This window comes from Periophthalmus magnuspinnatus, chromosome 3 (assembly GCF_009829125.3).
Source record: "Periophthalmus magnuspinnatus isolate fPerMag1 chromosome 3, fPerMag1.2.pri, whole genome shotgun sequence".
Classification (NCBI taxonomy): Eukaryota; Metazoa; Chordata; class Actinopteri; order Gobiiformes; family Gobiidae; genus Periophthalmus; species Periophthalmus magnuspinnatus.
Genome location: NC_047128.1, coordinates 12,585,970 through 12,730,148, shown reverse-complemented (window position 1 = coordinate 12,730,148; position 144,179 = coordinate 12,585,970). Strand labels below are relative to the sequence as shown.

General features: G+C 40.1%; 3 protein-coding genes across 3 annotated transcripts in view; 2 read left to right on the top strand and 1 right to left on the bottom strand.

Annotated features, from left to right (window-relative positions):
* Positions 1-60,301, top strand: part of vps13c (vacuolar protein sorting 13 homolog C) — an 81,263-nt gene extending 20,962 nt beyond the window's left edge. The window contains exons 23-85 of the mRNA XM_055232097.1: positions 460-592; positions 692-764; positions 2,647-2,744; positions 2,826-2,979; positions 3,459-3,535; positions 3,749-3,808; positions 4,308-4,458; positions 4,662-4,778; positions 5,402-5,505; positions 5,938-6,105; positions 9,121-9,425; positions 9,938-10,079; positions 11,112-11,205; positions 11,313-11,440; positions 13,622-13,778; positions 14,342-14,421; positions 14,500-14,559; positions 15,160-15,313; positions 15,761-15,877; positions 16,413-16,516; positions 16,620-16,787; positions 17,393-17,697; positions 17,852-17,999; positions 18,391-18,520; positions 19,338-19,459; positions 20,238-20,404; positions 21,124-21,377; positions 22,601-22,821; positions 23,582-23,674; positions 24,122-24,358; positions 24,705-24,836; positions 25,168-25,257; positions 25,994-26,149; positions 26,667-26,931; positions 27,698-27,858; positions 28,573-28,694; positions 29,134-29,233; positions 29,830-30,027; positions 30,475-30,864; positions 31,482-31,586; positions 39,296-39,451; positions 39,581-39,706; positions 40,270-40,403; positions 41,194-41,320; positions 41,880-42,115; positions 43,009-43,153; positions 43,549-43,689; positions 43,845-43,926; positions 44,483-44,552; positions 44,641-44,752; positions 45,235-45,348; positions 46,214-46,344; positions 46,630-46,711; positions 47,037-47,150; positions 47,340-47,415; positions 47,582-47,745; positions 47,821-47,866; positions 48,402-48,525; positions 53,217-53,331; positions 56,910-57,001; positions 57,738-57,861; positions 58,158-58,241; positions 58,574-60,301. Of these exons, the coding sequence (XP_055088072.1) occupies positions 460-592; positions 692-764; positions 2,647-2,744; positions 2,826-2,979; positions 3,459-3,535; positions 3,749-3,808; positions 4,308-4,458; positions 4,662-4,778; positions 5,402-5,505; positions 5,938-6,105; positions 9,121-9,425; positions 9,938-10,079; positions 11,112-11,205; positions 11,313-11,440; positions 13,622-13,778; positions 14,342-14,421; positions 14,500-14,559; positions 15,160-15,313; positions 15,761-15,877; positions 16,413-16,516; positions 16,620-16,787; positions 17,393-17,697; positions 17,852-17,999; positions 18,391-18,520; positions 19,338-19,459; positions 20,238-20,404; positions 21,124-21,377; positions 22,601-22,821; positions 23,582-23,674; positions 24,122-24,358; positions 24,705-24,836; positions 25,168-25,257; positions 25,994-26,149; positions 26,667-26,931; positions 27,698-27,858; positions 28,573-28,694; positions 29,134-29,233; positions 29,830-30,027; positions 30,475-30,864; positions 31,482-31,586; positions 39,296-39,451; positions 39,581-39,706; positions 40,270-40,403; positions 41,194-41,320; positions 41,880-42,115; positions 43,009-43,153; positions 43,549-43,689; positions 43,845-43,926; positions 44,483-44,552; positions 44,641-44,752; positions 45,235-45,348; positions 46,214-46,344; positions 46,630-46,711; positions 47,037-47,150; positions 47,340-47,415; positions 47,582-47,745; positions 47,821-47,866; positions 48,402-48,525; positions 53,217-53,331; positions 56,910-57,001; positions 57,738-57,861; positions 58,158-58,241; positions 58,574-58,675 (8,737 nt within the window). The 3' untranslated portion in view covers positions 58,676-60,301. The remainder of the gene's footprint in view (positions 1-459; positions 593-691; positions 765-2,646; positions 2,745-2,825; positions 2,980-3,458; positions 3,536-3,748; positions 3,809-4,307; positions 4,459-4,661; positions 4,779-5,401; positions 5,506-5,937; positions 6,106-9,120; positions 9,426-9,937; positions 10,080-11,111; positions 11,206-11,312; positions 11,441-13,621; positions 13,779-14,341; positions 14,422-14,499; positions 14,560-15,159; positions 15,314-15,760; positions 15,878-16,412; positions 16,517-16,619; positions 16,788-17,392; positions 17,698-17,851; positions 18,000-18,390; positions 18,521-19,337; positions 19,460-20,237; positions 20,405-21,123; positions 21,378-22,600; positions 22,822-23,581; positions 23,675-24,121; positions 24,359-24,704; positions 24,837-25,167; positions 25,258-25,993; positions 26,150-26,666; positions 26,932-27,697; positions 27,859-28,572; positions 28,695-29,133; positions 29,234-29,829; positions 30,028-30,474; positions 30,865-31,481; positions 31,587-39,295; positions 39,452-39,580; positions 39,707-40,269; positions 40,404-41,193; positions 41,321-41,879; positions 42,116-43,008; positions 43,154-43,548; positions 43,690-43,844; positions 43,927-44,482; positions 44,553-44,640; positions 44,753-45,234; positions 45,349-46,213; positions 46,345-46,629; positions 46,712-47,036; positions 47,151-47,339; positions 47,416-47,581; positions 47,746-47,820; positions 47,867-48,401; positions 48,526-53,216; positions 53,332-56,909; positions 57,002-57,737; positions 57,862-58,157; positions 58,242-58,573) is intronic.
* Positions 60,302-61,266: 965 nt separating this feature from the next.
* ccdc103 (coiled-coil domain containing 103) lies at positions 61,267-62,195 on the bottom strand (the record flags this gene model as incomplete). The annotated part of the gene is made up of 2 exons (XM_033991806.2): positions 62,050-62,195; positions 61,267-61,465 (listed from the first exon to the last, which is right to left on the bottom strand). Coding segments are annotated over exons 1-2 (345 nt in total), but the record flags the coding sequence as incomplete, so codon positions are not given.
* A 33,874-nt stretch (positions 62,196-96,069) lies between these two features.
* LOC117393795 (EMILIN-1-like) lies at positions 96,070-139,018 on the top strand. The gene is made up of 16 exons (XM_055232194.1): positions 96,070-96,603; positions 114,089-114,214; positions 118,935-119,119; positions 120,587-120,852; positions 123,562-123,732; positions 125,321-125,945; positions 126,231-126,340; positions 128,090-128,342; positions 129,148-129,255; positions 129,376-129,588; positions 130,422-130,670; positions 133,023-133,217; positions 133,580-133,678; positions 133,798-133,815; positions 134,452-134,586; positions 135,327-139,018. The coding sequence occupies exons 1-16, from the start codon at positions 96,452-96,454 to the stop codon at positions 135,647-135,649; spliced, it is 3,228 nt and encodes a 1,075-aa protein (XP_055088169.1). The 5' UTR covers positions 96,070-96,451; the 3' UTR covers positions 135,650-139,018.
* Positions 139,019-144,179: the final 5,161 nt, after the last annotated feature.

Genomic DNA, 144,179 nt, shown 5'->3' with positions numbered 1-144,179 from the left:
GAATAGTTTATTTTGAATCATCGTAATTTAGATTTATCGTGTCAGTGACATAAATTAGTCTCAGTATTATGGTAAATGGTCACATTTTCCTATAGCGCTTTTCCACCTTCAAAGCACTCAAAACACTTTACAAAAAGGAACCACTCACCCATTCACACACACATTCATACACCAGTGTACGCAGACACTGAGGGCAAGGTGGGTTAAGTGTCTTGCCCAAGGACACAACGACAGTATTCATCTGTGTGAGCTAGAATTGCACCGCCAACCTATGGATCAGTGGATCTGACCGCTCAACCAATGTAATATATCATACTTGAAAATGTGTTATAATGTCAGGCCTATTCTCTTCTTCCCCATTAATACTGCAGGACTATTCAGTTCCTTCTACATTTTCAAAATGAAACTTTTGGAGCCTGGATGGTGTATGAATTATGAACGATATTTTAATAATTTCAGGTTTAAGGTTTCAGGAGAACTGCCTCTGCTCCATGTGAAGATTTCAGACCAAAAGATCCAGAGTCTGTTTGACCTTGTGGACAGCATCCCCCTGCCAAACATGGGCTCTGCTGCCTCCACGCCCACTGACAAGGTAAAACATTATCACTGTTATATTTAAATACACACATAATAATGGCAAGCTTGCATTAACTATATTGAGTTTTTTCATTATTATTTGATTGTTATCCAGGTCCTGTCTTTGGCCGAGTCCAGACCCAGAGCACTGAATCTTCAGAGTGCCCTTCTCCCAGCCATAGAAACAGGTTGAGCTTCTACTCGTTTCACAGTGTTTATATTTGTACATCATTTAAAAGTACTGAATTTATGATAATGTTTTTGTGTTTTGTTTCACTTACACATGTTTGAGTAATATCTACTTTTTACCTTTTGTTCAGTAGAGACAATTCCAGAGCTGAAATTATCCATATGATTGTAGTGAAGGTACACTCACCTGAAGGATTATTAGGAAGACCATACTAATACAGTGTTTGACCCCCTTTTGCCTTCAGAACTGCCTTAATTCTACGTGGCATTGATTCAACAAGGTGCTGATTCATTCTTTAGAAATGTTGGCCCATATTGATAGGAGCATCTTGCAGTTGATGGAGATTTGTGGGATGCACATCCAGGGCACGAAGCTCCCGTTCCACCACATCCCAAAGATGCTCTATTGGGTTGAGATCTGGTTACTGTGGGGGCCATTGTAGTACAGTGAACTCATTGTCATGTTCAAGAAACCAATTTGAAATGATTCGAGCTTTATGACATGGTGCATTATCCTGCTGGAAGTAGCCATCAGAGGATGGGTACATGGTGGTCATGAAGGGATGGACATGGTCAGAAACAATGTTCAGGTAGCCCGTGGCATTTAAACGATGCCCAATTGGCACTAAGGGACCTAAAGTGTGCCAAGAAAACATCCCCCACACCATTACACCACCACCAGCCTGCACAGTGGTAACAAGGCATGATGGATCCATGTTCTCATTCTGTTTACGCCAAATTCTGACTCTACCTTTTGAATGTCTCAACAGAAATCGAGATTCATCAGACCAGGCAACATTTTTCCAGTCTTCAACTGTCCAATTTTGGTGAGCTTGTGCAAATAGTAGCCTCTTTTTCCTATTTGTAGTGGAGATGAGTGGTACCCGGTGGGGTCTTCTGCTGTTGTAGCCCATCCGCCTCAAGGTTGTGCGTGTTGTGGCTTCACAAATGCTTTGCTGCATTCCTCGGTTGTAACGAGTGGTTATTTCAGTCAACGTTGCTCTTCTATCAGCTTGAATCACTCGGCCCATTCTCCTCTGACCTCTAGCATCAACAAGGCATTTTCGCCCACAGGACTGCTGCATACTGGGTGTTTTTCCCTTTTCACACCATTCTTTGTAAAGCCTAGAAATGGTTGTGCATGAAAATGAAAGTAACTGAGCAGATTGTGAAATACTCAGACCAACAACCATGCCACGTTCAAAATTGTTTAAATCACCTTTCTTTCCCATTCTGACATTCAGTTTGGAGTTCAGGAGATTGTCTTGACCAGGACCACACCCCTAAATGCATTGAAGCAACTGCCATGTGATTGGTTGATTAGATAATTGCATTAAGGAGAAATTGAACAGGATATGGAGTTTAAAAACACAGTGGAGCACTTCCTTTATTACCAGATGACATCACAAGGGGAAACAGAGGGTTTCAGTTTGAGGGAAGTGTTCAGCCTAAATATGCAGGGTACACATGTGAAAAACATGTGTAAATGAAACAAAACACAACTCCAAGTATGTTTTTGGTGAAGAACTATAATAACATAGCATAATATAGGATATTTAAGTGAAAGTCAAAACAGTACAATGCAATGCAATTGGTTTATTGAACAAAATATTTAGGACTGAATGGTAAAGAGCCATTTTTGAGCCAAAAAGGCCAAATATATTGTTTTGTGTGCAACACATAAAGCATTTGATTTTATGGGATTAAAAATTGCTGCCCTGCACTGATTCTAATGTTGTGACCTTTTCAAAAAAATATATGTGGAGTGTTCCATTTTTCCTTAAACCTATTCTGGCTATTTCAGCATTTAGATTACCATTGTTATGACAGGTTGCAGCTATTGTTTTTAACCTGCTTCACTCCTATGTGTTTTTGTGACAGACTCAGAGGAGGACATCAATGAAAAGTCTCAGGACGAGGAGCATCAGCACGTCTCAGAGGAGCTCACAGAAGTACAGTTCAAATTCGAAGTCAAAGAGGTTTTTATTTTTCATTTATCAAGTATTATTTTTTATATTTATCTGTAAAACCCAACATAATATTATTTTTGATGTATCCAGGTATTATTGGAGCTCACTCAGCAGGCCGATCAGGAGAAGACCATCTTGTTACTGAGCGTCTGTCAACTTGGAGCAGAGGGACGAAAACGTAGCTACGACCTCAGCACCATAGCGTATTTAAACAAAGTCATGCTGGACTACTGCGATGTGCCAGGTAACTGTGGATACTGTGAATAACAATATAGTGGGAACAGATGTCTGAAGGGTTAAGAGGTTAAGGTGCATCATGTAAGTTTTCTGGAGGAGGATCTGCCGCCTGCTTGTCTCCATGGAGATGTTCTAAGTTGCTTAGATTGCCCTACAGGATGGCATTAGATTTATCAGTACCCATGGAGACAAGCAAGTCACATCACAAGACAAATTTACTGGTCAGATCTATAGAGAGGCAAGATTGCTCACAGTAAGGCTTCATGATTTTAAATGTATTTTTGAGCAATTAAAACACTTGTAATTGAGTAAGAGCCATACAGTGGAACATCCTACTCAAAATCAATACCCTCTCAATGGAGACAAGCAAGTGGAAGAAAAGTCACATAGTGCACCTTTAAATTAAGAATGCATGGGTAATGATTTCTGAGCCTGGTGATTTGACCTACTTGTGTATTTCTTCCATTCCTCCCTCTACTAAACTAGCTGGCACAAAACCTCTTCACCTCATGAGGTCATCAGAACAACATGGGTGCAACCTGCTCAAAGTGGAGTACACCAGGGTAAGCAGGTGCCATTTTGGGCCACATATCTTGCAAATGTGCTTATAAACTTTTATATTAGTTCAGTAAAATGTCTTTTTGCACTGTACAGTGTTTTGTAAATGCAAAAATGAATGAATAATGTTCACTATGCATTTTAATTGGTATTTTATGAGATGAGAACCTTCTGGCTAGTAAAGAGCCTTTAAAGATCTTGTTGTCTTTATGTTCTAGGCCGACCCCTGCGGCCCCAGCTTCCAGACACAGTTTGCAAACACAGAACAAACTCTAAAGGTGAGATATATTCTATGAGAATTGTACTACATAGAAAAGATAACAGTTACTATGGATGGACAATATAATCTGTATCGGTGTTATCAGAGGGTTCAGGATATCTGCATTGGTCTGATATTGGAAAATTAACTGATATTTGGCACCAACATTTTTCTGTTTGCCATTTGTCATTCAGACTCATGAGGAAACATGAGAACAATTAGGCTCAAATATGGTGGTATGTTATCACAATTATGAAAGAAATGATTTATGTCATAGATAAATACATTTTTAAAATTATTTTTACAAAAGCAAAAAGTTAATCTGTGAACTTCAATATTGGTATTGGCAAATATGGGTCACACCAGCCACAGAAATCAAAGACAAAATATCAGATTTTGATGTCATCTCAAAAATTCCATATCAGAACATCCCTAACTGATGTTATTCACTGACACTTTTCCTCCACAGATGATGCATGTTGTGATGTTTTGTTGATATCTTTCCCTCCTTATTCCAGGTGGAGTTCTCTGCTCTGGACTTCCTGCTCCACACCAAAGCTCTTCTGTCCACAGTGAACTTCATGCAAAGCGCCATCCCCTCGAAACTCCGAGCGTCATCAGAACGAGACGCCAAAAAGCAGGTGGAGAAGACTACACAGGGCAAGACTGGTGAGCATGAATGAGGTTTCAAATAGAGCTGGGTGGCATTATTGATTCAATCTTAAGTTCAGGAACATAAACAAGTCGATGTTTCAATCTATCTGTCCATCATTTCCTTCAAAAAGTCAGATGTATTTCTCCAAACTGAACTGCTCTGCAAGTGACATTGTTGACATAAATATAAGCATTGACCTGTCTTTGGTTTTATACAGTGTCCAAAAGTGCCAAAGATGCAGATATCTTCAGGTTTAAGGTATTTGCAATGTTGGGCTGTTTCCATGTGGAGGTGTGTGATGACCGCAAGAGCATCGCCGACATCAGAGTACAAGGTGAAACACTGCAGGGTTTTGTTTCTGAATATATTACATTTTGCTAAATAATTGCACACTTTGCAATTAGATTGAGTTATTGTAACAATGGTTCTATGGATGCCTGTGCGTGGCCTCTGGCGGGCCATAGGGATGAAATAGAACAATACTGGCATTCAGAATGCTTTAATTTGATTTGGGGTTATTCTGTTAGCTCTACATCCAGTATATTATGCACACGGCTAAAGAACTGGATTAGAACTAGATTAAAGTAAATGAAATTTTTTTGCCTGGAATGCTCCACAGTATCACGTTACACTTATCTCCTTGGAAACAAGGCACATGTAATTGAGGAGGCTGGAAAGTAAAATATTGCTGGGTTTCAGATGGCATCACAGCATTCTATGGGCCAATAATATTTAATACAGGTGGGGACAGTTAAATCATTATTGTTAAAATGTTTTTTTGTTATGACACTGTGAGTTCTGGGGTCTAATAGTCAGGTTCAATATTTGTGAATTTAACTTTTAGATATTTCACGGCAAAGGCACAATCTAATCAATGGGGAAATCTGTCTCTTGGGAGTATCATCATATTCTACAATCTGATAAAGACCGATAATGGTATCTTTTTGTGTGTTCCAGGTATACACGCTTCAGTCCTGGTGCAGGCAAAACAGACTGAAGTGTTTGCTCGTCTCAGAGACATTGTGGTCACAGACGTCAGCCCAGACACCATCCACAGAAAGGTGAGAACTTTACTCACATATCCCTCTGTAATTCAAAGTGAACCTCCTTCATTTATAGTCATCTTGTTTTTGTGCACACATGCTGAATCAAGTGCTAAATTTAAAGCTACCATCTGAAATTACATTGATCAACCTGCCCCCTGTTGTATTCCCAGATGTAGATGCTATTTATTCTACATTATTTACGTCTGACAGTGTGCCATCTACTGGTTGAAAAAAATCTAATAAATGTACGGATGGTAGCTTTAAGTCAATTTTATCCACTGGTTTGTCCTGCAGTCTCTTTTTAGAACTACATTATTTAGATCTCCGAAAACCAAATCTTTTTTTTTTTTTTTTTAATGGCACTGTGAAATCACTATAATATTGAACAATATATAATGTATTTACTTATTTATATATTTTTTCAAGTTTTCTTTTGTTTCTGTTTAGGCGGTGTCTATAATGGGAGAAGAGGTGTTTAGTTTTAAGCTATCCCTGTTTCCTGAAGCGACGAAGGGCGAAGGCTACAGCGACATCAACAAAGTGGATGGCAAAGTGACTTTACGTTTGGGCTGCATCCAGATCATCTACCTGCACAAGTTCCTCATGTCCATGCTGGTCAGACTCATACACATACACACACATAATCTATACACTCTGTAAAGATCTAACATTTAAATACTGCTGTTTCTATTCAATATTATTTGCATATTTATTTCAAATCTGTGTTGTTTGTCATAACCAAATCTGTTATGTATGTTTTACATTTCTGTCTACTTAAATTACCAATAACACTAAGTTTATTTAGTGAGGTGCAGTGCCTTGCACTTATAGAATATAAAATGTTGTAAGTTTAGTTACCGTGTTATCATAAAGGACATATATAATGCATAATTTAGGCTTGAACTGCCTTTCGGGAGATAATCACTCCACAAAAACAGTTAAAAACAGAACTAGTTCATTTTAAATGGTTTGCAGTGGTTACCTTATACATTCTGACCATTCTAATTATTCACTGTGATAAGGTTTTGAGCCCGATTCTCAACTTTTCAGAGGCCAAAGCTGGGTTTTGTTGTCATAGTAATGATATAACTAGCAACAACAACTTGGGCGACAGTGGCTCAGTGGTTAGAGCAGTGGTCCCCACACCCAAAGGTCAGAGGATTGATTCCTGCTTGCTTAGTATGAAAGTGGTGTGTGTGTGTGAATGATTTGTGGTGGTGTAAAGCGAATTACAGGTGTAGGGGATTATTATTATAGCATGCTAACAGTGCACCACCTTTACTTCGTGGTTCATGGATAATGAAAAGACCCAACTAGATGCAGACAGTACACAGCGGTCTCTTTTTGAGGCTAAGAGATGCTTTTACAGTATATCTATACTGGGGCAAAACAAATGTTACTTTATTACATGAAAAAAATCAAGTCATTTTCCTACAGTAGTTTGTCATTGAAATTAATATTTGAACCTCAGCTCTGAACAAACCTATCAGCATCATTTGATATGCAGAGGGGAACTTGGCAATAGCAAATTGTTCTGATAATAATATTTGTGTATCATTTTTACAGTACACTGCTGTAACACAAACGTTGTATTGCTTTGAGTTTATGTGTTGTTTTCCTGCATGCTCTTATCCTCTGTCCGCTCGCTCTCTTCTGTTCTTTCAGGCTTCTTTTAGCGTTGAGTGTGGGTCTGCTGACGAGGTACAGCATGCAGCTCCCATCTGCACAGAACTCTGCCCCTTTACAGCACTGTTCAGCATTTTACAGCATTTTACTGCATTGTACAAGGCTTTACTGCACATAATGCCTGTTTCAATGTACCAAAATAGTCCATTAATGGACTCTTTGTACAACACTGCATCACTAGTCCGGTCAAATCAAATGCACGAGAATCTCTTTCCTCCTAATTATATCTCTATGTGTTTTTCTTTGAGTCGCACTAAAGTAATCAGTGCCTCGCTCAGACTGCACTCAGAGCCACTGACACTGCTGCTTGTGAGTCACTCACATGAAGAGGCACTTTTGTGCTGTAGTGGTCACAGTTTTAGGATTTATTTATTATTTTTTTATTTATTTTATTTTATTATTTATTTAATGAATTACCTTTATTTATTTACTTTTATTTATTTACCTTTATTTGACCTCACCTGAAATAGAGATTTGGAATCTCTTTTTCAGGGGAGTCCTGGCCTCAGAGGGGGTTTGAGGCAAGCTGCTGCTCCATTATGCCACCATAACTATCCATTTATCAAGGAAAAAGGCCTGCGGCACCTCCGCAGTGCTCCGAGGGTGGTCTGAGCTTCTCTCATTACTTTTAATGCTTTGGTAATGCTAATTATTGTGGCCTCTGCACCGCATTTACACTAAGCTACAGGTGAGAAAAGGAGAGTTAAGAATATAACTACAGTTCTATGAGTCCCTACTGACGGTAGGTAGGGATGAAGATAAAATTAGGGCAGAAGGAGATTCCCGAATATTCAGCTGGAAAAAGTGCCCCAAGATGGATCTGATCACAGAAAAAAAAAGAGTTGCTAGTTCTACAGAGCCAGTCTTGCTTAAACAACCTGAATGTGAAGGTGCATTTTGGCAACGGCTTCTCAAGCACTGACCCATGACATCCACCTTTTGCCTGTGCAGAAACAAAACAAACTTAATGATATAATGCAGATAATGTTTATAATTTATAATATAATATATAAAACCACTCCTGTCCATCAGTGCTGTGCTCTTCATCAGTTTACCTCCATCATCACAGTGCCCCCTGCCTGTGTACACCTGTTACTACAACTGAGATGTGAACATCTGTGTTTCATGAGCCTAATTTTCCCGTTTCTATTTCATACTTACTTAGTGATATTTATTAACATGTTACTTAACTTGTTTATCCATATTAGTATCTTGAAATGTGTGGAAACATGAGCATTTTGTATCTCGTATCTTGACAATTTGTTTAAAAACTAGCAAACAACTCTTTATGCAAATATGAAATACAGTAAAAATGTTTTTGTTTTAGTTTTTTTATTTTATTTTATTTTTTATCTAAAATGTAGAATGACCTGCGTTTAATTAAAAGTTGCACTATGTAACTTTGTTGGTAATGGGCACTGCCGCCTGCTTGTGTTCATGGACTGGTTATTGATTAGCTTAGAATGTTACACAGCACAGCATTAAACTTTTTCTATATTGCAGTTATTTCAATGCCGGTTCATTAATTGCTCATAAATACCTTGACTATCAAGCCGACTCACCTCTCATAGATTTCATATAGAAGTGGACTAAGGGACCACTCATAGCTTTCAGCTCCAGCCGGAAGAAGCCAATCGAGCCTGGCAGTTATAGCAGCGAATTTGAAGCCAAGTTCCATATTTGTAATGCTTATCTCAGTGGAGATGAATGTTTAATGCTATACTGTGAAACATTCCAGGCAAAGCAATAACATCTCCATGGAGTCAAGCAAGTGGCATACACTCTACCATTGTGCACCTTTAAAACTTTCTTCTACTTGAACAACTTAAGCAGGCTTTATGAAACACAGATGAAGCTGATAACACTAAAGGTGTCCACCATTGGGTTTGTAACTGGTGGATTGTTTAGTTTTGGTTCTCATCGATAAATCTTTGCTGTTTATAGATGTTTATAGACAACTTCCAGACGGCGAAAGAGGCTCTGAGCCAGGCCACAGTGCAAGCTGCAGAGAAGGCCGCCTCCAGTGTGAGGGACTTTGCTCAGAAGAGTTTCCGTCTCTCCATGGACATCAGGCTGAAGGCGCCGCTCATCATCATCCCCCAGGACTCCAATTCCCATGATGCACTGGTGATGGACTTGGGTCTCATTACTGTAGGCAATAGCTTCTCCCTACAGCAGGTGGAGGGGGTGGAGCTGCCTGCAGTGGTGGAGAAGATGGAGGTCAAGCTCAGCCAACTCAAACTCTCCAGGTATTAAAATGGGAGTAAACACTAAACTCTGACCACATTTACAATCCTACAGGACAAAAGTGGTGAGAAAGTGGGAGGATGGGGTTTTGCCCAATGAGGAAGAGCTTGTACTTCAAACCCTGCCCCTGTAGGCATGTGTCTCTCATGGTATCAGAGGTGTGATGTAGAGAAAATTTCAACAGTGGTCATCTGGACTGTTTTTGCGATCCGATCAAGACATCCAGAAGCCATTTTCAATTTGACCAATTTGAAAATTGATCAAATTGGTCACACAGTGGAGAGAGAATTTAATACATTTTAGAAGATTTTTTTCTGGGCAAACTACAGACTTTTATTTGATTGTATTGTCCTAAAAGCATTTATATTCTGTATAACCCCTTTATCTGCTCAGTAATACAGATGGTGATAATAAATAGTGCATGTGTACGTATTTTGACTTTGCTAGAGTAAGAATGCCAACCTTTCCGAAAGTTCTCTGTGGCCATAACTAATAGTATAACGCGTATTTACAGATTAACTCAAAAACAGACGGTTCCTGATCTGCAGATGCTTCAGCCGATCAGTTTTGAGCTGCTGGTCACCAGAAACCTCTGCGCCTCCTGGTTCAGCAAGATCCCAGGTATCCAGGTTGAAGGAGTCCTGCACTCACTCAATGTAAGACTCAATGAGGATATGTAATTGTGTAATGTATATAATATATAATGTATATATGCATGGATGTATATATGTATGTACAGTGAGGCAAATACGTATTTGAACACCCTGTGATTTTGCAAGTTCTCCCACTTAGAAATCATGGAGGGGTCTAAAATTTTCATCTTAGGTGCATGTCCACTATGAGAGACATAATCTAAAAAAAATCTGGAAATCACATTGTATAATTTTTTAAATAATTGATTTGTGTTACTGCTGCAAATAAGTCAATGTTAATATTTGGTACAGTAGCCTTTGTTTGCAGTTACAGAGGTCAAACGTTTCCTGTAGTTGTTCACCAGGTTTGCACACACTGCAGGAGGGATTTTGGCCCACTCCTCCACACAGATCTTCTCTAGACCAGTCAGATTTCTGGGCTATCGCTGAGAAACATTGAGTTTGAGCTCCCTCCAAAGATTTTCTATTGGGTTTAGGTCTGGAGACTGGCTAAGCCACTCCAGAACCTTGATATGATATGCTTCTTATGGAGCCACTCCTTGGTTATCCTGGCTGTGTGCTTTGGGTCATTGTCATGTTGGAAGACCCAGCCATGGCCCATCTTCAATGCTCTAACTGAGGGAAAGAGGTTGTGCCCGAAAATCTTGCAATATGCTACCACCCTCATGCTTCACATGGGGGTGGTAGCATGGAGGTGGTAGTGATGGTGTTCTTTCGAGGGTACTCATCATTTTTCTTCCTCCAAACACGGCAAGTGAAATTAAGACCAAAAAGTTCTATTTTGGTCTCATCTGACCACATGACTTTCTCCCATGACTCCTCTGGATCATCCAAATGGTCATTGACAAACTTAAGACGGGCCTGGACGTGCTGCTTTAAGGAGGGGAACCTTCCGTGCCGTGCATGATTTTAAACCATGACGTTTTAGTGTATTACTAACAGTAACCTTGGAAACAGTGGTCCCAGCTCTTTTCAGGTCATTGACCAGCTCCTCCCACGTAGTTCTCTAATGATGCTCATGTTTTTGCTTCTCAGATGAGTTTGGGGGAGGAGGACCTAAGCCTGCTCATGAAGATCCTGGTGCACAACATTGGTGAAGGCAGCAAAGTGCAGAGGCATCTCACTCAGGGTACGGCTGACCCACTGCCACTGCTCATTTTCTATTTCTGACTTTTTTGTAGATTCATCAAAAGTATACATATAGTCTCATTTAATTGAGTTGTATCTGTTTCTCAGACAAAGAATCAGATGTCCCGGAGCAGCAGCAGGAGGTGTCTGTCCCCTGGTCTCCTGAACTCACTGCAGTGCAACAGGCTGAACTGGAGAAAGCCATCAACATCCTGCTCAAGTTTGAGATTAAAGAGGTAACCCATTCATTATTAAAAATAAAGCTGCGCTATGTAACTTTTCTGATGATGGAAAACATGCAGAGCAGGGTCACCTTTACACAGTTTTGACCTAAATAAATGTAAGAGACAAATTTAATGCCATACTATCAAACATCTCCATGGTGACCTTCCATCAGAAAAGTTACCTAGGGCACCTTTAATAATTTTTTGAATATACAGTTGAAACCAGAAGTTTACATACACTATATAAAAAGACACATATGCTTTTCACTGTCTGACATGAAATTAGACTAAAATTTTCCTGTTTTAGGTCAGTTAGGATTACCCAAATTATTTCTATTTGCTGAACACCAGAAAACCGAGAGAAGGATTTTTTAGAAATTTTTTCATGACTTTTTTCAAAGTGAGATATTTACATACATTTCATTAGGATTTGGTACCATGGCCTTTAAACTGTCTGACTTGGGTCAAATGTTTTGGATATCCTTCCACAAGCTTTTCACAATAGTTTTAGGAATTTTGGCCCATTCCTTCCGACAGACACTGGTGTAACAGCCAAATTTGTTGGCTGCCTTGGTCGCACATGCCTTTTCAGGTCTGCCCATACATTTTCAATAGGATTGAGATCAGGGCTTTGTGATGGCCACCCCAAAATACTGACTTTGGTATCCTTAAGCCACTTTGTAACCTGTTTGCCAGCATGCTTCAGGTCATTGTACATTTGGAAGACCCATTACACCCAAACTTCCTTGCTTTCTTTCTTTATTAGTTTATTTGACAGGGACAATGTGCAAAAACATTAAAGATGCTTTACACCAGATTATAGCTGAAGCTAGTTTCCATCTGTAGTCCTTGAGCAGGTGAGAAATACAATATGAAATGTAAGCAATATAATCCATACACACTCACACAACACAATACACACTAACTTCCTGGCTGATGTCTAAAGGTGTTGCTTCAGTATTTCCAGATAATGTTCTTTCCTCATGATGTCATCTATTTTATGAAGTGCACCAGTTCCTCCTGCAGCAAAACAACCCCACAGCATGATACTATCACCCCCATATTTCACAGTTGAGATGGTGTTCTCAGGCTTGCAAGCCTCCCCCTTTTCCCTCCACACACTTACATTTTTGTTTTGTCAAACCACAGGATACATCTCAAAAAATTAAGGTCTTTGTGTGTATTTGCAAACTGTAATCTGGCTTTTTCATGTTTCTTTTGGAGTAATGGCTTCTTCCTGGCAGAGTGGCCATTCAGCCCATGTCGGTACAGTACTCATTTCACTGTGGATAATGACACATTCTTACCAGCTTCAGCAGCATCTGCGCAAGGTCTTTTGTTTTTGTTCTTGGGTTGATATGCACATTTCAGACCAAAGCACATTCATCTCTGGGACACAGAATCTGTTTTCTTCCTGAGCGGTATGATGGCTGGACATTCTCATGGTGTTTATACTATAACTGTTTTTGGCTTTGCCATGAGGTTACACAAAGAAGCAGTGTGGTTCAGGTGTGCCTTCAAATACACCCACAGGTGTGTCTCTGATGAACTCAAATGTTGTTAATAAACCTACCAGAGGTTTCCAAAGACATGACATCATAATCTGGGTTTTCCCAGATTGTTTAAATGCATACCAGTCTTACTGGATTTAAACTTCGGACTTTGAAGAAAGTACCGGTAATGAAAAATTGTCTGTGTCTTTTTATATAGTGTATGTAAACTTCTGGTTTCAACTGTATATGTGGTATTGAATACTGACATTATATTTCCCTAAATTAGTTAATTGTTTTGAATTGAAATGCATCTTTTTAATTCCATAATATATATCTTAAACACATCCAGTTTTGCAATTTGAGTAAAAAACTAAATATGAACTAGTACATGTAATACTGGAAGGGCATCTGACACACAGATTGGTCCTGTTGTAGTCCAGATTTAGTTCTGGTTTAGTCCAGGTTTAGTCACAGTATAGTTTCACTTATTATGTGGTGATTGTGTCAACGCAAGGTAAGACCTCATAGTGGCAGAGATTTTGCTAAATGTGGGACTTTAAACTGCAAATAATCTTACAGCCCTAAGGTTTATACTATAGTGGCCAAATTCCCAAACTGACTTGAAATAATAATGTGAAGAGTATTTCACTGTTTTACTTCTTATCTCATATTCATGTATTTTTTCATTCATGTTGACCAGATGAAGTTGACTCTTAAAAAGCCCAAAAATCTCGTGGAAACCCCGTTCTTGGTGCTTCATGCGGCTCAGCTCGGCATCGACACCAAAGTCAGAAAATACGACACATGTGCCACAGTTTATATCAGAGAAATCACCGTGAACTGCCTCGAATTCAAAGGTACAAGACAGTAGGTTTGTGCATCTGTCATTACAGCTATTTTCCAAGTCATTTTCTGAGTTTTATTAAAGGTGCCCTATGTAACTTTGGTGATGTTATCTTTTGCCTGAAATGTTTCACAATATGGCATTAATTTGATCTATCTTGCATATTAACAATTGTAAGTGTTCTTTTCCTGCAAAAAACACATACATCATCCATTCTTACTATGAGCAGGCTTGCCCCTCCACAGATTTGACTTGCCAAGCCAAATTTGGGACTGAACTGGGACTAAACCTAGAACTAAACCAGAATTCAATCAAGACTAGAAAAAGATTAGACCAAATCTACATTAGGGCCGAAACCAGGACCAAACCAAGTCTGAACAGTGGTCCCAGCTCTTAAAGTATACCCTCATCTTCATAGTCAATCAATCAATATGATTATCACACTGTGTCTATACTCATATATATAGATTATCATATGCTATACATAGCAACTGCTGTAACTCTATGGAGAAAAGCAGGTGGTGGACCCTCCCACAAAAAGTTACATATTGCACCTTTAATGTATCTTTCTGTTAGATGCAAATGGAGAGGACCTGTGTCTCATCAGATCATCAGTGGAGACTGGGGCAGAACTACTCAAAGTTCAATATTTTAAGGTAGTGTAATTGGTCTAATACAAAATAATAATCTATTTAACTATAACAAAAACATTGCTTTATAAACCTTTTTTTCAGGCTGATCGCAATGGGCCAAACTTTTCCACAGTCTTCAAGAACACAGAGCAAATGATCAATGTGAGTAAAACAGTATTGTATCTTTAATTTTAACACTTATACATATAAACGGGCTTATACCAAGCTGATAATATCTACAGTAGAACTCCATTCAGTGCTGTACATATCATTCACAGAAAGTGAAAGGGCAGAACGTCATGACAAATATTTAAATGAAATTGGTCGACGCATCACAACAGCAGAACAACCCAAACAAGTTGAGAGAAAAGCACATATATCTTCCCTGTCCACAAATGCACAAAGCTCTGACCTTCTACACATTTTTCAAAATTAAATTTGTATTTTTGCCAAAATAGGCGTAAAGTATGTCACCGTCTCCATATTTGTTTTAGCTCATGTTGGGCACTTCACCTTTTGCCCTGCCTAATCACAATGCTGCTCTGTGATTGTAGTCTCCAAATCAATGGTGGCCTAGGCTCAATCACAACTAGCATGCTAACAGCGCACCATCATCCTGGTTACAGCCTGAAAAAGCTGCTTTTATAATATATACGTGTATATGTACTGGAGTAAAACTAAATGTACTTGAAAGAAATGGGATACAGTGTCATACAAGCTTAATATTTAATTATAAAAACATTATTCTTTCTCCTTTTGTAGGTGATGTTCACGTCCCTGGACCTGGTTCTTCACACTGAGGCTCTGCTCTCCTCCATTAACTTCCTGTCTGCAGTGATGGCACCAAGGACTTCACCTTCTGCCACGAGAGAGACAAGGATCAAAGCTGAAGATAAGACTATATCCACCAAGTCCAGTCAGTACAACACCAGTCAATATGTTTTGTTTTGTTTTTTTTTAATACAAATCTTAAAATAGTGTAGAGAATTTGTGCTATATGAAATAAGGTCCAAGGCCTAATCAGTAGTGTTTCAGTGGTAAAAGAAGAGTGCTACATAGACACTCTATATAGTGACTAGACCCAAGAACTCACTGTATTACAACAGAAATCTGCATTTTAACAATATTCATTTTAGCTGCCCCATCTGTATTAAATATTATTGGCTTAGAGAATGTTGTGATCCCATTGGAACATTCTTTAACATTCATTAAAAGTGGCATGTTGGAAAACAGTGTTTTCTACATTTTTTTCTTAAAATATGAACATATAGCCTTATATTGAATGTGATGGTTCTACAGTGCTTACCACGAGGTTTGCTGTGGTTTTATAGCACATGTATTAAATGTGTGTATTTCTCTTTAGCCGCCCTGGTGTCTCCTGTCGATAATGTGATTGACCTGAAGTTGATGGCGACACTCGGAGCTTTTAACGTTTTGGTTTGTGACCAGAAAAGCAGCATGGCTGACATCAAGATCCAAGGTTTGGACTAAGTCATGCTTTACTCATATTCGTCCACAGCTTTGCTCAAATATATTTCTATTATGGATCAGGAAAAATTTCATGCCACAAAATTGTGCTCATATGTGGAAAATAATCTTGTGAAATGTATTTCCCATGTGTTTACAAGTTGTAGTTCTAAAAAAGCAGTTCTACATTGATAGTAAAAATCTTGTCAAAAGAACCCAATCTTGTCTCGACTTGTGGGAATTGTGTTGTATTTTATTTCAAAGATCATTTTTGATTAATTATGAGATTACATTATTTTATAACCAGAATGTTAAGGGGTAAATCCTTTGTCAAACACCTGTGTGATCATACATTTGTGATCGATGGTGCTCTGTGAGTATGTATGGAACCAGAATGCCCCAAGGCAGATGTGACCTTGGGCATAGAAATGACATTTACTCCTCACGGTGTGACTCAGGAGTGAATGAGCAATGTCATTTAATGAAACTTTGTCTAGGATCATTCTGTGTAATACTGTTCTTCTAAATATTTACTATTTTCTTCACAGGTATAAACGGCTCCATGCTGGTGCAGGGGCCTCAGACGCACATCTCAGCTCGACTCAAAGACTTCATTGTGTTAAACGTAGACCCAAAGTGCATTCATAAGAAGGTCAGATTCAATAAACTGAATGGTCTACAGTTAGGACACCTTATAGTAGGTTCACCATATGTTACGGGTTTTGTATTGTTTTTGTCTTATTCCTTTTCCACAGGCGATCTCTATAGTGGGGGACGAGGTGTTCAGTTTCTCCATGTCCCTGACTCCAAACGCCACAGAAGGAGCAAATTACGCAGACACCTCCAAAAGCGACGGAAAAGTGAAACTCAATGTGGGCTGTGTCCAAGTGGTCTATCTGCACAAGTTCATCATGTCTCTGCTGGTGAGTGTATAATATATGATTCAAATGTACAACTGCAGTGCATGTAACCTCATCAGGTCAGGTCATGTTTGCAAATGAGAATTGGCCCTCAAACATTTTATAACATCTGGTTATTTTAATAAAATACAAATTTGCATGCATTGTAAAGGTTATTTAGTCCAGTTGTGGGCACAAAAGGATAGGATGTGCCAAAATATCAAAATCAATATATCATGGCACTAAATTTGGTGATGTAGTATCAATATCGTGAGCTATAATTTTGTTGCTTGTTTAGAGAAAGGAAACTAGTTTGTGCAGTGTACTCGACATATTCACTGTTCTGATCATTAAAATGGGTGTATTTCATATTAACTTTGCGTAGTGTTTTAACAAAGAAATACTGAGTATCATGTACAGTGTATCCATTATTGGATGGAACTCCATATTATGATATTGTAGGCCATGTATCGTATCAAATCGTGAGGAGCGCTGTGATTCCCAGCCCTATTTAAACCTGTCAGTCCTGAAGTGAAGTGACCACTGTTGCTTCCCTGTGCAGCGTTTGAACTGAATTCATGTGATGCATCCAAACGTTAAACTCTAAACTGTTTTCATTGTTTTTTCAGAACTTCACCAATAACTTCCAGATGGCTAAAGAGGCTCTGAGCCAGGCCACAGTGCAAGCTGCAGAGAAGGCCGCCTCCAGTGTGAGGGACTTTGCTGAGAAGAGTTTCCGTCTCTCCATGGACATCAGGCTGAAGGCTCCGCTCATCATCATCCCCCAGGATTCCAATTCCCATGATGCACTGGTGATGGACCTGGGCCTCATCACAGTTGGCAACAGCTTTTCCCTGCAGCAGGTGGAGGGCTGCCCACTACCTGCTGTTATAGACAACATGGATGTGCAGCTTTCACAACTCAAGCTCTCCAGGTTAGGCCTGAGCACAAGAGAAAATTTGTTACAGATGTGATTCTATGAATCTCAGATGACCACCAGAGGGCATTGCTGAAAGCACTGAATGATTCCCTTCGCATGCGCAGAGAATCATTCTAAAATATCACCTGAAATGCCTGTGGTGTTTTAGGGCCAGTGTGGGTCTGCAGTCTGAGGGGCTCAATGTGGAGCTGTTGGAGGCGGTGAATCTTCAGCTGAAGATCAGGAGGAACCTGGCTCCAGCCTGGAACACCAAGATGGCTGCCGTGGAGATCGAGGGAGACATGAAACCCATGAAGGTACATATTGAGTTATCTTAACTACTTCAGATGTAATAAGAGAAAGCTAAAATCCCACTTTAGACAAAAAGTAGCATTGCTTGCCATTTCAAACTTAATTGAATGCAATGATCATATCGTGATATTTAAATTGTATTATATCCCTAACGAGAATCATACAGGGGTTATATTTAAATAATAAATGTCACATTTCATTTTACTTTCATTCAGCCTGCATGTCCACCTCCAAAGGTACAGTTGGTTCAGGAGACTGTATTGTTATGTAGACTTCAGTCATTAGTTCTGTTAGGTCACATACTAGCTTGTGTACTCTAGCTCCCTCCAGGAATAGTGTTAAATAGAAATGATATGTCCTTTATACAAGCCTTTTTAAATGAGCTGTCTGTTTTAGGTGGAGTTGAGCCAGTCTGACCTCAAAGTGCTGCTGAGGATTCTGACAGAAAACTTGGGAGAGGCCAGCCACATGGAGAGCTCTGTCCCCAAACAAGAGAGCGCCATCCAGCTCAGAGCCCCATCTACAGGTCTGATACTGCAATTACACACAGGCAGTCAGCATTTAAGATACGCTGGAACCAACACTGAACCAGAACTAAAACAGCAGCACTCAAAAGGGCCTGTATCTAATGGATGTATCTGAGCAAAATTTGTCTCACCTTAGTACAGATATATTGTTTAAGCAGGTCTTGAAGTCAAAATAAATTGTCAGTGTTCTGTCTGCATCTAATTATAAAGCTTTTTATTATCCGAGAATCAGGAAGTGCACACTTACCATAGTTGCTAGTTGTTGTTAGCATTAATGTGACAACAAACTCCACTCTGTTCTCTGAAAGTTGTGAAAAATGCTTATAAACTCATCACGGTGAATAATACTCAGAATGAATAAAGTAAGTGAGGAATAATGGGGTTGTGGTTTGCATATTTTCCACCTTGTGATGTCATGTGGTTATACAGGAAGTGCTCCTCTGTGTTTTTAAACTCCATACACCTTCACTAGAATCATTTGAATAATTTCAGCTCTTGAGTACTTTATCTCTACAGAACAAAAGGTAGCTGCTAATTTGAAAACTACCTTATGACAAGGTGGAACAGAGCATTTTGAGCTTTTGAGATGCAGACAGCTTAATAATGTAGGATTTACACAACTCCAGGGTTGTTTTTTGTGGAGGTAACAACATTATAAATGGCTAAAAGCTCACAAGAGTCAATAGCACATCATATAGGACCTTTAAAAGTCAATACTGCAGTTGTGTATAGCCAACTCTAACTTAAATGTTTTTCAGCTTTCAGCACTCTAAAGTAACTGCTTTTTCTTTCATGTGTAATTTAATTTGTGTTCAGAAAATGGTGAAAAACCCTGTGTCTCCAGTCCTGAGGAGGAAGAGGGATCTGTAGAGACACTCAAATTCAACTTCAACATTGAGTCACTTGGTCTGGTTCTGTACAATAATGACTCAAAAAAGGTTTGTACACTGTAGATTACATCATACAAAAGTGTCTTTCCTAGCATTCATCAGATCTCTGGACAAGATTGTTTAAATGACAATACCACACAATATCTGATTAGAATAATCAAAGGGCCATTTTATGTATTAATATTTGAATGGGGACATGCCCATTAATAAACATGTATTAACATAAACATGTATGTAAATGTGCCAGTATTAGCTATATAGCTACTTCCCAACTGTTGTCCGCAGGCAAGGTGTAAAATGCACCATAAAAGACAACATTTACATTGTATACAGAAGGGGTAGTAAAAAGTTATACAAGTTAAGAAGCCACATAAAAGCATATTACTTGGTGAAACACGTAGCAGCATTCTTCAAAGTACAAAACATAGCCTTGTACAACAACAAGATAAGTCAACAACAGTGACACAGAAAGAAAAAATGGATCAGAAAGAAACCTGATTATTTCCTGGTTTAAATGTCATTTTCATTATCTTATAACTCCACAAATGAAATAATCAGATTTTGAACACACATGTAACCACAGCCACTGTTTACATAATCCAGTCACTCCAGATACTGATCAAATTTTTGGTATGCATATTGTAAACGTAACCACAGGCATGTTTTGTTTTTTATTAAGAATAAATACAATGAGATATCCATAGGAGGAAATCATTGTGATTCATTCATTTGCCATATTACCCATCCCTATGTTATAATGAGCCAAATCTATCTACTTGAACCTTGTGTGAGTCGCTCTGACTTGTATATGTTGAACTCCCCTTAGCCCTCAGCCCTGGAGCACCAGAAGAGTCTGTGTCTGGGTCAGTTTGCCCTTCTTCAGCTTAGAGCCTCTGGGACAGTCCTGAAGAATGGGAATATGGAGCTGAAGACTGTGCTCACCTCCTGCTCTCTGGACGACCTGAGAGACAACATGGACCGGGTCACGTCACGGTGAAAACAGCATATTTTCTTTTCTTTATTTTTATTCATCAATTTATGAAGTAAAATTCTCTCCCGGTGCTGTTAACTTAAAGTGAGGATATGTAGCCTGCACACTTACTGACTTTAAAATGGAACTACAGTCACAACTAAACCTGAGTTGCCATAACATATTGAGGAAAAGTGTGTCTCATTCTCAGTATATGGACAGGCCTCATGTGAAAGCTCAGAAAGTCCAGAATTCACTCACTGAGCTGCAGAGGCTGCACTAGCACTGATTTATGATTGGCTGTAGGTGCTGTGGTTTAGGTAGTGACCATTCAGATCAGAAAAATTCCTTTAAGGCAGCTCAAGTGAGAAACTCATGTGGGGCTCATTCTGCAATTTTTTTGAGAACCAAAATGCCAAATTATAACATAAACTTTTCCATCATGTACAATGTACTTAAGAATAAACCAACAGTACAGCTGTAGTTGATCTGAATATGTTTACTTTGTATCTGGGGACAGAGGTCCCAGGTCATATTTATGAAATTTTAAATAAAAAATCTATCTACCTTAGATCTAATTACATGGGTTAATTGTTTTGGTTTTCAAGTACTTTTTAGTTAGTAGTACAATATTTTATAAAAGGTAAACACTTTAAATCAGTATGTTTATAATATTATGAAAAAATACAGATGTCAGTAGTTGGATATATACTAATCTCGTATTGGCACTCTCTTTCTTCAGGATGTTGGGCAGGCGTGACGAGGGCAGTATGGAGCCCATGATCGACCTGACTCTTCGGAGGAGCGGTCAGGAGCAAGAGCTGGTGGCGGAGCTCCATAAGATGAGCCTCTGTGCCAGTGTGGAGTTCCTCATGGCTGTGGCCGAGTTCTTTGTCAAGGCATTTCCTGAAACACAGAGCCGACCCCAGAGCTCAGCACAGGGAGCGAGGCTACCACTGAGACAGACCACGGGTGCGGCCAGTGGAGACAAGACCGGTGAGGCTATCATGATCATAATCTCATGATATGCATCTCACAGCACGATATTTATTGTGACATTATTTGGAGGCTGCTGAAATTGTTAATATGCTACTTTTTCCTTTTAAAATGGCATGACAAGACTTAAGAAGAAATAAGATTTAAAAGTGCTTAATAAGTGGTCGCTTCTTTATGTAGTCCATCACAATAATATTTCAGTTATTGTTACATCCCTGGTAGTTTAGAATTTGTTAGCTTTGTTATGCTTATACAAAACAATTTATATAAATTTTTCAAGACATTTCTGACTGATTTCAGTACATCTGCCAATGGCGTTTATGCTTATTTTCTCACCAGTATCATATTTATGCAAGCCTGAACCATGTAACTTATCATATCTGTACACATTTAGGTTAATATTTTCATTATTCTGTGTAGGGATGCACCAATGCAGGTAGATCGGATATCATCTTTCAAGATATCAGTTCAGCCGATATTACGATTTGGTCTATAAATTGGTGTAATAAGACAATTTACTGGCAAATGTTGACTTAAAATGTCTCATAATATTAAACTTGCATTTTTACAAAGTTGTTCTACTTACTTTAAATGATAAATATGATCAGTTACCAACCACATTTGGATATTTTATATATATATATATATATATATATATATTATATTTATATATATTATATTTATATATATATATATTATATGTATATATATTATAATTATATATATATTATATTATATTTATATATATATATATATATATATATATATATATATATATATATATATATATATATATATTATATATATATATATATATTATATATATATATATATATATATATTATATATATATATGCGCCTTTGCCAATACCCGATATCAACCAATACCAGGGCAGAGACTTAAAGCCAAAAGAAAAAGCTCGATCGTTGCATCCCTATTTCTGTGTGAATGCACTATATGTAGGCCTGTCACAATAATTACTATATCAACTTATTGGTAATTATAATTATAAAGGAACGCCTTATAATATGGTTAATAGCTCTTAAACACCTTTTTCAAATCATATATTTTTTAAGGTCTACTCATTCTTCATAATAAGGGTTTGTAAAAATACTTAGGCATTAAGACCAAAAAGACCAGATTTTAATGTTTTTTTTCTACTTGCTTGTCTAATAGTACTGGACTAGATATTGAGTACTTCTTCACTACTGACTCTCCCCAGCCTCTCAGCTGCGTCTGCGTGCAGTGGTGGTGGACCCAGAAGTGGTGTTTGTGGCCAGTTTGATGAAGGCTGATGCTCCGGCTCTGGTGGTCTCCTTTCAGTGCGACTGTTCTGTTCAGACCACAGCAGAGGGAGGGCAGAGCATGAGCGCATGGCTGAAAGAGCTCCGTGTCCTGGCCTGTCCATTTATCAGGGGAAAAGACGACACTTCCGTCACTACGGTAACAGTATGACTTTTTCTAAGGAAAGTTTAGGGATGTCATGATGTCAAAAATTGTTACACTAACTAAACAAAATCCTCACTTATCTTATATATCACCAGCTTTAGTCAACCTTTCTAATTGGTAATCAAATGTTAGCTTGCTCCATTTTAAAGTCCACAAATCATTGTTAGACTCGTTGGATGCATTTCTGCCATCTAATCACATTCATTACAACTACATGCTTATTTTAGCATGTCAAGGCATGTTAGCTAGTAACATTAGTCAGAAAGCAGAACAATTGATGGCCAATAACATCTGCCGATGTTTTTGGGCCAATTTCTACCAAATTTTCTACCCAAATTCACAAACTTATTCACCACCTTATTTCACTGCAGATCCATCAATGGTGTGGTCTCATTTTGAGCAGTGCCCTCTTTGCATTTAACTGTTCAAATGAAGTGAATGGTCTCTCCTTTAGTCAGCAGGTCAGCCAATATATCGGCCAACCAATTTATATGGGTCTATATACACCCATTTCAGGGAGTGGTAAAGCTAAACAATGATGTGTAGTTCTAAAGTTAGCCATTATTCTAAGTTCTAAAACATGAAATGCTAAGGAAAATGTACTTCGCGAGGCCAATGGCAATACAAATAATGCTTTTAACCAGGGGGTTAGTGGCAGTCTCCTCAGCCTCTCCTGCTTACTCTCTTGTCTAATTAATCCAAAATGCCTTTGGTTGCTTTATGTTTTTATTGGCTAATTTGGTTTGTTCAACAGGTGTTGCGGCCCTGCTCTGTGGTGCTGGAAACTGAGACTCACCCAAATAAACCGCTGAGTGGCTCAGTGACAGTGGAGGAGGTCATCGTCAAGGTAATACATTTTATAAAAGTATTTTACTTTAGAATTTCTGTATCTTTGTTAGGGATGGGATGAGATACAATTTCCATGAGACGGCACACACCATGAGATTGGATCCACGAGAACGACACAAGATGGGATTTTCATTTTTAATACATAGTGTGATCAATTCTGTGCTCACTGTTTTGTTTATTTTATGTCATACTTGAGCTGTCTTTGTAGCACTGCTTTTTGGAACTACAGGAACTACTAAAATTATATATCTTACCAGTGTTTAAACCTTTTTGTCCAGACAAAATGTAAATTCAGGGGGAAAAATCTCACAAGATCATTTTCCTTATATGTGCACAATTGCATCTTGCAAGATCTTTTGAAATGAGATCTTGTCTTGACTCTAATCTTTGTATATATTTAGTATGTATGTTAATAAAAAAAAAAACATTGTCATGTTCCCCTCAGATCTCCCCGGTGATCCTGAACACAGTGATGACCATAACCTCTGCCATGACCTCAGTTAAACCCCAGGCTCAGTTGAACCAGGAGAGTAAGCCTGACGTGACAGATCTTTGGTCGGTGATGGATATCTACAGCAGTAACCTGTGGTTTCTGGGCGTGGACCAGGCCACTGAGGTCACCGAGAGCTTCAAGGAGAGCGACGGGAGCAATGAGGGAGAGAGGTTCAGAGCAGAGGTCAAGGTAAGGTCAAAGGTCATCAGGAAGGACAACACAATACAGCAAAGTCAGATAGTCCAATAACTGGAATAATTCAATCAACTTTTACTGTTGTCAGTTATAAAATATATGAAATACAGTGACCCAAAATGACATTTTCCATGTTTTGTCTGACCTTCAGGTAACAAAAGCTGCCATTAACTTTTCATGTAAATAGCATTTTGTAGGGGCGTTTGTAGGGGTTAATTTGGCTCAGATTTGGTGACTCTTCACAACATTTGCATATAAAGGTTCATTTTAACCTCTGCGCCATAGTTTCCTGTCCCTTATGCTTACTCTTGTATTTAATCCTATAGTTTCTGTGTTTCAGGTGGTGCAGGTGACTCTAGAGTCGGGTTTGGGACACAGGACTGTCCCTCTGCTGTTGGCTGAGTCCTCCTTCAGTGGACACGCCCAAAACTGGTCCTCTCTGCTCCATCTGACCGGTGATATGACTCTGGAAGTAAGATGGTCATATTTGACTATTTTATCATGAAATATTACTCCTCAGGTTAGATTAATCACAATTGAATAAAAATTTCTATTTGATTAGATAATATTGTCAGATCGCAAAGACTGCAATTTTGAAGTATCGTAATTTCCTACACAAAAAAATTAATAAAAGAAAAACGTCTAACCCTGTAGTTTAGGTCTGTACAAACATGTTCTGAAATGTGATTCTTGTATTAGTTTGTCAATTCTTCTGGACATGTTTAAAATCTGAACTTTGAACAGAATCTTATTATTAAAACATAAAAAAAATTGATCACTAAACCTATCTGTGCTGTCTGCAGGTGAATTACTTCAATGAGGTTCATGCTGTGTGGGAGCCTCTGATAGAGAGAGTGGACAGCGGCGCTCGGAGATGGAGCCTGGCTCTGGAGGTAACACTGTTATTTATTAAATATTGTTTTATTTACTTAAAAGCATTCTATGTAGCATTTAAAATTTCACGAACATGACCTATCTCTTCCCTTGAATACAAGGTAAACATGTTCCAATCAAATCAAATATCCATGGGTTTCAGAATGATTAAAAATTGCATCACAATTAACAGTTCAAGACATAATATTTTATCTTTTGAATGTTCTACCCTTTTCAAAATGGTACCATATAAGAAGAAGCTGAAAGCCTTTATAGATAACAATTCTAATGCTGATTTATTATCAACTATGAAATCATTGGACATAATGGCCAAGTTGTGGTTATGTTATAATTTGGCGTTTTGGTTCAAGACGATTATCCAATCAGAAAGCAGAATGAGTCTCACAAGTCTCTCATCCAGTTGGTTTAAACTTAAAAGAACTCTCTCTGATCTGAATGGTCACTCCCTAAACCCCAGCACCTGCAGCCAATAATAAATCAGTGCTAGTGCAGCCCCTGCAGCTCAGTGAGTGAATTCTGGAGGATCTGAGTTTTCACATGAAGCCTGTCCCTATACTGAGAATGAGAAAAACCTGTATCTGTCCTTTGTCTACAGGTTAAGACACTGGCAACCCAGGTTCAGTGTGCATGTTTCCATGGAGATGCCTGGAATATGCAGTTTTATCATTTCTCATTGATTATCCACAGGAAGACAATAATAAACTTTAGTCTTGACCTGTTGTACTGTTGTTTCAGATGAAGAATAACCCGGTGCAGGACAGGAGCCCGGTTCATGGGGATGACTTTGTGATTCTGCCAGAGCCTCGGACAGCAGTGACCATCTGCTCCAAGGACACTATGAACATCACACTGTCCCAGAGCTGCCTCCAGGTCCTCAACAACTTGGCTAAGGTAGAGTGGGGAGCATTCCTGCCTCACAGTCAGAAGGTCCTCGGTTAAGTTCCTGAGCTATGTGGAGCCTTTTTCTGTTAAGTTTGTACTTTGCGGGTACTTTGATGTCCCCCATCAACCTTAAACATACAAAATATGATCATGACTGCGAACCCAGCTAGTGAATGGTCTCTGGGCACTTTACTGTGACATTAAAGGCCCTGTACTCTGATTTGAGCCATGAAGAGGCAATGTTAAGGTATACTTTATTCTTTACATGTGACTCATCCTTGCTGCAGGGTCAGACCCATCTCTAGATCTTGAGCTAGTGTTGGTCAGGACTAACTTAGCTGGAGCATTTTACACACCCAAATACGGGGAGAATGTGCAAACTCCACACACAAGCCACCCAAGAATTGAACCCATGACCTTTTGGCTGTTAGATGAAACTGCTAGGGTAATGTGTAAAAATCAAACAAATCAAATTGATATGGATTTCAGTGTTGAATTTGAATTGTGGAATACTGTATTTTTCCAGGAATTTTCAGAGGGCACAGCATCCACATTTGACTATACTCTCAAAGAAAAGCCCCCTTTCACCATCAAGAACCATCTGGGCATCCCTCTGATTGTGCAGCACAGCGCCAATCTGAGGCCAGTGGGGGCAGTGCAGCAGGGGAAACTCCATGAACTATCGGTGGATCAGAGCATGGACCTGGACTATTCCACGTTTGAGCCACTGTCCAGAGGAAAACTGTCAGCTCTGCAGAGACAAGAGAGCTGCCTATTCAACCTCAGCATCGGTCTGTATACAGTCCAGTCAATTAGGTTTAGTAATATTGTTTTCACAGGGAAAGGCAAACATTAATTAGTTTGAATGCATGCTCTCATTTCTTTCTAACTACATTTCAAACTAACAAAGCCGATTAGCCTATTACAATATTGTTCATTCATTTTTTATTCATACATTTCATTTTTTAGATTTTACATACATTTCATTTCATTATTCATTTCTTTTATAATTCTACTTAAATATGGGTACACCTTGTGACATCAGCAGGTGATTTTTCATGTTTCCAATGCTCAAATTTCCTAGACATAGATCAATACTTTATTCATCCCAAGGGAAATTCAAGTTAAGCAGCTACACACTGGGCTTCTCTGTCTTCTTTGTGGCTTAGTCAAAGGACTAAACTTGGACACAGCTCAGCCTTGAAGCTAGCAGCTATTGTTCTTAGCCTCATTTTAATTGCATTACTGTCTAGGGATTAATATGTATACATCAGGAACAATAACAAGCCAATAAACAGGAGACCAAGAGGAAGACCAATGTGGAGATTTATGGATGTAGGGAAAGCATGAAATTACAGTAGTTAAAGAGCAGAGGTTTGATGGAGCAGAGGATGCAGAAAAGAGGTTCAGATGGAGCAGAGGATGAACATGAAGGGTCAGCTGGAACAGAGGATAGTCATATGGAGCAGAGGATGCAGAGGAGAGGGTCAGACGGAGCAGAGGAAAGGGTCCGATAAAGTAGAGGAGACTTAATAATGTTATTTGTTTCCCCTGCAGTGCCATCTGGTTTCAGTGAAATCTCAAACCTCTCCATGGACAGGCCTGGGAGGCGTCTCTATAACATTCGTGGTCCGGCGCTCCAGGAAGCGGTGTCCGTGCTTCTGCAGATCGATGCCGCAGAGGGAAACAAGGTCATCACTGTGAGAGCGCCCCTGCAGGTGAGGAGGCAGCAGTAGCATTTATACTATGGGGTTTAAAGCTGAGCCTCTACCAGTATGTTTTCTCATCATTGGTGCTGTTAGTATGTTTCATATTATTGCGAACTTTATACAAAAATGTTCATCATTTTTACACCAATTTAAAAATGAACTCGTAACTAGTACTCTTATAGTTATACCGGTATACTTATAGTCTGAGTTATATACTTTTTACTTTTACTTAGTGCAATTTGGCAGCAGACATGTACTTGTAATTGAGTACATTGGCCATGTAACTGTACTTTTACTTGAGTACAAATTTTCAGTAGTCGTTCCACCACTGGATAAATTTCAGTTTGGGAAAAAGAAAAACATCTACCTGACTACAATATGTATACTGCAGCTTTAACAAATGTGTAAAATTTTTAAAACAACAGCATTTCCTAGTAATATCATACAGCAGAATTTTAAATTTTTTGTTTCAGTTTTCGGTTATAGATTCTCATTGTTTATTTATTTATAAGGGAAGAAGTGTAAAAACATAATAAATGTAATTTAAAGTCAAGATAAACTCCAATAAAGTCAAGTAAAGTAAACATTTTATACTGTGACATCCCTCATTATAGGTGCCATTTTGAAGGGCTCATTTTTTTCACTCTAAGGATATCATGACATGTTACTACATTTATGAAGTTAATTGACCTCTTTCTGTTTTGTGTTGTTTGTTCTGTCCAGATCAGAAACCATTTCTCGGTCCCATTCACCGTCCTGAAGTATTGTCCCTCATCCAGAGACATGCAGCCGCTGGGACAGGCTGAACCAGAGAAGGAGTTCCACATCCCCCTAGAGGCATACAGGTCACCATTTTTGGTCATTTTCTGAACTGGGGAAATTTGTGAAAGTTTTAATTAAAGAAGGCATAGGATTCTTTCTTTCGGATATTTGATATTAAATAAATTAAATTACACATTTGTCTTCTTTAGGAAGAGCAGTATTTATCTAAAACAGCTTAATAATAAAAATACAACCTTTAAATGTCTTTAGACTTTGCTTTAAAATGGAATTGATTCACAAAAATACATTTGTAGCTAATGAAACTAAGCCGGTACTAAGGCAGAATAAAACCAGTTCGTAATCAGGCAGCATATGAAAACCAAGCTAAATTCATGACTTTTCTTCTTGTGACTGGAACAAATGAGTTCTAGGACTAAACCAGGATCATATGGACATTAAACCAAGACAAAAAAAAAAACTAAAAATCCCTAAAGAAATGACCCAATCCCTCTGCATGTTCAGATCTCAATTGTTTCTTCGCCCGGCTGGACCCATGGAGCAGCATTATGGCCCTTCCCTCAGCTGTATGTCCTGGAAAGAACAGGTCCACCGCAGTTCAGAGGTAAGGCTAGAGGGTGCAGTGTAGGAAATTATTATTTATTTAGCTTTGATTACTTTGTAGTAAAAGAACAATTCAAATCTGTCACCTGGACAAAAAGACATTTTGCTGCTCATCCAAGCCACTTTTTGGGGTTATGTCTTCGCTCCTACAACTTTCTAAAATCTAAACCATAATCTGGCTTCAAGAAAATTATGATAGGACAGTATTGCCCACCCCTTGCCGCTTCAGTGTAAGTCACTCATTCAGAGCATGACAAAGGCTGACCAATAGGGAGAGTGGATGAAAATGTGTTGGAGCATAGACCTACTTTTAACAAGATTAATCACAATTTGAATGGATTTTGAAGGGATTATTATTCTGCATAAAAGCTGTTAACCCTGTAGTTTTGATCTGTACAAACATGTTCTGAAATGTGATTCTTGTATTAGTCTGTCAGTTCAGATTTCAGTCTGAACTTTGAACAGAATATTTTAAACAGAAATCATAAATCCAACCACAGCGCTGAGTGTGAGAAAAATCAAAATTAGATATTTTTCCCAAATCATTCAGTCTCCAGATTATTTTTATGATATAATATTGACGTGTTCTCCGCACAGGTGTCCTCTCAGCTGCAGTGCCCGTCTTTAGACAGTGGGTTGCTTCCTTTGATGGTGAACACTTTGGCGATTCCAGACGAGCTTCGACACATCGCAAATCACGGAGAGATGGAGTGGGACCCGGCCTACGTCATCCACTTGCACCCTGTAGCCACACTCAGGAACCTGCTGCCCTACACTGTGCGCTACCTATTGGAGGTACTGAGAACTGCAGCCAACTATTAGGGTCATCTTTGTGGATTTCTATTTTGGATATCTCTTTCAAAAACAGTGAATCTCTGGTAGAGCTATATTGACACTTTACAGCTGATCTCATCAGCATTCCTTGGGGGGGTGAAGCTAGCTGAGGTTGAGTTTGTGACCGTAAAATTATTTAAGAGGGACTTGTTTAAGAGCACAAATTCAGCTCACCTGTTGTAGTTCCCGCTTAGACCATTCTTTATGGTCAGATTATTAAAATAAAGCTCAGAAGTATAACTTGAGTAACAGCGCTTCAGATAGAGCAGTACCTTCAGTTATCACCACACTCCCAGGAAATGTAGACGACATCAGCTGCAAAATATTTCTTGCCACCATCAAAGATTCTGAAATCGTCAAACTCTAAAATGTAAACACAACCTATTTCTTCCCTTCTCTTCTCCCTAGAGTTGTGCAGACTCCTTCGAGCTCCCAGAGGGCAGTACGTCTGACCTGTTGAATGCTCGTATTGCGGGGGAGATGATGTCGCTGGTAATGAAGAGGTACCAGGGCCGGGACTGGCATGGACACCTGAGGATCCAACCAGACCTGTCTGAGTTTTTGTCTGTGACCCTTGTTTGCGACTCCGACCCCAACATGAGCATCGACGTCAGCGTTCATGTGTCCCGCTCCTCCAGCCGTCTGCTCCTCTCTCTCTTCAGCCCATACTGGATCATAAATAAAACCTCTAGAGTGCTGCAGTACAGAGCAGAGGACGTCAGCGTCAAACACCCAGCAGATTACAGAGACATCATACTGTTCTCATTTAAGAAGAAGAATCTGTTTAGTAAAAGCAAGGTAAGATGTAACAACCAACTATGGGCTTTAATTATCTGTGAACTACAATACAAATAATTTTAACTATTTCAACTAATCCTTATCTGGAAATAGGCTCAAATACATCTACATTGTATTTAAAGCTACACCATGTACATTTTCTGCCTGAGGTATTACATTTCTTCAAATGTTCCACAGAATAGCATTAACCATTTTTGGGTTTTTTTAGCAATAAAAACACTTGTAATGAAAGGCATGCAAGATGGATACGTTTATTGCACAAACTGAGGAATATAGCAGGTAAAGCAATAACATCCTCATGGGGACACACAGATGATGACCCCTCGCCAAAAAAGAATAGTCTGTATCTGTAAATATCAAGGTACTATAGAAATTATCTTTTAACTTGGCAAAATAATCTTACTACCAACTCAGTTCTAAACCATGAATGTCATGCTTTTTAACTTATTTTTTACACAATTGTACTGCTCTTTTGCATCATTTACATAAAGAGGTGGGAGATTAATCAGAAAAATGCTAATATCACAGTCCAAATGGTAATCAGCTGCAGCCCTACCTTCATTTTATTTATCTGTATAAAACTTTAAGCTCTTAGTGTGTGATTTATTCTGTTGTAGCTGCAGCTCCGTATTTCCACGAGCTCCTGGTCTGAGCCGTTCTCTCTGGACACAGTAGGAAGCTACGGCTGCGTGCGCTGTCCTGCCAACAACATGGACTTTCTGGTAAGTCTTCATTTTATTGTTACCCATTGTGTACTGGTCAAAAATGTTTGTCTGGCCAGCAATGTTCCCTCCCGAGTCTGAGCAAACACACAAACTCCCTGAGCGGTCCCATGGACCACTGTGAGCGACATCAGACGTGCGCACTGTGGTCATGCTGCATTGCATCCATCCAAGTTAAATGGTTTATTAAAATAATCAAATTATCACATTTACATTTCTGTTATAAGACTTTTAATTAATTGCTTTAGCCACTTATACAATGAAAATGACAAAAATCTTGCTCATGACCTGTGTAGTATGTTAATGCTGTTGGAAGTATAAATATTTTATTTTAACTATGGAAAAACATGAGCTTCCAACCAAATCAAGCCAACTGTAAACTCCAATGTTGAAAACACACTTAACATTTTTATTATAAAGCTCTGACTTGTATTTTGAGTATAAGCCATTGTGTGAAGCTTTTGCTTGATTTTTACAACTCATAAACTAGTGGCAGTATTCAATGACTAATACACACTGAGAGGAATCTGTGTCTGCACACCCAGCTGCTCTATTACTGTACATTTATATATCATATCAAAACACAATATATAATGTGTATTTGTATATAAAATATATTCAAAACAAGTGGTATGGGTCAAAATAAATATATATTTACAAATCACACACTGCAAACAGTGAACAAACACACTGGAGACTAAAAGTACACTGTACATGTGACAGTGTGACAGTCATTCTGTGACAGAGGTTGGAGGATCGAGTCCCACTCGGACCAACTTCTGTCATTGTGTCCTTAGTTCTATCGTTGTGTCCTTAGGCAAGACACTTCACCCAAGTGGTGTGTGCGTGATGATTGGTGGTGGTTGGGGCATTGGCATTATCTAATGCTAATGATTACACATAATACTGTAATAGCTCTGTGTAGGGATGTATTATTGTTTTATCCCTGTTGCATCAGGAGGGGGCGCTGTGGGGGTTTTGATCAATTTGTTGTGCTTTGAGAAGAGGGGACTGAAGGGGAGGTCCGAGTTCTGTTCTGTGTTTTTTGAGAGAGTTAGCGTGAGCTGTGGCTGAACAGTAGCTCGGTTGAGAGCCACCACTTTATTAAATAAACCTGTTTGCAAGAAACAAGGCGTGTGCTTCTTACCTGTGACTACGGGGCATTACATTGGTGCCAGAAGCTGGAGATTCGTCCCTACTGACTAAAACTGGAAAAGATGTTTCCCAGAGAGAATGCCCATCCACAGGTGAAGAAAGAGGATCAGTGCTCCCTAGACATGCCTACTTGCGCTGACATGTCCTCTGGGACCATTATTTCGCGGAACCCGGACTTTTCTGATTCCCGCCACTGGGACACCGCTCAGTGCGCGCCGGAGCCGCGTGACCGCGCCGCGGGCCAGAATGTAAACAAAGATGGCGGTGCCCATCCTCCGGTATTGGCCGGTCCAATGACTCTGAAGTTCTCCGGCAGAGGGAGCCTGGAGGCGTACCTCGCGCAGTTTGAACTGTTAGCTGCTGCGGCGGGGTGGTCCAACCGGATGAAAGCAGTGCAACTTGCACTGTCCCTGACTGAAGATGCAGCTGCATGTCTGCTGCTCCTGACCCTGGAGGAGAGAGAGGACTATGCAATGCTGGTGGGTGCCCTGCAGAGGCGCTTTGGAGTGTTTAATCTGAAAGACTCTTTACGCTGTGAATTCAAAAACCGTGTGAGGCAGCCGGGTGAATCGCTCCGATCTCTAGCTCATGAGATCGAGAGCCTGGGCAGATGTGCCTACACCACTTTGCCAAGTGTGATCCAGAGCGAGCTCGTCCGAGACCAGTTTGTGCATGCTCTGACCCCAGTTGAACTGCGCCTGCATGTGCAGCTCACCCACCCTGTCACACTGAGCCAGGCACTGGAATTAGCCTTGGAGAGAGTGACTGCCATCTGGGCCACAGAACAAACCATGCGTCCACCTGTGATGGCTGCTCCCACTGCTAAGGAGGTGTGAGTTTAAACCTGCTTGGGCGGAGGAGCTGATACATGCCGTGAAGACTCTGTCTGTGGGACCCCGGAGCGCCAATAAACTGCATACCCCTGCACCCCCACCCACCTGTTGGGGGTGTGGCCAGCCTGGTCACACTCTCCGTCGCTGCCCGGACACTAAAAGTCTGCAGGGAAACGGGAGAGGGTCTGTGTAGCCCAGCAGACACAGGTCCCGTCTACCATCCACGGGGAATTTCCTTCAGGAGAAGGAAACAGTGATACTTCCCCGCATGTGGATGCCGTGGAGACTGTGGGCTGGACAGAGGTGGGCTTTCGATGCCATGTTCCAGTGTTGGTTGGAAATGTTTCCTGCCCAGCCCTTGCTGATACGGGATCTACAGCTACATTTGTGAGACCTGACGTTGTTCCAGATGGGACCATCTTAGAACCGACTTGGGCAGTGACTGGGCAAACGGCTGCTATGAGAGGACGGGGGACTTTTGTCTTCGCTATAGGGGGTGTATTTGTGACCTTCCAGGCCTGGGTGGCTGACGTTAAAGACCCGTGTGTCCTGGGCCTTGACCTCCTCAGGTTTATTGGATGTGTATTGGACCTAGGGGCGGGCATATTGGTTCTCCCAGGCGGGCAGGTTGTTCAGCTTATTTCACCCTACAGCCAAGCTACCCCAGTTGTACCCACCTGTTGCATTTCTGTGCTCTCTGAGACTATCCAGCCCGACCTATCTTCACCACCCTTGTCCAACCCATCGCACCCGCAGGTCTCAGTCTCCTCCCACCAGCAGCTGAATGTACTAGATGACGGAGCAGAGGCCATCAGGGGTATCTGTGAGATAAACTGCCGGGGGTTAGATGAGCTGCAGCAGGCTGAATTGTGGCAGGTCCTGGTTGAGCACCACATTGACACAGGGGATGCACGACCCATCAAAGTTCGCCCCCGCCGCCTGAGCATGATGCGACAGGAGGCTGCTGATAATGAGGTCCAAGCCATGCTGGGGGCCGGTATAATTGAACCTTCTGATAGCCCATGGTCATCAGCTGTGGTCATGGTCCCAAGGAAAAAGAGCTCAAGATGGAGGTTCTGTGTGGAATATAGGCCATTAAACAAGGTAACAAGGAAGGACTGCTATCCCCTTCCACGTGTGGATGAGACCTTGGATTTAGTATCGGGATCATCGTGATTCTCCTCATTGGATTTACGTAGTGGCTATTGGCAGGTCCCTCTCATCCCTGAATCGAGACCAAAGACTGCATTCAGCACTGGCAGGGGGCATTGGCAGTTCAAGGTCCTTAGTTTTGGGCTATGCAATGCCCCAGGGACATTCAAGAGACTTATGGATCGCATTCTTGCTAATGTTCCTCATCAGGAGTGCTTAGTGTATCTGGATGACGTCCTTGTCCATGGGAAGACCTTCCAGGCGGCCCTGAGTTCCTTGCGGCTGGTGCTGGGGAGGATTGCTGCTGCGGGATTGAAGCTGCACCCAGATAAGTGCCACTTCATGCAGCTAGAGGTCGAGTTCCTCAGCCACAAGGTGAACGGTGAGGGCATCAGCACACTCCAGGAGAAGATCCAGGCTATCCAAGACTGGCCAGTGCCGGGCAACCAAAAACAGCTCAAGAGCTTCCTGGGACTGGCCTCTTACTACAGGAGGTTTGTTAGGGGTTTTTCCTGCATTGGAGCACCCTTGTTTCGCCTCCTCCAGAACAATCACCGCTTTACATGGACATCAGACTGTCAGGACGCATTCTTCAAACTCAAACAGGCCCTCATTAATGCTCCTGTCCTCATTCCCCCAGACCCCACATTGCCCTTCACACTGGATACCGACACCAGTAACGTCGGGGTGGGAGCAGTGCGGTCGCAAATCATCCCTGAAGGTGAGTGTGTGGTAGCATACTTCAGCCGTGTGTTCAATAAAAGTGAGCGGCGCTACTGTGTGACAAGGCATGAACTGTTGGCTGTTGTGTTAGCTGCCCGGCACTTTAAATATTACCTGTGTGGGGTGCCATTCACCATTAGGACAGACCATGCTGCTCTACACTGGCTAATGTCTTTCAGGGAACCGGAGGGCCAGGTGGCACGTTGGCTGGAGGAGCTGCAGTCCTTTCATTTCGAGATCGTCCACCGCCCTGGGACCCAACACGCTAATGCTGACGCCCTGTCCCGCTGACCATGTGCAGTGGCCGGTTGCAGCTACTGTGACCGGAGAGATGCCTGGGAGGAGGAGCTCAGAGGAGAGGTGACTGCAGCTGAACCCACTTGCTGCTCAGTGGAGGTTGTGGGTGTGGCTGATTGGGCCTCCGAGCAGGAGAAGGACAAGGACTTGAACCCTGTGCGCCAGTGGGTGATTAGTGGTGAGAGACCGACCTGGGAAGATGTTATGGGACTGTCAGTGGCCACTAAGGGCCTGTGGAGTAAATTCAGGGCACTCCGCGTCATGGATGGAGTGCTGCAGCGGGCGTGGAAGGAACCTGCCACTGGGGAAGAGAGATGGCAAGTGGTTGTCCCCAAGGCCCTCAGAGAAGCAGTGCTGGGGGTGTGCTATGGAGGTGCTGGCTCTGGTCATTTTGGAACCACTAAGACACTGCGTCGTCTTCGCCAGGATTATTACTGGGGCCAGCACCGCCGTGATGTTGAGGACTTTTGCCGGCGTTGTGATGAATGTGCTGCCTACAAAGGATCCCTGGACCAGTCCCATGCCCCCCTTCAACAGCAAGCAGTAGGGGCACCCTTGGAAAGGGTAGCAGTGGACATTATGGGCCCTTTTCCGGTGTCAGACCGGTGAAACAAGTATGTGATGTGTGCAATGGACTATTTCACTAAGTGGCCCAAGGCCTATGCTTTGATGGACCAGGAGGCGGAGACAGTAGCAGATGCACTTTTAGAGGGGATGTTCAGCCGGTTTGGTATGCCTGACATCATTCACAGTGATCAGGGCAGGAACTTTGAGTCCCGGGTTTTTGCCACCCTGTGTGACCGGTTGAACATGTAAAAAACACACACCACACCATTGCACCCCCAGAGTGATGGGTTAGTGGAACGTTTTAATCGCACTATGCAACAGCAGCTAGCCATCCTCACTGCTGCTCACCAATGCGATTGGGACAAGCACATTCCCCTTGTTTTGATGGCCTATCGCTCTGCAGTCCAGAGTTCCACAAACTGTACCCCTGCTTTGTTAATGCTGGGCAGGGAGATTCGGACTCCAGCGGTGCTGCCCTATGGACAGCCCCCAGGTAACGCAGACGACGCTCCGGGACGAGTACGCCAGGAAGCTGCAAGACCGACTGGAGTCTGCTCATGCTTTTGCCCGAGACCAGCTGGAGAAAGGTATGAGACAAAAAAGGAACTATGATGTGAGACGTAAAGGCAAAGACTCTCATGCTGAGGACTTGGTTTGGGTCTACACACCCAAAAGAAAAAAGGACACTGCCCTAAACTTGATAGCCATTGGGATGGGCCATGTCGGGTGTTGGAGCGGGTGGGGGAGGTGGTGTATAGAGTCCAGGTGCCCCCTAGAGGCAGAAAAATAGTCCTCCACCGGGATAGGTTGGCTCCTTATAGAGGAGGGGCCATCCCTTCATTTGAGCAGCGAGCTTCCCCAGAAAGCAGCCCAGGACATTTGGTTAACCACCCTCCCTTTTCTCCTCCTGTCACTTTCCCCCAAACATTGGTCACATCTGAGACTGACTGTTGGTCCGTTCCCCTCAGGCCACAGAGGCCAAGGCTAAAACTCTGGTAGCGGCCCATGAGGACGCCTGTCAATGACGTTGATAAGCTCCGCAAATAAGTATGTGAATCACATAATTGTCTGGAGCAGCTGGTCCCCGGTCACACTCACTGACTCACATTGAAAAATAGCGCAGAATGAATTGTTGTGTGTTTATTTTATTTTCAACTCCGGTCTGATTTTTTTTGTGCGCAGCACAGATTTTCTGTGCGCAGAGACCGTGGCCGTGTCCCAATTTGCCAAATGCACCCTTTGAAGGGTCCCTTCGAAGTACTCTTCAAAGTGTAGTTTTAAGGTTCCGGTCGAGAATCTGCCCTCCTCAGTGTAGCCGCCATCTTGCTGAAGTGGGACAGGTCTACACCATGGACCACACTTCCACCGCTGTCTTCGAGCGTACGATACGTACATTACGTACGTTATTTTTAATGATTTATTATTTAATAGAAGAAAAGTCAAGATGTCGTCATCACAGCCGTTTCTTTCTGTTAAGATTGAATATCAAGTGGCAAATATAACGTTCGAGGTGATTTTTTTACTCAATTGTAGCTACTTCATAACTTAAACAAAATACACCTTGTGAAAATGTAATAACAGAGACAGAGGTAACAATATCATTTTGACATTCATAGTCTATAAACCAGAGAACACTGATTAGTTGTACACATAGTGGGATATTGCAGTTTAATGGTTCGGTATTTTGACCAGTGGCTACGCCACTTTAATACAGTAGAGGGCACTGTTTCCCTTCTAGGCCGTGCTAGTTCTTTTCATCTGATCATTATAAGGTATTTTCTAGCAGTGCAGCGCTACATCAAGCTAGTGTCTTGATTTACTAACACGAAAGTAAATGACACGTTCCACCAGATGGGCGCAGACCTATGGAATGTACCGGAACTCATGAAGATTTTGTGCACATCTCAGGACTCTCTTCTGTCCTTTCCTCAGAGTCCGTTGCTTCATTGTTCACGTTACCTGTGTGGAACTCATTAAACCTTCTGACTTTACGTTTCAGTCTCTTGGTCTTACAATAGAAACGAACATTCTTACATTATTCTTATTGCAATAATAATTTCTCATGATAATAATGTCTTATTGTCTAGCAATAACTGCACATTCCTTTATTCCATGTAACTCCCCTCCTTTTTAATCATCAAACACACGGCCTGTACTTATCTTTATTCAGATTTAACAGTTTCATGTCACACTGTTGTAGATGAGGTAAACCAGTACGAACATTTGAATGTGTATTGCGCAGCGGACTCCATTTTCTTCTCTTTTTTGCGTAGTTGCGGTGCATGATGGGATATTGAAGTGCGTGAAGTGTGCATGGATGCACACTTCGGTTACGTCCGATCTCCATGGAAACGGTGGAAAGGGAAGGGCAGGTTTGTTGGGTGCATTCAGCAGGGTGCATTGAAATGGGACAGCCCTTGTCTCGCCGGAAATTATGTAACTGCCCTTCGATGCACACTTCGAATGGTGATTCTAAGGCCAGTTTGGCGAATTGGGACACAGCCCGTGTCAGCAGTGCGCAATTGCGCACGCGCGCAGCTTAGAGGGAACAGTGCTGGCCAGTATAAATTTGGATTAACAAACCCACCAGAAGGGTACATAGTGCATAGTTAACTTATTGCTTGTTTATGTGTATTGGTTGTACATGACCAGTCAAAAGTTTGGACACACTTTTTCACTGACTTTTTATCTTTCTTTCATTTCTGGACCCTGACAAGGCAAGTGAAAACCATTTCAGGAGACTTCATCATGAAGCTCACTGAGAGAAGGCCAAGGGTTTACAGCCCTGTCCACAAAGCAAAGGGTGGATACTTTGGGGCTTTGAATATAAAATATTTTTAAAAAAAGTAAAGTTATTTAACTTTTTGTAGTAGTGAACATAAAGAACAACAATACTGAATGAGAGGGTGTGTCCAAACATTTGACTGGTTGTGAATTCGTGTCTGTTTGTAGGATAATACTAGATGTCACATGTGTTCTCAGGTTGGTGTTGCAATCCAGATGAGCAGTTTTAACCTGACCAGAATTGTGAGCATGAGTCCCTTTTTCACTGTGGTCAATAAGACGTCCTACGAGCTGGAGGTGGGAGAGATCATCAGCCCCCAGTCTGTGCGCTGGCACTACATGGCCTCTGCTGAGGTAAGCATCAGTCACTTTATACACATAATTGTGTTTTTATCATTGACCTAATATTAAAATTTTGCACATCCCCAAAACAACAAGGTTCAGTTCCATAACCATTGCATTTTTCTTATCATCATTTTCCAGTGTGTGCCTCTGTGGCCGGAGAAGCCTTCAGGGCAGCTCTGTCTGAGAGTGGTGGGCTCAGATTCAGCCTCCAGACCGTTTTTCTTCAACAAACAGGACAGTGGCACTCTACTCAAACTGGACATGGTGAGTACATTCTAAATAAGAGCCTCATAAAAAAAAGAGCTACGTATGTATATTATTATTATTACATACATGACCAGTCAAACTTTGGACACTCCCTCTCATTTAATGTTGCATTATTTGAGGTTAATAATGCATTTTTTTCCTTTTTTTTTTTTACTACTTTCTACATTTCATATACATACAGAAGCTATCAAATATATGAAGCAAGATATATGGAATTATGTAGTAAAGAAAAAAGTTAAATAACTATTAAATATTTTTCGATAAAGCAAAGGGTGGCTCCTTTGAATTTAAAATAAATAAAAAATATATATAATTTCACCTTTTTTCTTTGCTGTATAAGTGCATATATCTTGCTTCATATATTTGATATCTTCTGTAGAAATATTATATGTAGAAAGTAGAAAAAATTAAGGAAAAAAGTTTATTAATGAGACCTTTGACTGGTAGTGTATCTGGTTAATCTCTGTCATGTTTTATTACTTTTTTCAAGTCTGTGGGAAGAATAATGGTACATTTACATACATGGCCTTATATCTTCTGTGTTCTTGTCCCTGTGCCAGTGTGGAGGGACCATAGTAGAGGTCACCATCGCAGACCACTCCACAGTGATCAGCTTCAGCGATTATTATGAAGGATCTGCTCCAGCTCTGATCATCAACCACACACCCAGGGCTCACATCAGCTACAGACAGAGGTGGGCCAAAAGAGGCAACAAAAACTATGTTCAGTTTTACTCAAGATTTTTTAACAAAGTGGTTCAAATATAGAGATGTGTTTCTACGGGACATTAAAGTTTACCTTAAGTACTAGCCATTTATCAATAAAGTCTGATTTAGTGCTGCAACAATTAATACTATATAATCAGAATAATCATGACTAGTCGACTCTTAAAATAATTATAGCCTTATTTTAATAATTGTAATTGTTTTCTGGACTATGCAGACTCTAAAACACATGCACGTGTTTCAGTTCTTATTGCAACTTTATTATCTCTTTCTTTTCTTCTTTTATTTCTTCTTCTATTTCTTTATTTCTTTTCTTTTATTCTTTCTTTCTTCTATGGAATCAGAGTGTTAAAAAAAATCAATAATATCCTTTTTTTGTTTAAATAAAAATCTTAAATAGAAGCTTTCTGTTACCACATTTCAGCCATTTTTAAAGATGTGGTTAAGCAAAGTAAGTGAAAAACTTAAGTCTAAACCCTTTAATTCTGTTGAATAACCAAAGCATTATGTATTTATTTTTAGTTTTTCTTCTTGATTATGTCAAATGGCCGAAGAAATGAACAAATTAACTAAAACGAAAAGCAAAAAACTTTATTTGTTCAAAAATATATACAAAAAGTGTCACTGAACAATAGAAATAATATTAGTGATCAGTCGGCTAATAAAGTAACCGTTAGTTGCAGTCCTAGTATATTTATTTCTTATGTAATGTGACATTGTAATGCATTTCCCTCTTCTACTCTCTTCCTCTTGTTCCAGTGGTTCGGGAGAGGAGCACCAGCTGAACCCTGGAGAGGCTCAGAGGTTTGTGTGGGACAACCCGGCTATCACTCGCACTCTGAGCTGGAGACACGGGGAGACCAGGGGAGAACTGGACCTGCTCAAGGTCAGGACTTAAGTATAAGCTCACATGTTTGAAATAACAGCAGAAATTTTAGTCAGCATTCATAATTTTAAACCTTTTTGTTTGTTAACATGTCTGTGGGATTCTACAAGCTATTGCTCATTTAAGATTGTGATGGCTAATCTCTCACATTATACTCCAGGGGTCAAAACACGCTTGGACACATTTTTGATTGTTTTTTTTTCCATGATTATTTTCATGATTATTATTTCCATGATTATTTACACTGTAAATTCTCATTGAAGCATCTTTTGGCACTTTTTCACTCTGACAACTCACAGCTGTGAAGTGAAAGCCATTTCAGGAGACTTCATCATGAAACTCAATGACAGAAAGCCAATAGTTTTAAACGCACACCCACAGACACACTCATCAAGTATGTGAAATTCGATTAGTTGCACATGTCTCGGTTATAGGCTCCGTAGCACAGTAGAAAGTTTATTATAATTAAAATAGTATAAAAAATACTGACTAACCTTTGTTTTTTAATTCATGTGATCGAGTTTTACTTCATTTCTTTCTTTCCACTTTGTTCCTGTAGGATGAGGTGGGCCAGTTCTCATTCGACAGCTTGACTCAGATTCACTGGGTGAGTTTTCTGGACGGGCGTCAGAGAGTTCTGCTCTTCACCGAGGACCTGGCTGTAGTTACCAAAGCTCGCCAGGCAGAGGAGCTAGAGCAGTTTGAACAGGAAGTGAAGATTTCTCTCCAAAACCTGGGTCTCTCATTGGTCAACAACTCCAGTCGACAGGAGATTGCCTACATCGGAATTCCCAGGTAACAGTCTGAGTAAACTGCAAATTTAAACGTCAGTCAAAATTAAACAAATCAATCTTGCTTTTAATTGTGTTATTGCTAAGAATACGTTGAAAAACATGTATTCTTATTGTGAGCAGGCTTGCATCTCCATCGAGATAGACAGGTTTAATGTACTATGAAACATTTTAGCAAAGAAATATCTCCATGGAAACAAGCTGGTGGTAGAACATGTTAATATGTTTTATTCAGCCTCTGGTTGAAGGTCTTTAACAGTAACTAAATAATTGTAGTCTTTCTGAAGTAACCATCCTACAGCATTTGGCTACTCTACCCACATCTGTCTGTCATGTTATGGAGCTCCAGAGTTCCACCCACTTCCAAATCAGCTCTGGCTCCAGAAGTAAATTTTTCATTCAATTTTCCTAAATTCATTTATTGATAGTTTAGAGGCATCACAGAGGTTAACCAGCTAACTAATATCCTTAACACAGTTAAGTCCAAAAAACACATTTACAATGCAAGCTTCAATTAAATATTTTAAGAACTTGCATTTTATAAAGTTTCAGAAACAAATGTATAAAATTAAAAATTTAATTATAGGTTATGTGGTCATTAGTTACAACATAGCTGATTAGTCCTGAGTTTTCAAATTTTTAATATTCCTTTTTTTTTAACAATATATGGGAAAAATGAAGGGTAAATCTACTTTTGAAACCAGGGGGTGGGCGGTCACTGTTGAGCTCCATAGTGATGCTTTTATCCATGAGGTGGGATCTGCCAAGAAACAAAAATGTACAAAATGTAACTATGGTTCTATGATTGCCAGACTCTGAGTCAAACTCATACTTCATCTAAGCTTATTGTGTTGCATTTGGACTATTATGTTTTATGTCATCTGTCTCTGTTTTTAGTTCTGGAGTGGTTTGGGAGATGAAGCCGAAGAACCGGTGGAAGCCGTTCAGTCAGAAGAACATAAACCTTCTGGAGAAGACGTACCAGAGTCAGCTCAGTGGGAAGAGTGACACGGGCTGGGTCAAACTGGAGGGAAATATGGAGGTACGGCACCACAACGCTGTTTAAATAATACACACTGTAAGCACTGCACAGAGGGATTCAGAGCACCTCAACTGTTGGATGGATGGTTTCATGTCATAACACTTAACAGGAGCCCATAACTCTCAGATGAATAATGGGTCATTCTATTTTAATTTATTTTACTTTTCAAAAACAAAGTGTGTGGAAATCATTTAGAATTTAAATGAACACAACATTTCAAAAAGTACAACATGAGCAAACACTATGCAAATGTTTGACTGGTTTATGGTTAAAATCTCTGTAGTTACTGGGCCTGTCCACATGAAACAAAAACTGGCACAAATTATTTTATTAGTGAAAAAATTTTGACTTGCCTATAGAGTTTGCCTGTTGTTCAATGTATTCTCTAATTCCAGGTGAACTTGAGTGGCACAAACATGATGATGCGTCAGCCCGTCAATTGTCCGATTCGGAGGAACTTCCTGTCTGGGATCCAGGTGGAGTTTAAGAAGTCTGAGCATCAGCGCAGCCTCCGCGCTCAGCTGCACTGGCTACAGGTTGGTTTAATCTATGTGTTTCCTATTACACACTGAGAGGGGGCTGTATGTGACTGATGCTTGTCACATACAGCAGGAGGTAAATTGTCCGAACATTCCATAGAGCACCTTTAAAATGTTTATACAATGCCGATTGTTTTCTACACTAATTTTAGGTGGACAACCAGCTGCCTGGAGCCATCTTCCCCATTGTCTTCCATCCTGTGCCACCACCAAAGTCTATCGCTCTAGATTCAGGTAAAATACACACAATAATAAGAGTTTAAATGATGCTACACAGGATGTGTGCACAGTTTTTTACAGACAGTATGGGTTGTGCAGGAAAACACTTCTGTATCAGATTTGTCATTTAAGGTGTTTTCACATGTTACTGCCTTCTGTGGGACTGGGGCAGTAACATGTGAACAATGGTCTTTTTTTTCACCTGTGGCTGATAAATACACTGTGAGGACTATACACACTGGTGGTGGAGGAGAAAAAGCTCTTACGGCAACACAAACCAAGGCTCATCTGTGCAGACAGAAGCAGGATACAAACAGGCCGCTCTGCAGTGCATTCATAAATATGTTATCTAGTTCCAAGCACTTAAACTTTCATTATGGGCTGCGTGGGCCAGAATGCAGCTGTTCAAACTGTCCCAAGCGCACTCAAATTAAAAGCTCTTTTGCACTGCCCAAGCTAGTAGCAGTGTAGAAATCTATTTAACACACTATCGCATTACATCAGCCCCATGTAAATATATTTAAATAATATAATCTACTCAAACTGTAATATTGACGTTTCTTCTCCTCAGAACCAAAGCCTTTTATCGATGTGTCAATAATCACCAGATTTAACCAGCACAGCAACGTCATGCAGTTCAAGTGAGTGAGGCAGTTAACACAATGAGCTGGTGTCTCATGTTCTATGTTTATTTCATGCCTTTATGTTCTTACCATTTCTGTTTCTCAGGTATTTCATGGCCTTAGTTCAGGAGATGGCAGTGAAAATGGACCAGGGTTTCCTCTCTGCCATCTTGGCTCTGTTCACTCCTGCTGCAGACCCTCAGGCTGACAAACAGAAAGTGAGATCTGTCTTTATATTTATTTATTTTGTTTGCCTGACGCGTCAGTACCTCTTAATTTCTTTCTATTTAGGAGAATCTTGAACAAAATGATACGATGCATCAGACGTATCTCCCAAGTTATGTGGTTGACATTTGTTCTAGAATATTCTCGTATTCTTTCAAAACAAATAACTTCCCTCATATTTAGAAAGTTCAGTGTTTCAATTGGTGATTTTGCAGAAATCGGTGTTATTTTTTTCATTCATCTTGTAAGCCACCATGTTTGTTTAGACACAAACAGACCATGTGTTTCTCTGATTGACGAATCCGCCTATCAATCATGTTCATCTGAAAATGAGGACAGGAACAGACCAGAACATCTATGTATTTTAAAAGTTTGTGGTCTTGACTGGTCAGGCAAATATTTGTAACATTTTAAGATTGTCTTTTTTGTAGTTTCTCCATCTTGTAAACACACACCTTTGTCTGTTATGTTCCAGTCTAAGTTGATAGAGAAGGACCTTCAGATGCTGCAGCCTGAGCTCATGGAGGCTTCTCTCACTGACATCACTGGACTCAGCTTCTTTGAACACTTCCACATTTCACCCATCAAGGTACCTGTGTCCTACCAGCTCAATCTTCAATATAAAATAAATAAATATATTAATATGTTATTGACTTTTTAAAAGCTCTTTTAAACATATTATAACATTGCTTCCTCATCAAACACATACCTGGAGTTGCATTTAGTTTCATTCACACTTGTTTGATGAATCCTATTTATGAGTTTCTTTGCCTCTGAGCCTCAGGAAAAAAAAAAACTCCATTTGAATTTCCGAGGATTGTTACTTCACATGTAGAGATCCAGAAGTCTCAATGCTGTTTTTAAGTCCAGACCCATTTAAACATTTCTGCCATGAAATCACTTTCATTACAACCGCACGCTTATATTAACATGACGGGGTATGTATCTTATTAGATAGTTTTGTTTTTCATGGTAACTTGCTCTGCTGCCACTAAATTGAGCGTTACCACTAGATCCCAGTGTAGAGGGCGCTGAAGCTGGGAATAACGTGTGGTCCTTTACAAAGCCATTATCCATCCATCCATTTTCTTCCGCTTATCCGGGGCCGGGTCGCGGGGGCAGCAGTCTAAGCAGGGACTCCCAGACTTCCCTCACCCCGAACACGTCCTCCAGCTCCTCTGGTGGGACCCCAAGCCGTTCCCAGGCCAGCCGAGAGACATAGTCCCTCCAGCGTGTCCTGGAAAGCCAAAGCCATTATAAGCTCTAAAAATTGAGCTGCCAAAGCAGAGGTTCTCAACAGAAGGCTTGAAGACCATTAACAGTACAAAATATGCATAATATGTGTCCTTTAAAACAAAAATTGTGATATTTGTCAGAAAGTATATATCAAATAAATTGCAGTTGGAAATTATTATTTTTATTCATATTATTTATTATTCTCCTCTGCTCCACAGCTGCACCTGAGCCTGTCCCTTGGGTCCAGTGGAGATGACCCCTCTCAGGAGGTGGCTGCAGTTCAATCGTTAAACCTGTTGCTCAAAAGTATAGGAGCCACTCTCACCGACGTGGACGACATCATATTCAAGTAAGGCAAATCCAGCTATAAACCAGAGAAGTCAAATATCAAAAAGCTGATATAAAACTGACCTTTAGTATATGAAAGTCCAAACACTGACAGAGCACTTGGCAACAGTCTCAGTCTGGTTCTTATATTTAAGGATTTTTCTTTAACACTCATTTGACCAATCATTATATTTTTAGAAAATTGATATCATCAAAAAATATTTTGTTAAAATTTCCCTGTCTTATCTTTATATTGTTCTGGGTCATGAAGTTATGCTGCTGACCATAATCGTAAACTGTTTTTCAGATTGGCATATTTTGAGGTGAAGTATCAGTTTTACAGCAGAGACAAACTCATGTGGGAGGTCATCAGCCACTACACTGAACAGGTGGGTTTCTTTCAAAGCTAACATTAGTAACATTAACACCCAACTCAGCTACACCTGAGACGTATCACCTTGGGGTGTGAAAAATGGGTACGACTGTGTACAATTTAGGTTGCTACATCTGAGCAGGCTGAAGTCCTTCTGGTATTTGTAAAGTCTTATGGCTCATTGATGTGTGGCGACTTTCGCCAAAAGTTGTGATTTTTTAACTCTAGCCTCAACTCTGTAGACTTTGCATGTAAACCCGATGCCCCTGACACTGCAGTCTGAACGCAGCATTATAGTATCACATTAGCATAAGCATTAAAACTGTCTCCCTGTGCTGCAGTTCCTGAAGCAGATGTACGTTCTGGTTTTGGGTCTGGACGTTTTGGGAAATCCTTTTGGACTGATCCGGGGTCTGTCTGAGGGGGTGGAGGCCTTCTTCTATGAGCCATTTCAGGTAAAACTAAGTACATGACTGGTCATCAACCAGTTGACAGGAATTTGAGCTCAGTCCTGTTCCAATCCCGAGGCCTGGGACAGACTCCTCTGCCCCCTTCCCATTTTTTCCTGACGACCTGACAAACTGCCTCTAATTGCATTTCAGAAGTGAATATTTAAATAAAAATAAGTTGATATCACGTTACAGGGAGCAGTTCAAGGTCCAGAGGAGTTTGCTGAAGGTTTTGTGATTGGAGTGCGCAGTCTGCTGGGACACACTGTTGGTAAGTAGCAGTTTTCTTTGCAGGCTAAAGGGTTAACAGAAATCTCTAAACAAAAATGTCAGATACATGTATTTACAAGCATAGTGCATAATAAGATGGGAATAATGTTAATGCTGAAATGATCTTGAACATTAATCAGCTTGCCATGTCTCATGTCTGCCCACAGGTGGCGCTGCAGGGATGGTGTCTAAGATCACAGGCTCGGTGGGGAAGGGTCTGGCTGCGATCACAATGGACAAAGAATATCAACAGAAACGCAGAGAAGAGATGAACCGACCACCCAAAGACTTCGGAGAGAGTTTAGCCAAAGGAGGAAAAGGACTGCTCAAGGTTAGACATAAACTGGGGATGTTGTTTTTTACTGGAATATAACTGATGAGCTATACAATTTGTGTTTATCCTCAGGGTGTCGTGGGAGGAGTTACTGGCATCGTCACGAAACCCATGGAAGGTAGGTAACATTGTTATGCATGGGAAACACCTAAACACGCTTGATTGTTTCAGAGAAAGGGTGTAAACAAGGCTACAAAATGTAAAGTTATTCAAGTTGCACATTATGACATCAAGTAGTGGGACAACATATTATAAGCCTGGAAGAAAGAGGCAGCCTTCATTTGTGCAATTCAGCGAAATGTTCCACAATATGGCATTAAACTTGGAGAACAGAAAGTGACACTATCAGGTCTGTTACAGATCCATGGGGAGGCAAACCCACTCAAAAAAATCCAGCTTTATCAAGATATTATCAAGCAATAAAAACACCTGTAATTGAAGAAATGCAAAATGGAGAAGTGCAATGCCATAGTGTGGAACATTAATACATCTCCAGATAAGCAGGTGACGACGGACCCTCCACCAAAAAAGATACATACTAATACTTTAATTGCACCCGCATACATTCTACACACGACAGAAAGTACTTTTGGACTCATTAAAGTGAATTTGTTTTACATCAGTGGAGATAATATGTATGTGTTGATCCTCAGGGGCGAAGAAGGAGGGCGCTGCTGGGTTCTTTAAGGGAATTGGTAAAGGTCTGGTGGGAGTGGTGGCCCGACCCACTGGAGGCATCGTGGACATGGCCAGCAGCACGTTCCAGGGCATCCAAAGGTAATGCTACTCCTCCCTGTGTGTGAATATATATCTGTGTGTTATACTGTGTGTTAATATGTTGCGTTCATGTGTGGTCATTATAAATCGTGTATATATTTTTTATTTATTTTTTGCTTTGAAAGAGGGAAGGATTCTATAGTGACATTCCCCTTGTTATAGTGACATGTCATTTTTATTGTTTATCTCCATGGGTTTCAAAATGACACAAAATTAAGGCTGTCATAGTGATTAAAAATTAAGAAATAAACTAAAATTGATTTACTGGCATCAGAAAGTAACAATATTCTATGTGTGTTATGTGTTATGTTATTATTTGAAATCCTGCATATACTTTGTTTTGAAGGAAGGAAGAATTCTGTAGTAAAAGTTAATTTGTTATAGTCAGTTTTTAGCAGTTTTTTTTTAAATTCAGTCAGTAGGTTTCAGAATGATGAGAAATTAGGACCATTGCCATAGCGATTAACAAAACTTTATCTATTTTTGTTCTAGAAAGTTACATATTGTGGCTTTAAACCTCCTGTGTGTCAAATTAACTTCAGAAAGTAATAATAGTATTCATTAGTGAGACTTGACTGTAGACTAGTAGCAGCCACTAACAAGAAAAATCTCATGTTTATTATATGGAACACTTCAGTTTGGAGATTTGGTTAAAAATGTGGATTTGGAAAATTTTAACACAAAATTGTTGAAAGTAACGCAACCTATTAAATGTGTTCATATGTCCAGAACTGTAGCTGTGTTGTGTTGTCTAATTTTCTGCTTCTGTTTCTGTCTCGTGATGTTGCCTGGGATTTTTTTCTTGTCTTTGTGGTGTGTGAGTATTCGACATTTAACACGCCCAAGCTGTGTTCCTTCATTTTTTCAATCGCAGGAGTTTAAAAAGACAAATATAGAATCATTATTATTATTTTAAAGTGCATTTGACACATTTGACTACTCATTTCACTGTTGTGAAATGAGTAGTCAAAAAATCTTGCCTTGTACAAAAAATCTTGCCTTGTTTGTTCTATTTTTTTAGTTTTGGTGAAGCTTATAATTTTACTTCCTGGTTGGAAGCTACCTAGCCACCATAATGTTAACAAAGGCCAGAATTTGTATAAACTACACAATTGCTCTGATTTGACTAATAAAAATAAATGACACCACTTTTATTTTGTTAAATTATCCTTGCTTGCATTTTTGATGGATGTGTCTGTGTTGTTGTCATAGGTTATAACTCAGCACTACTTCCTGTGTTTTTGTACTTTTCTTTTCATCTTTGTCACAGAAAGTGGCACTTAACTGATGTAAAATTATGATAAACATTTAGCACAGGTACAGTCCCACCAAACCAAGTCAGAATTAGAAAAGCCTGAAAACTTGTCTTATGCACATGAACCAAAATGTTAGGAAGGAGCTCAGTTTGGCGTGGCTGCTCATTTGTGCTTGTGCATGTGAATGTTGTTGCACAGACTGAAGGTAAGTACTGCATTTTGTCATAAATGAAATATACTTTGTATAAAACATTGACCATCTCTCATACCTGATACTGTAAGCCTGTTCTAATTCCAGTCTTGTCCTGTACTTGGTCTAAAGCAGCATTTGGAGAAATGTATATATATAAATATGGAGTTGTTTTCATTTAGATTCTAAATGAAAATTTAGTCTCTAAATTTTAGAGACTGCAACTTCTAAGCTTTACTTGAGTATAATGGTTTTCGTCATGCTTCAGGAATCGACCAACTGTCTCATGTATAGAATTCAGTGAGACTGAGTCGCATGGCTTGCTTGGATGATTTTCCAGAGCTAGAAATCAAATCCAGCCGTAAAACTGCTTTGACATACTAAATAAATACATTGTAGCCTGTGTTGTAGGAATAAGTGAAGTCCCAGAGTGTAAAAAAAGGCAAAAACACATTGGAAGTTTATGTACCGTCAATGCATGGTCAGTAGATATCAACACTCTGATGGTAGCTGACCATGCTTCCATTGTAGGAGGATTATGTCTTCAGAGGAGGTTCAATAAACCCTGGGTTTAAGAGTTAACTCAAGGTTAATCTCAGAGTTTTCTGTTTCACGAAACAGGTTAGAAAACACAGATGACATAAACATTGAGTTTAGCAGAGGATGCAAGACTTTATCAATGGAGCCCAGAGAAGAGGAGTCTCCATGACAACAGTAAAATAGAGGAGGCTTCCATCTTAGATGCACACAGCACATTATTTAATAAGTTTATACAGTTTTATTGTGAAGATACAAATAAGATTATTCAAAAGGTCTGCATAATTGTTGTAGTCTCGGTAGTGAGCATTCACATCAGAGAATCCTTTAAGGTTTAAACCAATTGGACCAATTTTAGCATTGAAACTGGCTACTCAAAGAGTCATATGAGGCTCATTCTGCTTTCTGATCGGACAATTCTCTTTAGAAATTATAACATAAACAACAACAGGCGCAGAGTTAAACTAAACCTTCTTTGTGAAACAGGCTGGAGTTACCCTCTGAGTTGGGTTTATTTAAACCCGCTTTGTGAAACATAAAACCCAGAGTATGGCTGATTTCAGGGTTATTCAACTCTTGAGTTGTCCACAAAGAAGTGTCAACAAAGAAATGTCAACAAGAGCCTAGTTGGAGCTGTCCTTGGTACAGTAGTGCAATTTCTCATCAGTCTAAGCGTTTTTTAAAAACAGCAGCAGCAGTAAGTGTTTATACTGTGGGCCTGAGAGCGTGGACTTGTGCATCAGTGACTTGGTTTCACATTAATTTTTTACTAGCGTCTTTTTTAATGTACAGGTGAAGGAGCTCAGTGTACTTAGTTGAGGTGGATTGCACTGCACTGGTTTTGAGGCAGTCTGAAATGCTGCATGGGTTTCAATCACATCTGTCAAATGTCATGTCGTCCATCCCCCTTTCTCCCCTTTCTCCCCTTTCTCCCCCTTCTCCTCCTCCCTCCTCTTCATCGAGTCATGTGACACCATCACTACTGCCCTCTTTAACTGCTGTTGTGTTCCATGCTCCCTCTAGAGCTGAAAGGTGAGAATAGCATTGTGTCCAGAGAAACCTGCAGCTTGAATGAACAATAATGTGAAATGTTGATTCTCTGCATGAGGCCACAGAAATGCAGAAACTTGGAAAGTCTTGGAAAGTGTCCAGAAAATAAAACAAACAGCCTTGTAGAGTGCAAAAAAGGAACATCTATCTATGTGAATTTAATTATTTAATTTCACAATATATGTCTTCATTTAAGGAGATTAGTGGATGGATGTTCCACAGTATTGCATTAAACACACTGTAAGAATGCAGTGTGCGAGTGAGCATACTGCATTCTTACAGTGTGCCTACTCGCTTCTCCACAGATCTGATTGTGAAATGGAAGCATTACCTCGGTGTCTCCATGGAGATATATAAGTTAAATGTTTAACTGTGGAACATTCCAGGCAAAGCAGCTAGTGGCAGAAAAGTTCCATAGTGCACCTTTAAATAATAACAATAGCTTAGATTTCTATGGCACGTCTCATTTTCTTATTGATGTTCTTATTTTACTGAGCTGCGAGCTCCCTGACTGTAGTTAAAGTTAAAGTTATAATGTTTCCTCTTCAAAAACATGGAGTTGTGTTTTGTTTCATTCACACGTGTTTGAGTAACCTTTTAATATTAGTCTGTCTACATCTCCAATGCTCAAAATGCTCTGTTCCACCTTGTGATGTCAATATCTTCTTTTACCTTTAGTTCAGTTGAGATTGGCAGTTCCAGGGTTAAAATTATCCAAATGATTCTAGTGAAGGTGTGTGGAGTTTTAAAGCACAGTGGAGCACTTCCTGTATTTCTACATGACATCACAAAGTAGAACAGAGCGTTTTCTGTTTGAGAGAAGAACTCAGGCTAAATATGCAGAGTTTGTGTGTTAAACATGTGTGAATGAAACAAAACACAACTCAATATATGTTTGTGATGAGGAAACAACATTATAAAATAGATCAGAAAATAGCATAATGTGGGCCCTTTAAAAGAAAATCTAATTTTAATTCAGGCAAAAAAAGAAATGTGACATACCATCCAATCCTAACGCCAATGTGAAAATAGCCAACTATCACCAAACTATTTACTCACTCCACATTCCTGTCAAGTGTGTTGCCCAGAGACACAACGATACTGAGCTAGCACTGAACCTAAAGCCTTAAAGGTGCACTCTGTAACTTTTTACTTGGCACATGACAAACACACATAACGAGGACACAGGACAAGCACCTCGCCAAACGAGACAAACATTCTTCATGAAGATAGATAGGTTTTATGTCATACTGGAAGATTATAGCCAAAGGAACAACATTTCCATGGTAACAAGAGTCAGGTTTATGAAGATGCAAGTCCGGTCAGAGTAAGAACGCACGTTTTTTCTATGTTTTCCAGGGCAATAAACACAACTAGAAATGGAAAAAAAAAACAATGTTTCTATTTTTTGACTAAAAGGTTACATGCGGTGGTTTTGATTATGACTAGCTAGAAATGTCCTGAACCAATAAAAGGCCATAGTTGTATAAATGTGTATAAATATAAAAAGAGTCAAAACTGCTTAAATCAACATCCACATTCAGAAATCAGATTATTGAACCTGTGCTAGATGTTCCTTGTTTTGCACTAATGCATTGTGGGAAATGTGGGCTTATATTTTCTATCTAAACTGTCATATGTTTTTTGTTTACATTCAGAGCTGCAGAGTCGACGGAGGAGGTGACCAAACTGCGCCCGGTGCGTCTGATCAGAGAAGATGGGATCATTCGACCTTATGACCTCTCTGAGTCCAAAGGTTATGACCTCTTCCAGGTTTGTACCTTTCATCACACATTCAGTTCAGGTATTAGATTTTACTCTTATTTTACTTCTTAACTTTAAAATACATACAAAACAATCATAGTGTCTTTACACACAGTGGCTTCTATTTTATAACAAAACACACAGTATGCTTTATTTGGACTCTAGTGAATCAGACTGAATAAGGCTAAAAACAATAGCTTCTAGTCAAAGAAAGCACCAGGGATCATGATGTATCCAGATGAAACAAAGGCTTTTAACTTTACTTTTTGAATTATGAAGAGGGTCTGTTTTTTTCCCACTTCACTATTACCAGTGTTAGTTCCCAATCATCTGCTGCCTTCTTCAAAACTAAATATTAGTTAATATGTAAATGAGGAAATAACATACTAAAAGCAAGTAGTAAAAAAGTTGTTGCGGTAAGTAGTAGAGACAGTACAGTCGTATATATATAGAGAGGTGTTTTATCTATTTTATTGATTTATTTATTTTACAAAATTATTAAAATAACAATATATTTCAGGACAGAGTATGTGCACAGCTCTCATTAACCCTTTCCTAACCCCCTCCCTCCTTTCTCTCTTTCCTTGCTGCAGCCTGATCAGGAGTGAACTTTCTCTGATTTCATTTATCAGATGGATTTTGTCTTAATTAAAGACTGTTTGTTTCTGTCTGTGTTTAACCTAATGTAACAGAGACACTGCACACTCAGGCACGCCCCCTAGAGGTCACACAAGACACTGCAGCTGCGCTTTCACTTCTCACTTCTATCTTTTTTGTACCATTATTTGGGCATTTTAAAATTTTAATTTATTTACATTTGTAATATATTTTAAAGCAGCCAAACCAGAAATATTTGAGGTGACCAGTACTGTTTAGTTCAAATAAATAATAATAAATAAATAATCCATCAGCTGTAACAAGTAGATTTGTTTCAGACAGTAAAAGAATTATATTAATTTTGTGAAATAATATTAAAATATAAAATGTGAAAATCTTCAGAATTTGATAAAGAACTTGGTAGTGAAAACAGGTCTTACTGGTGTGTAACTTGTCCTTAATAGAAATGTTAAATTGTAAATGTTTTATAATTGTACTTGACAGAATTTCCATTATTCTGTCTAAACAAAACTACACAAATTGTAGTTACAGATTTGAGATAAAAAATATTTGTAAACAGTTTGCAGTGGTTCAAAGTTATTCCTCACTTACCTTATGCATTTAGAGCATCCTAATTATTCACAGTGATGAGTTTATGAACACTTTTCACAACTCTCAAAAAACAGAGCAGAGTTTTGCTGTCACGGTAATGCTAATACACCCTTCCTGATTCTTGGACAATAAACTGTGTACAGGGCCTTTAATTCATGAAAGCACAAGATTTTTTACATTTTAAATATTATTCATTTTGTATTCTCTTCATTTAACTCTCACATCAGCAACCACAGTCTTGTGCCTCAGTGCTTTTGCCTGTTTTTGCTCTGTCTACTTTGGCACAGCTGCAGATTCAGGTGGCTCTTAACTGACGTATGTCCAAATCTTTTCATACCTCAAACATATAATTACATTTAAACTTTATTTTTCCACAAAATAACATCTCTGCATTTTATTTTTATAGTGATTTTTTAATTTCATATCAGTTTATTTGACCAAAGTTGATTTTTACAAGTAATTATAACATTTAAATATATTACTATATTACTCTATTTTCTGATCTATGTTATAATCCTCATCACAAACAGACCTGGAGTTGTGTTTTGTTTCATTCACATGTTTAACACACAAACCCTGCATATTTAGGCTGAGTTTTTCTCAAACAAAAAAACACTCTGTTCCATCTTGTGATGTCATGTGGTAATACAGGAAGTGCTCCATTGTGTTTTAAAACTCCATACACCTTCACTAGAATCATTTGGATAATTTCAGCCCTGGAATTGCCCATCTCTATTGAACCAAAGGTAAAAGGTAACTGTTAATTTGAAAACTACCACTTCATGACATCACAAGGTAGAACAAAGCATTTTGAGCTTTGGAGATGTAGATAGACTAATAATAAAGAGTTACTCAAACATGTGTGAATGAAACAAAACACAACTCCAGGTGTGTTTTTGATGCAGTAACAATGTTATAACACGGCTTAAAGACTCCATTTTGTGTAGTATATTACCTTTAACTCGTAGAGAGTAGCAATATATTTGTAAACAATTATGTTACCTGCTGAGGTATATTTCTGCATAATTTGTATAAAATAGAATAAATAATAAGCTAATAACCTGCTCATACTTGTCATCTGGGTCTAATGGTACATAAATGGTTTGTATAGTAAGGCAGAAGTTCCAGTTATAATGGCTTGCTACAATAAAATATATATTTTCAATGAAATATGCATGCACATAGTATTTGAATGTCTTTGATGAATAAAAGATTTAGACATGAAGTATAAGACTGTAAGTATCACAGTGTGTACCATTACTGCCCTGATGTGTCAGCTTTACCTCTGGCCTCATTAATGTACCAGCGCCTTTAACTGTATCCCCTCATTGTTACATCTTTTAACATAAACTAATCGACAAGTAAATACAGGGTTTTAAAATGAGAATTCATCTGATAGAGCTAAACAGAACTGCCAAATGGTCCCTTTCAAACGACATATGGATGCAAGTGAATACACAGCAACACAGAATGTCGCCAGGCCAAGTTATAGGTCAGACCTGTGGAGAGATGGGGCCACTTAAACAAGCAACTGAACTTGAATAAATGCAGTATAGACAACTGTGTTACTACAAAAAAAGTAATTAATGAAAACTGTAAAACATGCATTATTACCAGTCCAGAGAAGTCACCTCCCCACAGATTTGATCTGTAACTTGGCCTGGTGTCATCAGCTGCTTGTTTCCATAGAGATAGAAATGTTTAATGCTGCTATATTGTGGAACATTCAACAAGTTTCAATTCTTCAAATAAAAACAGTGCAGTGGATACAGTTGTAGGCAGTGTGTCTGTATGAATGTGTTTCTCAAATGTAACATCTACTACAATCTACTCTTTCATAATAAAACCACTAATCTTATAATTGTTGCACTTTTCTTCCTTTCTGCTCTCACAAAAGCACTTCACATCTGGGTGGTTTAAAGGGGAGCACTAACTGAAAATCATTCTGTGGAGAAAAGAGACAATTTGATGATATATAAAAGTTTACAGTTTACATGTTGAAAAGTGAAGAGGAGCCTGAAAATCACCCACACATATCTTAAATTTAAAATGGACTGAGATGGAAAAATGGTAAAAGACACAAAAATGTACATGATTTATTATTACACCCTATTCATATAGACATATTTTTGCATATGTCAAAATGAGTCTGTTATTTCCTAAGGATTTAATAGTATGTGGTAAAAATGTATATTATCCAGGTATTTAATGCTACAACTTTTCTCATTAGCACCTGAAGGACGTACTAATGATTTTATGCACAAACTGATGCATATTTTTAAGCACAACCTAAACTCATCCTGGATTAAATATTGTTGTTTAGTTTAGTTTTGTGTTGTTTAGTTTTAGTTTAGTGTTGAAAAGGCTGTGTGTTTCAGCGCTCTGAGATTAAACAGTTGGAGGGAGAAGTGTTCAGAGACCTGAGTCCTTACCCCGGACACAGGAAGACCAACATCATCGTCACCAACAGGTAAATATGTGTATACTCTGTCTACGCTCACTATTCAGTTATGTATACGTACATATACATACAGTACTATATGCAGTATGTATAAGATAAGATAAGATAAGATATGCCTTTATTAGTCCCACAGTGGGGAAATTCCAGTATTGCACCACACAGTTAAAGAACAGAAGGAAAATGGTACATGCAATAAAACAAGATAATAGATAAATAGCTTAAAATAATTTTAAAAATAGACTTAAAACATAAACTAAAAATAGACTCTAATGTAACATCTCCGTACGTATTATGTATATGTTTGGGCAGGTGAGTAGGATTACCTCCTCTCCACAGATCAGACCATATCTTATATTTTCTATCAGTTTTCATTTGGACTGTTAAAAAAAAAAAAATCTTGAATAGGGTTAAAATGATCTTGATCTACATCAGAACTAGAAAGGCCACACTGTAATAAGAAAACTAGCATTATGTCCAGTTGAAAATTATATTCTGTTGTGTCCAAACATGTTGCAATGTCCCTGTCCTTTTTATTGCATCTGCACACTGTCCTTCAAATAAATAAATAAATAAAAATAAATAAATAAATTTATTCTTCCTGTTCAGTTTTACACAATTGAATTTGTACATTTGCTGATGTGTGTGGATGCGGGTGTGTGTGTGTGCGTGTGCGTGTGTGCGTGCGTGCGCGTGCGTGCGCACATAGTAAGACTTAAAGTTATATTCTTTTTTATATCTATTTTAGGCGTGTGGTGTGTGTGAAGGAGCTGGACTTTGTCAATCACTTTAACAAAGAGTGGGAATGTCTCTATGAGAACTTCTATAGACTTCCAGAAGTGAGAGGAAGTGACCTCAAGATCTACTGTAAGGTACTGCCCCCTACAGGACTCACATACTAAATACAGTCTACAACTAATCATGATGGGAAATTTTCTATATCCTTCGGTAAGAGGAAACATACAGAGGGGTAACTGGTCTACCTGATCCACCTGGAGAAATCCAGACTTGGCCAGCCAAAACCATATGCGTTAACAAAACAGAACGTAGAAGGGACTGGCTGGTCACGCAAGAGAAAACCCACATAGACCATTGACTGTATATATCAGCCACAGGGAGAACATGCAAACTCCACCTGGGTGTCAACTATACTGTTGTTTTTGTTCAGGAGCCAATGAAGATAAAGCTCCCAAAGAAGGACGGCCAGGACCCAGCAAGAACTGTCCAGCTCAAAGACCCACTAGTGGCACAGGTACAGACCAGAGGGACTTTCATCTGTTTCTGTAAATGTTGTGTTTATGTCACTCCTGATCCTGTAACAAAAGAAAGCTCCATAGAGGAAGTGCACATTATCAACATCAAATGAACTGTCAAATGGCAGCTATAAAAATGCAAAGATGGATTTATTAGGGAACAGATTATCCTCTACAAACAACAGAATATCCTGTCTATTTAAAGGTGCCCTATGTAATATTTCTGGTGGCGGGTCTGAACCTGCTTGTCTCCATGGAGATACTGTGCATCCTTTTAACTGAAACCCCATATGAATGTCTTAAGCCTTTCCCCCTCCCTCTCTCTCCACAGAAGTTACATGCTTCTATCTGTGATGGTCAGATGGCTCAGCAGCAGCACCGAATGTCCCGCCAACTGTCCACGCGCTTCCTAAAGCCCGCCCACAAGCAGTGACCTCACTTCCTCTTCCTGTTTCACACTGGTTACATTTTTAAGGTCCATCTTAATGTGCTGTCTGTGCAAGCAAGTTTTCGACTGCTTTAAAAATACAAATGCTGCCTGTTCAACAAATGCACTATTAATGAATTACAACAAAAAAATAATAATTACTCAACAAACAAATGCAATAATTACTTAAATTAAGTCAGAAATATCAAAAAGACCGCTGTAAATGTTTTGTATGACCAAAAATTTTGATGTAAAATAGAGAATGAATCCATTATGTCCTACAGGAAACAATACCGTCCACAGTCAAAACAATTTAAAGATGCACTATGTAACTTTTCAGGTAGAGGGTCTGCCACCTGCTTGTTTCCATGGTGATGTGGTTACACATTTATACCAGGTCTACTGCAGTCTGAAATGCAAAATGTCATGTTGAATCTGATTAAATATGTGTATGTATAATGATATTAAAATAGTTGGGTATAATTGAAAATGCCAAAGCAAAGTGTTTTCCCAATGAGGCTGGAGAACTGAACACTGTAATGCACTTTTGTAGTAGCAGCACAAGTGTCACATTTACTACGAGCTGATTCAAATGTTTAGTACTTTAAAACCAAGCAAATAGCCAATTGTAACAAATTAACTGTAAATTGTGACTGGGCATTTGTGTAAGCCAGAACAACACAGTGTTTCCCATTCACATTGCATCAAAATGTCATGGCTATAACCCAAAAAATATTGTAATTTTTTTTCCAACTAAAGTCCAAATAATAATAATATTATTGCACTATTCTTCTGCCAGTTTCTGAAACTGTTTAACTACATTTACCATTGTTTCCATTTTTTTCATTTTAATTTTAAATCTTTTATGTTTAAATGTTTTACTTTTATTGTATTTTTTATATTAGCCACTAGCAGCAGTTTATGGAGTTCAGGGTTTTCTATTCATGGGCTTCAAACAATTCCTGGTTTGAAGGACTAGATATATGGGGTTTTAAAATGTATATAGATAGCTTATAATGGCACATAGTTAACATGTCCAATAGGAAAACTGACTCAATTTCTCTTGTCTCAGGATAGTTATCCATTTGTCCATTAAACGTGTATTTTTGTTTTTATTTTCATTATAAATTGCACTAAAATATAAAGATAAAGCCTTGCAACTACTATGCAATGATGCTACTTGCATTAAACAATAGTAATAGTGTATTAAAGGTTCCATATTACACAAAATTGACCCTTGTGAGCTTTAAGCCATGTTAGAATGCTGTTACCTCCAAAAACATACCTGGTATTTAAGTAATCTTTCATTATTAGTCTGCCCACATCTTCAGAGCTCAAAATTCTCTGTTCCACCTTGTGTTGTTTTAAATTTTCAGCTAGTTTGTGTGTTAAACATGTGTGAATGAAACAAAACACAACTTCAGGTATGTTTGTGATGAGGAAATAGCATTATAACACAGATCACAATATTGTGTCATGTGGGCCCTTTGATAATGTTTATGCTTTGAGCGCTTTGTAACTGCTGTCTGACTAGTGTAAGGAGGATTTTTTGGGGGGTTTAAAATGTGTATGTGAAGAATACACCAGCTGGAAAGAAATGTACTGATTTGGTTATAAAAGATATATATCCATAAAGAAATGTGTTTTGTTTGTTTTTTTCTTTATAAACCATGTGGCCCAAAGGTGTTCAAAATGTTCCTCTAATGTAGTGTTTCTCAAACTGTGGTACATGAGCTCTTTCTGATGGTATGCAAGGTCTGCTTGGTTTAGAGTTAGTTTTATCAATTATTTTGGTCCTCCCTTAAGCAATTTCTTAAGAACTATGGTAGCAATGATGTAGCCAATTGTTAGACCTTGTTTAGCCCTAGTCTAACATTGGGAAAGTACAGTTATACACCTGGTTAAGATCTGGTGGTACTCAGAAAACCAAATATGGGTGGTACTTGGTGTGATAACTTTGGGAACTACAGATCTAGTATACAGTATTTATGTTAATATCACGCTACAAAATGAATAACACTGTCATGGTCTCACCTTTCTGTTGGAGACAACATTTTAAGTACTTTTGACTAATCAAAAGATGGCAATTAGCAATTCCAAATCAGAATATTCTATGGTAATGGTGGTAATTTTTCCATCAACCCGAAACCTATGGATATAAAAATCTGAAGCTCTGTGGCATCCTCTACTGGCCATACTGCACTGTGAGTGAATAGATGAGACCAGCACATCTCTCATTTCTTCAAGATAAGATAACATATCAAACTCTTTACTTTATTATTTTTAATAATTAATACTTTTGCAAAACAATATTATTGGTTTAACTGGAACATTCCTTTATCTGTAGTTTTACCTGAGTGACACTGGCAGTTCCATTGTAGTTGGTCAGCAAAAAGAAGAGTTGAGCTTTTATTTTCAAAAGGGAGTCAGAATACCATGACATAACATTCACCCACAGACATGTATTTCAGTATTGACAGATGACGTCAAAATTACCTTTAAATCTGAGAGTCGAGTTAGATCTTTTAACTCTTGAGGATGAAAATAAGCTCATGTGTCAATAGTTTCACTTAGTCCTGGTTTAGATCTGGTTTAGATCTGTTTTTGTCCTGGTTTGTTGAGTTCTCCTCATTTCTCTCTTGACTCCCTAAAGTCATGTGATGTGTCCTGTTGCCCGCAGAGACAGTGTGGTGTGTCCTGTTGCCTATGGTGACAGGGTTCCAGGGCTGTTTCCGTGGTGCCCTCTGCATGTCGTGTCTCTCCAGAGGCTTCAGATGAGATGCCAAAACCAGAGACCTGAAAAAGACATGATTTATATAGCATTTATTAAATTATGAATGAATAATGAATTATTGGACTGCATGTGTAAATATTCCCAATTAAGGTGTCTTTAGTCCGGATGGGGGTTGGTACACCATCTGCTCATCTCCATGGAGATCATTTGGGGAAAATAATCAAAATCAACTCTACATATTGATCCAAAATATCGGCAGAGCTGATCAGACATCAGCTTATATGGATTCTAAACAATCGGCATCGGCCATAGAAAAATCCACATCAGTCGATCTCTAGTCACAAGCTAGCTAGCCTTAGCCAACAGTTTTTCAGTCACGCTCACCTTTTTTGAAAATCAAACTCCTAAAGAGGACCATGAGGTCATATTGATCACAGGCTCCTGAAAATGTGCTGTTTACATCAATTTGGTATTTTTTCTTGAGTTTTTAGACAATCTTAAAACTTTTTTTGGCTGTGTTTGTTAAGGTGAGTAATGGTAATGGTGCTGAACATTCCATTGTAGAGATGCATGCAGAACCCCTTCAGCATGATGTCACTGCAAAGTATCAATAAACCTACATGTTCCCACAGTGCCCCCTGCTGACCTGAACTCATCATAGGACCCCACTTTCTGGTTTACAGCTCTCAGTTTAGCTGCGTTCTCTCTGTAGTACTTCTCCTCAAATTGAAGGGACCCACGCAGCTCTTTCTCCAGAGCTCCAAAGTCTATGAGGCCTTTCGAGGCAGACATGTCCTGGGAAAAACACAGAAGTATCAAAAGATCATATATATTAATAAAAGATTTACAGAGAAAAATCCAGATCTTCTAATATTCTTAAAATCTTGAATGTTGAATTTGTATGTCTATCCATGAACACAAACAGATATCTGAGACAGGTGTGAAAGATGGGGCTGGGTAATCACAGTTAAGGCTTTGAAATATATTCTACAAATAAAAAGTGGTATAGAAATTAAAGAGTTAACCGTAGTGTGTTTCCCCGAAGTTTATACAAGACAGTCCCCATTTGAATAACTGTATTGCATAAGCATTTCTGAGTAAGTGTTTCACTTATCGACTCAAAAAAAAGCTACTTCTATAAAAAGTAAAAGCTGAAGTTAAATCTGTCAACTGGACAAAAAGTTGTAGGAGTGACAGCTTTAACTTCGTTTTTTTCTATGGATCAGACCGGGACGACTGAGGGATTACACTGACAGCTTCTATAAATGTAAGATAAAACAACAAGAAAAGCATTTTAACATATAAAACAAGCAAATCATCAAAAAAGGACAAATTAAAGACTGACTAAAGTTACCTCTATTTTATATATTTACACAAGCCATTTGTAATACCAATTTATTTTTCAGCTTGTTTTGAACTATGAAGATAAAAAATGACACTATAAGGGACCACCGTTGTCCCCTCAACAAAGTAATCCATATAATTCATAATAAAAAGTAGCAGGTATTTGTAGCAAGAAAAATAGGCATGTAGTTACATTACTTTTTCCCATCATTCAAAATGATTAGGTTAATTCCAATGTTGTTCATCATAGGTACAAACCATAATCCGTTTTGTAGCAGCAGCTGCACTGATAAATATTTATTAAAACAGAATTTGAACAAAGAAATTAAACAAAATGTGAGATTAGTAGAAGTACTTTGCAAACACACAATCCCATTTACAACGTCAGAGGTCACTATTGTTCATAAAAAGTAGCTAGCGTTAACCAAACTAGCGACGCTAACAGTAAACAGCTAGCATTAAAGCGAGCTAATTATAATACTCACTAAACTTGGACAAAAGACACAATTAAGCACAACTACCTGACCAGAACAAAACTCACAATAATAGATAAACGTTCCGAATTAACTTTTCCCTTGTTGTTTCCCCGTTGTCTCGGAGTTTTGAGTGATTTTATAGAGTTTTTGTTGTGTTTTTTCACTCTCTACAGTGCGCTTCTTCTCAGCACCTGTTTCTATGGCAACGCGTAAACCTGCACCGCACATGCGCACATTTCTTTGAGGTCATTAACATTTTTAACGATTTATACGTAATGCAAACACTCGATTTAACTAATTAGGCCACATTTTAAACCAAGAAATATAGCCTTATTTTATTCACGCTATGTTTTCTCAAAAGTTGTAGCGGCTGCTTAATTTAAGAGGGAACAGAACAAGGACCTTCTAAATTAGGGCCTGAACCTTATGCACTGCAGCCACATTTTTGAGCGAATCCCCCAAATAACAAAAGATTATTTACTGTAACTGGACACTTCATAACTTACCTATTCTTGTTGTTTGTCTGGAAAGCCCACCTACTAATACAAATGCTAGTGGGCCTATTGATTTCTTGGGGGTGTGATGCTAACTGTGGGTACTGCTCCGTCTGCAGCTTTGTTAGATGTTAATCTGAGCTTCATTCTAACATACACAGTAACTTTTATTGAAGTTAAATCAACAAATAACAAGTAAATCATCAGTTAACTTCGGCTTTTACTATGGATCAGACCTGGACGAGTGAGGGACGACACAGGCATTCTAACACACACTAAGTTGGAGCTACAAGAGGTGAGCTTATTTGTGCTGTTAGTCTCACACAGAATTGCAGTCATGAGTTAGTTAGTATTGGCATTAACAGTTTTTCAGTTAGGCACTCTCACCTTTCTGTTGAAAATCTAACCCCTAAACAGGACCATGAGCCCTTGTATTGATCACAGGCTTCTGGAAATATGCAGTTTAAATCAATTTTGTATTTTTTTCTTGAGATGAATCCTAAAACTTTTTTGACAGTGTTTTCTAATGTGCGCATGTTAACTGCTGAACTTTCCACCTTAGAGATATATTGTACATCTTACATAGTGCATCGTAACAACACTGTCTAGTCATTTTCATCATTGTCTATTTTTTTTTCTGTATGTTAGCCTGTGTTTTAGGTCTGTGTACAATTGCTATGGTAAAGTCTGAATAAAGACCTTGTTTGACTCCAGCTCAGTTTTGATAAATCCTCTGTAAAGGAAATGGACACATATCAGAGACTTTTTCCTCTGTAATCACCTCACGACCCTCCGCTCTGACAGACACTTCCAGCTTTTCTTCTGTCTCATGAAAAATCATTAAAACGATTAAACCAACTAATAATAAAGTCCAAATCTGTGCCCTCCCCCTTTGCCCCTCCTCAGCCTGATGGAGGAAGCAGAGTGGAGTGGACAGGAGGGGACGGTATCAGTGGGCTCTTCTCTGGTGAAGAATGGACTTCAACACTTTAAGTCCCCAAATCTGCAGAGCATCCTGTGGAAATGCATCATGGGAAACAGCGCAGATACGGTAGGACACAAAAGAGATCAGGAGTCAAGGCTGTGCAGTGAAAAGTACAGTTTCAGATTTGGCAAAGGGGTTTTGGGTTTGGTTAAGGTAAATTATATGCTTACAATAACACTATTTGAAATGGTGTGACAGATATATATTGTATCTGGCCTTATTATAATTAATGACTAAAGGTGTATATACAGGCTTATTAAAAACTAAACTGAAGTAAACAGAAGAGACTAGTGGAGCATAACAGTGAATGATACCAAGTCAGCCATATACCATAGTGCCTTTGAACAAGTAAGGTCCATGATGCACAGTGTAATTTTCATATTTAGAAAAATCTAAATAATGACAAACAAAATGCTCTTTACTAACGTGGCTTTGGTCCAAACAATTTCAAAATGTAGCCTATGTAACTTTCTTACAAGATCTGCTGACTCCTTGTCTCCACAGAGATGCTATTGCTTTGCCTGGATTGTTCCACAGTATGGCATTAAATGTATCTGTCTGGAATGTATCTGATCTGTCTAGTTTTTCCTATGTTTTTCAAAAAAAAAAAATATGGGCTCAGCTTTCCACAGATCTGACCTGGAATTTGGTCAGATGATGTCACCTGCTGAAATTGAAAAGTTTAATACCACACTATGGAACATTATAGACTAACAAATAACAATTCCATTTAGACACGTTGGTGGCAGACCCTACACTCGAAAAGTTACACTGTACACCTTTAAAATAGCATTCTAAAACCACAAAGGCTATCCTATAAAGGCAATAGGTTTGTTTTATCCAGTGCATAAATGATAAACATTATTTCCCTACATTATTTTGTCAGTTTAGATCAAATATTAAGAGTTCAAAGGCATCACGGAGGCTAACCAGCTACGTGCTAACGAATATCCATAATGTGGTTGTTTCAGGTCCAAAAAGCACATTTAAAACACAAGATTCTGCAAAATGTTGTAAGAACTTAGTGGTTTATAAAGTTTCAGAAACAGATTTCAAATTATAAGTCTCGTGCCCATTATTTAAAACCACAGACTGTGTAAAGAAGTGGACTAGGGAAGTGTGATGTCACCCATAGCGTTTGGCTCCGGGCAAATGAAGCTCATCGAGGCTAGCTGTTATAGTGAGTGAAGTTGTTGAAGGTGACGCCCCTTCCCGCTTGCACAGACGATCTGGCAGGGGGTGAGCGCTTAGCAACACTGTCAATCAAACCTGTTCCTAAAGCTAGTGGGAGTGGGGAAAGAAGGCAGGTGATTTGTCTCTTACTAATGTTTATATCTTGATTTACGGACACAATAGCGAAATAAAAATATGAGGATCACATAGAGCAGGTTAATACAAACATTTTAAGACCAAAATGATGAGGCTCACAGCTGCAGTAACAGAGAGACGGGTGACAATTTTCTAATGTAAAGTGAATTGGAGTCAATGGAAGCAGAAGCATGTCCATGATCACTTCCTGTGTGGAAAGCAGTGGCTAGCTATGTCCATTTATACAAACAGTCTATGGTAACTTTGAGCTCAAAATTTTTTTTATTTTTTTTTTATTTTGTATCGGAAAAATAAATGTGAAATTCACTCCCAGAACCAGGGGGCGGGCAGTCTCTGTGGCCTCCATAATCTGCCTGCTTTCATCTGACTGGACCAGTCTGCTTTGAGCTTGATTTGTGGGATATGTTGGTGAATCTGCTTGTGTCGTGTCCCTATTGGGGCCAGCAGTTCCTAACGTGTGAATAGAGTTATTTTGATTTGATTGATTTCATGTAATCTCCCTTGGTCTTCTGACTATAATACTATGTCCTCCATTAAACATACCATACTGAGTTTAGCCTCTAGCACATGCTCTGGTTGCACAGTGCCCACCTGTCTCCCCTGTGTTCTATGTGGCTCATGGTGATTATAGAAAGTCCTTTAGCCCTCAGCGTCTTCAGTATTACAGCATATGAACACTTCTTCCTGTTTCATGTTTGTAATTACACAGGTAAAATTACCCCCTGCCCCCCCTCTGCCTGCTCAGACTAGCCCCCCTGGAAACATGGCCCCTGTCATTTACGCTGAAATAACTTCATACATACACAAGCTGCTTTGTGTTCAGTCACATAAACGTTTCTATAAATGTTTTGAATACTACTGGACCTAACTGTGACGTCGTTATCTGGTTTGTATTTTTGTTCTTCCGTGTTATTTTATTTTTAATTTTGCAGGAAAGTCCTTACATGGTTTTATGATAGAAGAAACCTGAAGACACAGGGAGAACATGCAGTAACTACACAGTAGGATCTCACCTGGTATGGGAATCTAACCCAGAACCTTCTTGTTGTTCTTGTTGTGAGGTGAAAGTGCCATAGATTTTTTTTTTTTTTTTTTTTTTTTAGTGTAGGATTTAAAGATCCGCTGTGTAACTTTTCTGGTTTCTAGAGTTATTGAGCACCTGCTTGTCTCCATGGAGATGTTATTGTTTTGACAGAAAAGTTACAGGGTATAGCATTAAACTAATCTATTTTACATTTATTCAATGGAGCTAAAAAAAAAAAAAAAAAAAAAAAAAAAATATTGAAGGAAAAAAAAATATCTTACCGTGAGCAGGATCGCCTCTCCACAGATCTGATGTGTAATGAGATCTAGTTGCATTTAATGTCATACAAATTTTGGCTACTCTCCTTACCTCTTCTTATGCGTCAGTCAAGAGTACCTATAGCTAGAAGAATTAGCCTATTGAGCCTCCACCAGGGGGCGCAGTCTAGCACCAGCAGCACTCTGTGGAAACTGTTTTAGCAGATAAAACCCAGAGCCAGGTCGAAGTCTGGAAAACTGGACTATTTTTAGATCAGACCAGAGCCTAGACCAAAACCAAGACTGAGACCAAGGTAAAACCCACTGTACTCACCTGAAACAACCTCCACATTTGAAGCGGGGATTATAAGATTAACACCAGAGATGAGACATTGCTGACGGCAGTGACTGTTGTGCACCACTGACCTAAGGCAGGACTAAACCCAACACAAATAATCTTACAGGGAAATGATCTAAAGGAGCTGTAGGCTTCCTGACTTTTACTTAAAACAAGGAAATCAGAGCCGCTTCATTTCTGAGGATCCTAATTATTCACCATGATGAGTTTATAAGCACTCTACACAACTTCAGGTTTGCAATTCTGTTCTATTATTCATTGATCAATCCATATATTAACCGTTGTAATATTGTTTGGGCGAGCACTCACCAAACTCAACTTGAACCTATCCCACGTCTCCGAAAGTGTTTTGTGAATAATATGTGGTGTAGGTCGTGGACACGCTCAGCCTCTGTCCTCCCAGGCCAGAGTATTGACGGATTACCAAGTGAACTAACTCCAATCAGTCAATTTCTTTACAGTTCTATTAAAAAGCTGCTCCCTCAAATCTCAACAATATGTTTGTTTTTAATAATGAGTTTTATGTTTAACCAACTGGTAATGGACATCTCATCATTAGAGCTCCTCCATTTGGCCCAGCCGAGTCTCAATGTAGGTTCCTGTACAGAGGAGCTAACTCATGGAACAGCCTGCCCTCCTTCTTTATAGAGTTTCATGATCTCAATTAAAAAACTCTTTCAAATGCCAGCACTTTACCATGTGGCATTTTCTGTTAAACCTATTGTGTACTTTATATTGATGTATCTTATAATCTCTCTTAAGCTACAGATATGAATTTTGTACTATTTTATTAGAGTCTTGCTTTTATTAGTGCTTGTTTTTGGTGACCATCCTTCATACTCTACTGTATAAAGTATCTTATATTGTTTTGTTTTGTTTTAAATTAAAATAAGTAAAACTACAACTAAACTTAACAATTTTAAACTATTGTGTTTAATCTTGACTTGAAAAAATCTGTGGCTCCACCCTAACCCCCCACACTCACTGACAGAGCACTTCAGTGACGCAGCTTCAATTTGGGTCATGTGACTCTGGCGTGTGGGTGAAAACCACTCTGCTAAACTTTGCTACAGTATTTCTAAAAGCTGCCATTTTTATTTACAGTACAGTATAGTATTTGATTTTGTTCTATAATACTGTGCTTATTATTTATTTATTTTTTTATCTACAAAGGTTTGAACTTGAGTGTTTAAACAAGAGAGAAATGTGAGAAAATGTTAATGCCAGTCTGAGAAAACTGTATGAAGTGTGTGGTGAGGGGTATTTAAGAGTGTTTTATTCGTAATCAGAATCAACAGTGCAATAAACCAGTGCTTCTATCTGCTTCATTCAGTTGTGTCCAGTTAAAGACTTGGTGCTATCCTCTGTTATTGTCAGCTCTCTCAGTGCATTGTGGTCTATATTGGCCAAATGAAGAAGAGGATGAAGAATTGTTGAGGACCAAGAGGTTTTGTGTGGGCCAGAACACCTCATCCACCCATCCTCAGGGCAGAAAACGTGGCCACGATGAGAATAAGGACATAGAAAACTGTAAACTGAAAACTGGACCATCAGATTACAAGATGATAGTATGCTGATACATTCAGACATGTTTGTGTTGAGGGAACAATGTTATAGAAATCTAAAAAAAATTACTTAGCATAATCTTTAAGTGTTGTTTGCATTTAGCATTTTTCTTGCTTGTAAACTTGGTTAATATTACTTGTTTGTTTGTACATTTGTTAATTTGTCTGTGTGATTATTTCATTTATATAAATTCCATATATATGCAAAGATTGAGGTCAACTTGTATTATTTGCTGAATCTATAAGTTCACTTTCCTGTTTGTAAATAAGACATAATCTCATTTATTTTATTGGACCTTTATTTAATCAGGCAAAATGTATTTGTGTGTAATTTACAGTGTGGAGAGTAGTAGTAGTAGTAGTAGCAGCAGCAGCAGCAGTAGTAGTAGTAGTAGTAGTAGTAGTAGTAGTAGTAGTAGTAGTAGTAGTAGTAGTAGTAGTAGTAGTAGTAGCAGTAGAGTCATTGGTCATGTGATTCTTTGTGGTAAATCATCATCATCTGGTTTGCCTTAGATGGGGGTCTGCCCTGATCAGCTCAGCAGCAGCATCACAAACACCTGGGACATGTGTCAGTCAAACAGTTTAGAGCCAGTGGAGGATCTGAAGACTAAATACACTCTTTCTAAACTCTTTCTATCTTGTGTTGTCTGGTCCAAAACCTGCCCAGCTGAGAATCAGGAGGATTCAAATACTCACATCAGGTCTGACTCTTTATATTATTATGAGTATTGTTATCTTTATAAACCCATGTGTACTCTAAAATGAACATTTAATTTCTTCTTCACACACTTGTCTCTACAAAACCTCTTTCATTCATCAACACATAAAATGAGCAACTTTCATTTCTTTTCTTTTTATTATAGTCATTTTGATTGTAAGCTGTGGTTACAGTGACCAAAGCAGCTTGAGTTGTTTTACAACATATGCAGATGAGTATCAGAGTATTTTATACTTAATACATGTTTGAGCTTGTCCCATTGTCATCACAGGCAGAGAGATAAGAGATTATAGTGCACAGAACAGAGAGCCACGTGGAGCACTGCAACAGTAATAAAACAGATTGTACATGACGGCTCTTAATATAAGCATGTATGTTCATATCGGCTTTCCCTTTTAGTAAAACTACTCACTCAAGCTCAATAGAATTCTACATAAGTACATGTGGCAGCTTATACTACACTTTCCATTAAAAAAAGTACTTAACACAATTATATGAAATGCATTTTCAAAATGTGTGTTCCAAAGCAAAGGACATGGACCTGTCCCCCTAAAAAAGTTTTAAGATGTGTGAAAACTTAAGAAAAATACCAACTATATTTAAAGAGCACATTTCAGAAGCCTGTCATGAATCTGAGGGTTCATGGTCCCGTTTAGGTGTTTGATTTTCAGCAAAAAGGTGAGAGTAACTAACTGAAAAATTGTTGTCTAATGCTAGCTAGCTTGTGACTGTCATGTTATTTGAGAGAGACTTGTTTAACAGCACAAATCAGCTCATCTGCTGTAGTTCCAGCTAAATCAGTTCTTTATGGTCAGATTAAAATAAAAATCAGATTAAATTAACTTGAGAAACAGGCTTTCAGTCAGAATAGTGCCCCCGGTTAGCATCACAGCCCCAGGGACATCAGCCACAAAGTTTCAACAGCTGAGCTTTTAGTTTAAGTTTAAAATAACAGAGAATCCCATTTTCCTGTATTTTGCCCTCTTTGCACAGGCCACATCAGACGGGGTTTGTTTAAAGTGCGAGGCGTTCACTGACACTGGGACCCGACAGTGTTTATAATGACTGAAAGCAGAGCAGCACCACCTGTTAAAGGAGAGCACCGCACTTCCTGTTTACCTCATGTTCAGACCACTTCAGGGCCTCTGGAAAACTCATAAAACTCACAACTTCATGCTCTAATAACTATTTGGGTTGGGTTCAATATGGCATGGTGCGTTTACATTCATAATGGAAACACTTTTGGTGCGGATTTTTGATGTTTCATTTACCATCACCTTTCAGAGACATTGTTGATTTAGATACTGGCCCTCTAACTGGAGGGTGGCCGGATCAAACTCACAACTTCATGCTCTAATAAGGATAAGGGTTGGGTTCAATGTGGCGTGGTGTGTTTAAACTCAGAATGGAAACACTTCTGTTATGCTATTTCTTAGTTATATATAAACAACACAACTGAAATAAAAGGGTAAAAAAAACTATTAAATCATATCTGAGAGACAGTGACATAGCTCACTCACCTACTAACCAGAGGATGGTCAGTTCAAACATTGCCCAAGAATATTGTTGTTGTGTCAATGAGCAAGACACTTCATCCAAATTGCACACTCAGTAATCTAATTGGGTATTTTAAACAGCAGTTGTGCAATACAGGTCTTCTGCTGGGCACTGAGGAGATAATCAGAGTAAATAAGGCTAAAAATAGTAGCTGCTCACTTCAAGGTCGGTTATCTGTAGCGAAGGCGTTTCCATCACTGAAATGATCCTGTGGAGGTATGTGGACACAGGGGAGCACTTGGATACCACCCAGTGATAAAAGTGAATTTAGCATCAGATACCACATTTCAGTAGGAGGTAACAGTTCTCACACTTCACCACTAGAGGCTGTCTACGTTACTGCTGTCAGGTTTCACATCTGCATCTACTGGTAAAATCAAATAATGAAACGGTACCTTTAATTTAAATATAATGTTCCATTTATTAAAGTAGCACTCTGTAACATTTCTGGTGAGGGTCTACCTGTGTGAAGGTGTTATTGCTTTGCCTGGAATGTTCCGCAGTATGGTATTAAAGTTATCTAGCCTGTTTTCATTCCATTAACTGTGTTTTATTGCAAATAAAATTCTGCTAGTATCACCTGCCTGTATGGAGAAAAACATGTTTAAAGCCTTACTATGGAACATTCCAGGCAAAGCAGTCACATGTTGACACGCAGATGGACCCTCATATATAGTATAATATAGATCTAACAATTATATTTAAATTAAAGCTTTTTGGTGGATGTGAAATCTGATGACAGTAATGTAGACAGCCTCTAGTGGTGAAGTGTGAGAATACAACAGGGGCGGGTGCTTGCTTTAAAACACTCCAGGAGTCTTTGGGAAGTGCTGAAGTGCTGCATGTTTCCACTGACAGAGCTGTGGTCTCATTACAGGCCTGTTACAGACCTGTTTCCAGTGATTGTTCTCCCGCTGAGCCGCGCTTTGAGCCGCTCATGTGAGGCCTGCTCCTGGTGCTGCGGCGCGGGACTTCAGAGCGCGCGGCCACGCAGTTTACAGGGCAATAAAACCCAATAGAGGCTGAGGAGGGGGAGAGGAGATGAGAAGAGGGGGAAAGAGAGGGAGAGAAGAGAGAGATGACAGAAGTGAGAAAGGGAGGAGGGGGAGAAATGGGGGGGGCAAAGAGAGTGGGGGAAGAGAGGGAGAGGTAGAGGGAGGAGAGAGGGGAGACACAGGGCCTTTAAAGAGCAGGAGACAGGGAGGGAAAAGAGGGACGGGAGAGAGAGAGAGAGTAAGAGAGAGTGCGGGAGCAGAGAGAGGAGTGAGGGAGAGAGAGGAGAGGTAAGGGAGAGAGGAAGGAGGGAGGAGGAGATGGGGAGAAAGAGGAGGGAAGGAGGGGGGCAAAAGAGAGGGCCATAAAAGAGCAGGAGACAGGGATGGAAGAGAGGGAGGGGTGGAGAGAGATGGAGTGTGGGTGGGGGCAGAGAGAGAAAAAAGGGTGGAAGAGAGAGATAGGGAGCCAACGGTTGAATCAGAAGAGAGGGAGAGAGGAGTGTAATCAATCTTCAACTTGTATAACTGCAGATGAAACTATCAATACTTGAGTGCAAATTTCATCATAGAAAAGAGGGGGAGAGAGGGAGGAGAGAACGGGGCTGTAGAGAATGAGGGGAAGAGAAGGGGAAAGAGAGGAGGAGAGAGGAGGTAGAGGAGAAGAGAAGGGGAAGAGAGCGAGAAAGTGGTGGAGGTCTACGCTGGAGGTTTGGCCGTAAAACTGCATCCAAACACAAGGAAAGAGTTTATTTCCACAGAAGTCTGATTACTCAACACTCACATTCACTCAGATAAGTTTAAAGGTGCAGTGTGCACACTTTCTCTGCGGAGATGCTGCTGTGTTGCCTGGAATGTTCCAAAAAAGCACAGAGACAAGCAGGTAACGCCACCAAGTTACAGGTCAGATCTGTGGATAGGTGGGCCAGCTCACAGTAAGAATGTACGTGCTTCAGTATGATTTATTTTACATTTCAATTACAGGTGTTTAATTGTTCCAAAATACGTGAAAAAGCGTGGGTTCTTATTTTGTCTGGTCACGTCGCCTTCTTGTCTCCATAGAGATAGAAAGGTTTAATGCAATATTGTGGAACATTTAAGGCAAAGCAAAAACATCTCCACTGTTACAAGCACAGCAGGCTCCCTTTCTCCTTTAAATATATTTTGTCAGCATTTTTCCATTTTTTTTTAAACTTTATTTTTTTAACTTTCATTCTCAACAACAATAATTCAATAGAAAAAGTATGTACCGTGTTGTGTTACTCTTTCAAACCAGACTCTTACTCACAATTATTTTAACCTTTGGGCTTCCCCTTTCTGGGTCACACATCTGCTGTGGTTTTCTAATTAATTTGAAACAGATTTTACTCCAGATGCCCTCCCTAATCCAAACCTCTAATAAAACTGGCTGACTGGTGTAGGGTTGATGTTTTTCCCCATAGTGTTGCACCATGGGAATAGCTAGTACTGATCTTGAACTCATCTAACAGTATTACACAATCACTTATTGGATACACAACCGTGCATTCGACCATAGAGTTGCTGGTTCAGTTCCCGCCAACACACACACTATTGTTGTTTTTAATAAAATTGTACTTCTCAGAGCAGTTTTCAGACCCTATTCTTGATTGGTTGGTAGAGAGTTTGTCCACTGACTACACATAAACATTATTAGTAGAGCAGTCAGAACCACTGACCCACAGGTTGGTGGTGTGATTCCAACTTCCACAGATGAATGATGCTGTTGTGTCCTTGAGCAAGACACTTCAGTCCCCGCTCCCAGTGTCTGCGTACACTGGTGGTTCGTTTAAAGTGCCTTGAAGGTGGAAAAGTTCTATATAAAAGTGACCATTTTACTCTTATTTGAATAATATATTGTACAGTGTAACCATACTCCTACTTGAGTAATATTTTATTAAAGTACTAGTGCTATTACTTGAATGAAGTTTTGGTTCCCGACTTGAGCTTTATGTTGACAATATGAAAAGATTTGAACGTTTGTGTTTGCAGCTCCTAGTTTGGCTCATTTTTGTGTCGATCCTTTGAAAATAACTAAAATTTTGGGCAGAATTTCAGGTTTTGTCCTTCACACTTTTACTCTTATTCGAGTACTTTCTTAGATTACTTGGATTACGTACTTCTACTTGAGCAATATTATTTTGATGTACTCTTTCTTTATTATTTTTTTTGGCAACCAACTCCTCTATCCACTTCCACATAATATTGACCTTCATAATACTATTCCTCCATTTCTCTATGTTAAGCATTTGAACCATAGACTTGCTGGTTTGCTGTGTCTTGTTTGCTCACTCCAATGAAAGTAATAAGGCTTGTGGAGATGGGTAGGGCATCTGGCATAAACACATACTGACTGCTTCCCCCTTTAAGGTTCATAAAGAGAGTATTGTAAACGTGACTTCAGCCTCCTGTGAGAGCTGGCTCTGTTTAAACATGGACACTGTGGCACTGATATCTGCTCCGATCACTGGAGCTAGTGAGAGGGAAGGAGAGAAAGAGGAAGGGAGGATGGAGAGAGAGAAGGAGGGAAAGAGCACAGATATCTGCCCCGATCACTGGAGCTAGTGAGAGGGAAGGAGAGAAAGAGGAAGGGAGGATGGAGAGAGAGAAGGAGGGAAAGCACACTGATATCTGCTCTGATCACTGGAGCTAGTGAGAGGGAAGGAGAGAAAGAGGAAGGGAGGATGGAGAGAGAGATATCTGCACAGATCGTGGAGCCACTTGGAGAGAGGGAGAGAAAGAGGGAGGGTGGGAGGGATAGGGGGACATAGAGAGGGAGGTAGAGAGAGAGGGAAGGAGGGAGGAAGGGAGAGAGAGGGGGCGCACTGATATCTGCTCCAAGCACTGGAGCTGGTGAGGGGGAGGGAAAGAGGGAGGGAGGGAGAGAGAGAGAGGGAGAGGGAGAGGGAGAGGGAGAGAGAGATAGGACACTGACATCTGCACTGATGACTAGAGCTAAGGAGAGAAAGAGAGGTAAGGAGAGTAAGGGGAGAGTAAGGGGTAGAAGGGAGGTATGGATATTGGCTCTGAGGGAAGAAAGAGGAGAGAGAGGGAACGAGGGAAGGAGAAAGAGGGAGCACTGATATCTGCACTGATCCCGGAGGTAAAGAGAGAGAGGGGGGGAGAGAAAATGAAAAGGAGGGAGGGGGAAAAAAAGAGGAGCTTGGAGAGAAGAAGGAGGGGGAGGGGAGGTAATGAGTTCCAGCTGCTGGGGGCCAATGAGAGAAAGAGAGAGAGGGAGACAGAGAGGGAGGAAGATTTGGGAAATGAACGAAAGAAAGTGAGAGAGATGGAGAAAAGGGAAAAGGGGGAATATAGAAGGAAGTAGAGAAAGGATGAGAAAGTTGGGGTAAATAGGGAATCACAGAGAGGAAGGAGAGGCAGAAACTGAATAAAGAAAGGGAGGAGGGCGGGGTGAGGGAGTTTGAGAGGTGGAGAGGGGGATGAGGGAGACAGAGACTGAAAAAGAGCAAGAGGGGAGGAGAGAGGGATTCAGATAGAAAGGGAAATGAAAGGAGAGAGAGTGGAGAAGCTAGGAGTGAAGGAGGCAGAGAGAGATGGGCGAGAGAAAGAGAGTGGGGTTCACTCTTACACCCCGTCTATGGAGATGGAGATATGCAGAGGTGTAGAAAAAGAGGAGGGGGGTTGGTTTGATTTCTTCACAGGCAGAGAAAGAGTGACCTGTCTGAGCCAAAACACACAAGACACACAGCTCCCCAAATGAACTCTGGGTAAAGAGTGAACGCAGTGTGAGGAGAGAGAGAGAGAGAGAGAGAGAGAGAGAGAGAGAGAGCTGGGGCAGAGTGGAGGGAGGAGAGAGAGAAGCACCCCCACCTGAAATCTGGCTAAGAGTGTGGGGTCAACTCAGTGTGGGGAAAGAGAGAAGGGGAGGGAGAGGACGGGGGTAGAGGAGAGACAAAAAGAGAGGGAGAGAGAGTAAGAACGCACTACCCCACCTGAACTCTGAGTACAAAAGTCCAGTTTGTGAGAAAATTAGGCGCTCTTTCTCTCTTTCTCTCACTCTCTCTCAATCTCTTTTCTCTCTCCCTCTCCCTCTTTCCCTTCCTCTCTCTCTCCTCCCCCTCTCTTCTGTCTGTCTGTTACATTTATAAACCATGTGACTGTAGTAAAGTGTGTCATGGGGCCTGTATTGACCCTCCTCCTCCTCAGATTCATGTAAGGAGCTTAATGTGAGAAATTAAACGACTTAAATCACACTCTGAACACTGTCTGACCCCTGTACTGACCCCTGCACTGACCCCTGCACTGACCCCTGCACTGACCCCTGTACTGACCCCTGCACTGACCCCTGTACTGACCCAGACCACCTGACCACTGCATAAGCACGGTGTCACAGAGGCTAGCACTTCAGCCTCACAGCCAGAAGGTCTTGGGTTTGATTCTTGCGAAGTTTCTGTCTGGAGATTTATGGCTCTAATTCGTTTAGTCAATTAATCGTTTGATGGAGTCTAGGTCGATTGATCATGTTATTTAGATGATAAGGTTTTATCTGGACAACAGCAGAATGGAGAAGTGAGGGAGTGAGTTAGATGAAGATTTGGTACTTTCTGGTATTTATATGTAGTGGCTGAATGTAACAAAATACAAGTAGTAAAGTATTGTGCTCAAATACAAAATTTTGGTATCTGTAGCTTACTTGAATACATTTTAAAGCGGATACTTTTTTACTTTTACTTCACTACATTTGAGAGAAGGTATTTTACTCCACTACTTTTTTTTAACTGGACTGAAAAGTACTTTTAAAGTATTTTTTATTATAGTTTGAGAGCTGCTGAAAGGCTGAGGGTTTATTTTTACTTAATTTTCATAGTTTGAGCAAAGAAAAATATACAAATAAAAAAATAAGTAGGAAAAATATTCAGTTTCTATTGAACAAACACAGCACAAATCTGTATCAAAATCAGTACATTTGAAGCTTCATAAAACCTCAAAATCTATCTTTTTTACTCTTTAAGGACATTTTAAACAGGTAGTTAAATACATTTACTTAAGTACATTTTTTCTTGATACTTTTACTAGAGTATTTTTTTGCTCTGGTATTTGTACTTTTACTTAAGTAACAAAATCAAGTACTTTATTCACCACTTTTTATTTGTAAAAAGTCAGATCAAACTCAAGATTCACAAGTTTAATCTGTCTTCATATAAATACACTGTTTCCTAGTAATTTTTTCTGCACAAATCATAGTTTTGGCATGAAGTCCCTCTGCAGGTGTAGTCCTGTGAGTGCAGTTTGGGTCTGTTACATAGAGATATGTAATAGTTTTGAGCACTTTTGCCATGTTCCCTTTTTAGTCGATCAATCAAGTGGCAGCACATCTTTAGTCTAACAAAATTTTCTTCAGTCGACCACAACCAACTCTAGTAGAGTTTGTATGTTCTTCATAGGTCTATGTATGTTTCCTCTGCGTGCTCCAGCTTCCCCTACCACCAAAAGAGTCCAAATATCAGTAGGACTATCAATCTCATACAGTGATATAGGCAAAAATAACCAGAGAAGTGTCTTGCTCATGGGCAAAATAACATAACAGAAATGGAACCACCAATTCTATGGTTAGTGGGTGCTGGACATCTAACTATCTCTCCAATGCTCCTGTTGGTCTGTTGTTTTACAGTAAAGCATGAGGGGAGTTCAAAGTGCGGCTCGTGGACCAAACTCGGTCCTTCGAAAAGTTTTTATGTTCCCCTGACTTCACCTGTGGTTCTTCTGACCTCTGCTCAGATTGGTCAAACATGGATGGACTCCTGCTGTTTGTGAACCTGTGTGTCTGTGTTGGAGAGGGTGGTACGTGAAGGAGAGAGAAAGAGAGTTGGAAGTGAAGGAGAAAGAGATAAATGAATACAAGACAGTAATAAGTGAAGGAGAAATAAGAGATTTGTCCAAATGAAATGAATATCATTTCTTTGATGATGTGTTATTCTTTTGTCATTTCTTGCTCTGTCATAAATATCTGTGGCCATTACTCTTAAAAAGTTGTTCCTCATTCCCACTAGTACACCCTGCTGTTGATTCTTTGGGCAAGACACTCCACGCTACAGGCCTTCACTGTAATATTATGGTAGACCTATATGAGGAAATACATTATAAGTTTATAATTAAGTTATTTTAGTCACAGCTACTCAAACATTCTGAAGTCAAGTCGTTTTCAGTCATGTCAAGTCATCAGTGATGCAACATAATGAAGTAAAAGTAGTTAAGTGCTGTACTTAAGTAGAATTTTATGTATCTGTACTTTTTCTACTTCACAAAATTTTTCACTACAGCACTGAAAAGTAAAGGTAGTGTTTATTACAGTTTGAGACCCGCTGAAAAGGCTGAGTTTTTATTTTGAATACGTTTATAGTTCAAGACTCAATTTTTTCATGTGATATTTTTACTTTTACTTGAGTTTTTTTTTTTTTTTTTTACCCCAGCATCTGTACTTTTACTTAAGTAACAAAACTGAGTACTTCTTCCACCACTGAAAATTGTATTACTTATTAAAAGTGAATGAAAAGGTAAAGTACATGAAGTTAGCCTACTGTAAATTAAATGCTCTCCGGGTGCTAGCGCGGTTTAGCTTAGCTGCAGCACTTAGTGGACTCAGACTAAATAAGACAAGTTGGAGGAAAAATGTCGGCCACTGGTGCTCGGATCAGCGCTCCTCTGAGGCTCTGGAGTTTGGATTAGAAAATCAGCTGTGACGCTGCAGAAGCATTCGCCCCCAAGAGGAGGAGGACTTAACATCTGTGTTCAGGACAAAGTTTAAGAGCTTTCCTGTGGTTTTATGGTGGGCTGAGGGTGGCACAGTCTGTAAGTGTTTACTCATCTTCCATAGGGTCTCCAGTTCAAGACTTCATACTTTGACTGGAGAATGAGAGTGACACAGAAGTGGACTGAGGGAGTGTGACATCACCCAAAGCGTTTGGCTCCAGTCAAATAAAACAAATCAAGGCTAGCAGTTATAGCGGCTAATATGCAGTCAAGTCCATGTTTGGAAATATGGGTGAGAAACCAAAGACCCAATCAGGAGCGAGGTTGTTGAAGGTACTTGCCCCTTGCACTGTTAGTTTGGCAGGGGGTTAGCAAGGTGCTGTCAATCAAACCTGTTGCTAACGCTAGAGGGAGCGTCCTTGGGGTTATTAGATAATAGCAGATATGTGGACATCTTGATGTTTTATTGTTTTTTTATGTTTCGTATTATCTATATATTTGTTTTTTGTTGACTTTTATGAGCCTTTGAAGTTGTTTTAAATGTGTTTAATAAATAAACTTAAACTGAACTTAATTGTGTCCACAGACGGAGCCTGGTTGAGTAATTCCAGTGGAATTCTCATTTATCACTGACTGCTCCAAACAATGCTCCACCTGCAGGAATGATACTGTGTTTGGAAAACTGAAGAGAGTTTGGGAAAATGGAGGGATGGAAAAAGAGTCTAATGAAAGCAGAGGTGCCACCAAGAGAGAAAGAGAGGGGGAGAGGAGAGGGAGAGAAGAGAGGGAGAGGAGGGGGAGAGAGAAAAAGAGAGGGGTAAGTGTGAGAGAGGAGAGATAAAGAGAAAGGGATAGAGAAACTGCAGGTGAGAGAGGAGTGCGAGGGATAGGAGAGACCAAGTAAGAGAGGGGAGTGAGGGAGAAAGAGGGGGTGTGAGGAAGGAGGGGGGAAGAGAAGGGGCAGGGAGGGGAGAAGAGAGAGTGGGAGGGAAGGGGAGAGAAAGGGAGAGAAGATGGAGAGAGGATGGGGTAAGAGAGAGAGGGGAGATCAACAGAGAGGGATAGAGACAACAGTGGGTGAGAGAGGAGTGCAAGAGAGAGGATAAGGGAGGGGAGTGAGGGAGAGAGAGAGGAGCGATATAGAGAGAGTAGGAGGAAAGACAAAAGAGTGAGCAAGAAGTGAGAGGTAGAGGCAGAGAGAAAGAGAAGTGAGAGAGTGACAGAGACGGGGATGAGCGAAAGAGAGATAGAGAGAGTACAGATAAAGAGTGAGAGGGAGGTGAGAGAAAGAGAGGAGAGGGGGAACAAAGAGAGTGAGGAGGAGGGAGAGAAAAAGAGGGATGAGAGAGGGTAAAGAGAGAGAGATGGCGAGAGAGATAAAGAGAAAGCGGGGTTGTAAGAAAGAGAAGAGAGGGAAGTGGAACAAGGAGAGGGAGAAGGTGTGAGAGAGGGACAGAGAGAGGGCAAAGAGAGATAGATGAGAGAGAGATAAAGAGAGGGGGAGTGAGAGAAAGAGAGGGAAGAGGAGCAAAGAGAGAGATGAGGAGTGAGGGGGGGTGAGAGAGGGCAGAAACAGAGAGAGGGAGAAAGAGAGGAGAGAGGGAAGAAGAACAAAGACAGAGAGGGGAACGAGGTAGGGAGGAGGAGGAGGCATGTGTGGACAGGCTCCGAGCACACAGTTCAGGATGTACATATGAAGTGATGAGAGACTCTTTGAAGGAGCGGGTTGGTAGAATCTTGCTGACGCTGCTGTTGATACGTATAATTATGTCTCCGGTGATGGTACTTACATTATCATCACATTATCAGTTTGAAGCCAAACTACACAGAGTCCTGTCCCAACGAGCCGGTGGGATTGTGATGGAGAGAGCAATATCAACAAGCAGCAGTGTTCAGAGTAGAAAATAGAATTATGCCCTGTCATTAGGCAACATTGACACAAATAAACACATAATAAATACCTTCTGAAATCCTGAAATTCTCTGCTCTGACCTGATGACAGTTGAGCTGCCATGAAGAGCCAATAGGAGGAGAGAGTCACAGTGAAGTCCCGCCCCCACCCCCCTCCTCTCAGGTAAAGTACAGCACATCAGGAGCACAGATCAGGAGGTCAGAGAAGGTCTTCTGAATGGAGACGTATGGGATAGTAATGGGGGTTTATGGTTCACAGGTGAAGGCTCGAGGTGAGGTCAGGGGGCAGGGCAAAGTGCTCCAGGTGAGGTGAGGTGGCGCTGATCATGTTTTGAACTCAGGTAGCAGGTATTTTACTTCTATGTGGTATTAACTGCTAGCACATAACATACTGTATTTAGATCACCATGTCACCTTTTATTGTTTTGAAAATGCTACATACGCCCAAAAGAACGTGTTAACATGTTTTATAAGTTTCATTTTCATTTTTGACACTCTGAGTACCCCTGTGATTTGCTCTTCATTTTAAGTCACTCCCCCTTCAGAGGACTATCACAACACAAGCACATCACATCAGGTTTGAGCAGTTGTTGTGTATACTTTTTGTATTTGTACATTAATGGAGATTTGTTGTGTGGGAGCATGGATGATGTAGGCTTGTGGGCAGAGCATTGGACAGAATCTTGCAGCTAACCATAACAAGGGTTCAAATAGGGCCCAGGAGACATCTCAAAATTGCTCAAACATACATGCTGTTTAAGAATGTCCATCTGATCTCTGAAGCTAAGCAGGACAGGGCCTGGTTAGTACTTGGATGCGAGACCGCTGGGAATACCAGGTGGAACCACAGTAGCTCTCATCCAGGGAGGGGCAATTATTTTTCCAGAGGGCCATATTCGAACATGATCATTGGCGTAACAAATGCTTACACGCAAAATTCAGCTCTAGTAGAAACTAGGCAAGACACTTCACTTACATTGTCTAGGCATGGAGTACATGAATAAGGCACAAAAGTGTAAAGTGACTATAAGCATCTGGAAAAGTGTGTGTGTTGGTGGTGGTCAGAGGGGCCGATGGGGCATATTGGCAGTCTCGCTTCCGTCAGTCTACCCCAGGGCAGCTCCGATCTACCACCATATATGGAGTAAATGAATAATGCATTACTGTGGGTTTCCTGAAAGACTCTATTGTCAATCTAATGAGCTGTAGAAGTCGACACATTTAGGCTTGTGTCAGTAATTCTTGTAAGCCCCATTTCATTTTTTTCTTTCTATTTTTCATTTAATTTAAACTTTTCTCAAAGAGGAGGTATTTTACTTCTGGGATATTAACAGAAGAACAGTATGTTTTTGACGCTCTGAGTCAAAAGTGATTCCCCCTTCCGAGCACTATCAGAATCAGCATGCATCCCGCTAATGAAACTCCTGCGCATCTCATTGGGTTTGTGAAGTTGTAGTGTATTGTTTTGTATCATGTTTTTGTATATTTATGGAGAGACACAAAATCTTCAGTTCTCCAGAATGGAAGAAGCAGCCTTATCTTCACTCCTACAACGTTTTATCAAGTTGACAGATTTCATATTTTTCTTTTGCTATGGATCAGACCTAGACGACAGAGGGATTACGCAGATATATTTATGGACAATTGTCGTGTGGGAGCATGGGTGACGTAGGCTTGTGGGTGGAGCATTGAACGGAATCATACAGCTTACCAAAAGGAGATTTTGAATAGGGCCCAGGAGAGATTGCTAAAGTACTTAAACATGCATGGATGACATCTAAAACCTGTCATGTTTGTGACATGTTTGTGATGACGGAACAATGTTAAAGCATGGTCCAAAAAGTTAATTCTGCATCATACCCCCTTTTAATCTCAAAGAATCCTTGAGGTCCTTGTCCTTTAAGATAGAAAAGAAAAAATCCCTTTAAAAACACAATGTCGCAGTGTTGTAAGTGTTATTCCAGTGACACTTATGCAGTGACTTTATCAGACCAGGTCCATTAGCGTTGGTGTAAACAGGGATATGAGTCTGCCTCTGTGATGTCAGTGAATACACCGCGATACGTTCAGGGCCCCTTTGAGTTTATGTTATCAGAGGAATGTTAACAGTGACCTCATGCACTTAGCATCAAGAGTAGGGCCTCAACAACACTTCAGGCTCCGTGTTAGTGATGGACAAATGGGACAAACCTTTACAGTAATTTTATTTTATTTATTTCTTGTCATAAAGTTGCCCCAGTACAGATATATTGTAAAAGCAGCTCTTAGGGTCAAAATGAGACCACTGTGTACTATCTGTATCTACTTTATAAAGTGTTTTTAGCGTCAGAGAGTGCTGGTGCACTGTTAGCATGCTAGTTGTTGTTAGCTTTACCGTGGTGCCAAAACTCCTCTCTGAAAGTTGTGTAAAAACATTTATAAACTTGTTGTTATCGTTTCCACATTTCTTTCTATTTCCACATCTCTTTTCCCTCTGCCTTCTCTTTTTCTCCCCTTCCTCCCTCTCCTCCTCCTTTTCTCCCTCCCTTCATCCTCATCTTTCTCTTCCCTGTCTCTCTCCCTCTCTCCCCACCTCTCACTCCTGCCCCCCTTTTTCTCCCCTTGCCACCCCTCTTCTCCTCTCCCTCGTGCTGCCCCCCCCCCCCCCCCCTTTCTGCTGTTGCCCCCTCTATCTCTCTCTCTTCTCTCTCCCTCCCTCTCTCTCGCTCCTTTCTTTCTTGCTTGAGGCCAGTCTTGGGGGCAATGGAGACTAACAGTGACACATTTATCACTAGTGACCTTTGACCTCTGAGGGTTTGTCATATTTGGAAAAGGTGAAGCTAGAGACACAAGAGTACATCTGTGCTCTATTTGTTTATTTATTTATTTACTTTGAATAATTCCATGACTTCTTCTTCACATCTGACGTTGAGTCTCTCCAGATCTGGAGCCAGGATCCTGGTTGGGATCACGTAACTGCAGGATTACGTTATTTTCTATTTTAGGGGATGATTCAGACACAAGAACACACAAACCCCACATGGTGCTGCTCCTGGACTACCAACAAAACAAACATGTAATCACATTAGCACATTCAAACAGGCTGGGTGGGAGAAGTGTCTTGCCCAAGGACACAACAAAATGAACTAAGCCTTGTTTCCACAGGGCCGGTATGGGGCGGTGTTTCCACGATCCATACTGCCTCCGTTTAGTAGTCCAAAGTAGACCACCAGAGGTACTACATCCAACTCCACCCAAGTCGCCTTTCCATGCTCCAGGTACGGCTCCAGGTGCAGGGGCAGGGCTCTGCTACGTGAACAACTGATGTTATCTCAACTTAATTAATATTAACATAATTAATAAATCCAATCTAAATTGTACCTGATATATTCTCATAAGGCTCATCTCACAGAATCACAAAAAGGCATTTGTATTTCAAGTTTGTGGCGCTGTGAGATAAGGCTAAATGCAGGGCCTGGTGAGAAATTATTTTATGTTTGTTTTTTGCCATATTAATGACGATCATTTATACGAGAAATGTTACGCGCGGTGCTGCTGACATGCTGCTGGTCCTCCAATGACTGCATGGAGGCGTATCCAGTCCCAACTCCGGCTTGTTGTTGTGCTATTGTTGATCTGTGTTGTTGCTCCTGTAGCACTGGTCATTTTATAGCTGTCCTGCACCTCAGGGCAGCGCAGTCCTAAGCCTTTGGGTGTGTCTTGCTAGACCTGTGTTACACAGACAAGTGGCCTAGGCCGTTTATTATCGAAACGCTCCCTGGCTCGAAGTGCCCCTTCCCCAACTGTTCCATGCCAAGGCGGCCCCAAGCGAGCCATGCCAGTGGAAATGAGGCTCTACTGAATTTGGAGTGAATTTAAAATGTGCCTATTGCAAAGTTGAAAAGCTTGCAGATTTACAGCCAATTCAAAGTAGTTTTAATATTTCTTCATTTTTGTATTCTTAAGAATTAAAACAGACCTATTCTGCAAAATCGTCTTTTTAGAGCTTTTCATGTTGTAATAATTTTTTCTTCTCATTGACTCTCTGAAGTTGTATTTAGAGTGATTCCTTCAGGTCTGAGTAATCTTTATTCTCCTGTATTCAAGATGTTATTGCTCTGATTTAACCCCGTTTCCACCTCCACCGGTACACGCTCACTGCGATGTACTTTTGCGTTTTTCTATTTTATTTCCTTAATGGATGATACACGTAGGATTCATTTTCTAACCTGCAAGTCAGTAGTCTTGTTTCTGTTATTAAGTCATTGTAGATCAACATTGCAATTTAATTTTAAAAGTGGACGTTTTCAACTTTCGCCTGCTTGTTTCCAGATGTTACTGCTTTGCCCTGGTTCCATACTGTTCCATTAAACTTATCTATCTCCATGGAGACAACATGCAGCGCCACCAGGCAAGTTTCAGCTCTGTAAAGAAGTGACCCCACTCAGATGCAAACACCTGCAACTGAATAAATGCAAGTTTTATCAGTTTTATGCCATACTGTGGAACATTCCAGGCAAAGTACAAACATCTTCACGGAAACACGCAAATATCAAACTACCCACTAGAAAAGTTGCTTGCTGCACCTTTAACTTTTCATCTTAAAGGTAAAGTGTCTTCCCTAATGACACAAAAATATGACCCCTGAAAGCAGTGTATTAGTAACGCACCAAATTCCAATGTGTCCTGAAGATGTAATGAAAATAAAAGGCAGACAGACCAAACAGTTTTATGAGATGTAGCCTTAACCTACTTTTTATTTTTATTGCTTGGTAGCACTCAAGCGCGTTAAGATAACCTAGCATATAAACACCATACTTAAGCTAACTGCAACCATCTGCCGCTAACATACAGTCACATGTATGAGCAGTATTTAGGCTTTGGGTTTAATGTAGAGTGAAGACATTTTAGATTATCATCATAGCTCTACAACAAAAGAGAACTCACATTTCACAAACCTTTTATTCTCAAAAAAATGTGACAAATTAAAGGTGAGATTGCAGTTCCTTAAAGGTCTCGTGGGTCTATCACTTGATGCAGTAAAGCGGTGTTAAGTGGTGTAAATATGGGGTGGTAGGGCGTAATGTGAGGATGCATTTGAGGTCTGACACATAATTACAGCGACACGGGGACAGGCCCAGAGACGGCTCCGTGTTTACATGTGTACCAGAGTAAACAGAGGACGAGGGTTTGGGCTGTGGGACAGAGTGGGAGGGCACCAGGAGCTCTGCGGTGTCATGTCACAAGTTTTTATTTAGCCACACAAGGTCAGAATAATAGCGATCATTAGTTTTGTTCTGATACAATTTTTTGTCCAATTCAATACAACACATTGGCTTATTGTAAACGCTGATACCAATACCAATGCGAAGAATTGGATTAAAGCTACTCAATAATCTTACAAGAGCAAAAAATAAAGTCTCTCTCCAAAGAAAATCTGCAAGAATAAATGAGATTTTGAGGATTAAAGTGTTAGTGTCAGATGTCTAATGGTCCTGATGATGAGTTGTGCTGATTTAAGCTTTTTCTTTTGTACTTGGTTCACTTTGTACCACAGAGCGTGAAGAAAAACAGCAGTGAGGCCTGGAAAAAGACCTCATCCTCGAGCACATGGCGCATTCTGCAAGTCCATGTTAGCGCTTTTGTCGTGTTAGTGCTGTTGTCGTGTTAACCACAAAAAGGGTTGTTATAAACTCTTTTTGTTTGTTTGTATCTGTCTGTTATGTTTAGTGTGTGAATGAATCTGTCCCATGAAATCCTGGTTGTTTGAGCCCTCGCTGGTGATTGGTGGACAGTTTCCCTGCCTCGCCAGTACTGTGGCTCACCTGCAGCTGCCTCCGCTACTTAATGAGATTCAGCACACCAGTTCGGGGCTGCTGGCCTGTGTGACCAGTGTGCCATTCTGTATGAGTCTCATTTAGCTTGTTAATCACTTGTTTGTTCCTTGTGATTGTTTTCATGTTATGTGTCCCTTATTTTTGTTACAAATTTTTAATAGGCCTACATGACCAGTTTTCTGAGACACAAAACTTGTTATTTGTTAGATGTGTTATTTTTGTGTTATTTTTTTTCTTAGTTTAGGTTCTTTTGTTTTATACATTTACATAAATATTTTAGTTCACTTTTGTTACTTTGCCTTTTACAACCCTGTACATTAAATTACCTCTTTATTTTACCAATTTTCCATCTGTTTTTTGTCACTTTTCCAACCCTAGACAAGCTGTGTTGTAACAAGGGTGGTACTCGTTCACTCAACTTGTGTGACCTCTGACCTCTGACTTGTGAGCCTTCGTGTGCTTTTGGTTGTATGCTGAGAACACAGAGTACCCCTATCACAATTTGATAAATGCACCCTTTGAAGTACCGTTCATACTACTGTTTGAAATACCTGGCCGATGAAGGGTACTCCTCTGTATAGCCACTATCATGACCGAAATGGGACAGGCCTACGCCACAAAGCGTACTTCTATTGCTGTCACTTTCGTTACGTTGTCTAGCAACCTTGACGGCTACAGTTTTATTTTTAATTCTTTATTATTTCATGGAAGAAGAGTCAAGGCGTCATCGTCACAGCCATTTATTTCTGTTTAGAGTGAATGAAGTAAGAAATTAATCTTTCTCTATGACTATCAATAGGCAAATATAACATCCGAGGTGATTTTTACCAAATTATAGCTAGTAATAGATAACTTTAAGAAAATATACCTTGTTTGTCCCCATAGGAGTCACGTGGGGTGCATGATAGGAAATAGCAGTGCATGAAGTGTGCTCAGATGCACGTTTCATTCACAGCCAATCTCATGGTAACGCAGGGCACATTTTCAGCCGCATTCGTCAGGTGCATGAAATGGGATAGGCCTTGTCGCGCCGGAAGTTATGTAAGTGCCCTTCAATGCACCCAACGATTTGTGCATTTGATGAATTGAAACACGGCTTCTGTATCTGTACCTTACTTAATATTTTGTGCAGAAACTATCGCCTACAGTAGTTACCCCAAACTGGATATTCACTGGATACAAAATATCTTGCAATCGACCCATTTGTTGATAACTCTTGTTTGGCTTCCACTGATGAAATGCCCCTGACGTCAGAACTCACGTCATTTGTGCTGAATGACCTGAGTTCTGAATTCCCATTTCTTCGACTTGAGCAAATGACTTGGTGCATTGTTCATTTGCAGTTTCCGTTCAGAAAATCTTATTTTGGGTTTGTCCGACACCACATGAAGGTGTCATTAGTGATGTTAAACTACTTCTGCAGCACTGGCTCAGTGGTTAGAGCTAACCTGAATGGTTAGACTCCCACTTGAACTTGTGTCCTTAGGCAACACACTTCACTCACCTCTCCTGTGTATAAATGTGGCGGGTAAATGAGTGATTGCTGGTGGTTGGAGGAGTATAGCCTGGAGCAGCTGTGGCTACAGACTTGACCACTGCCGTGTGAATGAATAAGGACTGCAGTGTTTCCAAAGAAGAGCTTTTTGACAGACTAGTGTGAAAGTGCATTTCAAAATAATATTAGAAGACCAAAATGAACCCCTATGAAGTGACTACAATGACTCTGAGAGGATTTCTATAGAGCATATAAAGCACCAGTATGGAGCATTTCATGTTTCTCTTTGCTTTTCTTTAGCATAAATGTCCCAATAATGTGTATTTAATCTTGATCTGTTCAAATGCTGTTGGCTTGGAGCGTCCCTTTTTCTCAACACAACTTTCTTCAAATATATTTTCAGTTTCTGTGGTGACCAAATAAGCTTTCTCTTTGCAGGTGAGATTCTAAAACATACTTCAAGCTTTAAATCAGACCTATTCTGCAAAATGGGCTTTTCAGAGCTTCAGAGCTTTGGGCAACTCATTTTTTCTAACGTGAAGTCAGCAGACTTGTTTCTTTTATCAAGATGTTTTAGATGAATATTGTGATTTAAATTGTGCAAATTATAGCATAAAGATTCACAGGTATCATAGGTATTACTATAACAGACACAAGTTGACCTTCTTACTGAGAGGAGACAGAATAACCACTCTGCCACAGAAACACAGAGAGGACATTCACACTCCACTCAGAGAGATCAGGAGTCTAACCCACAACCTCCTCACTGAGGAGACAGCATAACCACTCTGCCACTGTGCACTATTTACCATTGAACAGATGTTTAAACCAAACTGTTCCAGACAAGTGCAAAACATCTCCAGTGTTGGTGAAGGAAAGATCTAAAAATACTTTGTTTTTGCTTTTGAGTTTTGTGCCAGATGCCCTAACACTCCACAGATATATTGAGCTGTGAAGATGGGAACTCCCTTAATTACACAGAAGACGAAGGCTTTCCTCTCTTTAAGCCAAAAGTCATTAAGTGGTGACGGTGGGCTGAGGAAAGATGTTTTTGAACTTTTTAACTAATTTGCCAAGATGAAATAGCATCCATATCCAAATGTAATGAACATGTGTACATTTATGAGAAAACAGATGTGAATAGGATCTGAGTCCTTTAAAGATATCTTCTGAAAGATAGCTTTAAAGGACCCCTTCCCTTCCTTTCCTTACCTGTTCAGGTCTGAAGTCTCAAGGGTCACAAATCCTTCTAATATTGATCTGATGACCTTATATATTTTTTCTGGTGCAGGCTCTGACACCTGCTTGTCGCCGTGGAAATGTTATTGCTTTGTCTAACTTATGGAATTAAACTTATCTTTATGGAGACAAACAGGTTATGCCACCAGGGAAATTTCCATTTGGAGAGGCGAGTAAGGACACATGTTTTTAAAGTTTTTCAGTGCAATAAACCATGCACCCACCATGGCCAAATGAAGAGGAGTGAACAGAGCCTTTTAAGTCTTATCTACAAAATAAAAGTCAATTTATCTTGGCCATCACCACCTCTCACTGTTAATAAACACTGTACCACAAAACCCCATGTGGCTCTCCAGCTCTTACAGTCTCTCCTGGTCTCTCCTGGTCTCTCCTGGTCTCTCCTGGTCTCTCCTGGTCTCTCCTGGTCTCTCCTGGTCTCTCCTGGTCTCTCCTAGTCTCTCATGGTCTCTCCTAGTCTCTCCTGGTCCCTCCTGGTTCCTCCTGGTCCCTCCTGGTCTGTCCTGGTCTCTCCTGGTCTCTCCTGGTCTCTCCTGGTCTGTCCTCGTCTCTCCTCATCTCTTTTGGTTTCTCCTAGTCTCTCCTGGTCCCTCCTGATCTCTCTTGGTCTCTCCTCATCTCTCCTGGTCTCTCCTCATCTCTCCTGGTCTCTCCTCATCTCTCCTGGTCTCTCCTCATCTCTCCTGGTCTCTCCTCATCTCTCCTGGTCTCTCCTCATCTCTCCTGGTCTTTCCTCATCTCTCCTGGTCTCTCCTCATTCCTCTTGGTCTCTCCTGTGTCTGTGGAATGCACTGAGCTTAATACAAAACTCCATTTTAAAAGTGCTGCTCGTAAACCTAAAAACAGTGGTTAGATCCTGGGTGGTCCCCCTCCTCACTATCTGTTTTCGGCATATGTGGGCAGAGCTAAAATGTGATTCATAACAACTGAGAAGCCGAATTTACATTTGTCAAGCAATCGTCTTGGTCCCAAACAATGATAGGTAGAAAAGCTAATTTGATCGAGTTACTTCAAACTAATATTACTGAAGTAGTACAAAGTAATAGAAGAAATTACTCAAGAAATTACTAAGAGAAGAAAAGTACTTAGGAAAAGTATAACTCAACAAGTAAGAGTAACTTAAAGAATAACTGTTCGGCCGTAACATCTAATTTAATCTAAGTTAATTCGATTTGAAGAAGAAAATATCACATACTGCACATAATGTCATTTTTTTCAAACTGACTCAAAAATCAAGCTAAATCATATCTGAAGAAGCTGCAAGAAACACAAATGTTCAAATCATTTCACATTGTCAACATAAAGTCACTTTAGATGTACTCACAGTGAGAAGAAGAACCCTAACTTTTACTCAAGTAAGAATATTCAAATAGAAGCAAAAGTATGCAGTCTGAAAATGACTCCAAAAGTACAGTTTGTAAATGTAACTGAGTGCCGCCCATGGCGCTCCAAAACAGGAAAAGTTGGTATCAGTTTGGGCAGCTGCTGTTATGGTGCTCTTATCCCATAGAGAGTATATATGCAGTCAATGGTGTACTCTGTAGATCCACACAGTGTCATCAATAACACAGAGCAGGGGGAGGGAGATGTGTTTTTCCAAATCATTTTTCAACATGGACGCTCTTTGTTCAGACAGAGCTGAACTTTCCACAGCAGGAGCAGTGCTTTATGGGACAAAGAGGAGCAAAGAGGAGCGAAACAGCTGGAAATGGCCCGAATGAAGTACAGAATTGGTTGCAAAATTTCATATGATACAAGTAAGTGTAGAAATAGCAGAGGTCAGGTGTGTTGAGAACATATTTGTAATACATTTGTGTAATTAAACAGTAGAAATAGATACGAGGCCCATAGTATATGCAAAGTCTTTATTTTAAATCTGATCTTTTCGACTTGAGGGTGAGACTTTTAAGTTTGTTTTGGGGTTTTTTCATCCGTAGAGGGCAGATGTGAAACCTGTCCCCCTCCTCTGGCCCCTCACCTGGTCTTTGTTTGGACTTACCTGTGCTCTCTGCTCTTCTTCTGTCAGACCAAAGTTGGCACAGCATAGATAGCATTAGTGGACGGGTCAGCCCTTCCATTACTGTAAAAAACATTACAATATTAATGAACACAGTATTATAATGCAGTGCTGAGAAAATACTAAAATGCAGTTACTAACAATAACATAATCCTTCATTCCAACATAATTCCAACATATTTGAGAGTTACTTGAGACACCATAAACCACGGTTGTGAAGAGAACGTACACTTCCCCTGCATGCAGACTGTACTGACACAACATAAATAACATGCTAAAACCACGAAGGCAGAAATAAGCAGCAATTAACTTTATCAAAACTGTAAATTCTGTTCTCCTCCCTTCTCCATCCTCCTCCCTCCTCTTCCCTCCTTCTCTCTCCTCCTCTCTCCTCCCTCGTCCTCTCTCCTCCCTCGTCCTCTTTCCTCCCTCCTCCTCTTTCCTCCTCTGTCCTCCCATCCGACCCCTGTTCTTGTCTTTGAAGTGGTGTGACTTGTGTCATTTGACTTATTTAAAGCTCTGATACGGGACATCCTCAGCCCATTCACTAACAGGAGGCTTACTGCTCCTGTCACTACTCCTTCCCTCTCCCCTTGCACCTGTCCAATTTGCTCCTGTCAGTCATGTCACCTTGACTTAGTTAAAGCTCTGATATGGGACATCCTCAGCCCATTCACTCACAGGATGTTTGCTGCTCCTGCCCTGATAACAAACAGCTATTTATATTTACAATACTTCACAGGATCTGCCTTTAACCTCAGATATGTCAGTACACCCTCTCAGCTTGCGTTTAAATGATGAGGTCATAGTTTAGCTTTGGGGTTCACTAATGTACTTTGAATATCACTAGTTTTGAGAAGCAAAAAGAAGCAATAATTAAATAGCACCCTTAACTCCTGATGAGCCAGAAGTAGTAGAATCAGTAGTAGCAGTTGTTATGTGATAATAGGCAGTATTAAGTAGTGCTGAGAGTTTTATAGCAAAGCAGATGACAAAAGAAGCAGTAGCAACAGCACTAGTAGTAGTAGTAATAGTAACAGCAGTAGTAATAGTAGTAGTGGTGGTAAGGCATGTCAAGTTGATTTGTATAGCACAATTGGTACACAAAGTAATTCAAAATGCTTTACAGAACAGAAGAAGAAAGACATTAAAATCATAATACAACAAATCATAAATAATCATAAATAATCATCATAAAATGAACACAAGAGAAGTGTAGAATAAAAACCTTTCAGTCATATGCACAGCTAAATAGAAGTGTTTGCAGGCTGGATTTATACATTGTCAAAGAAAAGTAGCAGTAGTAGTAGCAGCAGTAGTAATAGTAGTAGTAGTAGTAGTAGTGGCAGCAGCAGCAGTAGCAGTAGTAGTAGTAGTAGTAGTAGTAATAGTAGTAAACTACTCACATTTGATCCTTTTTAATATTTTTAGTATTAATTAGTGATTTTTGATACCTTTGACAACTTCTGTAGTAACAGTAAGAGTTGTATGAGTAGCTCAGTTGTATTAGTAGTAAAATTGGTAGTAATATAGTATGCAGTAGTGTAGTGGAAGTATTTATAGTAGTAGCTGCAGCAGTAATCATAGTAGTACTAGTTAGAGCAGCAAGCCAGCAGCAGCAGTACCAGTACAAGTAGTAGTAGCAGTAGTTTAGCCTCTGTCACATTTCCAAACTAGGATTGAGTCTCTGTAAAAATACTGCGCCCCGGTACGCGGCCTTTGATTGTGATCTCGCCTTTGTGTGTGGGTAATAAAATCACCATAGATAAGATCTGACAGCTTTATAACGACGAAGCATTCATAACTCAGGCTAAAATTAGACTAATATAAAACAGATACAAGTCATGGCCTCCGGGCTATAAAGTCTGCCACTAAATGCACTGGTGAAGAGGGGGTATTATGCACAATCAACTTTATTTTAGCTTTCTACCATGTTATAACATTGTTCCCTCATGAAAAACATGCCTGAGGAGGTTTTAGATGCCATCCATTTTTGAGTAATCTATCAATCTCTCTTGGGCCTTGTTTAAACAAATCTACGTCACCCATGCTCCCACATGACAATTCTCCATAAATATCCAAAAACGTGACACAAAACTGTACACAACAACTTCACAAACCTAGTGTGATGTGCAGTAGTTTCATTAGCAGGATGCATGCTGATTGTGATGAGATTGATAAAAGCTTAAAGACATACATTCCAGAAAAAGCAAAAACATCTCCATGGATACAAGCAGGTGGTGGATGCTTCCAGAAAAGTTACATGGTGTGCTTTTAATATCGTCAACATAAAGCTTTTGTCACTAGACTTACTCACAATGGGAAGAGTAACTAAAACTTTCAGTAGGTAGTAGGAGTAAAAGTATGCTGCTAGAAAAGTACTCTGAATCGTACAGTTTCACAAGTTACCTCAGTTTTACAGGTTACCTCAGATAACGACAGATAAAGTCCCTGGTCCCTGCCCCCAACATTAGGAGGCAGTAAAAACATTGCAGTAGCACTACAGAACCTTTACATAATACTTATTTCTACTGAGCATGTTTATTAAAATGTTCTATAACTACCCCCTCTTTCTACCCCAGCCCCTGATTCCCTCCCTGTGTGCATGGGGACATCGCTGGGGGCAGATGACATTGACCTGCCCTCCTCCGACGTGCTCCTCTTTTACAGACTGTTTGGGGTCATGACCTTTGAACCCAGGGCCACAGAGCTTTACAGACACCTGAGGACCCCTCTGAACTCTGCAGATATTTATGGACTGGAGCGTTTAACCACCAACAAAGCCGGCTGAAAATGTCAATTAGTAATGCATATATTGGGAAAAGTTACACCAGCATACTCTAAGGAAAAACATATACCAGCATACTCTTTGGGTAACTGGGAGGGCATCTGACATAAAAAAAAAAACAAAAAAAAAAACAAAACAAAAAAAACATATTTCAAATCAATGTATTCCAGAGCTTAGGGCCAGCCACAGAGAAGGCCTTGTCCACCTGGTTTTAAGTCTCCCTCGGACCTCAGAGATCTGTGGCTTATAAGGCACAACACGACGCTGGTAGGAGGAATCGCACCCCCAACCTTCAGGTTAGTGAGTGAGGCAGTGTGCAGCTTTTGTTGAGAAATAGGCTGTGATTTTGGAGAAGCACACAGGAAAAATACTACTAAAGATGCACTGAGTCACTTTTCTGGGGTGACAGTAGCTCAGTTGGTAGAGTGTGAAGGTTGGTGGTTCGAATCCCACTCTTAACATAAGCATCATTGGTGAATGAATAGATGAGTGGTTCGTTGATGTAAAGTGCTTCGAGTGCCATGAAGGTGGAAAAGTGCGTGTTCCACAGTACGGCATTATCAAACTAGAATCAGGTATTAAAAATACATTGGAAAAATATTGATTCTTACTGAGATTAGTTCTTTTGATTAATATAGAGTTAATGCTATGCTGTGGAACATTCCAGGCAAAGCAAAACCATTTCCATGGAGACAAGCGGAAGGCGATCCTCCACCAGAAAAGTTACATAGTTCACCTTTAAATAAATCAGACAGAATATGCCTACCACTCTTTAGCGTCATGCACTGTAAAACATTTATAGAGCACACATTTTGTACATGGGCATTTAAGTATTTTAAATTTAAAACTCCCCACTGTCCAATAATGTTTAATACTCTAACTACCATTTTACTCAGACCAGCCTTACAGAGCCCGGAGAGCAGAGCACAGTGCAGGTGGACGGAGGAAAGGAGGGAGGGGAAGAGGGGCAGAGAGACAGGGAAAAAGAAAGAGAGAGGGGAGAGGGGGGACAGAGGAGAGGAGGAGAGCATGAGGTAGAGGAGAGGGCAGAGAGAGAGAGAGATGAGAGAGAGAGGGGTGCGGAGGAGGGAGAGTGAGGAAAAGGAGAGGGCAGAGAGAGGGGAGAGGGGCGTGGAGGAGAAGAGAAGTGAGAGTGAGGTAGCAGAGAGGACAGAGAGAGAGGAGAGAGGGGTGCCAAGCAGAGAGAGAGTGAGGTAGAGGAGAGAGCAGAGGGAGAATAGAATGTGAGGTAGAAGAGAGAGAAGAGAGAGGGTGAGAAGAGAGAGAGGGGGGTGGAGGAGAGAGGGAGAAAGTGAGGTAGAATCGAGGGAGAGGGAGAGGAGAGAGAGAGGGCAGAGGAGAGGAGGAGAGAGTGAGGTAGAATCGAGGGAGAGAGTGAGAGGAGAGAGAGAGGGCAGAGGAGAGGAGGAGAGAGTGAGGTAGAAGCAAGAGAGAGAGTGAGAGGAGAGAGAGAGAAGAGAGAGGGGGTGGAGGAGAGGAGGAGAAAGTGAGGTAGAGGAGAGAGCAGAGAGGGGGCGGGGTGGAGTAAAAGTTTTGCTCCGGAGCAGCTGGGCTCGCCTCACTCTGTCGCAACCGCTTTTGTTTCCGCGCGCAGATGACAAAAGTTGTGATCGCTGCGCTCTCGGTACCACTGCATCTTTACCTCTGGACTTTCGAGGCGCGTGGACTTTAGACTGGACCGATTCGGACCTGGTTTGGACTTGGTTTGCTTTGAGTTTGCTGATCTGCGCTTGGAGCAGGAGTTGGCACATCTGGATGCGCACGCCCGAGTGAGAGTGGTCGATGGAGCAGGGTTTGGGAGGGTCCCGCCGCGGCTGACAGAGGCCCTCGCGCCCCTAGCTCCCTGACTCCTCGCGCCACTGTCCTCGCGCTGGTCCCGGTTCCCTGTCTCGCGGGTCCGGGCGGGAGGAGGATGGCCGCGCTGTGGACGCTGCTGCTCGCGCTCTGGACCTGCTCGTGCGCTCCGGGACAGGGACATGCCAAGAGCGCGTTCCCGATGCGCACAGCCTACAGCCTGTACTCCAATGGGCACGCGCACGGGACACGCGCCGCCAGCAGGCACAGGTAAGCACGTGAACACTTTTCAAAAAACAGAATGAGTTTGTGTAAACCAAAAAGAAGCCCCAACACTAAGAGCCAAGAGCTTTACCTTCAGCATCTCCACATAGAGTCTAAATCGACCAAAATCTTTTCTTTTCTAGGAGCATAGTTTTACTTCTACTCAAGTTATATTTTACTGAAGTAACAGTAAGTAAAAGTTGTGCTTCCTCTTCCCACTGTGAGTAAGTCTAAAGTAAATTGAACTTTATGTCGGAAAGATGAAATGATTTGAACATTTGAGTTTCTTGCAGCTCCTTCAGATATGATTCAGTTTGGCTCATTTTTGTGTCTCTTTGAAAATACCAGATTTTGCTCATTATTTCATGTTTTGTCCTTCACATTACGTTAAGTTTAAATTATAAATCAGATGTTACTTCCAACAGTTTCTCTTTAAGATATTCTTACTTCAGTAGCATGTTACCCAAATACATTCTGCCGATACCCGATATCAACCAATACCAATGGAGGAACTAATATTAGACATTTTTTCCTTTAAAATAAGACTAAACCAATCCAGATGTGTTAGCTGTTACTTACCCCTCAAGTGACTACAGAATAACTGTGTAAATACAAGTTCAAACAGTATGAGACTTTCTAGACCGACTATGAGGAGTAAATAGTCTTATTACATCAGTTCATACGTCCAACCTGGATATCGATTGAATTTAATATTTGTAATCCAATATCTGATCTAGCAAAATGTTCGATATCAGCACCGATATCTGATCTCAGTATCGGACCAGTGCATCCCTACTCTAGACTGCGTATTTTAAACCATCGCCGTAATGTAAAGTGTTTCCTTGACAATGCTTGGAGTTGACATGAACAACAGTTTTATTTAGCTGTAGTGTGTTCATCTGTTAAAGTTCTTGGGCCAGAATAGTTTACGAGGCTGCCTCATGTACTTCATCTTACCCCACTTGAACCCTACTGCAGCACATGTACATCTAAGAATGTGGGATGTGACCTCTTTTAAACTATGTCAGACCTTATAAAGTCCAGCTCTGATCCATGACCGGACCAGAATCTCATTTGGTTTGAGTCTTGCACGTTTGTTGCATCATCTATTGTTAAACATCAGTAACACAGAGACTTGAGCCCTGGGCCAGAAGTGACTGCAGAGTCCCAAGTATGTGGAGCTAGTGCAATCATCATTATTATGAATGAGGTATGGCTCTGTGAGGAATACACTCTGAATTCTGATTATTCACTTGTGTCATGGAAAAACAGTAGATTAGGTTTGGTCGCCATGTTAGATGTGTTTATTTCAATGATGCATATGAAAAGAAGGAGCTCATTGGTCACCTATCATTTAGAGAAAAAAAAACTTACCTCAGACTAAGTTTAGTGCTCTGCTCACTGATTCTGCAGAAATCTGCAATTTTTTCAGTCCCTGTAATATTTTTGTGCCATTTGGATCTCAGGTAATTTGTCTAAATTTAAAACATACATCACAAAAGATTACTAATACACATTTATAAATATAAATACAGGTTTTGACAGAACTAAGGTACATAGATATGTATTGTGCCCAAGGGAAATTTATTTCCACAGACACTGCCAAACACAGCACTGTGACTGAGGCTAGAACTCACGCTTCACAGCAAAAAGGTTACGAGTTTGACTCCCAGGTCTTGTGGCCTCTGTGTTTTCCCTGTATCTGTGTGGAATTGGCATATTCTCCCTGTGTCCGAGTGAGTTTCCTCCATGTACTCCGGTTTTCCCCATCAATCCAAAACATGCAGCATAGCTCAAATCCTCCAGCTAAGGTTGTCCTGACCGAGACTAATTCAGGATCTTCCATATGGGTCCCTGAGCAGTGCGCTGGGGTGCTCACTGCTCCTGAGGAGGTACTTCAGAGGTGTTGATTTTGAAAATATAGCTTACACTTGATTTGTGGTTTACATCCCATGGAGAATGTGCTGGCTTTGTAATTGGTCCTGATGAGAAACATAGTGATGCCAGGTGGCTCAGAAGTTGCTGGTTGGACTCTGTGTCTTGCTCGCGGGCTTAGATGTACCTTATTCAGAGTACAGTGTGGGGCTGTGGTTGTGTTGGCTGCAGCAGGATGTGTCTGATGTGAAGCAGCTGCTGGAGGATTCATGTCGGCCATCTTACTCAGGTCTGCTCCAGAGCTGCTCAAGAACTGTTCATTCACACTCTATATACTGATATGTGTGAACAGTTAAAATAACACAGACACAGATGCAGAGATATAGATATATCCTTTTCTGTTTGAAGGATTAAAATAATGAACAAGTTAAATGTGTACTGTGGAACACCTGCTTGTCTCCATGGGGCTGTTATTGCTTTGTCTGGAAGGTGTTATATCTTGTATTTATGAAACTACAGGTGTTTTAAGTGCCTTTATTCTCACAGTGAGTGGGCTTGCCTTTTGACAGATCTGGCCTGTAATTAGACCAGGTGGCGTCTTTATGGAGATTTGTAAATTTAATGCCACAGCATCAAAATTTCCAGGCAAAGTAAATAATATCTCTATGGAGACAAGCAGAACGTCCACTAGAAAAGTTATATTGCATCTTTAAAATTCAACCAGCCTTTTTGTTTATTGCTTCATTCCAAAAGTGCAGATAACATTGTTTATAAAGATGGCTCTAAAACACGAGTACATTTGTTTTAGTGAATCTGAAGAGGAATTTATGAGAGCTCCATTTTTAGCTGCTCCTGACATGGAGGTAGTAGTGGTTCGCACTCACACCTCACAGCAAGACGGGTTTGACTCCCCATGTGTCTGGGTGGTTTTCCTTCATCCACCACCAAACATGCATCATTGGTCAACTCCTGTAGCTGAAGTTGCCCTGACCGAGACTAGCTAAATATCACTGATCAAGACCATGCTGACGTGCTACCTGCTCCTCACAGGTTGTCTCAGCACAGGATGGGTCAAATGTAAAGGACAAATTTCCCTAGGCAGACAATAAAGTGCACCTCAACTTTAGTTTAAGTAGTAGTAGTTTTTGTCATAGTAATAATCACAATTATTCACAAAAACAATTGCTTCTACGCTGTAAAAATAAACCTGGAGTAAAGTACAAACCTAATATATTGTCTTGTATTCTGTGACTCTTGGCCTTGGTAGGTTGGGAAGTTTCACATTAGTGCAGTCTGAGGCCGCCTTGTTTAGCATTTCTTCATTCTAAAAGCATGACTGGTCTCTACACTTTTACTGTGTGAAGCACTCAGGCTCTTCTCGGACATGACACACAAAAATAAAACATGGAGTTTTCAGTTCGACCCAGTGCTGCTTTTATGAGGATTTATGGAGCGAGTGTGAGAGGTGAGACCCTGGTCCTAAACATGGAGCCCAGAGCCACAAGGAGGCTTTAAGTGCACACAGGTGTACAGACCAGGAGACACAAATATACTTAACCTGAGGGAGAAAAACACACAGACTTTTGCACGACCACACATACACATATACACTCACACATACACACAATAATGCATGTGCACAACCACAGGCATACACACATGCACACACACACACACACACACACACCCCTGCACATACACACACACACAATGCACATACATGACCACACACACATACACACACACACATACACACAAAAATGCGCATGTACAACCGCACCCACACAAACACACACCCACAAGCACACACACACACAATAATGCACTGCATGGCCACTCACACACACACGTACACAATAATACACGTGCACGACCACACACACACGTTAATGCATATGCACGACCACACACACACACGCAGATAAACAATAATGCACGTGCACACATTTTCATGCCATGTGGGAACATTACATTCATTTCCTAGAGTCTTTTTCTGACCTTAGTCATAAGAAGTCACTCCCCCTTCAGAACACTCTCACAACACAATCAGCCTCCCACTACTGAAACTACTGCACATCGCATCAGATTTGTAAAGTTGCAGTGTATTGTTTTGTATCCTGCTTTTGTATTTATGAAAAATGGTCGTGTGGGAGCATGGCTGACGTAGACGTGGGCTGAGTATTGGACAGGATCTCACAGCTAAATGTAAGGAGGGTTCGATTAGGGCCTAGGAGAGATCAATAGATTGCGTAAATGTGCATGGGTGAGATAAAACCTCTTGAGGCATGTTTTTCTTGAGGGAACATTGCTGTAACATGGCAGAAAGCTCTAAAAAGTCAGTTTAGCATACTACCCCCTCTTTAATATATTGCGCAGTGTTTTGTGGATGGGATGTTGTGACAGGAGGAGCATGTGTCTTGGCTGAGGCCTGAGCTCCCTCTGCTTGTTGTCTTTGGCAGATTTTTCATCTTTATTGTGCAATGATTTGATTACATTACACAGACCTCCAGCTCTGTCTCCAAACCTCTCCGCATGCGTATATGCTGGGACTTCCTGTTTCCCTGAGCTGTTAAACCTCATCTCCTCCATCAGAGTTTTAAGTGTGATCTGTGATTAAGTCTGAGCAGCTGTGCTCATGTTTGATCTGTGTGTTCAATTCATGTTTTATTAGAGCTCTCCTCCCCTGACAACCACCTGCACCTCTCCTCACACTTTATAAGGGATAAGGGAGGTGGGCGTGGCTCAGGTGCATCACACAGGTTGGCGGTTCTATCATGTCCATACTGTCATTGTATCCTGTCATTGTATGCTTGGGTAAGGCATTTAACCCAGCTTGATTGCATATAAATGTGGTGAGGCATCTTAAAGATATTTATTGTGGGTTATTTTGTTTGTTTTTTGTAAATCTTAATATTGACTTACAACTTAAAAAGTGTTCCATGCTACTTATTCTGATGGTCTATCTTCATGGAGATGTTATTGTTTGTAAAAACACACAAAAAAGGTCACAAGGTAAATGGTCACTTTTTTATGTAGCACTTTTGCACCTTCAAGGCACTTAAAGCTCTTTACATCAAGGAACCACTCACCTATTCACATACAGGTGGGTTAAGTGTCTTGCCCAAGGACACAATGGCGGCATTCATTGTAGGAGCTGGAATCGCACAGCCAACCCTTGGATCAGTGAACAAACACTCCAACTGAGCTACTGTCATCCAGAATTGGAATAAATGCACACACATATACACACACCATAATAAAAACACACAACCACCGACACACACATATACACACAAAATAATGCATGTGTGTGACCACACACAATAATGCACCTGTGCGACCACACACACAGTAATACACGTGCACGACCACGCACATACAATAATGAATGTGCAGGACGAGGCACACACAATAATGCACGTGCGCAACCACGCAAACACACAATAATGGACTGTGCAACCACAAACACGCAATAATGCATGTATGCGACCACACACACACACACACACCCCCACACACCCACCCCACACACACACACACACACACACACACACACACACACATATATATATATATATATATATATATATATATATATATATATATATATATATATATATATATATATATATATATATATATATTATATATACATACATACATACATACATACATACATACATACATACATACATACATACATACATACACACACACAATAATGCATGATAGTTTAATACCATACTGTGGATCAAAGTTACATAGTGCAACTTTATAAATGCAGTACCAATACTTTGTATGTAGAGTCCTAACAATCCCTCTCACCTAAACCAGTGTTTATCCCCAGAATAATCATAGCTCACTGAAACTACAGTAAAACTGTAAAACTACAGTAAAACCCGAGGCGTCCGGAGATCCAGGTGTGACACTTTCACCTGCTTATTGTCATACATATATACTTAAGTAGATTGTAGATTTTATCATGTGATACTTTTACGTGAGTAACTTTTTGCTTCTATATCTGTACTTTTACTTAATCAACAAAACTGAGTACTTGATCGAGCACTGCTTAGACTGTATCTCATTTTAGTAACTACTGTAATGCGTTTTATAATAACACTCCCCACCCCCCCTCTCTGCTCTTGTCTCTGATTGGTCCCAGTTCAAACCTCAGGCCTCTTGTTCAGATAAAGATGCTTTTGTTGGAGAGGCTGAAATAGAGCGGCCCCATTAGGTCACTGTTAAAGGGGAGGTGAGATATGACACGAGACACACAGCAGGCACAGGGTTAACCAGACTGCGCTCTCTATAAGGCTCTGGGACTTACACTTGTATATCTGTAATACTACACTCCATATGGCTCACCTTTATATATGCAGAAGGCCTGCTCATTCATAACTATTGTATTTAACCAAAAATACACTCAGGGCTAGTTTGTCCTTCCCCCTAGTAAATATATTCTTCAGTTACGCCTATGGCACAGTGTGGTTAGCTCTCTCCCCTCACAGCAAGAAGGTTTTGGATTCAGTCCCCAGGTCGCCCAGGTCTTTCTGTGTAGAGTTTACATGTACTTCCTGTGTCTGTGTTTCCCCCATCAAACCAAAACATGCACAATAGGTCAAATCCTCCAGCTGAGGTATTCCTGACCAAGACTCAAGATCAAGATCTGGTTTTCCTAGCAACACAGGTCAAAATGTAGAGGGCAGATTCTCCTGTGGGCACACAAAATGATACATATTTGATTGCTAAAACTTTTTAGATGTGTAAATTAATTCATGTGTGTCTTGCTCATATTCACTTTCTTTATCCATTCTTTAATAATGATGTACACTTGCACTTTTTTGTACGAAAGAGTCAAAAGATCAGAAATAGACCTGAACTCCCCTCTTCCTCTGCTCTTACCAGCCTCCTCTTCCCTCTCTCTTTTCCCTCTTTCCTCCTCTCTCTCTCTCTCCTGTCTGTCTACTCCTCTCTCTCTCCCTTTCTCTCCCTTTCTCTCCTCATGCTTTGGCTGTGGCTGTGCTCCTGTCACTGACTCATTTCCTGCAGAATGATGACATCATCATTTCTCTGCATTGTTTTCAGACTCTGATAATTATTCACAAGTTTGATGCAGAGACTTTCCATTACAGATGTGCAGTAGCTCACGCTGTGTTCAGACTGGGGAGCCTCTCCTGAACATACTGCTTTGTCTCTGTAGGTAAATATTTCATTGACAAAGAAAAGACATTTTGCATCAACCTCAGCCAGAGATGGGCAGCACTCAATTATATTAGAGTTATATTTACTTAGAATTGTCAAAAGTATCAAAAATCAGAATCTAATTGATACTAAAACTATAATCAAAACTAGATACTCATTTGAGCAAGTATCGATACTAAATACTACCACATAAACTAGCATACACCCATGGACCACTATGGAATCTACCTGGACGACTGAGGGATTACACAGGTATAAGGCCACACGAGAATATAAAAGAACATACTATCATTTAATTTTGAAATGTTAAGTATTTTTTATTATCATTGTGGTATCGGAATCGGTATAGAGTATCAAGTCTATACCGAGTCTATATAGTATCATGACAACACATTTACTTGAGTAACTTTGAAAACATAGATTTCAGCGTAGTTTTCAGACCCTATAGTTTCACCTCTGCTTGAGTCATATTCGTATTGAAGTAACAGTACTCTTACTTGAGTAAAAGTTGTGGCTCCTAAATCTAAAGTGATTTGAGCTTTTTGTCGACAATATGAAATGATTTGAACATTTGTGTTTCAGATATGATTTGTTTTGTACATTTTGTGTATTCTTCGGAAATATCAGATGTTTTTGGATTTCAAATGCTGTCAATTACAGTCACTGATGATTTTAAATACATTTTAAATCCAAACTGTTACTCAGTCAGTACCGAAACAGTATTCTCCAAATGCTTTATACTCTTACTTGAGTAAGAGTATAAGTATTTGAAGAGTAAGAGTATTTGAGTCACAAATTTTACTTCTACTTAAGTAATATCATAAATTATTGTCTTTAATCTTGAGTACACATTTTGATGACTTTTTCACCTCTGATATCAGCTGTTTCACGTTCAGAAGAGCAGTATGTAACTGTGTTTTGTCTCTATAGAGATTCACACATCATAAATCAAATGTTATTGGGGGAATGTGCCATGTTTGTTGTCAATAGGAAAATATGACATAATGCAAAACAATATCTAAAACCACATGAAAAGGCGACAAAACAGAGCAGAGGCCTGAGCGCTGCTGACTCACTCCTTGTAAAAACGTCCCCTCCCTTCTACTGTTAATGTTATTCACTGTGTAATGTGTGTACTCAGGTTTAACTGGGGAGGTTAAAACCACTTTATTTAAAAAAGATTACATATATTTTAATTGTAATAGGGCCAATATAATAACAATAATAATAGGTTTTTAATAATCAAACCAGAGTAAACGTGAACAGCAGCTTCATAATCATAAAAAAACATAGGCAAAACATTAAAGGGCCCATATTACACTATTTTCTGATCCATGTTATAATGCCGTTTCCTCATCATAAACATACCTGGAGTTGTGTTTTGTTTCATTCAAACATGTTTAACACACAAACCCTGCATATTTATGCTGAGTTCTTCTTTCAAACAGAAAACACTGTGCAATGTCATGTGGTAATACACAAAGTGCTCCACAAGGTTTTCAAACTCCATACACCTTCGCAAAAATCATTTGGGTGATTTCAGCCCTGGAATTGCCAGTCTCTACTGAACAAAAGGCAAATGACATGACATCACAAGGTGGAACAGAGCATTTAAAGACCTTTAAAGCTGCTCAATGTAACTTTTCCGTTTAAGGGTCAGCCACTTGCTTGTCCCCATGGAGATGTTGTTTCTTTGCCTGGAATAGCATTAAACATGTCTATCTTGCATGTAAAAATATTTCATTTAAAAATGTTCTTAAAAAATGCATTCTGTGAACAAGGTTGTTTCTATGGACATGGATACACCCAGTGCCATATTGTGGAACATTTCAGGCATTAACCGTCAAATTTGCCAAATCCAAACTGATATCTCTCTGTATTTTTTAGACTGATTGACATGCGTTAAGTAGGTGGTGGGCCCTTGACCAGAAAAGTCCCATATTGCTCCTTCAAACATCTTGCTGTCTTCTCTTGTCTCGGCCTGTTCAGTTCTCTTCATGTGGTGGTTTTGGGAAGAGACTTTTTGACGTCAGCGCTGAAACACAGAATGACCTCACCTCCCTGGACAGCTCTGTCAATGCGGGAGATCTTTTGTCTTATTGTCAAAATGAAAAGTGTGACATCATCTTTTCCCTCAGGCTAATCCTATGGCACGTGTGTATGTTACCTTATGTTTGCGCTGTGTAACTTTTCTGATGTTTGTCTCCATGGAGATTTTTATTGTGTTGAAGAATGTTTCATTAGTATGACTTTAAAGGGGCCATATTATGCTATTTTCTGATCTATGTTTTAACGTTGTTTCCTCATCACAAACAGACCTGGAGTGGTGTTTTGTTTCATTCACATGTTTAACACACAAACTCTGCATATTTAGGCTGAGTTCTTCTCTCAAACAGAAAACACTCAGTTCCACCTTGTGATGTCATGTGGTAATACAGGAAGTGCTCCATTGTGTTTTTAAACTCCATACACCTTCATTAAAATAATTCAGCCCTGGAATTGCCAATCTCAACTGGACTAAACATAAAAGGAGCTGTTCATTTGAAAACTACTTCATAACATCACAAGGTGGAACAGAGCATTTTGAGCTTTGAAGATGTCACTTTGGAAACTGTTTTTGAGAAGGTAACAACATTATTACATGGTTTAAACCTTACAAGAATATATTTTGACCTTTAAAGCTTTTATCCATCCCCATGAAAACCAGATCTGTGGAGAGGCGGCCCCGCTCGCAGACAAAATGCATGTTTTTCAAGGTATTTTACTGCATTATAACCTCTAACTGATAAATGCTAGATATATAAGTTTAATGCAGTACTGTGTAACATTCCAAGCAAAGCATTGACATCTCCATGGAGACTATACTGTAAAAGGATTAACCTACTGCACGTTTAGGGAAACCAGAGGAAACCCGGAAACCCACCCAGACCCAGAGATAACATGCAAACTCAACACAAAAACACCCTATATGGTTTGGGATTTGAACTCTGTCAGATGCCCTTCCTGTGTCTCCATGGGGTCTTAGATCTCTACAAACATGTTCTGAAATGCATGGGATTCTTGGATTAGTTTATCAGGTCAGATTTCAGTCTTGTCTCAGATGTTAATGCCCTTAGACTTGTTTAAAATATACAGTGAACTCAAGTAGCCTTACTTTCAAATGACTTACATCTCAAATCTAGACAAAATCTCTATAAATCATAGTTAAAATATCCCAAAATCCTTTGCTGTGGTTGTAACTCTTTGACTCGGCGGTGTGTCCGTTTATGGTCGTTCTTGTGACCTCATCGACATCAGAGCCCACACAGGAAGTGATGTCATCTCTTTGTCGTTTTGGATTTCTGTGTTTTCCATAATTCACACATGTACTTTTCTTTCTCTCCTCCTACACCTCCTCCTCTCTCTCCTCTGGTTTCGCTCTTACTTCCCTCTATTTTCTCTCTCTCTCTGTTTACCTATTCCCCTCTCTCTTTCACTCCTCTCTTTTTCTCCTCACTCTTTCTGCCCTCTCTCTCATCAAATTAACAAATGTTGCCTGTCAAAAGTTCCCCTCCCTCTCTCACACACACTCACGTAAACTTTTGTAAACTTTCTCTTTCTTCTCTCTTTTTCTTTCCTTCTTTTAATCCCTCTCTCCCCAATCCCTCTTTCTTTCCCTCTCACTTTCCCGTCTCCCCTCTCTACCTCCTCTCTCTCTCCTATTTCTTTCCCATCACCTCTCCAGCCCCTCTCTCTGTCTCTCACTTCTCTCTTTTCCCTCTCTCCATCCTTTCTCTCTGTCACTCCTTCCCTCTCCTGCACCCCTCCGTCTCTTGCTCTCCCCCTCTCTCTGTCTTCCAACTTCACATTCTATACCAACTCCCAGTCGCTCTTTGTCTCTCTGTCTCTCTCTCTTTTTCTTTCTTGCTCTCTCTCTGTCTCACTCCCCCCCTCTCTCTACCCCCTCTCCCTCTCTTCCTCTATCTCTGTTTCTATCTTTCTGTCTCTCTCTCTCTCTCCCTCTATCCCCCACTCTCTCCCTCCATCTCTCTCCCTCTCTCTGTCACTCTCTCTCCCTTTCCATCTCTCTGTCTCTCCCCTCTTCCCCCACTCTCTCTCTTTCTGTCTCTCTCACAGGCTCACACTCTCCCTCTCTCTCTCCCTCTCTTTCTCTCTCCATCCCTCTCTCTCTGTCTCACTCTCTCTCTCACTCTCTCTCTCACCCACCCCATTCTCTCTCTCTCCCTTCTCCACCCACACAACCGTTCTCATCCTTTTACGCTTCTCCCTTTAACCTTCTCTCTATCTCTCTCCTCTCTCTCTCTCACCTTTCCAACTATTCCCTCTCTCTCACCCTCCCTCTTCTCTTACTGTCACCCTTTCTCCTGCATCCCATCCCTCAATCTCTCTCTCTTTCTTTGACCTTTTCTTCCTGTCTCTCCCTCTTCCCTTAACCTATTTTAATCTGTCTCCACTCTCCCTTTTCTCTCTCTCTTCTTTTTATCCCCCACACTTATTTTCCCCCGTCTTCTATCCCCCCCACTCCATCCCTCCTTGTCTTGTTGTCTTTCCTTTTTCTATCCCTGCCTGGCCCTCTCTCCCTCCCTCTCTCTCTCTCCCTCCTTTCATTGCCAGGTTCACCCTTCTCATTCGCTTGCACCTCTCCCTCTTTCATTAACCTTCTTTAATTTTCTCTCATCCTCTCCCCCCTTTGCCTCACCCTCTCAGTCTCCCTCTCAATCTCTCTCTCCCCCCATTCATCATTTGCGGGTTGCCAGATTCCCTGCTAATTCACTTGCTCTCTCTCTCTTTTTACTCCCCCTCCCCTTTCTGCTCTTTCTCTATCCCTCTTTCCTCCCCTCACTCCCCCATTTCTCTCTCTCATCACTTCTTTCTCCATGCTCTCCTCTTTCTCTGACCCCACCCTCTTTGTTATCCTCTCTCCATGCTCTCTCTCTTTCTACTCCCATTACCTGTTTACCCCCTTTCTCCTTTTACTCCTTCTTTCTCTTTCTCTCCTGCTTTCCCTCTGTCCCTCCGCCATTCTTCATACAATTACATTCATTGCCAGGTTCACCCTTCTCATTCTCTTACTCCTTCTCTCTTTCATTATCCTTTCTCTCGTACCAATTCACCACCCCCTCCTCGCTCTCTCTCGCTCTCTCTCGCTCTCTCTCTCACCCCATCCCCTTCCATCTCTCCTTCCTTCATTCACTCTCTCTTGTTCATTTCAAGATTGATTACGTTGCTTTTTTATCACACAAAAAGCAAGCAACTGGTTTGACGTTTCTTACTCATTTATTAACCTCTCTCCCGCTTTCATTTTTCTCACACATGTGCGTTGCCAGGTTCATAGGCACTTTGAGGTCAGAGGTCACAGCTGTTCGTCATTGAGAGAGTATAATGCCACCTGGAGGATATAGACAGCTCCTGTAGTTTTCTCATATTAAATTTAAAATCACATTTGGTTTAGCCAATCAGGGACATGTATGGTCCGTCTGTATCAAAACAAATATGGCTGCTTACGAGGAATTAAGAAAGGAAAAAAAAAATCACAGGCGACTCAAAAACACTATGGGTTTGTGCAGAATCAATTATGTTCAAAACGACTTGTGACTGTTGAGCTCCTTTATTTCCCGTGACACTGAAATAAACAAATCTAATTGGACGGTCGTGTTTAAAAGGCTCATATTACACTACTTTCTGATCTATGTTACAATGTGGTTTCCTCATTACAAACAGACCTGGAGTTGTGTTTTGTTTCATTCACACATGTTTAACACACAAACTCTGCATATTTAGGCTGAGTTCTTCTCTCAAACAGAAAACACTCCGTTCCACCTTGTAATGTCATGTGGTAACTTTCTTTCTCTATCCCTCTCTCCTCTCCTCCCTCTCTCAGGAAGTGCTCCACTATGTTTTTAAACTCCATACACCTTTGTTAGAAACATTTGGATAATTTCAGCCCTGGAATTGCCCATCTCTACTGAACAAAAGTAAAACAAACTGTTAACTTGAAAACTACCGCTTCCTGACATCACAAGGTGGAACAGAGCATTTTGAACTTTGGAGATGTAGCTCTGGAACGTTGGAATGTTAGATATGTTTTTGAGGAGGTAACAACATTATAACATGGCTTAAAGTAGGGGTGTCCAAATTATGACCCGAAGGCCAAATGCGGCCCCCAGACCAGTTTTTATTAGCCCTCAGACTTTTTACAGTAAATTAAACTATTTCTACCACTATAACCTCAAACATCACATTGCAGTGTGATACAGATCTAAAATGAATGTGTTTCAACCCTTATTAATATAAAATGGCTCTGTCAAAGCTGTGTAAAAAACACTGTGCGGCACCGATCTGTAGCCCTCCGCTTTGGATATGTTTTGAGATGTGGCCCTCAAAAGAAAAAAGTATGGGTACCTCTGGTTTAAAGCTATACAAAGAATACATTTTGTGGAATATAGGACCTTTAAACCCTTTATTTATCCCCGTGAAGACACCAGATCTGTGGAGAGGCGGGCTCGCTCACAGACAGAATGCATGTTTTTTAAAATATTTTACTGCATTATAACACCTCTAACTGAATAAATGCTAGATATATAAGTTTAATGCAGTACTGTTTAACATTCAAAGCTAAGCAATCTCAATGGAGACTTTGGAAATGTAGACAGACTAATAATAAAGAGTTACTCAAACATGTGTCAATGAAACAAAACACAACTCCAGGTATGTTTTTGACAAAGTAAGAACATTATAACAGGTCTTAAAGCTTACAAGTCAAGTTTGCGTAATATAGGATCCTTAGGCCTGACTCGAGATGCGATGAAGGGAGTGGGGACCAGACTAATGTCCCTGTGTATAAAAAGATTTCACTTTGGAATTACCAGGCACCATTTCTCTATAACACTCATGACTTGGTAGAGTGCTGTGTTTCTATGGAGATAGCAACATCACTATTAGCCAAAATGAATAAATCAGTATTTTATAGACTTTTGCCGATGAAAGCTTTGAGATAAGACGATGTTCTGCTGGAAAGTCCCGTGCTGCTCTGTTCAACAATGTGCCTCTGTTTGTGGAGAAAACGCAAATGTTATGTTCTTAATCGTGGTTCATTTAATGGCAATAATGTCACTACAGTTATCAAACACTTCTATTCATCTGGCATGTCTCTCTCTCATAAAGGCGTACTATGTAACTTTTCTGGTATAAGGGTCCATCAGCTGCTTTGTCTGGAATGTGCCATGGTATTACACACTTAAGTCTTGCACATTTTAGCGGAAAATGTTTGACTTGGTGGCTGCTTTTCTCCATGGAGATAGATAAGTTTAATGTCATACTATGGAACAGGGGTGTTCATTACGTCGATCGCGAGCTACCTGTCGATTGTGAAGGCATTTTGGGTAGATCACGTCCCGTCATCCATCCAGTCACATGACTAATATACAGGACAACCAGTCAGATTACACCTGACTCTAGGTCACATCATGGGCGCTGCACACACATAAACAAGCGCAAGTTAGTTTAACCCTATAGCGTCGGATCCTATCGTCACCGATAGAGCGCGGTTTCCAACAACTTTACAACACTCGCTACATCGCTTTCAAATGAAAAATGCAATTTGGCTCCTGGTTCCTGGCTGTCAGAAGCTACTGCCCGAACTATGCATCCCTCACTGATCCCATTCAGTGCAAGTCAGAGCAGTAATCATCATTCAAGTAATTATGAAAATGTAGGAAGTTCAATTGTGTTGTGCAGTATTATCTCATGACGTTGTGCAATGTACATCAAAATGCACTGTACATGTAAGAATTCATAATACATTTACAAATAAATATATGTTTAGCATTTTTGTATTAGGTGGTAGATCTTTCAGACACGATCATTTTAAAAGTAGCTCACATACTGAAAAAGTCGGAGCACCTCTGCTATGGAACATGGAAGTGACTTTGTTGTTTGTTAGAAATAGTACACTTTCTTCTAGACAGAGTGTAATGTTCTCTAAATTAAGGTGTCTGTGTAATCCTTCAGTCCTCCAGGTGTGATACATAGTAATAGAAAAATTAAGTTATGTCAAGTAAAGTTTTTGAGTGAAGACATTTGGCTGCTCGTCCAAGTCGGTTCTGGTTAGATTTCTGGTGGACACTGCCTTATATCTATCTGAATCGAGGAGCTAACTACACTGAAACTGTGAGCCTGCACTCAGCCTTAATGGCCCTAATGGCTCACTCTAATGTTCTCTTTGTTTCCTTTGTTTGCTTTGGGTCTGAGCATGGAGTTATAAATCGGAGATAGATGATGTCAAGGCTCCCATTCCTGTTCAAAAATTGCTTCTTCTTCCCTTCTCTGGCTAAGATCTGTACCTCACTATCTTCAAAGGAGTGCTTAGTGTTTGAGATGGAGACGTACGGCAGACTGCGGTCCCGGGGAGCTCTTGCGACAGTGTTGGTACATTCTCTTATGGAGTGGCTGTTTAGTAATATCCAGTTTACCAGCATTTCCTCAACTAAATATGGTGTCTTATTCTGCATAGGAAGGTGATGAGATCCTTCATTTGTCCAGGAGTGGTTCATGTAGACAAGGTTTCAGCGGTGGTTGTCTGGACACTGTTTTTGCCATTAAGACGTTTCAGTTTTATCCAGATGCTATTTTACATTTGATGGAACTGGCCTGAAACACTGGGAAGCCAATCAAATACTAATCAGGTACTACAATGTGGTAGATGAAACAGCCATCATGCAATAGGGGCATAATGACCCATAATGATGTTAGCAAGTAAACAAAGATGTCACTCTCACTCTAAAACTCTTCAATTCCCAGTGTTTCAGGACAGTTCCATCAAATGTAAAATCCCAGTTATACAGTGTTCCTTAATGGCTTAGCCCTACCACTCAGTGTTCACACAAATGGTTCAGCCCTACCTCTCTCTGTCCTGTTCAAATCATCATAATGACAAGTGCACTGAACAATCAAGTGCCCCGTTTATCAGAAATCTTTCCCCAGAATTGTCTAACATGTTTTATAAAGGTTTGCGCTCAATGTTTATGTGTCACTGTCTCTGTAACAGACACCCAGACTCCAAATCCAAATATTTATCCACTAAAGAGAAGAGTGTAATATAAAGACAGGATTTACACTGGAGGAACAGACAGAGAGAGAGAAAGTGTGTGTGGTGTGTCAGAGAGAGATAGAGAGATGGAGAGAGAGAGAGAGAGAGAGAGAGAGAGAGAGAGTGTGTATGTGTATGTGTATGTGTGTGTGTGTACGTGTGTGTGTGTGAGAGAGAGAGAATCCGTGTGTGTGTGAGAGAGAGTCTGTATGTGTGTGTCTGTGTGTGGAGAGAGACAGAGTGTGTTTGAATGTGTGAGTGCATGTGTGAGAGAGAGTCTGCATGCGTGAGAGTCTGTGTGTGTGTGGGGGGGGGGGTGAGAGGGGGGGTGCGTGTGTGTGTGAGAGAGAGAAAGAGAGTGTGTGTGTGTGTGTGTGTGCGTGTGTGTGTGTCGGGCTGTTGGTTCTTTTTGGCGAAAGGTGGAAATATATCTTTTGTCACAGACTTTTGGAGCAGGTGAGGGTCAAGCGAGGTGAGGACACATGTGGAGAGCAGATGGGACAGAGAGAGAGAGAGAGAGGGAGGGAGGGACAGAGGACAGGGAGAAGAGAGGAGAGGGTTTGGTACTGAGTGAGGGAGAGAGAGAGAAAGAGAAGGAAGAGAGGGCCATGACAGAAAAAGGGGAGACTTGGAGCGAGAGAGGGGAGGAGCGGGATAAAGGGGAAATGATGAGAGAAAGTGAAAGCGAAAGAGAGTCATAAAGAGGGTAGAGAGAGAGTGGAAGAAAGAGTGTGAGAGAAAGAGAGAAGAAGAAAGCAGGTCAAAAAGGGAGTGGAGAGGGAGCGTTATATAGGATGTATAGAAGTAAGAGAGAGACAGAGAGACAAATAGAGAGAAATTTAGAGAGATGGACAGAGGAGGGACCGATGAAGGGAGAAGGCAGAGAAAGGAGGGATACAGAGAAGAGAGAGGGGAGAGAGAAGGAGGAGAGAGAGAGAAGGAGGAGAGAGGGACAGAGAAGAGAAGTGTGCTGGTCAGAACGTATGCCATTGTTTTTCATTTAATCTGATTATTTCAGGAATCTAAACAACTCCATCTGCACAAACACAAACAGAACAAAACATGTGAGCGATAATACTGCTTTCAAATGTATCACAGGGAAAACAATAAACATAGCATATTTAGGTCATTAAAGGTTCACTGTGTAACTTTTCTGGTGAGAGTCTGCCATGCTTTCTTACTCTGACCTGTAACTTGCCTAATAGCTGGTGGTTGCTGCTTGTTTCCATGGAGACGTAGCCTACATATTGTTTTTGTACGTCTTGTCGACTGTATGGATGATCACATGACTTCATATCTGTATCTCCGGTGTGTGTTCTCTTGCAGAAACTGGTGTGCGTTCGTGGTCCCTCGCACTGTGAGCTGTGTGGTGGAGGATGGGGTGGAGACATATGTGAAGCCCGACTACCAGCCCTGCGCCTGGGGGACGGGGCAGTGCAGCAGGGTCGTCTCGTGAGTAACATGCTGCTAAAAACACGCACACAAAAGTACAAGATCAGCGTTAGCGTCTACTTTAACTACGCTATTTGCAACCCTAACAATGCATGAACAAAGATTAAAGGTATTTCTTAATGAACAAATACTTTTTTTACAGGCCCATATTAGGCTGTTTTCTGATCTCTGTTACAGTGTTGTTTCCTCATCACAAACAGACCTGGAGTTGTGTTTTGTTTCATTCACACATGTTTAACACACAAACCCTGTATATTTAGGCTCAAGAAGGCTTCTTTCAAATAGAAAACACTCTGTTCCACCTTGTGATGTCATGTGGCAATTCAGGAAGTGGTCTATTGTGTTTTTAAACTCCATACACTTCACTAGAATTATTTGGATAAGTTCATCTCTGGAATTGCCAATAAACTGAATGTACAATAGCTTTTAACCTCAAAACTACCACTTAATGGCATCACAAGGTGGAACAGAGCATTTTGAGCTTTGGAGATGTAGACAGACTAATAATAAAGTATTACTCAAACATGTCCGAATAAAACAAAACACAACTCCAGGTCTGTTTTTGAGTAGGTATTATAACAGAGCTAAAACCTCACACGAGTCAATTGTATGTAATAAAGGACCTTTAAGGTTAGATGTTAGGGTATTGATTGTGCTGTTACTGAGCCTGAATAGTTATTAAAAATCCTATATTACGCAAAATTGACTTTTGTGAGTTTAAAGCTGTGTTATAATGTTTCCTCATAAAAAACATAAATGGAGTTGTGTTTTGTTTCATTCACACATGTTTGAGTAATCCTGGTTTATTAGTAAGTCCAAAGCTCAAAATGTTCTGTCCCACCTTCTAATGTCATTTTACCTTTAGTTCAGTAGAGATTGGCAATTTAAGGGCTGAAATCACCCAAATAATTCTAGTGAAGGTGTATGGAGTTTAAAAACACAGTGGAGCACTTTTTTTATTGCCACATGACATCACGAGGTGGAACAGAGTGTTTTCAGTTTGAGAAAAGAGTTTGTGTATTAAACATGTGAATGAAACAAAACACTTAAATGAAGAAACAACATTATAACATAGATCAAAAAGTAGTGTAACATGGACTCTTTATTAAACTACTTGTACATTATTAATGAACAGTTTGCAGTGGTTCAGAGTTATTCCTCACTTACCTTATACATTCCGAGCAACTTAATTATTCACCACGATGAGTTTATACGCACTTTTCATAACTTTCATTGACCAAAGCAGAGTTTTGCTGTCACACTAATGCTAATAATAATATATAGCGTGCTAAGCGTGCACTTCTTGATGCTTTATAATTAGATCCGGACAGTACGCAGCGGACTTATTTTGAGAGCTGCTTATGCAATATATCTGTACTGGGGCCAGACAGATACATGCTAGAAATCAGGTACAGGCCTTTAGGGTGTAGTTATAAAGTTACTGCAGCATCTTCATAAAAGTCCTGTCTATTTGAGCTGCTCCTCTGATCGCATGTCTATAAAAACCTCATAAAATCACTATTGTAAACACTAATCCTACAGAACATTTCCCTTTTACAGTAACAGACCAAAGCTGTGGTCCTAAAGGGCTTTCTCTCAGACTCATCTTTGGTTTTCTGTTTCGTGTTGAGTTTAAACTGCAGCAGTGTCCACCACAAATATGTCCGACATGAGGTCATCTGGACCCAGCCCTTTGTGAAGGACCAGACAATAACTCAACTCCACAGAGAACAGAGCCAGGGTAGAACAAGGATATAAAGATTACACACTGAATATAGTATGTTAATGAGGATGCATGCGTTTGAGCTTCCTCTTATCATCTTTCATCATTCTGAAACCCAGAGAGAGAATTGTGCATTTAAAGGCCCGGTATCCAATTTTTTTCCATGTACTTGAGCGAAAGGTGACTTACCCCGGTACAGATATATTTGTATAAGCAGCTCTTGTGGTCAAAATAAATTTGTGTACTATCAGGAATCAGTGTGTAATCAGGAAGTGCTTGTTTGCATGCTATCATTGCAAAACTCCACACTGGTCTCTGAAAATTGTTAAAAGTGCTTATAAACTCATTGCAGGGAACAATTAGGATGCTCAGACTGCATAAGGAAAGTGCGGAATAACTTTGGACCACTGCAAACTGTTTAAAATGAACTAGTTCTGTTTTTCACATTTTTAAGACTCTGCAAATAATACAAAAGAATGACCTTTTATTTGACTTTAAACATTTACAAACATGTTCAGAAATGCATTTGATTCTTGTATTATTTTAGCACTTCAGTCTTTTTCAAATGTTAATGCTCCAGTGCTGTGTTATGTGGAAGTGAATTTAGATTTGAAAACAGCACAAATTTAGTTACAATTCTAGCAAAAAGAATAAGCCATGATAACTGACACATAAAAAGTACTTTTTATATTTAGAACATCTACATCTGCAGTGTCCAAACTGTGGCCATATATGCACACTTCTGCAGAGCTCTAAAACATTGCACTGTACAAGAGTGAAGCAGCTGCACTGTTTTGGTTCCACATAACAGTTATTGTTCGGTAGATAAACAGCATGTGTAAATCTGCTCCAGTCACTTTGAAATGAGTTCAAATATTTCCACTTCGTGTCAATCATGTGACCTCCCAGAACAGAACCCAGAGACAATCCAGTACACAGTAAAATGTGTTTTATTTTTCTCATCATATATGTGTGAGCGAGGTAGGCTGCATGCCTGGACATTTAAAAAATGCCACACTGTGAAACATTCAAGGCTAATGACATCTCCATGGATACAGGCGGGTTGTGTTACTTATGAGACAGTAACTTCACAGTCTAGTGTGTAGTACTTTTTAATGTGTTTTTGCAGTGTAGTATTTTTTGCAGTGTGGTGTTGTTTTTGGGCTGTTGTTTTTGTTTTTTTTTTTACAATATAGCACTTTTTAGTGTAGTATTTCTTGCACTGTAGTACTTTTTAGTGTTTTTTTTGCAGTGTGGTACTTTTAGTGTGTTTTTACAGTATAGTACTTTTATTGTGTTTTTACAATGTAGTACTTCTGTGCGTTTTTGCATTGTATTTTTGGCAGTTTTTTGTTTTGTTTTTGTTTTGTTTTTTTGTTTTTTGCAGTGTAGGACTTTTTAGTGTGTTTTTATAGTGTAGTACTTTTTGCAGTGTAGTGTTTTTTTACAGTGTACTTTTTTTGTTTTTGCAGTGCTGTACTCTTTTTAGCATGATTTTTCAATGTAGTTCTTTTTGCAGTGTGGTGTTTTCTTACAGTGTAGCATTTTTGTGTTTTTGCAGTGTAGTACTTTTTGTGTGTTTTTACAGTGTAGTATTTTAGTATGTTTTTACAGTGTAGTACTTTTTAGTGTGTTTTTGCAGTGTCTGCTTGATGTTGTTGCTTTGCCTGGAATATTCCACAACATAATATTATACATATAACTTTATGGAGACAAGCGGGTGACTCTACCTGGCCAAGTTACAAGTCAGATCTGTGGAACGGTGAGATGCGTTAAAGTTGACGTGCATGATTTTTATTGTTTGAAAATTGTGAAAACAGAACAAGTTCAATTTAAACAGTTTGCAGTGGTCCAAAGTTATTCCTCACTTACCTTTAGAATTCAGAGCATCCTAGTTATTCTCCATGATGAGTTTATAAGCACTTTTCACAAATCTCAGAAACCAGAGCAGAATTTTATTGCCACACTAATGCAAAGAACAACTAGCATGCTAACAGCGCAGCAGCCCTACTTACTGGTTTGCAGACTAAGGCCAAACAAATGTTACTTAATCATATTCAAAATCAGGTACAGCTCCTTTAAACAGAAAAACATTCCACCATCCTTCACTCTTCACATCACCAAACTGTGCCCAGGTTAGATCTGGATTTGATTTCATGAAGACAATGATGTGTTCATCCCTCAAACTTTTCACACCAAAGCAAATATTTGGCTTTCCAAGTACCACCAGATGTAAACCAGGTCTATAATAGGACTACTCCAGGTCTAATCTAGGACTAAACCAGGTCTAATCTAGGACTAAACCAGGTCTAATCTAGGACTAAACCAGGTCTAATCTAGGACTAAACCCCAGGTCTAAAAGTGGATGTAATTTCCATTGTAGTTCTAAACAAGAAATGATCCAAAAGAAGACAAAAAAAGTATAAATGAGTGAAAAAGGCAAAGATGTACATGCAGAGGTGGGTAGTAGTCAAAAATTTTACTCAAGTAAGTGTGAGGTTACTTCAAAGTAATATTACTCAAATAAAATTACAAAGGAGTGATCCAAGAAATTACTCGCAGTGGGAAGAGTCATTAAAACTTTTACTCAATAAAGATATTTCTCAAGTAGGAGTAAAAGTATGCTGTTATAAAAGTTCTCTGAAAACTACAATTTATTAAAAAAGTTACTCAAGTAAACATGACTGTGTACTACCCACCTCTGGGTACACGTACCACAGTTTGAGAAATGCTTGATGCTTCGCGTCAAACGCCAAAAAGTTACGCTTTTTCAACTCGTGGACGCAAAGCATCCAATGCCTGAACATACAAGATGCACCGCGTCAACAGATTCGCGCCACTCTGACGCTTGAAGACACGCCACAAAAACACAGGGCAGCTGAGGCGCGCATCCATCATAGACTTTGCATGTAAGCTCGATGCCCCGGTGTGAACGCACCATTATTCACTTTCTCTATATGTCAGTTATAACAAATGTTTGTCCTTGTTTTTCTCTAGATACCGGACTTACATGCGCCCGCGGTACAAAGTGGCCTACAAGATGGTGACTGAGATGGAGTGGAAATGTTGCCAGGGCTTCAGTGGAGAGGACTGCAACACACCCCCTGCTGGTGGGACTGGGGTAGTGCCGGGACACAACGGGAACCATAACTATGGCCAGGGGGGAACCAATGGCAACTATGGTCAAGGAGGAACCAATACGAACTACGGGCAAACGGGGACTGATTTTGGAACTGGACACGGGACAAATTATGGAGGCGGACATGGAAACGGATTTGGCGGGACTGGAACCAACACAAACTATGGGCAAGGCGGCAGTGGCACGAACTATGGACAAGGAGGGGGGCAGTTTGGACAAGGGGGACAGGGAGGAGGACAGGGGGGAGGACAGGGAGGAGGACAGGGGGGAGGACAGGGAGGAGGACAGGGGGGAGGACAGGGAGGAGGACAGGGAGGAGGACAGGGAGGAGGACAGGGGGGAGGACAAGGGGGAGGAGGGACAAGCTACGGTGGATCTGGCACAGGACAGAGCGGAGGAAGCACTGGTGAGTAGATTACATATTTATTTATATGATTTTATATCTTTAGTAAAAGCCAAACGTTAAATCTGTCAAGCAGACAAAAAGTTGTAGGAATGAACTCCATCCTCAGACCCAAAGCAAACAAAGGAAACAAAGAGACCAATAGATCTAGCCAATAGGAGGGTAAGCACCCACTGAGAGTTGTATGAATATGCTAATTATGACTTGGGCAGGGTCCACACTTAGTGTAGCTCATTAGACCTAGCCTACATCCTGAAACTGTTGGTGTTTCCAGTTTCAGTGTAGTTAGCTCCTAACTTTAGATAGATATAAGGCAGTGTCCACCAGTAATCTGACCAGAACTGAAGAAGTGGCTTGGACGAGCAGTGAAACGTCTTCACTTCTACTTTTTGGCCGCTTAACAGATTTAGGACAGACTTTTGACTTTTAAAATGGATCAGATCTGGACGACTAAGAGACTGCACAGACACTTTATATCTTATTTTTATTTAGCAAGGCTGCATTCAAGATATTGGTATAACGATATATACTGTGACAAACTTGTACACACCCAGTATCACACTTAGTAGTGCATGTTTTCTCTTATCAAAAACTGATAAAACATGATAAAACTGTACACAGCAACAAACCTGATGTGATGTGCAGTAGTTTCATTAATGGGACGCACACTGATTTTATTGTGATAGCGCTCTAAAGTGGGAGTGACTTAGTTCAGAAAGCAAATGGAGGAAGGATTCAGAGCGTCAAGACATGTTAATATGTTGCTTTGGGTGAATATAGCATTTTCAAAGCAATAAAAGGTAACATGGTGATCTAAATATGTTATATGTTAGCAGTTAATACACCATAGAATTAAAATACCCCCTCTTTAAATGAATGGGTATGAATGGAAAAAACTGGCACTTTAGTTACAAAACATTATTGCTACCAGCAGATGGGGCTTAGACAGGAGTATCACAGTTTAAATAAGGCTAAAATGTATGTATTTCAAAAGATCCAAATGCCTACCTCTGTTTGGTCTTGAAAATGGTGTTTAGACCTTTCTAAAGTTTGTTACTTATCATTGTGGTAGTGGTGGTATTGAGACTTTCCCTGCGCCTTCTCCAGGTCGAGGGGACAGTGAGAGGGTCCGAAGGCTCGAGGACCAAATACAGAAACTGACCAAGAACCTGCAGGACCTCCAGACCAACATGAACCGACCAGCAGGGGGCAGCGGTGGTGAGGGAGGAGCTAATACGGGAGGACAAGGAGGGTCCTGGGGAGGAGGAGGGGGCACAGGGGGGAGGAACCCCGCCGACGCTGCTCAGCCTGAAATCACAGAAACCATCAACAGTATTCAGACCAAACTGGACCAACTGGACAACCGCACTCAGGTCAGTAAGGAGTCATATATAAACATGTGTAATAACATCTTTAAGTACTTTAAAGGTGCACTATGTAACATTTCTGATGGACGGTCTACCACCTGCTTGTCTCCATGGAGATGCAAGAGCTTTGTGGTCACTTTGGTATGAAACCTATGTGCAAGTTACGGGTCTGTGGAGAGGCCTGTTTTTCAAGGTATTTCTGAGCAATAATAATAACAACATAGATGAGTTTAATGCCATACTGCGGAACATTCCAGGCAAAGCAATAACATCAGAAAGGTTACATAGTGCACTTACAAAGACGACATATTGTGCCTGTGTCTGCTCTATAGTTATAATCAATGACACCTGTGGATCATTATTTTAATTTGAAATATTCATCTAAAACAACTTAATAAAAGAAACAAGTTGATTTCTGCGTTAGAACCTGCCCAATGAAAGCTGACAAAAATCTCTCCAAATACAACTTCGGGTGAGTAAATGGGGAGGAGAAACAACTATAACATGGTTAATAGGTCTGATGTAAAACTCAGACGTGATAGTTATTACATGAGTACAAAGTTGCCTGCATTGTTGTGTTCTTGAGCAAGACACACACATTGCTTACTCCAGTTTGAGGTTGCATACCAAGAAAAGAGCTTCCAAAAATCTGGAAAGATAATCATGTCAAGTGGCAACTAATTCATATTCAACCCATTTCACCACAGCCTCCTGTCAGCAACAACCAAACAGTAGAAACATTTTGAAATGTCTCAGATTTGATCAGCACATCACATGATCAGGACACTCACAAAAAGAAGCCGAGAACAGCTGTGGATAAATAGAAAACCCAAAGGACTCTATGTTTCTCAGCATCTGTTACTGTTGAACCAATCCACCAACCAGTCCATCATGTTGTACTGTTAAAAACAAACTCACAAAGGTAAGATCTTAACAACAGGAGCACTGGACACATTGCACTCTCCACAGAACATCACTCCTCTCACCCACTACAGAAACGCCTCACCCCTCTGCACTTTCCCCTGTGCTCTCTCTCTCTTCTGCCCTCTCCCCTCTCTCCTTACCCCTCTGCTCTCTCCCTCACCCCTCTGCCCTTAAGACAGAGATACAGAGCCCTCAGGTGGAGGAAGGCCCTCACCTCTCTGCCCTTACCCCTCTCCCCTCCCCTCTGCCCTCTCTCCCCTCCCCTCTGCTGTCTCTCTTCACCCCTCTGCCCTCTCTTCTCACCCCTCTGCCATCGGGACGGACGTACAGGACGCTCAGGTGCAGGAGGGCATGCTTTGGCAGAAGCCTGATCCCCTCACTGATCATATTCCTCAGGATTCCTATGCGTCCTGGAAATACTAGAAAACCTGGAAATTAATTGGCCTGTTTTACAAACATGGAAAATACATGGAAAATGCAAAAAAAAAAAAAAAAAAAAAAAACAGTTCTGGAAAATGTATATATTGTCCTTGAAAAGACTTTACTGTATTAATGGATTTCAAGACCTTTACTGCCAACTATTAGAGCAGTTGGGTTTATTAAAAACCTCCTCTAAAATTCACCAAAAAGCAGGAAATTACACTTCTTTTGTACATATTTTTTGTATTTGACCTCCTCAGCTCTACAACACCAGACTCAAGTCCCATTCACATGTGGAGGAGCCCTGAACACTCACTTGTTTATTGTGAGTCTGTATCATTGGGTTCACATGTGTCTGATTTCAGTTCCACAGAAAACACGTTGTGTTGGTCTCGGTGTATAATTCATTTAGACACTCAGACTTACATGTAGACTACATCCTTATTATAAAAACTGTATAAAACAGTAGACGCATGATTACATAACTAAAAAGGTCCTGGAAAATACCTGGAAAACACCTGGAAAATTATTTCAAGAAGAGTGTGTGAACCCTGTTCCTGAACATCAGGCCCCGCTGAGTGTTTTGTAAAGTCTGTTGTAACGTGAATATGTAGTTTTTGTTGTTGTAGTGTGTCTGACTGTCTGTGTATATGTCAGACAAGCTCTGTGTTTGTGAAAAAGAATTTTCACTCAGGGGCAATAAAGTCTAAAGTCAAAAAGTAACAAAAAACAAAAAAACTAAAATAAGTGAATAACTGTTACATTCTGTTTTCATGCTCATATGTGTTCATATTCATTCATGTTCATATGTGTTCATGCTCATATGTGTTCATATTCATTCATGTTCATATGTGTTCATGTTCTCACATGTGTTCATGCTCATATGTGTTCATGTTCTCATATGTGTCCATGTTCATATGTGTTCATGTTCATATGTGTTCATATTCATTCATGTTCATATGTGTTCATATTCATTCATGTTCATATGTGTTCATGTTCTCACATGTGTTCATGTTCATATGTGTTCATATTCATTCATGTTCATATATGTTCATGTTCTCACATGTGTTCATGTTCATATGTGTTCATATTCATTCATGTTCATATGTGTTCATGTTCTCACATGTGTTCATGCTCATATGTGTTCATGTTCTCACATGTGTTCATGTTCATATGTGTTCATATTCATTCATGTTCATATGTGTTCATGTTCATGTTCATATGTGTTTGTGCTCATATGTGTGCTCCTTCCTCCATTGGCAGAAAATAACCAGAAAATCTATAACTGTTGAACAGTTTTCTAAGTAGATGTATTTGATTGTGTTCCTCTGATTCATTTCGATCCTACATCATTTTGTTGCTTTTCCGTAGGCCCATGATAAGACCCTGGTGAGCATCAACAATCACCTGGTGAATGGTAAAGGGAACGACGTGGACGGGGGGGTGTCAGGGGGAGCGTCAGGGCCGGTCCTGACGTCACTGAAAGAGGAGATCCTGAGGGAGCTGGAGAGGAGGGTGTCTCTGTCCTGCTCTGCCTGCCAGGTAACAGCTACAACTACTGCCCCTAAAGCACACTGATAATTAAAGGTGCTCTACCTGATGTTTACTGTCTTTAAGTGTATCTGTAGTGGGGCCAGACACATTTTGCTCAGATATCTGGGAATAACCGGGTACAAGGCCTTTAACCATAGTTACATCTTTCTTAAGCTTAACCTAAACCATAACCTTAACCTGTTTTAACCCACACCATGAGAACTTGATAGAGTTTTGTCCCCACAGTGTCATAAATACTTGCTCATTATATCAAAACTGTGACTAAACCAAGAATATAACTTAAGAATGCATATATTGGCTGTATGTAAGGCCTAAATCCCAGTCATTTTTTGCATTGCATTCTTCTGAGTCTTGAGTCAGCATTACCTCTGACCACATTCACACATTTAGATAGAGTGTTAAGTTTTTTATAGAAAAGTAAACTACACCCCTCTAGCGGGCAGTGGAGATACTACAACTGAATATTTGTTACAGGAAGAACTCTGTAACTCTCTGGAAGCAGAGTTCATTTTGGCACAAACTTTTGTTTGGAAATTAGCCCTGGCCTATGGACATGGCACAGGTTGCTACAATGTTTTCTGTTCTGTTCCTTTTAAATAAACTACTAATAGAAAGTCAAAATATATAATATAGTAAAAATATATTGCTTATTTTCAATAGACCTGTCCTGATAATCACTATATCGACTACGGTCTGGTTTTGGGCTCTGGATTGTAAAGTGGAACTTTGAGCGAGTCTCCTCTCCTCCCTTTCATTCATTTATGTTTAGATACTTTTATGTGACTGTACCAGATTTCTTTCCATGCAGTTGAGCAAAATTTCTCTTGCCTCAGTACAAATATATTGTAAAAGTTGGTAATGAGACTGCATTTTCTTGTCTCTGAACCAAGTAAGGCACTATTAGCATTCTAGTTGTTTTTAGCATTATAGTAACAGCAAAAGTCACTGAAAGCTGTGAAAAGCACGTACAAACTCATTGTGGTGAATAATTAGGATCCTCAGAATGCCTAAGTTAAGTGAGGAATAACAATAGACTGTATACCTTAAATGGACATAGCTAATACACTAGCGACCATGTTACAAATAGGAAGTGATCATTGGCACTCTTACGGCTCCATCGACTGGCTCCAGTTCACTTTACACTGAAAAACTGTGGCCCCTCTCTATAACTGCTATAGTGAGCCTTGTCATTTTGGTCTTAAATCTATTGTGTCTTTAAATCAACATATGAACATTAATAACAGACTTTCCCCAAGTTTGCATTAGCAACAGGTTTGATTGACTGCATTGCAAAGCACCCACTCCCTGCTAAACCAGTGGTGGGGGCAGTAAGGGTTGTTATCTTCAACAGCCTTGCTCCTCCTTTGGTTGCTATTATACTCGCAGTCAGAATATATAACTATTTGACTAGAGCTGAACTCTATGGGTAACATCACACTCACTTAATCCATTCCTTTATATGTTTTTAGACAGTAAAAATCAGGTACAACACCTTTAATATGATATTTCTCCTTAAAAAAAAGCTAATGTTTAGATATTTAATACAAAGTTACGTAATGTGCTCCATGTTCTGTAGGCTGGAGTGGAAGACCTTCGGCGTCAGCAGTTGGAAGACCGCGAGAGGATCCGAGCTTTGGAGAAACAGCTCAACGCTTTAGACTCTCGGCACCGACAGAACCAGGACGCACTGAGACGAGACCTAAACCGAGTCCAGTCCTGCTGCTCGAACCTTCAAGACCTCCAAAACCGAGTGTCCAATGTAGAACGCAAGATCACGACCACATCCGAAAACCTCGACAATCTACAAAACCAATTACACAATGAGCATGGAGGACAGGAGGGGGGGAACAACTTTGGAATAACTCAAGGAGGAGACAATCAGCAAGTAAGTGTATTACTGAAGAACTTTGAGAGACACGTCAACAACACGCTTCGCAAAACCGATGAAAGATGCTCAAATGTGGAGAGCAGCGTTAAGGAGTATTTCCACAAAGAACTTGGCGATGTACGGACAACGTTTCTGGATAGATTTGACGACCAGGCCTACAGGATAGCAGACGTCGAACTCGATGTGAGCAACGTGAAACAAAAACTGGATGATCTCACCAAACGAGTGTCCAATTTGGAGAATAATACAACGTCTATCGGGAAAAGGGTGGAGAAGTGTTGTGGAGGCGATGGAAGAGGTGGAGGAGGGGTGGGTGGAGGGGAGTCAGGCGGAGTCGGAGGGTCAGGAGGGGGCAGAGGGGTGGAGGAAGGGGGGAGAGGTAAAGGAGAAGGGGGAAGTGTCTGGGGAGGGGGAGGAGCAGGGACAGGAGGAGGTGAATGGGGAGAGGGAGGAGCAGGAACAGGAGGAGGCGAATGGGGAGAGGGAGGTGCAGGAACAGGAGGAGGCGGATGGGGAGGGGGAGGTACGGGTGGAGGAGGGACTAGGCCACAAGGGGGTAGTGTAGGGCGTCCTGGCACAGGAACAGGAGGAGGAGCAGGGACCCAGAAGTCTTTGGAGTGGAGGGTGGTGGCGAACGAAGACCAGATCCGACACTTTAACACCAGACTCAAGGACCTGTCTGTGTCTGGAGAGTCCCTCCATGACAAGGTGAGACTGAGGAGTATTTTTAGTTTCACTTTCAGTTTGTTAGAGACCATGATTTACATCAAAGCTTTTTTGTTAAATTGCAAAAATGTTAAATTGGAACTAAGAAGTGAGAGCACATTGGGTTAAATGTTTGCCCATCAACTACCAAGTCACTGGTTCTATCACACCCAACTGCATGCGGGCTCTGAGCACAATAACTTAGCAATAACAAATGTCAGGTTAGTTCCCATTCTTAGACTTGGATTTGAATCAGACTTTAGTCACGATTTTGACTTGAGACTTGACTTGGATTAGATAACTTGGCCCGTAACTTGAGACGACGTGGTGCTTCTTCTCAAAAAAGAAAAATAGAACCCTCACTTCTCTAATTACAAATCAAAATACTTGAACTAACTAAGTAAAGACTTGAAAGTAACTAAAAAGAAACTAAAGACTTAAAAGGACTTGAAGCTCAGATCTGACGACTTGGACTTGACTTCACTATAAAGTACATATCAGTTGTGTTCCTCATGTTGCTAATGCTGCTAATTTGGCCTTTGAACATGCTTGTCTCTTGTCCACTGGTGCCAGCAGAGGGTGCCCTACTCCAATATATTTATCCTACATACACAATATGAATGATCCAATCCAATCCAACTTTATTTATAAAGCACTTTAAAAACAACACAGTCAACCAATGTGCTGTACACAGGTTAAAACACAAAACATGAGATGGAATAACATTAAAAACAGAACATGATAAATGTCAAGTCTTTACACTGAGTTAAAAGCCAAGCTAAAAAAAATGAGTTTTAAGAAGAGATTTAAAAACAGGAAGTGAATCGGCCATTCTAACATTCAGTGGAAGTGCATTCCAGAGTTTAGGTGCAGCCACTGAAAAAGCCCGATCACCCCTGTGTTTCCTTTTTGGCCTGGGGACCACAAGGAGAACCTGACCTGCAGACCTGAGGGAGCGGGAGGTCGTGTAAGGCACCAGCAGGTCAGACAGATACTGTGGGGCCAGGCCATGCAGACAATTAAAAACAAACAAAAGAATCTTAAAATCAATACGAAACTGAACAGGTAGCCAATGTAGAGATTTCAGAATGGGAGTTATGTGGTGAAATTTCCGAGAACCAGTAAAAAGACGAACAGCAGCGTTCTGGACGAGCTGAAGACGGGAAAGCAGGGTTTTATTGAGACCTGAATATAAGGCGTTGCAATAATAATGAATGATGACAAAATATCAAAATTAATGTGTTCAAAGGCATAATACTGGCATGTAAGGCAGAGACTAGTGTTGTCATGATACTAAAATTTCAAACTCGATTTCAATACTAAGGAACTGACTCAATACTAAATACCAGTTCTGATACCACGATGATAAAAAACACTCTTTCTTTAGACAATAGAATGTGATTTGCAATGTTAAATAGCAGTACTTTCTTTTATATTCCCATGTGGCCTCTGTGTAATCCCTTAGTTGTCCAGGTAGGTTCCGTAGTGGTCCATGGGCGTATACCAGTCTATGTGTCTTATACTTGTTGTGATTCAGCTCAAGATCATTCCAAAGCTATTCTGGAAAGGTACATTTCGGTCCTGTGAATGTGACTTTTTCAGTATCAGTACCTGCTCAAATGCGTATCTAGTTTCGATGCTTGTTTTAGTATCGATTAGTATCTGATTTATGATTCACAGCTCTAGTGAAGGCTAAAAGGTTTGTTGAATGTAACACTGTGCTGATGTTGTAAACCTCTATCTGTCCTGCAGGTGGTGGACTTGACCGTGGATGTGCGTAAAATCAAAGACATTACCGGGGACCACGGGGAGAACTTTAACCGGATCGTGACGGAGGTGGAGACTCTGGGAACTGGCTGTGAACTGTGCGGACGAATGGAGGACGAGCTCAAGAAGATACAGAACTCCTCCCACCACACCCTGATCCAGATACAGGACCAGATCAGGACTATCCAGACTAGACTGGACTCAGACCGGGGATCCAACCAGGACTCAATAGACAGAGGCAAGGGTGGCAGTGTACTCACTATCAATCTTAAGATCAATACTTGAATCTGATTGGTCAAACCTCAACAGTGTAACAAAACGAAAACTAACTTTTGTCAAATCCAGTTGAAAGAAAACCGCAGACATGTTTTGGTTCATTTGGGCGCTTCACATCTGGCTCTGCCTCAAACCACTATACTGCTCTGTGATTGGTCTGAACCACTTGTGGCTAGGCCTGTCACAATAACTCATTTAGAAGCTTGATATATCACTACAGAGAAATATTGTGATTAACAATAATATTGAAACTACTTTATGCCACTGATTAAGATTAAAATAAAGCAAGATAATCCCAGCAAACCTCTTTTAAATAGTAAGTATCGCTAAAAGGCTGGAGCTGCAACTAATAGCAGAAGGAACCAATATTTAGTCATAGAAGTCACTTTTTCAACCCTCTTCAGCTTGTATTGTAACTGAAATTTAAAAAATCTAATTTTTTGTGAAGAAATAGTACACATGATAAATATAGATCCCCAAAATATGTTGTTTCGGCTTTCATATATTGAATGATAAATTGATATAGTCATTATCATGACAGGTCAACAGCAGCAGCCGAGCCAGATGGATTGTTTGGAGTCTGTGAACTCACTCGCACTGAGCAGGACTTTATAACTTAAAACTCAAAATATATTCATTTTAAAAACACTTGATATTTGACAAGATTTGACAGCATTAGATTTTTTTTTTTTCAAATAGAAGTACCGGTAGTTGAAGTGGTAAAAACAAGAAGGAAATAATTAAATGAATTTGTTCTATTCCTGCAGAGCGTGGAGATCAGTGCTGCTCCAGGCTCCAGGAGCAGGTGGACCTCCTCAGGCAGGACGTGCAAAGGTGCAGTGGGCCGTGCAAAACTGCCGCCGACACACCCACAGGTCAGTTCCCGTGTGGCAAAGCTGGCAAGTTTGCTCAAATACATAGGGGAAAAAATTGATATTTTAAAATGGATTTATGAAGACCCATCCTAATGCTGTAACCCTGCTCCTCCTCTCCAGGTGGAGAGAGCCCTGGTCTTGGCGGCTCCTCCCCTCCCTCGGTGAAGCCTTTGGATGGGCACAGTGTGATCGGAGGTCCCCTGAGCTCAGAGCAGCTTAAGGCTCTGCAGGGTCAGCTGGCGGAGGTTATCCTCTCCTTTAGCTCCATCAACGACTCCCTGAGAGGCTTTGAACACACGGTGAACAAGCACAGCAGTGTCATCACAGACCTGGGTGAGAGACACAGATGCATGATGTGCAAGGAGGAGTTTTCTTTAGGCTGTGACCCAGGCATAATTAAAAACAAGATGCCTATTTCTCAGGCTATTCTCAGGGAATCTGTTGCCAAAAATGTTATGCCACCTAGGCCAGATTACCTTCACTGTTAAGTCATGGTGATATCTAGTTTAGTCATACTTGAGTGCAGGATTGGGTCACTATTATACCATTTTTAGAAGTCCTCCTGTTTTTCTTTACTTATAAAAAAAAATAATTATCTGTTGCATTTACTGGCCACCTGGGGGCAGAACTGAGTGATATGAAATTCAAAGGAAAATATTCAGTACTTTCAACAGTATTCTCTCGTGAGCATCATTTTGTAGTTTTGCTTCAGCCTGTCAACACATTTTGAAGGGTGAAATCAACTCTAACTGCACAATATTGTTTAAAAGCTGGAGTTACAATAAATACATATCTGAATGAAACACTTGTATCAATAATGAGTCATAGTCAAGTTAATTATTCAACCCTCTACAGCTCAGATCTTAACACAGAAAAGTAACAAAAAGTTATCTACTAGTACCATAAATGTAGTACCTATGATACATTTTGAGCCCAAAAAACCTACTGTTTCATCATTTACTGAACAATAAGTTGATATAGCAATTATCATGACAGGCCTAGTTCTGCCAAAAGCCCTAAGCTTAACCAAAATACCTTTTCAGGATTCATAGAACCATAGTTACTCATGCCACTTAGATTTTAAACGGGATCACAATGCTTTCCTCTGCTCTTATTTTCAAGGTTACTTTGCCTAACCCCTGTTTAACTTTTTACCTCCTCCACAGGAAACACCAAAGACAAGATCATCTCAGAGCTGGATAAGATTCAGATGGAGGTGTCGGAGCATGTGGAGGAGAGCAGGGAGCGCTGGGACCGTGTGGCCCAGGATCGGCGTAGGTTTGAGGGCGGCATTTTGGCAGAGCTGGGGGAGTGCACCAGGTCCGGAGAGGGTCTGGAGAAGAGGCTTTCCAAACTGGAAGGGGTCTGTGGGCGGCTCGATGGGGTCACCGACTCTATCAGCAAAATCAGAGAAGGTACAGTCATAACGATTTTTTTAGCAGTTCACTGTTCAGAGATACATTTGTGATTATTGGTCTAGTCAAACTGTTATTTCTAATGTATGTTTTGAGTTTCAAAACACATTTCTAACCAAATAAAGATTGAAATAGAGAGGCTGAAGGCTTCTAGATAGAGAATTTAGATTTACAAATTTTTTATTAATGAAAATCACAACTCGCTTTTTTTTTTTTTCTGACATTTTGATTTCATAATGCCACTGTCTTTGTTATAAAATGACTATTAGTATGTTTTGTAGAGTCTGTATATTCCAAATAATGATTACAATGATTGAAATACAACATTACGATTACAATTTTTTTTGATGGACTGGTCACAATTATTTGATGCAGCAGTGTTATGGGCAGATCTAGGATTGTGTAAAGGGGTCAAATGTTATGACCTCTCCTCATTTGAAAGGTTAGTCTTCAGATTATAAAATGTGATTACGTCCTACTCCCACCTTATACCTGGCTCCCAAAAATCAGCATTTTTAACAATATTAATTTAAGCTGCTCCCATCTGTATCAAAGTGATTGTCCTTTGGGTTTTGAGCTAATCTGAAACCTAGCAATTGATACTTTGCAGTGACATCACGTTAGGAGGGTTCTACATGTATGTTTATTGGCAAATATTCACCAATTACCATGGCGACACAATGCAAATATTAGCAAACACTCTCAAAACTTGTATTTATTTATTTTTATTTATTTGATAGGGACAATGCACATTAATGAACATCTGTTGTGAACAAATGTAAATATGCCGGATTATAGCTACAGAGCTAATTTACATCCGCAGTCCCTAGGCAGGTAACAAGTACAACAAATACATCACATTAGTACAACATATGAAGGGTTAAAAAGTAAGAAGGGAGGTACATATTTTGGCTAATGATCACCTGACTGATTTGATTTCAGCCAGAGTTTGAGTTGAGTTTTAAAAGTGGATAATGTGGAGCACTCTCTTATTTGAAGAGGAATGCTGTTCCAGATCTTACTTTTCTTCACAGAAAGAGCATTTTGTCCAAAGGCAGTTTTTCTATAGGGCACCTCACAGTCTCCTCTGGAGGAGGCCCTGGTCCTCATGCTACGGGTGGCTTTTGTTTTGAAAAGGTCTGACATGGGAGGTGGGGCTAATCCATGTAGCACTTTGTAGATAAAACATGCATATTTAAAATGTTTAAAATTATCAAAACTAAAAAGATTATGCTTTTTTTAAATATTACAAACATGGAAAGAAAGCGGTTTCCTATCAAAGACCTTTAGGGATTTTTTGTAGAGCAATTCCATTATTTTGAGTGTACTTAAATTTGTTAAAGACCAACTTGTGATACAGTATTCAATGTGAGATAATATCATTGAATGGAGAAACACTCTGGCAGCATCAAGGGTTATAAATGGCCTGATTTGCTTAAAATTTTGGAGATTGAATTTAACTGTATTGGCAATTCTTTTAACATGATTCTTAAAACATAAAGTAGAGTCAAGTGTGACACCAAGGTACTTCAATTCAGTTACAATTTGTAATTCTTCTCCTCTCAAGAATACTCCTGAATGTTTTAAATCTTGTGGCTGCTTTGTAAACATCATACAAACTGTTTATTTAGTATTTAGCAACAGACAAGGTTTAAGCAGCCATTCATTTACAGACTCCATTGCTGTAGTTAAAATGGAGGATGCCTCTTTTATACTCCTCGCATGCGTGTAAATCACGGCGTCGTTGGCATACATTTGAAAGTCAACATTTAAACAAATTGAAGGTAAGTCGTTAATATACAGTGAGAATAAAAGCGGGCCAAGTATTGATCCTTGAGGCACACCAAGTGGAACATCTACAAGGGACGACACTGTCAATATGTACACATTGCTTCCTGCAGAGTAGGTTTGATTTAATCCATTCAATTGCATCTGGAGAAAAATTGAAGTTTGTTAATTTTGTCAATAGTATGTCATGATTGACAGTGTCAAACGCCATTTAAGATCCAAAAACACTGCACCAGCACATGTATTATTGTCTAATTTGCTTTTCACCTGTTCAATAAAGAAAATCTTTGCTGATTCAGTGGAATGATTTACACGGAACCCAAATGCATCGGGTGTAGAGCAGAATGAAAACAGAAAATTGTTTTAAAATAGTCTGAAAACTCAAGAAAAAAATACATTTTCAGCAGCCTGTGATCAGTTAGGGAATGTTGATGACATCAGCTGCAAAGTATCAATAGCCTAGTCTTTACTTATTGCATAATTCTCTTCTGTGCTTCGAATTTAAGAACATACAAAGTTCACCATGGTTACTGGTTTCATATACCTCACCTTGTTTGTCTCCAGGCCTGAACCGTCACGTCTCCAGCCTCTGGTCGTGTGTGGGCGGCCTCAACGACACTGTGGTGCTTCATGGAGGCCTGATCGATCTGATCCAGAGCAGTGAAGAGGAGGTTCACCGGAGAATCAAGAGTCTCAACTCCAGTCTGAGCAACGCACTGAAGGACCTGCAGGGGGCGCAAGCAGGGGAGGTGGCCAGAGGTAAGGGCATGTAAGAGAAGAAGAGAGGTGAGGGAGGGGCAGAGGGGAACAGATAAGAGAGGGGCAGAGGAGGAGTACAGGTGAGGGCGGGGCAAAGGAGGGAGTGGGAGGACAGGTGAGGGAGGGGTAGAGAAGGGAGGGTCATATGGGGGTAAAGCCAGAGGTGGGGTGGGTATGTGCAGGGGGTGAACGGGGTCAGAGGTCAGAGAGAGGCACGCAGAAAGGGTCGGTATGAGGCCTTTCTTTGTGGAGTTTGCATGTTCTTCCTGCGCTACTCCCTTCTGGACTCATTTTCCACATCTTAGCGGGACGTTCCTGGTTAAATAAAGAATAAATTAAATTCCATTTGTTTTATTCTCCAGGACCTCCAGGGCCTCAGGGGGAGAGAGGGTATCCTGGTGCGAGAGGTCCTCCTGGGCTGCCGGGACATCAAGGAGAGGTCGGACCACAGGGATCTCCAGGTGAATACAGAAATTCAACTTAGACTGAGGATCCATGCATGCATGGATCATGTGTGTTTGTGTCCTGGTTTGTGTTTGTGTCCTGATTTTGATTTCATATATTTGAAAGTGTTTTACAGGTGTCAAAGGAGAAACAGGTACTCATTATGAGTCAGTTCTGCGATAATCTCCTGCTACACCTCCTGCTCAAACAAACTATAACACACCAGTACAAGTTGTATTGTGTAGTAGTAAAGCAGTAAGGGAGAGACAGACAGCCCTACCTCATTATTTCCTAACCAGACGTACAGGGACCCCTGGGTGTATGCAAGCACTTGCCAGGTGTATTTGAAATGGTTTCAGATTTATTTTTATTTATTTATTTTTTTTGGAATTGAATAGTATTTGGATCTAAAATGTTCTTAGTAAAACAATTTACATCTTGAATAATGTTTGTGTAGGATCACTTGACATAATTATTGTTAAAATAAAAAAAGTAGTTTAAATTGACTCTATTAGCAAGAAACTACCTAAAATAAACACCAATGCACAGTATAGGAGGTACTCAAGAGTGTGAGACAATGCTTTGGGAGTACACAAGATAAAAAGTTAACACTGGCCTCAAACAGCTGCTTACAGTAGTTACAGCAGTAGTGATACTAGTGCATAAATACTTCTAATCACTTATTTCCACTTATCAGTCTTTCTTTAAAATGTATTTCTACTTCTCTATTGGTGATATATCTAATTGGGTTTACACATTGCCTTGTTTTGGATTTTTAAATGTTCCTCAGGTCTGCCTGGTATCGACGCTCTGGTTCCTAAACTGTCCTTCTCAGCGGCTCTCACTTTCCCCATGGAGAAAGCGGGGACTGTGGTGTTTGACAAGATCTTTGTGAACGAGGGAGACTTCTATGACCCCAAAACTGGTAAAAAAAAATAAATAAATAAATAAAATAAAAATACATGATTTGAGTCAGACAGGATACATACAAGCCTATAGAGGAAGAGGCAAAGAGCACTTTATTGTATAGTAAAACTTCACTTCTCTCACAAACTGGCATATAGCAAGTGAAACCAATTTTTTTCCATGTATTTGAGCTAAATGTGTCTTGTCCCAAGATAGATATATTGTATAAGCAGCTCTTGAGGAGTGTAACATCTGCATCAAATTAAAGCGTTTTATTGTCCGATAATTAGCAAGTGTGTATTAGCCTGCTGGTTGCCGTTAGCTTTACCTATCGTGACAGTAAAACTCCATTCTGAAAGTTGTGAAAAAACACTTTTAAACTTATTGCAGTGAATAATTGGGATGCTGTGAATGCCTAAAGTATGTGAGGAATAAATTTGTTTAGGAGAGAGTGGGCACTTAGCAACGCTGTCAATGAAACCTATTGTTAACACTAGCGGGAGCAACCTCTGGGAAATAAGGTGCTTTATTTGTCTGTTATTAATGTTGATACCTTGATTTATGGACATAATAGCAAAATAAAAACACCAGGATCATGTATAGCAGGTTAATAAAAATATTTTACCTGGCTAGCAGGTTAGCTATGTCCACTTGTATATAAAGTCTATGGTCTATGGAGGAATGTTCAGCAGCTACCATGGTGATACAATGTACATACACAGCAAAAGAGTGTTTTTATACCTATATCCTTTCTCACAGGTATCTTCACTGCTCCTGTCGATGGACGCTACTTCTTCAGCGCCATTTTGACCGGATACAAAAATGAGAAGATCGAGGCGGTCCTGTCCAAGTCCAACTACGGGATGGCTCGTGTGGACTCCGGAGGGTACCAGCCGGAGGGCCTGGAGAACAAACCTGTGGCAGAGGCTAAGACCAGCGCTGGATCCTTAGCTGTGTTCAACCTGATCCTGCCCCTTCAGGCCAGAGACACTGTGTGCATTGACCTGGTCATGGGAAAACTGGCTCATTCTGTGGAGCCTCTCACTGTGTTCAACGGGATGCTTCTGTATGAGAATATGTGAGTCAAGCACTTAGACGCAAGAGGAGTTTGAAGAACTGATTTGCTGTTTTGGCTGTAGACTGTTTTGATATCGACAACTGCAAATATCGGCTATAGTCCAAAACAGCATGAGAAATAGTGGGTATCGGTAATATCTAAAAAAATCTATTTTGAAATATCTGTAAACTCTCACACAGCTCACTCTCAAAAATACATATGCTTCTGTTTTATTTTTGCCAAGATTATTTAGTCATAGACTAACCCGACTAATTTTCAGGTGGTAGCGCCAGAACTAAAAATCAAATCGTGATCTCATTAATGTGACGATCTGCTATTTTGGTCAAATCCCATACGAAGCTTACATGAAACATGATAAAACCGAAATTGTGATGTGGCTCCAAGAAATTGTGGATATGTCAAATTGTCCTGTACCTAACGCTGTCACGTTGTCACTGTTCAACAATATAAGGCACTTACAAAAATACCAAAAGTGTGGATTACCGAACAAAGACCAAAGCAGTGTGAGGACAGAATGTAGTTTTTAGATGCAGTAAAACAGTTATTTTAATCAGTCTATAATGATCTGCAGTAAACACCACTTCATTCTTGTAAATGTGTACATTTTGTTTACTCCTATAGATTATATGCTATTGTTAAAAGATAGCTGTGTGCGCTGTAATGGTAAAACATTTGATCAAAACTTGGGATAAAGAGGCTTATATGTTGCTGAAACAATTGTATTCTAAAGCTGTGCATGAAGTTAAAAATCCATGCATGTGAATACTAGTAATGTACTAAAAGGTTTGTGAGAGCTAGGAACAAGCTAGATAGATTTTAATACCTACTTCCTCCTTCCATAATTCGAAAATCAGGTACCATAGTTTAAAGGTCCTATATTACACAAAATGGATTCTTGTGAGCTTTAAGCCATGCTATAATGTTGCTACCTCCTCAAAAACATACATGGAGTAACATACATACGTGGAGTTTTGTTTTGTTTTATTCGGACATGTTTGAGTAATCCTTTATTAGTCTGTCTACATTTCCAAAGCTCAAAATGCTCTGTTCCACTTTGCGATGTCATGTAATTGTAGTTTTCCAGTTTTCAACAGCTCCTTTTACCTTTAATTCAACAGAAATAGGCAATTCCAGCGGTGAAATTATCCAGATGATTTTCGTGAAGGTGTATGGAGTTTAATAACACAGTGGATTGTATTACAACATGACATCAAAAAGTAGAACAGAGTGTTTTCTGTTTGGAAGAAGAACTCAGCCAAAATATGCAGAGTTTGTGTGTTAAACATGTGTGAATGAAACAAAACACAACTCCAGGTCTGTTTGTGATGAGGAAACAACATTATAACATAGACCAGAAAATAGAGTAATATTCGCCCTTTAAGGTAACATTCTTTTTTGAACTTTTAATGTTATTATGTTGTTCCCTCAGAAACACTCCCAAAGATAAACATTATTTTTGAAACATGAAATACTAATGAAAGGAGTCGTATTTATTCAAAAAAGGATCTGTAGCTTATTGTGTTTTTCATACATTTTAGACAAATACATTTCTGAATATACAGATTGTACAAATATAAATATACTCTCTACATACTCAAAACAATACAACTGATTATACGCCATGGATACTTTGAACTTTGGGCTTGGTGCTTGGTGCTTTTCCATATGACCATGTGCTGCTTGTGGCAATGATGTAATGAAAGACTTTTGGATCCCTCTGCTGACTGAACTGTGCACTGCTCCTGAACTATTGGGAAACTGCAGCAACAAATGTCAAAGAACAGAACTCTGAAAAGACACGTTTTAATATGGGATGATCCTATGGACTGTATACAGATCTGAATCCTTGGACATGTGTGGTGATTACAACATATGAGTGTATTTTTATAGGCTGAAATGAACAGTTGTGTTTATATTTGCCTTGTGAATGTGTTTAGAAAGTTGCACCTTTATTTCCTTATCTACACTGCAGAAACTGAATGTCTTGAATGGGTTAAAATGACTTAGAGCAGTTATGTCACCTGGACCTGGAGTATTTAAGGTGAGACACTTCAGGTTAATAGGAAGAAATCTTACATTTAGAGAAATCATTCTGAAACATCTAATGCAGTTAAAAAAAAAAGAAAGAAAAGAAAGAAAGAAATGTATTACACATTTTACATCATTTAGTGTTACCATATCAAAATAAATACAGACAAAATGCACCATATTTGAATCCTAAAACTAGATGGAGCCAGGTTTAAATGTCTTGCTTCATTTTGTCGTCTTATTAGATCCTAAAAATATACAGAGGGATATTGGATCTTATTTAGTATTTGAGTAAACTAGATTTGACAGAAAATTTGCCAAAAAATTTTTGGAGTTAAAACTTGATTAAATCAGAATAGATATAATAAAATACTTCAGTATGATTTGTCAGAATCTGGTTAAGTACAAAATTGTAAGGTTTGGTGTGTGTAGGTGCTACTTTAAGGGCTGAACCTTATGTCCCTATGTGGGGACTATGCATTCTGATAAAACTGCCTTTGAAGTTACAATGCCCCATGTGGACTATGGATGAAAGTTGATCAAATTAAATAGTTAACATATTTCAGTACAGAGAGGACAAATTTGCTGTTTCCACAAGAACAAGCTGACCCAAAAAAAAAAAAAGATTGTTTTGTCTGTAGTTTCTCTCCTTAAAGAAGCACTATGCCACTTTTTGATAGAGAGTCTGACACCTGCTTGCCTCCAGGGAGATGCTGTTGCTTTGCCTGGTTTAATGCCATACTGATGGCATTAAACCTTTACCATTTCTATGGAGACGAGCACGTGATGAAACAGCAGATCTGTGGAGAGGTGCTTCCACTCACAGAAAGGCTGTGGAGCTCCCAAACAGGAAAGTGATATAATACACCTTTAAATACATTTCATTACATTACTGAATTGTTTAAATCTCCTTACACATTGGCAAATATCTTGAAATAAAAATAACAAATTAATTAATATTTAAAATTTGTATCATTTTAACTACTCTATATATTCTGTTTTGCAGTGTTTGACTTTGTTAGAGGATGTTTTTCAGTTCATTTTGATGGACGAATGTTAAAGGGATATCAGTGACTATTTGAAAATCCTATTAACAGAACCAGAGACACTGCAGCTGGCATGTTTTAAATGTGCCAAAGTATTTATTCTTCATATTCACATGGTATTGTTTTAGGTTAAAATAAAAACATGAGTACAAACATGGACCTTTACCACTCTCACAGTGTAATATGTGATTTTATGAAGCAGCAGCAGACGCCTGAAGTGGCCTATAGTGTATCCACTGTGTCTAGTAAAGTTACAAAAGTGCCTGAAATCATTGTAAATAAAATACAATCTAAATGAATCAGCTGTTTGACTAATAATAATAATAATAATAATAATGCCTTACACTTGTAATGCGCTTTACAGGCTTGTCAAAGCCTCTCAAAGCGCTACACTATTGAATTTACATTTGGCTGAACAATATCGGCAGATCTTATCAGCCATAAAAACCCATATTGGCATACTGGGCGGTATCTACTTCTCACCAAACAAACAAGTCAAGATTAAGCTAAATGAAATAGCCTGATGGGATAAACCTGAATAAATCGTAATAATGGGGTATTTTTTATGTTATTGGAGAAGCCTGAAATGTTCCACAGTATGGCATCAACTTTGTGGGACTTCACCTGCTTGTCTCCATGGAGATAGATCATTAGTAAAGTTACAAAAGTGCCTGAAATCATTGTAAATAAAATACAATCTAAATGAATCAGCTGTTTGACTAATAATAATGCCTTACACTTGTAATGCACTTTACAGGCTTGTCAAAGCCTCTCAAAGCACTACACTATAGTCATTATTCATTCTTTTCCACACTTGGTGATGGTAAGCTACTATTGTAGCCACAGCTACCCTGGGGAGACTGACGGAAGCGAGGCTGCCAATCTGCACCATCGGCCCCTCTGATTTCATACTAGGCAATGTGGGTGAAGTGACACAACGACAGAACTTGGTCCGAGCAGGACTCGATCCTCCAACCTTCGGGTTGGCGGACCAACACTCTAACCACTGAGCCACTGTCGCCCCTATATAACTATAACTATAACTCTTATTATTTAATTGGCCATATTATGTTGTTTTTGATCTATGTTATAATGTTGTTTCCTCATCAAAACCTTAGACAGAGTTATGTTTGGTTTCATTCACAAGATTTAACACATAAACCCTGCATGTTGGTCTGAGTTCTTCTCTCAACAAACTCTAATCCATCTTGTGATGTCATGTAGTAGTACAGGAACTTCACTAGAATAATTTTCAATCATTTCACGTCATAGACTGCAAAAAGAAGTGGACGAAGTGAGTGACATCACCCATAGCATTTGGCTCCAGTCAAATGAAGCTCATCGAGGCGAGCAGTTACAGGGGCTAATTTAGAGTCAAGATCCATATTTGGAATTCTGACTGCGAGTATCATAGCAACCAAAGAGCCGATCCGGAGTGAGGCTGCTGAAGGTAACACCTGCATTGCTGGTTTAGCAGGGAGGGGGTGCTTAGCAAACCTGTTGCTGACGCTAGCAACATTGGGGAAAGAAGGCGCCTGATTTGTCCGTCATATCTTGATTTAAGGACACAATAGCAAAATAAAAACACCATATTCTATATCAGTGCTTTGCAATCTTTTCACAACCTAAAAAATATTTGGCCTTCCATGTACTACCAAATCCACACTAGGGCCAAACTAGTTAGTTATAAAGGAGGATTCACAAAAAAGAGGACAAAAGTATGAATACACTGTCATTAAATTAAACATATACCACAACTGCAAAAGATCCCGAGTACCACCAGAAGCAGTCCATGTACTACCACTGATATGTGCACAGCATTTTGAGAAACACTGTTATTAATCTAGGTGTGACAAAAATGCTGTCGCTCTGAAACGTGCTTAAAATATGTCCAAAAATAATTATGTGTTTGATCTGAGATGAGATGATCAGAGAAAAGTTCCTCTTCTGATCCACTCACGTGTGCTGTGCTTGTGAAACTTATCTTCATGTTTCATCTGCACAGCTTCAACAATGAAAGTGCAGCCATGTCTGTGTGGGTCTGTTTGGGTCTGCTCCAGGTGCGGTGGTCTCATAAAAGCCTCAGACATGCTCAGATTAGCTCAAAGGGCTTTAGATCTGGAGGGTCCAACAAGGGCCTGGCTCAGAACATTCTGTAACAAACTGCATGTATTCAGGAAGTTTTCTGTCTGTTTGGGTGGAGGGGGCACATTTCACTCAGATCTTGTACTGCACTGACAAAGCAATGGGTTATGAATGTTACCTGTCAATACTTTCAACTGTCAATAGTTTCACCTGTCAATAATTTCTCCTGTCAGTTGTTTTACCTGTCAGTAGTGTAATCTGTCAATAGTTTAATCTGTCAGTAGTTTAATCTGTGATTTTCTTTCACCTATCAGTAGTTTAATCTGTGATTTTCTTTCACCTGTCAATAGTCATAACATTGTGGTCGGTCTCTGAGCTGTTTCACCTGTCTGTGCTTTCACCTGTCAGTAATCACACCTGTCAGTAGACATAATATTTTGGCTGGTCTTTGACCCGTGTTCCTCTGGTGCCTCTAAATCCTTCACACTTTTGCTGCAAAACTAAAGATAATCCAGATCAGATTTGACCCTGAGGTCTGGGTTCTTACAGTTCCACTACCTCAGTCCCTCTACCTCAGTACCTCTACCTCAGTCCCTCTACCTCAGTCCCACGGCTGCAAACCCATTTCATTACTTTTACACCTGGTTTAGTCCTAGATTAGACCTGTCATAGTCCTGTTATAACCTTGGTTTAGATCTGGTGGTACTCAGAAAGCCAAACCTTTTCTTTGGTGGTATTTGGTGTGAAACGTTTGAGAGCCATTGTATTATGTCTTTATTTCAAGCAAAAATTATCTGGTGATTATTAGTAAACAAGTCTGTTATTTAGTCTAAATCAAGAAAAAAAAAAAGCCCATAAAACCAGTAAGAAATATCTTAAAACAAAAATTAAAAAGAACTACAAGAAAATTAAAAGATAAATATTTAGTATATTTTAGTTTTCATCGTTAAAGCAGACATATTGTGCTTGTGTCTGCTCTATAGTTATTACCTATGACAGGCATGGATCATTTGCACCTTTTAAATTGCAATAACTAAAAAGATTTAATAAAAGAAAGAATAAAGTCCACTGACTTCCACGTTAGAAAACTGCGGTGCCCAGTGGGAGCTGACATCAGCGTAAACGTCATCACAACAAAGAGCCGTGAAGTTGTTCTTCTATGGGTAGCAGCACATCATACTAGAAAGCAGCAGATTTTTTTTTTTTTCATTTGTACCAAAAAGATGCGTTTCCTACGAGTATCACTGATTAAGAAAATACAATTGGAGAATGAAGTAAGTACGTCAGGGTGTGCACTGGTGGAGGTGAAAATCAGAATCAGAATCCTTTTATTGCCATTGTTTGTGAACACAGTTCACAAACTAGGAACTTATTTTGGTGATAAAGTGCAACATAAAACATAAAAACACTCTGAATAAATACAAATACAAATAAGGGCATGCACGAAGTTAAAAAAAAATGCTTAAAAATCAAATAAAATACTTAAAGGTAGAAAATATATACAACAGCAGCATCAGAACAACAGTGCAAACATGACTTATTAAAGTGGCTGGTGTTATAAAGTGTCCAGTTTTGTGCAAATATTATAAAGTGTTCATGAGACAAACTGCAGAGGGGAAGAAACTGTTCTTATGGCGAGAGGTTCTGGTCCCAATGGACCGTAGCCTCCTGCCAGAGGGAAGTGACTCAAATAGTCCATGTCCAACAGGGGTTGGTAATATGGCATCTTGAAAATAAGATAAGATAAATAAGATTGCTCAAACGCAAACAAATTACCCCAGATACAACTTCATCAAGGCATATGAGAAGGAAACAGCTATAACATGATTAAAAGCTCTGAAAAGTACATTTTGCAGAGTAGGTCTGCTCTAAGTGTCCTTGTTTGCATCCTGCAGTCTAGCCTCCGTGTGGTCTGCTCCAGGACCCCTCCTTGTGTTGATCTGGACTAGACCTCCTGATCTGGGATAATCCGGTAAAACTGGTCGAAACATTCAGATCTGAGTCAAATGAAGCAGCCCGACTCCACTGTGTCTACAGCCCCACACGCTCAGAGCTGTGAACACGGCTTAGACCACTGCCACAGAAGATATGCTTCACTATGACCTCAGAAACTATGTCATCAACTCTCTCTCCCTCCTTCTCTTTTCTTTCTCTTGTCTTTTGCCTCTATTTCTCTCTCTTTCTCCTCTCTCCCCATCTCTCTTCTCTCCCTCTTCTTTAATTCCTCTAGCACCCATCCCTCTCTCCTTTCCCTCAATTCCCTATCTCATTACTCTATCTCCTCTCTCTCTTCTTTCTCTTGTCTGTTACCTCTCTTTCTCTCCCCCTCTCTCTTCCTCACTTTCCCTGCCTCTTTCTCTCACACTCCCTTCTCTCTCCTCTTCTTTTCTTTCTCTCTCTCTTACCTCTTTCTCGCTCCTCTCTTTCCCTTCTCTCTACACTTTCTCACTCCTCTACCCTCTCTTCTCTTTCTCTCTAAACCTCCCATCTCTCTCCGTTTCCTCACACCTCTCTTTCTCCTCTTTCCTCTCCCCCCTCCCTCTCTCCCCTCTCTCTTTCTCCCTTTCTCTCTCCCCTCCGTCACCCCCACCCTTCTCTACCCTCTCCACTCCTTTCCTCTACCCCTCCCCTCCCTCTCTCTTCTTTCTCTCCTTTCCCACTGCTCTCTCCCTCCTCTCCTACTCCATCTCACCTCTTTTTCTCCTCTCCCTCCCTTTCTCCTCTTTCTATCCTCTCCTTCTCTGTCTCTCTCTCTCTAATGATTGAAGTGTTCAGTGTCAAAGGCATTACGAGGCAGTGTCGACTCCTCTGTGTCACCTTACAGTTACACCAGATGCCCTGGACAATAGCTGTTGCGTAAGATATTTGAATAATGAATGAATGCGGCACCAAGCTCACTTTATACCACTCTGCTGCTGACAGGTGCATAGGCCTGAGTAAGTCTAGAGTAAGTGTACTACTTTTTTGCAAGAAATATCCAAAATAGTAATCAACATATATAAATATATTAAATTATCTTATTATTATATTATATATTATATTCAAGTCCTTTCAACTGACAACAATCACGTTTTGGGGTTGAATAATGGCATCTGTGAAAAAAATAATTTGACTTTTGTTTATTTATACTTAGAGAGAAGACATTGAACCTTGTGTCAGTTTTTGTTTCATGTGGATAGATCCAGTAATTACAGAGATATTAACCATAAACCAGTCAACACATCTGCAGCTGAATATTATATAAGGAAAACCTATTACTAGAGATACAGATATATCAGCCAATATTTGGACTTTTTATCATATCTGCTACCCGCCTTAGAACTACAGCACAGGCCGATATTTAGTTTTGGTCAATCTGCTGCCTAAAGTATCCAA

Excerpts from the sequence above, each read along its gene's own strand:
- LOC117393795 (XM_055232194.1), top strand. The coding sequence starts at position 96,452 with ATGGCCGCGCTGTGGACGCTGCTGCTCGCGCTCTGGACCTGCTCGTGC. Across the intron at positions 114,215-118,934 it reads CAGTGCAGCAGGGTCGTCTC|ATACCGGACTTACATGCGCC; the intron begins GTGAGTAACATG and ends GTTTTTCTCTAG. Across the intron at positions 128,343-129,147 it reads CCAGGACTCAATAGACAGAG|AGCGTGGAGATCAGTGCTGC; the intron begins GCAAGGGTGGCA and ends CTATTCCTGCAG.